Source organism: Notamacropus eugenii, chromosome 2 (genome assembly GCF_028372415.1).
Source record: "Notamacropus eugenii isolate mMacEug1 chromosome 2, mMacEug1.pri_v2, whole genome shotgun sequence".
Classification (NCBI taxonomy): Eukaryota; Metazoa; Chordata; class Mammalia; order Diprotodontia; family Macropodidae; genus Notamacropus; species Notamacropus eugenii.
Genome location: NC_092873.1, coordinates 416,695,903 through 416,817,798, shown reverse-complemented (window position 1 = coordinate 416,817,798; position 121,896 = coordinate 416,695,903). Strand labels below are relative to the sequence as shown.

The window sequence follows — 121,896 nt, the reverse complement described above, 5'->3', positions numbered from 1 at the left end:
AAAGCAGAATTGACCAGATGGAAAACGAGATCCAAAAGTTCACTGAAGAAAATAATTCCTTAAGGATTAGAATGGAGCAGATAGAAGCTAACGACTTTATGAAAAATCAAGAAATTATAAAACAAAACCAAAAGAATGAAAAAATAGCGGTGAAATATCTCATTGGAAAAAACAACTGACCTGGAAAACAGATCCAGGAGAAACAACTTAAAAATTATGGGACTACCTGAAAGCCATGATCAAAAAAAGAGCCTAGACATCATCTTTCATGAAATTATCAAGGAAAACTGCCCAGATATTCTAGAACCAGAGGACAAAATAAATAATAAAAGATTCTACTGATCACTTCCTGAAAGGGATCTGAAAAGAAAAACTCCTAGGAATATTGTAGCCAAATTCTAGAGTTCCCAGATCAAGAAGAAAATATTGCAAGCATCCAGAAAGAAACAATTTGAGCATTGTAGAAATGTTCTGCATGACTGCACTGGTATAACCTATATCAAATTGCTTGCTTCTTAATGAGGGGGGAAAAGGAAGGGAGAGAATTTGGAACTTAAATTTATTTTTAAAATATTAAATTGGTTTTTTACATATAATTGTGGAAAATATATATACATATGTATGTGTGTATATATATATATTTTTTTGAAGAACTGGTGATATCCCTCTGAATTTTGAGTCAGATTGTTTCTCAAATATGTTTTATTATGAGGACTGTACTTTTGATAACAATGATATATGTATGCATATCTATACATTTTATGTGTTATTTGGTGCTTAGTATGTATCAGGTATCGTGCTAAGCACTTTATTATTTTATGTTCACAACCACCCTGGGAAGTAGGTGCTATTATTATCCCCATTTTACAGATGAGGAAACTCAGGTAAACAGAGGTTGAGTTGCCTGAAGCCAATCAATCAATCAATATGTATTAAGCACCTACTATACACCAGGCACTGTGTTTAGCGCTGGGTCAGACGGTAAGTTTCCGAGCATAGATATGAACCTGAGTCTTCCTCAAGCCAGGCCCAGCACTCTATCCACTGTGCCACCTAGCCATCCCCAACTTTTAAATAGGAGACTGCTAAAAACACATCTACATTAGGTAAATATGTCTTTTCACCATTGAACAGTGACCTAATTGCATCTGGGATGGAATGCAATCTGCAAGTCTGTGGACATGAATAAAAACTATAAATGTGTAGTTTTTTCTTAAATTGTAAATTTAGCTCTGTAGATTTAGAGGAGTTGTTTCTGAGGATAAGTAATCTAGCACCTGGATAAATCAATAGTCAAACATATTTTAATTTTTATTCTGAATGATTGCTTTGTTTTAATTTGGTCCTCCCAGGCACTATAAAATGTTAAAAAGAGCAGAAAATCACAACGTGGTTATGAAAACCATATGAAGAATATGAAAAACTCTTCAGGCACACTTGTATACCAGGCTTCCATGCTTTTTTGATAGTTTGTTAAATCATAGCAACCTGCAGCTTTTACTCCCAAATGTTAGCTAATTTGCCTAGAGTGCAACAGACGGTAATTTAAAGAATCTTAGTGTTTATAAAGTGGTTTTTTCTATTAAAGAACATATGCCCAAGGACATCTAGGTGGCCCAATGGATAGAGAACCTGCCCTGGAGTCAGGAGGACCTGAGTTCAAATTTGGACTCAGATATCCTTACTAGGTGTGTAACCCAGGGCAAGTCACTTAACTTCAGCTGCCTAACAAAACAAACAAACAAAAACAAAACGATATATCCAAGAGACCCATACTTGCCTGGGCAAGGAGAAGCTTAGATGGGGAGGAAGGGGAGAAGTCAATCCACACCATTGTATACCACAGGCTTGTTGCATCTTGATCGTATCACTTAAAAGTATATTAGTAAAACCTGGGGCAGCTGGTTGGCACAATGGACAGATAGAGTGCTGGGCCTGAAGTCTGGAAGACTCATCTTCTTGAATTTAAATTTGGCCTCTGACACTAACTAGCTGTGTGACCCTAGGGAAGTCACTTAATTGTTTGCCTCAGTTTCCTCATCTGTAAATTGAACTAGAGAGGGAAATGGCAAATCACTCCAAGAAAATGCCAAATAGGGTCAGAGGAGTCAGACATAGCTAAAACAGCTGAACAACAAAAACCATAACAAGCTTCACTCAGTTGCACAGGCTTAGGCAAAGCAACTGAACATATAAGGCATTATATTCAAATGATTGACAATTATATAACTTCAAGGCTGAAAACACCGATTACCATTATTTGGAAGGGGAAATGCTAAATGTTCACTGAGCTTTAGGAGATTTCATTTAGGAGTTGAACATGCTCATATGTACCGAATGAAAAATATTTTTACTATTTGTTTACCCAACTTCTATTAGAGAAAATGCATTTTTCTCCTGAATGGAATTTTATAATTTTTTTATTATTACCTTTACAGATGTCAAGGTCAGCTTCTAACATTAGGAAAAAGAAACCATGGTTACTATAAACAATTGCGACTGATGACAAATACATTAACTACAGTGTATGGCTATCCTCCAGCAGTTTACTGTGATAAATACCTAGAACTGATTGAGCATTTACCACAAACCTAGCTAGCTTCCAGGCACTATGAAGCAGGTATAAAAGATGTTTGGAAAACTACTGAAGCCTTCTCAACCCCACTATGAGGTAGGTAGGTATTCTAAGATCTAACATCAACATGTATTTTCTTATTCCTGAGCATAGATGTATTACCAAATCCTGAAACCAGATAGTTCTCAAGTGTTAAGAAATCTTAAATTTAGCAATACTTTCCCTCAGAGCTCTGCCACCCACCCTCCTTTTTTAAATACAAGATTTACAAGATAATACATTTTTTTACATTTATCTGAGATGGACAAAACTTGATACCATTGAAAAAAAGCACATTTTAAATTTGTCATTGTCATTCATTTTAATTTTACAGTGTTGATCATGAACCTCAGAATCCATTTCTTTGGCATTTTTAATAGATTGTAGATCCTTTCTACCATACTTCCTGTTGGTAATAGATATTACAATCCTGAATTGTCTTGTTCTATATGGAAAGTCATCTTCCTTTTATGCAAACAGTGTTTATATTTCCTCTCAGAAGGGAGCCTTCTCATATCAAAAGATCCCCTTCATAATGACCTACATGGGATAAAACATGATAGCAAAAAAAGCATTTTCCTGGCATTTATTATTTAAGGAACTTGAGATTTCCACCCCCATCCCCAAACTTTCCTGATGAGGACTGTACAATAACATATTTCAATTATAACCGTTAACATTTCAGTATATGAAATATAGACTCTAAAGGGTAAGAACATAGTCTGTAAATTATAACTGATTTAAAACAGTTAATTTTAACAATAAAGTTACATCACAAGTGCTGGAGTTGTAAATAAACTATGAAACTACTGTATAATTCATGTCTGGCTACATTTTAACTTGTTATCCACAGAAGTGGAACTTAGCCAGGACTCCTTGTTTTAAAATGCTGAAGTTTATTTCTTGTATTTTACAAAATCCACATGGAAGTATTCCCACCATAAACTCTGATGTTTTTGTTTGTACAATGACCATGCATTAATTCGTGTTGAAGTAAGACAGCTCTGAAGTCTTCATTGATCCAGCTGATGTGTCATGAAGATGGAACAGAGACGGCTCCCACAGCTTCAGTGAGGTGTAAGGCCAGACCGTACTGCCCGTGGTTTTCTGGTAGCAGCTCTATTACTTTATTTACCAGTTTAGCTGTTGTTGCAATTGGCACTTCAGGGCTATGAAGATCCTGGGGGTCCTGCAAATTTGACATGAAAAATATTCCATCAGGCATTTTAATATTAGCAATATTTACTATTACCTTTATCATAAAAAGTAAATATAGTATTTTTAAGAGGTCTTTTCCTCCCTTTCTTCCCTAAATAAAATTAGAAGTATTAAATTCACTTAAAGCGTTTTTAAATGACAGGTAGGTTTGGGGAATTTATCAATTCTACTAATATGATGAAATAAAAAAATGACTCCTGGCATTTTATGTAGAATTTTCAAGTTTTTAAAATGTGTATACAGTATGGAGGTTAAGTGACTTGCCAGTGGTCACATCATAGTAATTTCTCCTGACTCTAAAGGAAGGATTCTTTCTACTCAATCATAATGCCTCAATATGTGGCAGGGTGAAAAAAACCCCAAGACTCAACCACATTTGTTTGATAAGAATTAGGTATCTCATTCAGTCCTGAGTAATTTCTTTGTATACTTGAGAGAATAATTCCAAAGTCTACCACTGATTAGACTACATAACATGAACCAGAGTGACTATCCTTAACAACAAAACAACCTGTAATCAACATGTAAAGATCAGTTAACACAGAGCAGACAACCTTCTGGTTCAAATTAAAATACTTGTTACATTTTTGGCTCCTAAGATCTTGTGTTTCTTCTCCTCTTCTTTATATTTACCATAGCTTTGAGCCAGGTACAGAGTGTTGGTGGCAGTCTAGCAAGCAGTTCCATGCCCTCTTTGGTCTGAGTATGGAGTAAGGCATAGGCTAGCCTCTGCCCAGTCAGCACAAGGAGCTGAGATGCCAGCACTTCTTGGTCTTGCACCTGCAGAATGGCCTAAAGGTAAGAACAAGAAAAATGCAGTCAGATACCTTGAGGTCCTCCATCTGAGCAGAGTGAGAAGAGAGAAAAATACTTTAAATATCTGCCAGGTCACTTAAGGAAGATGTCAGTTACCTTCATGAACTATGACCATACATTATTATAAATCAAACAGCCCAGAGTTTAGTCTTTAGATTTGTTTCTCTGCCTAGCCAAATCTTCCCTTTTCATATACCAGCACAGTGAGGCTGTGCTCTTAAGCTTTTGACACAGGAAGAATGAATGATGAAATGAAGCCAAGCACTGAATTTTATTTTTCCAATTAAATATGATTTCTTTACCATATGAACAAGAGATTTTTAAATGAAGTTTACTCATCACTTTAGAAAGGTCAGTTTTATTCTTTATTTTCTTAATGTAAGCCTTATTTCTATATCCAAAGAATAACAGTTACCTCTTCTCCAAGATGATCAACTCCATAATTATATAGTTCCAGTACATAATGTCTTCTAATCACATCTTCATTAACTTGAAGGTGCTGGGCTAAATATACAGCCAGAACTGGCCAGTCTCTATCTTTGCCAAGAGGAATAATTGGTGCTTCATCAGAAGTTTCTTTGTCCTTAGGGACAGAATGTTGCACCTGAACAGCTGCACTGATGATTTTCAATAAAAACTTGGGAACAAAGTATGAAAGTGAGAAAAATGGAAAGAAATAAATCTTATTAACATGGGCTTTATTAAAATAACATCTTGCTAGAAATCAGCTATAGCAATCAGACAAAAAAAAGAAACAGGAAGTAAGTATAGGTAAAAAAAATTGTCATTTTGTATAATATAAGACTTAGAGAACTCAAAAAGAATCAACAAAATTGATTACAATAATAACTTTAGCAAATTTGAAGAATGTAAAATGAATCCACATAAATCCTCACCATTTCTGTGTATTACCAAGAAACTCAGCAGGAAGAGACAGTGAAATTCCATTTAAAACAGCTACCAAAAAATGTGAAGTACTCTGGACTTCACTAAGATATACAAAAGAACTATATGAATTTAACTACAAAACACTTTAGGATAATCAAGACAGACCTAAATAACTGGAGAAATGTTAACTGTTTACAAGTAAACCAAACCAATATAGTTAACAATGACAGTACTAAGGGGGAAAGGAATAAGCATTTATAATGTACCTACTAGATGCCAGGTACTCTGCCGAGGGCTTTTTTTAAAAAATAATTATTTCATTTGTTTTCCGTGTTCTATAATCACTTCCATAAATCTTAGATTTTTTTCCCCTCCCTCCCCGTTTCCCTCTGCCTCCCCGAGACAGCTTGCAATCTTATAGAGGTTCTACACATACAATCCTATTAAATACAATTTCACCATAGTCATGTTGAATAGAAGAATGAAAATGAATGCAAGAAACCATAAAACAAAACAAAACATAACACAAAAGAAAATGGTCTGCTTCATTCTGCGATCCAATTCTATAGCTCTTTCTCTGGATGTGGAAGGCATTTTGCCTCAAAAGTTCATGGGGAATTTTTTAGGTCCTTGCGTTGCTATGAAGGACTACAGAAAACTTCCTCGCACACTGTGGCTGCTGCGGTGTACAGAGTTCTCCTGGTTCTGCTTCTTTCTCTGCTGAGGGCTTTTTACAAATACTGCATTTGATCCTCATAACAATCCCACAATGTAGATGCTGTTATTATCCCCATTTTATAGTTAAGGAAACTGAGGCAAACTGAAGTTAAGTGACTTGCCCAGGGTCACACCTCTGAGACCAGATGTGAATTCAAGTGTTCCTGATTTGGGCATTCCAAGCCCAGTGTTCTATACACTGTACCACTGACTGCCCCCACACTCCCTAAATTAATTTACTTATTCAGTGTCACACCAAACTACAAAAAGAAAACTTTACAGGGCTGGAAAAAGAATGCTCATCTGGAAAAACTAAAGGTGAAGACTCTCAAGAGAAATTAAACTATAATAAAAATAAGTAATCATCAAAACTATTTATTACTGGTTAAAAAATTGGAAGGCTGACTGGCATGGCTCAGAGAGACAGACGCTGGGGATGGGGCATGGCCAGGAATAGCACAGAGAGTTCATGTGCCCATGGAGAGAGGCAGTCCCAGACTCATTCCAGCACTAAGTCTAGCAATAACCTATTGCTAGATGGCAAACTGCAGAGCTTGGACCAATGGGGCAATAATCAGACTGCCCTGAATCAGTCAACTTTTGGAAACACTGAAAACTTATAGGTTCTCAGTTTGAACTGTCCATGAGGTTAAAAAAAAAATTTGTTTGGGGGGGGAACAACACTCAATACGTCAAGAAAGAAGCAACAACACTAGTCCAGACCTCTCCAGACATTTCTACATCAAGTTCAAAGTGACAAAGTAGGCAGGGAAAATAAGTAAACAAAAAAAATTATCCCACCATAAAAAGCAAAACCTCAAAAAAAAAAAAAAACCACCCATAACTTGGGCAAATTCAACTAGAATTCTTGGAAGAGTTTATAAAGCAAGAGTTTCAAAATGTTTTCTTTTTTTATTAATGAAGTGAGAGAGTTAGAGGAAAAAACTGGAAAACAGTTGGGAGGAGCAGAATAAAGGTGGGGCCTAACCTGAGTTCTCTCAAATTCTGCTCTAACTTTAAATAATGCCTCAAAACAAATTCTGGAGTGGTAGAACACACAAAAGAATGGGGTGAAACAATTTCCCAGCCTAAGACAACTCAGACGGTTGGCATGAAAGTGAGAGTGGAGTACAGTACAACAGGCTGAGCCCCAGCAAGTCAACAGCAGGGATTGGGAGCAACTCAATGGGCTGCTTCAGGAGCTCTCCACCCACAGAGAGTAAGGGAGTCAGACAGCTGGTCAGAAGGAAATGCCAGGGCAGATTCAACTTTGCTGGCAATCAGGACTCTGGTACATTGCACGTATGCAGTTCTATGTGATGGTGCCAGGGCACTAACACAAGAAAAGGACCAACATATTAAAGTATGCACCACACATTTTGGGGAATGGTCACACCCTGGTTACAATTCCAGGTCATAAAAAAATCCTTGGGGTCACTCATAGATCACAGATAGCACAGGTCAGGAAAGCAGTGAGCATACCTCTCTCTAGATTGTATGACTTCTGGAAAAACTGAAAACTTACAGACACCCAGAACTAGCTCTGAGAGTAGCAGCAAGGAAAGTCTGAAGCTTGGGATAATGCCCCCTCCATCCCAGGAGCAAAGCCCCACTTCAACATAAAGTTAAAAGTCAAGGCATAGGTTGAAAAATGAGCAAACAACAACAAAAAAGAACACGACCATTACTATGGTGACAAGGTAGATTAAATCAGATCTTCTGATGAAGACGGCAAAGTCAGAACAGCTACATCTAAAGCCTCAAAGTAAAATGTGAACTGGCCTCAGCCCCGCCTCCACATCCTCCTGCCTATATATGAGTATACCAGAGGATGCTATCTTGGGTCCTTTCGTCTTCTCTCCTCATACTTTCTTGGTGACTCAATCAACGCTATGGACTCATTTATCATTTCTATCTAAACAGCCTTCATCTGACTCCACAGTAATAAGCAGTTAGGAAGAGGGGAGGGCTTGGAGGAAAGAAATAATTTTTGTTTTGGACATGTGAAGCTTAAGAAGTCTATGTGACATCCAGAAGGTAGTTGGAGATTCAAGTCAGTAGTTCAGGGGAGAGACTAAGTCTGGATAAATAGAATAGAAATGGAAATCATCTGAATTAAAATAATTGAAAGATTTTTTTCAACTCATTGGTCAAGAAAGACTGCACACTTAACTACAGGTAAATATTTGTAAATTATCAAAGAACCATGCACTTCCTGACCCTGTATTTTCCCATCACTACTCTGTCACTGCAGAAACAGAAGGGCTACACAGGATGGATGATTATTTTTATTTTTATTTGATGTATATGCTGCCATGGCTGAAGAGTTTCTTCTGGACAATCTTCTGGTGAATTGCTTCCTAAATAAGCTGGTCCCTGGACAAAAACAGTGTGTCACAGAGGAAAAAAACAACTAAAACTTACTTGTTGTCGGAGAGATATGAAATTTGGGTCCATCTCACCACTAGGTAGTAATTGAATTGAAGTTAGGTCTTTAAAAAATGCATTTTTGCCCTGAAAAAAATAAAACAAATTCATGTGATCACTTTTTTGGGGGTGTTATTGAAGCTTTCCCTATTTCTGTAAAGTTCAAAAGTTTTTTTATTTAACCTCTTTATCATCTTAATCTCAGGAGAAATTTTGTTTAATTTATATCATAAGAATTTGGCAAATAGTTAACTTTATGAATATTTAAATATTTGGATACTGACATGAGATTTAGAAAGATTTTATCCAAGTTTCATAGGAAAGCCATAATAAAATACTGAAAAATAGAGGAAAAGATTTTATTTAACCTGGAGAAGAGGTTATGGATAATATGAAAGATACTGATTACTGAACTACAGAAAATGGAACTGTTGGAAAAGAATAGTAATTTAGACTAGCATTTCCCAAACAATAATCTGTGTTATACTTGACATCATATATAATGTGAACAGAATTACATAAGAAAATTTTCACAGTAGTGATATTTCTATTATGTCATCAAAAAATACTTGTTACATATGGCAGTTTTTGGTTATGAAAAAAGTATTTTACTTCCTTTTTCATTTTTGTACCAGAATTGTCCTACCCCTACCCCATATCACACTTCTTTTCCCAGTCATTCCATATTCCCTGTTAACCTGGAGCTCTTTATAGGTTTTGTTGCCATAGCTCATGTACAAGATTGTTTCTTCCTCTGACAAAAATGATGGTTTTTCTTCAATAATTGATCATTCAACAGATTCAAAATTTAGTTGGAATGAAAAACAGGCATTTATGATTACCGAACAGTACGAAATGGCTTGAAAGAAAAGAAGATAAAATGAGATATAAGGATTATTCTACATTTCAGCATTTGGGAGTGACAGCAGAAAAGCATGTCTGCGTCCAAGAAATGAAGTGTGTATTTACTAACCCCAAATGGCAGTAAAAGCAACAACAAACCAAGAGGCAAGCTTATCGGTGAAAAAAAATTAGGGAACAAGATGTTTCTAAAGGCCATACAAAAATTCAAGATTAAAGAATTTGCTAATGAATCATTTTCTGATTTAGTACATAAACTAAATAACAAAACATTGATGCTATTATGATAGTTTTCAATACTATTTGCAGTAAGACATGATAGGCCTTTATCTGATATAGAGGAGGAAGTATAATTACAAGAGAAAAATAGAGTAGATATAGGTAACAGTTTAATACATGAAATAGTGCAAGAAGAAGAGTAAAAAAAATATATATCACAAAAGAAACCAAGATGAAGATACTTAATATTATAGAAGGGAATACCAAAATCCATATCATAATTAATGAGGCAACTACAATTTCAAAGAAAAACACCCCAATAATTTATGTTCAGTGTACAATTCAGTTAGCTTTTGCACTGGTAACATTTGCTGTTTTAAAAGAATTGGCATCAACTATGGCAGAGTCTATTTTCAATACCACTTCCAATGCTTCTCTACTTCAACTGATTCTATCTTTAATAATGAATGCCTAAAAATGAACTTAAATGCATTTTGACCTAAGGATGGTAATTTAATGCTAGAAGGAACATCTATAGTAACTATGGAGATGACAAAAATTTCCTGAAGTCAGCAATTGGCTCTGTGCACTGGTTTCAATTATCACTTGATAAATTTAAAAAATTGACATAAAAGAAGTTAACCATCTAAAAATATTTCTGAAACAGATTTATTCTATTTATCATCAATCTAACAATAATGAAACCATCCTAGAAACTACATCTAAAGAACCTGAAATAAAAATTATTAAACTGATTTAGCACTGGGACTGAGAGGGGTGGCATGCAGTTAATGAAGTGCTCCTGTGGTACGGTGCGCATATTCTGCACTATATATGCATCCCTCCTGTATCTTGCTCTTATTCTGGTTTGGTAAAGAGATTAACATTAATTTCTTTCAAGACTTTGCTTTAATAATTGGTATTCTTAAAGAATTTTCATTACTTTGAAAAGCACTAATATTCACAATGCAAAAATTAATCAAACACACCATAAGAACTTGGGGAAAATGTAATGATTGGCACCAGAAAGCATGAATCTCAAGCTGAAGATCTGAATAAGTCAAATTAAGTTTAAAGACATTTTATTTAATAAAAATAACAAATTTAATGCCCTTCTTATGCATGTTACCAGATAATATAATTCATGAAGTACATGAACTTGTGTTTTTTAATCAGACAGAAACAATGAAAGCATTTTAAATTATTTTGATTTATTAGAATCATCTACCTGTCCTTGTGAAGAACAAACTTTGCCAAAGACAGCGGCTCAAAAAAAAAGGAAAGGATCATTTAAGAGACATCTTAAAACGTGGATTTTCGGGATTTTGTCAGTAACAATCTAAAATCAAACAAGGTTCCAATTTCTGCAACTATACAAAAAGCTAAAAAGATAGCACTATGGCAGTTACCTTAAAAAGGGGTAGTTAGGTAGCACAGTGGATACAGCACCATCCCTAGAGTCAGGAGGACCTGAGTTCAAATGTGATCTCAAACACTTACTAGTTGTGTTATTGTAGGCAAGTCACTTAACCCCAAATGCCTTCCAAAAACTAAAATCTACACACACATAGACAGACAGCTTGAAAAGATTCACTTTAGTGATTATTGGTATGAGGCTGAGAAAAATAATCTAACAGTAGTTAAACAGTAGCATTCTACCAATTTTATTGTTAATTTAATTCAATTGCCTTTGTTTTCTATTGTTTCTTTTTTTTTTATTTGCCCTGTTATATGCGGGTTCAATTGATTTCTTAGTTCAGTGTTATTTAGCATTTTGGTTCATATTTTTCCTCTCTTCCTATGCCTTTTTTTTGGGGTAAATATGAGCTGAGTGAATTCCCTTAACATATTTCTTATTCATTTTATTATATCCTTTGCTATTTCTTGAATAACTTCTAGAAAAATTTCTGGAAGCATCTCTGAAGACATTTTATTAATTTCTGGACCTTTTATATTTACTGAGTTCATGTTGTTCTTTGGCTATATGACAAGTTTTGCTTTTTACTATTCTTATTTCTGACTAGCTTATCCTCCACCACCACCCCAAATCTTTGGTTTTTTTCCATTTTTCTGGGGGAAGCCTTTTTATTTCTAGTAAAAATTCTATATCACATTAAAGGGGGGTAGGTAGTCTGTCTCTTCCAGAAAGGGAAACAGATCATTAAAGGCTGGCATAGCTTCTTCACTGTAATTGGCAATCATTTACTTAAATTTCATCAAAGCATTTGACAAGACTTTCACATATTCTTGTGGACAACTTGAAAAACTGTAGTCTAGACTCTAGATAGTAGATTCTGAACTAGCTGAACGACTTGACCTAAAGAAACTATAGTTCTTAATGAGTTAATGTTCACTTTGAACAGGCAAAATGTTGGACCAAGTTTAAGATGATGAAATTTAACATATCTAAAGGACTACACCTGTGTTACAAAAAAAGGATCAGTCACTTGATCGGGTCACATCTCTGCTAACTATATCTCACTCTCTTATTTCTTTCTAAATTTAGAAGACTTTTATACCCTTATAAATGTATAAGCTAATGTCTAAGAGTTTACAAGTAATGTATATAAGAGCAAGGTTCCAGCACCAGCAGCACCCCACTCCCACTTACTTCTGTATCAGTTCTTTTCATGCCTCATTTGTATGAGATTATTCCTTTTTATCTCTCCTTACAGTTTATTTTTTAGAATCACCCTATTATAAACACAGCTTAACCCAAGTCTTTCTTTCAAACTACCCAAATAATGATGAAAGCTATGAGTACTGATAACATTTTCATATATAAGAAGTAAACAGTTTGACTATATTGAGTCCCTTTAATGTTTACCTCATATTTCTCCTGGATCTTAATATGTCAAAATTGTCCACTAAGTTCTGCCCTTTTTGTCACAAATTCCTGTCTCAATTTGTTAAACAGCCATTTAAAAAAAAAAAATTCAGGATTATACCTAACTTTGCTGGGCAAGTTACCTTTGGTTGTAACCTCAGCTCTTTCGCCCTATGAAATATAGTGTTCCAAGTGCTACCAACACAGAAGCTTCTAGGTTTTGTGCAAATCTGACTGTAGCTCTGCAATATTTAAATTGTTTTTTTCTTGTTGTTTTCAATATTTTCTCCTTTACCTGGGAGCTTTGAAACGTGGTTATGATAGTCCTGTAAGTTTTCCTCCTGGGATCTCTTTTGGGTGGTGATGGGTAGATTTTTTCTATTCCTACTTTACCTTCACGTTCTAGAACTGCAGGGAAATTTTCCTCAATGATTTCCTGTAACATTATATTAAGATTCTTTTTCTAATCATAGCTTTCAGGTAGTCCTACAATGCTTATACTGTCTCTCTTTGATCTGTTCTCCACCTCAGCTGTTTTTCTGATGAGATGTTTCACATCCTCTTCCATTTTTTCATTCTTTTGGTTTTGTATTATTGTTCCTTGGTGCCTTAGAACGTCATTAGCTTCCCCTTGGTCAACAGTTTAAAAGGAATTATTTTCTTCCTTAAGGTTTTGTTTCTCTATTTCCAGTTGGTTGGCTTTCTTTTCATAGTTTTCTTGGATTGCTCTTATTTTTTTTCCTCATTTTTCCTCAATTTCTCTTATTTGATTTTCAAGTCATTTTTAAGTTCTTCCAAAAGCTCTTTTAGGGCTTCTGGCCATTTAACATTTCTCACTGAAAAAGGACTAGCTTTTTTAGTTCCACTATCTTCCTCTGAATATGAATCAGGTCTTCTCTCTCCCCAGAGTAGCTATCTATGGTTGGGTTTTTTCTCCTTTGCTTAATCATTTTTATTTTCTTTTGTTTTATTTTTAGCAGCTATTATTACAATCAAGCTCTAGTCCAGTGAGGAATGATGCTTTAAGTCTCAGGTCCTTCTTACTGTTATTTTCTGAGCACTCTTCTCCACCCCTAGGCCATGGTGAGGTCCCCCAGCTGCACAGTCCTGTAAATGTTCTTGCTCTCTCTAGTACCTCTGGGGGCTGTAAATTTCAGCAACTGCTGAAATACCCTAGATGCTGATCTCCTGCAAGTGCCCACAGACAGCAGGGTCCCCACTTCTCTGCCACCGCACTCACCAGGCATGTGCTAGATCCTTCTCCCTCATAGCTATTGCCTCAGGACCACTTCTAGTCAGCATAGTTATGCTTAGCATCCCTCAACAGTGGAAGGTCCTACAATCTTCTCCTCAGCTATCAGATACCTCCCTATACTGTCATTTCCAGAAGATGAGGCTGTCTCCCAACTCAGGTGCCCCCAGGACTTGTTTTGTTTGTTGACTCAGGCCAAACCTTCACCCCTGGAGGTCCAGTCTTTCCTGGGATTTCCTTAAGTTGTATTAAGAGGATAACTGTTTTACCCTAATTTTTGTTTCTTTCTGCCACTCAATATTCCCCCTATGCTCTGTCTTTTTTGTGGAGGAAATGTGGAGAGCTAAAAGTTTTCTGACCTATTCCACCATCTTCCCAGAACCCTCTCAAGGGAGTTTTCCTCACTAATGCACTGCTGATGGAGTTGTGAACTAATCCAATCATCCTGGAGAACAATTATGTCCAAAGGGCATATCCTTTGACCCACCAATACCACTGCTAAGAGATCAAGGAAATGGAAAAAGTATTTATAGCAGTTCTTTTTGTGGTGGCAAAAATGTAGAAATATAGAGGACACCCATCATTTGGGGAATGGCTGAACAAGTTATGGTATATGATTGTGATGGAATACTATTGTGCTATAAGAAATGATGAGCAAGTGGACTTCAGAAAAACCTGGAAAGACGTATACGAATTCTTGGAAAGTGAAGTGGGAGAACATTGTAGAATACAACAGCAATATTGTAAAGATGCTCAACTGTGAAAGACTTAGCTACTCTGACCAAGACAATGATTCGACAATTCCAAAGGACCCATGATAAAAAATGCTATCCACCTAAAAAGAAAGAGAATTGAGGAACTCCAAATACAGGTTGAAGCATACTTTTTAAAGCTTTCTTTATTTCTATTGTTTTGTTTGTGTTTTCTTTTGAAATGTAGCTATTATGGAAATACTTAGCATAACCTCACACGTTTAATTGAAATCAAAGCTTGCCTTCTCAAGGAGGGGGAAGGTGTGAAAGTGAAGGAGGGAATTTGGAACCCAAATTTTTAAAAAATGATTGTCAAAATTTTTTTTACATGTAATTAGGAAATATTTAATGGAAAAAAGCAGGGGAGAGTAGGGGTAGGGGGTAGGATGAAGAAACTCAGGCTGAGAGGTTAAATGATCCGCCCAGGATTACAAAGCTAGAAAGTGTATGAGGCAGGAATTGATTTGAAATCTTTCTGATTCCAGACCCAATATTCTATTCATTACACTATCTCAATATAATATAAAGTCAGCCCATATAAATATAATTAATGATCACAAATTGTTTACTGAGATGGATTATTTGTGTTTTTTAAAATCTAATCATTTTTGTTTTACAGAAAATTACAAGTTTGTCTTTAAATCTAGTCAAAAACGTAAATAAAGTTGTTACCCTGGTGTAGTTTCCTTACAACTAAAATATTTTTTTTTCCTTCTATTATTTTTATCTTTGACATCAGTGAAATTGCAATCTATGAAAAAAATGACTTTTTGAAACATAATTCAGTCACATTTCTGAAAATTAATAAAGTGACAACGCAACAATGAACTCACTTGAATATGAAGAATTGTTCAGATTCCTCAGAAGAGATTATTCACCCATATTCATCCTCAAAGAATGATTTCCTAATGCTTCACCATCACAAACTTGGGCTCTATGTCCTTCAATTCACTTACCTTACTGTCAAAGAGGGAAAGAGGTTTCACAGACTTCAGTGAAAACCTCATGATTCCATATAAGACAGAGCACAGCACAGAATGGTGCTCCACAAGTGGATAATGGATATGCTTCTGTTCAAGAGCCAGCTCCACTATTGATATTGGTCCTTCGACAGATACCCAGGCATCTTCAGTATCTAAGACAGGCACTTGCATTTCATCACTGCTAACATCAGCCTGGGAAGATTTTGAAAATAGAAAGCATTATGTCAGTAACTTGCTGAAAAAAAGATGCCTCAAATTTAAATTCTCATACTGCACTGTCCTTAAAAAAGTATATATTTTTTCCAGATTAATCAAAAATATAACTTCCAGTATTATATTAATAATCAATCTCCACATGAAATACATTTGCCCATACTTAAAAATGATGATTATGATTCTCCAATATTCTAATATATAATTACTGTATATGAAATGATATGTATATTTTACCTCCATTAAAGTCTGAAGAAGATCCAAACAAGAGTCAAGAAAAGATGTCATTGCTGTGTCACTCATACCCACATCCTAATTTTAAAAAGAATATACAAATTAAATTCTATAAAACTTCTGTCATCATTTTTTAAAAAAAGATCTTTTAAGTTGATTTTTTACACTGAATTAACAAGTTGGAATTGTGAGGTTAGATGGCATTAACAAATTTTGATCCCTCTTACTGAGATTATATTAAAATACTTCTAGATTTGGGCTAAAAAGTTGACATTCAGTCTGTGGTACTAATGACATGTGTGTATATTAAATTATCTATGAATATAAACATCCACATGCATATATGTGTATATGTGTGTTACATGTTATATATCAATTATACCAGCAAAGTCCCCTCTGACAAATACCAGCTGTGTGACCCTGGGCAAGTCACTTAAACTCACAAGTTTCTAAGACCATTTCTAGGAAGATAAAGTTGCTTCAATGGAAGTTCACTATACACTATGAACTGTAGTTCTTGTTTTAATATGCAAACATATACATAAATATACATACAACACATACTTATGTGTGTATGCACATATCATGTGTGTTATATGTGTATATTATATAAATACTAAATGTATGAAAGGTTGTATATGCACAAACATTAAACATGAGAAATGAGAACACATTTTAATATTCCACATTTTACACTATGCACAATGATTATTTTATTAGAACTATGATTTCATTAGGTCACAAAGTGAGCTCCCAGGGAGGAGCTATATGTAATGACGCAAACAGGCAGCAAACGACATTTTGTTTGAATGTGAAAAAAAAAATTTCCTACCAATTAGAGCTACACAAAAGTGGAATTAGCTGCCTTGGGAATTAGGTTCATCTTCAGCAGAGGTCTTCAAGCCAAAACTGGATGACTAATTTGTTGTAATGGGCATTCAGGACTCTTTTCTGGAGTCTTGGTTTCAACTAGATAAATGGATATTTGAAGTCCTTTCCAACTCTAAAAGTTTATGATTGTGTAATTACGAGCCCTACAAAATCAGCTCTTATGAGCAAAATTAGGAATATTTCTATATACAACAATTATGGATTCTTCTACACTGAATACCAAAATAAGCCTATGCTAATATAATTCAGTTATAGTGAAGAAGATCCAAACATTTCAAAGTAAAATTTAAAATTATCAGCTACTGGTCCTACACATAGGACCAGAATGATCTGGACAGAACATCATTTAAAGAATGATAGCAATGATTAAAAAATGAGTGTATGAAATTATAGCTATATGCATTTATTAACCTAACTCAATAAAGTACCCGAAGAAAGGCATTTGCAATTTTTCAATTAAAAGGAATTAAAAGATATACACTATAATGTTATTTTGTAATTCTCATTCATAGTCCAAAATTGTGGGGGCTTTTTAGGACTTTATAAAAATCTATTCTGAATGTTATCTAACCATTTTGAAATATAAATTTAACAAGATGAAAATTAATCACCAGCTTTAACATACTACTCATTTTCAATCTCTTTATTATCTGATATATCAAGAAAATTGAAAGAGATCTAGTTCACCTAGCATAATTAAGTACCTTTAATATAAAATGCAAGATTTAGAAACTACCTTCACCTCAATGTATTTACTATAGAGGAAAATATTCACTTACCCTTCTGCATAATCTATCCTTTGGAGATTTTCCAACCTAGCAAAGAGAAAAAAATGTTCTAATATTTAGTGTTCCCAAGAAATAAGAAACTAAAAAATAAACTGAAAGGCTTGGAATGATACAAAAAAGCAACTACAACACTGAACTTTCTATTCTTGCTTCCCCTAATGATATATGTAACGTGGGTGTGTTTCATAAATTAAAAAAAACAAACATCAACACAGAGGATGCATTTCATGAGCCACTAACTTGGATAATCCTACAGTTTATTTTTAGTAATATTTTATTTCATTTTTAGGAAATAAGTTTGCTATATCTGATCTAGTAAACAAAGAATCCCTCAAAAACCTGGTTTAAATGTTCTGTGGCCAATTAATTCATTGTGCTTCGTTGAAATATAGAGCCATACTCAAGTTACCTTATTAAAAAAAGAGAAGCGAACACGCTGAGGCAGGGGCCAAGGCCAGTGTGGGGCCTGAGCTGAGTACCACTGAGGAGCTTACTTTATACCACCCAGGGTACAAAGCCCACTCCTCTCCTCCCCCCATACAGAAAATCAAGTAGGTCATGGCTCGCCAGGTCTTAAAAGCCCCCAGGACTTTTAAGTGGCCCCAGTGACCTGAGTCCCATTAAGAAACTCTAGAGGAATTCTGAGAACTTTGGAACCGCCCACTGATCGATCTCTAAGCCCAACAAGAAATCAACAGTACTGAGGATGTGTACTTCTCGACTGACTTGTTCGGTTATCAGGAAGTATGAGATGGAGAAGTTCCCTCCTGTTCTCAATTTGCAAGAATCAGAGACATACAGAGAAAAGCACCAAAGTGAAGTCTGTAGGAAAATCGCCAATTTGATCCTTGAAAAGCAGTTGTTTATAATAAAGAACTTGAGAGTGATCTCACTGCAGACGGTTCTTCAATTGGCAATTGTCATTTATATCAATGGAAGAAGGCACCTGAATACTATGTAGGGTCTTACTCAGGTCAGTCAGGCACTTCTTGCCAACCAGAAGAACTGCCGGCTGCTGGTTGGTAGCTGAAATCCTTGTGGAACACATAAATGGGGCAAAAAATGGATGCTCAAGGAAGATTATCCTGTAGCTAGCTATCTACCTTTGCCTCAAGCCTTAGCAGGCAGCCAGAACTTTCCAATACTACAGCTGTATCAGTGAGCTGTATCTTTGAGCAAACTGAGGAGTATGTGGTTGTGGCACTCTCCAAAATCTTCAAGAATTTTGAAGTCACCCACTACATCAAGGTGCAGCAGGTGAACAGGCTTCTGGGGAAGACAGACCTAGATAACCAGTTATACATGTATTTTACACAGTCCATCCACAAGACCATGTATTTTTCTTGTATGTGCGTTTTCTTTTGCAAGATGGATAATATGGAAATATGTTTTGCATGACTTCCATGTATAGATAACTGACATATTGCTTGGCTTCTCAAGGGGAAAGGAAGGGATAGAAGGGATGCCAGAATATTATTGCAGTGATGTGGACTGATAGCTAATTATCACCCTGGAACTCAATTTTTTAAAATGAATGTTAAAAGAAGTTTTTACATTTAACTGGGAAATATTTGATGAAATAAATTAAAACATTTAGTTATCAGTCCACATTAAAAGAGTATCAACTGTGAAGGACTCTAACCAAGACAATGACCCAAGATGATTCCAAAGAATAGCTAATTATCACCCTGGAACTCAATTTTTTTTAAATGAATGTTAAAAGAAGTTTTTACATTTAACTGGGAAATATTTGATGAAATAAATTAAAACATTTTAAAAAGTAGCTAACATCTCTGCCTGTTCAAGTATACACAATATATATGCCAAAATCATATGAGATTCCTTAAAAGACATTAATATCAGACATAACTATGTTTCAATGACATTTTGATTACTAATATCAAACAAGCATAAAATGACAAAATATCAAAATAAGGATTACTAGTGGCCATAATGAATTCACTAGAAACACATCATGACAAAGAAAACTCATTTTCTTTTTTGATAGGCTTACTAAACCGGTACTTTAAGGAAATGCTATCGATAAAGTGTATCGATTTCACCATAAAATCCGACAACCATAAAATCCTTGTGGACAAGATGGAGGAATGTTCATAGCCAGAATACTATTGCAGTAATGTGGACTGATAGCTAATTATCACACTAGAAAGAGGCTTCTAATGGCTCCTGTTAACTTTCTCTCCTTGGCAAAATCTTATTTAAAACTACCCTCAATCTTGGATGAAGAAATAGAAGAAATGTTTATTAAATTCAAAGTGACAAAGATAAGGTAGTTACTACAACAGACTCAAAGTGATTTAAATAGTCTGTCTACAAAAATTCATTAAGCACACAGTATAATCCTACTTGCATAGTGCTGTTATTTTTATTATATTGGCCCAGTCCAGCTATGAGCACTGAATATTCCTTCAGCTATTTAAGTTGTTAAAAGTATTTGGTAATTGAATTTATACAAGTCTTTTTTGTGTACGTGCTTTGGTAGGTCAAAGCCCAAATATTTTAAGCTTTGTAGTCATGTGGAATGAGATTTCACTTTCTATTCTTGTTTCTTCTGTTTTGTTTTGTTTTTTAGTATAGATAACTGTTGATTTTTGAGGACCTATTTTGTAGCCTGCAACTTTGCTGATACTATTAACTGTCTCAATGAGTATCTGCTGATTTTCTAAGCTATTCAAAGTAAACCACCAGTAAATAGGAGTACTTTTATCTCCTCTTTAGCTATCTTTCTGCCTTTAATTTTTTTTCATCTTATTGCTGTTGTCAACATTTTCAGAATTATATCAAATAATAGTGGTGAAAATGAGCATCTTTGCTTCACTCCCATATTTACTGGAACAGGTTATAGAGTATCCTCATCACATATCAGGCTTGTTTTTGATTTTAGGTAGATGCTTTTTACTATAATAAAAAGGTCCCTCTATGTCCACACTTCATAGGGTTTTAGCAAACAGGAGTGTTATATTTTGTCAAAATTAAACTGCGTCTATTAAGATAACCATTTGGTTTTCAATGCTTTGATTTTTAATATGATGGATTATGTTGATTGCTTTTCTAATGCTGAACCATCTTTGTATCCTACTTACAAATCATACTTGATTTCTTGGATAAATCGCTGCCATCTACCTGACCAAGATTTTGTTTGAAATTTGAGTCAATGTTTATTAAAGTTATTGGCCTATAGTTTTCATTTTGTGTTTACTCTTTCCCCAGTTTAGTTATTAGAACTACATGTGTCTCATAAAAGATTTGTGGTACAGAATTGTTCTTTCTCAATTTTGGAGAATCACTTGTGGGTACCTGTGAATACTCACTCTTCTTTAAAAGTTTGACAGATTTCTCCTTTGATTTCATTAGGACTAGGGGCTCTTTTCTTGAGTAGTTTCTTTACAGCTAGATTTCTATTTCTTTTCTGAGATTGAGTTATTTAAGATCTCTATCAAGATTTCTAATAGTTTTAGGCATTTCATATTTTTAATGGTATTCCTCTATTTTATTCATGTTCTCAGTTTTCTTAGCATAAAACTGCATAACATGTTTTTACTTGTCTTTTTATTGCTTCGGGTTTTGTTATGATTTCACCTTGCTCATTAGCTATTTTATTGATCTGACTTTCTGCTTTCTTCTTTTTAATCAAATAAACTAAGATTTAACAATTTCATTAGTCTTTTCAAAGAAACAGCTTTTAGTTTTATCATTTTTATGGAGTTTTTTGTTTCCAATGTATATTTTAAAATTTTTAAATATTTCCTATTTTGTGCTTATTGTAGATTTGTTGGCTTCCTAATTCATTTATCCTCCTCACTTTTTTCTGTCTTACGTATATTTATAAGGATATGAGCTTCTCCCCTAAGGACTGCTTTAGCTACGACCCAGAATTTTGGTATGTTGTTTCATCATTATAATTTCTCTCAGACAATTATTGTTTCAATGATTTGTTCTTTGATCCACTCACACAGGATTTAATTATTAAGTTTCCATTTGAGTCTGTATCTTTTGTTTGTGGTCTCTAAACCAATGACTATTTTTTTTTTTACTGCATTATAATCTATAAAGGCTGGCTGTATTGACTCTTTACTGCCTTTTTTATACTAGTTTGCAATATTTCTGTGCCCAGAACACGGTTAATTTTTGTACAAGTTCCATGTGGTACCACAAAATACGTATATTCTTTTGCTGTTCCATTTATAAAATGCCACAAGTCTTTTAACTCTAGTTTCTCCAGAAATTTGTTTAGTTTCATATTTTCCCTTTTGTTGATCTTTCTGATAAAACTGAGAGAAGGATACTAAAGTTTCCTGTCACTGTTCTGTCAATTTCTTGTTGTAGTTTAGATGTTTTTCTTTATGAATTTGGATACTAAGGCATTTGGAGCATATATGCTTATTACTGATATTGGTTTGTTGTCTATAGTTCCTTTCAGCAGAATATAGTTTCCTTTTTTATTCTTTTTAATTTTTTCACTGTTTTTGTTTCATCAGATAGCATGATATAAGCTCCTGCTTTTTTGGATCCACATGATTCATAATAAAAAAAGTTTTTTCCATCCCCCTACCCAGTTTTATTTTGTGCATGTCTGTTTTTAAAATGTGCTTCTTTCAAACAACAGCTTGTAAGATTTTGTTTTCTTATCCAATCTGTCACTCTTTTTCATTTTACTGAATTGCTTACTCCATTCACATTTAAGACTAGAAGAATTAGGTTTACATTTTCTTCCATCTATCTCTAAAACTGGGGTTCCCCCCAAGGTATGAAAATTTTCCCTTCTGCTATAAATGTATTACTTTGGTTAATTTTTTTAAGGTGGTCTTGTTCCTATTGGCTCTCTTTCTGTCATCTCTTCTTTCTGAAATAACAGAGGTTAGCTTCTCCTCATTGCTAGCCCTTAATTTGGCCCCTGCACATTACATATTTTTCTCTTACTTCCCCTCTTTTATCTACTTTTCTATGTTGTAATGTAGTTGTGTGGGATGGCTCAGGTCCCTACATAAATCAATTACTCAGAGGCCTCTCAAAGTGATGACAGAAAAGAGATTTATTCGATTCTCGAGAATCTGGACAATCCTACAGCAGTTCACCTGGAGTAGGAAAGCTGAAGACAAAGAAAAGGCAGTGATTTATATAGACTCTAACGCAAGTCCCTCCTCCCCCACTGACCATTTTCTCATTAGCTGAGAATATGATCTGACATTCTAGACACAAAATCTAACCAATCCCTTTTGAAATGAAGACATTGAAGAATTAGGTAAACTTTATGCAATCATTGAGACCCTAATGTACTACACAGTTTTATATCCTTATATGGAATTATTCTGTTCTAAAAATATAGTAACCTTGAGCCTCTCAGTCTTACCTCACCCCTGGGAGAAGAATTGCAATCTGAGAAGTCTTCACTAAACCTATCATACACACACACACACACACACACACACACACACACACACACACACACACACACACACACACACACACACACACACACACACACACACACACACACACACACACACACACACACACACACACACACACACACACACACACACACACACACACACACACACACACCCCCCCCCCCCCCATCTATAGGCAAGCAGTCACCTGGTTATGTCCATAGTCCCCCATGTTCACCTCTTCCTTGTTATCTCTACCAATCTTCTACCTTCACCCCTGTCCCCTTGTGCATATTTAGAAAAAAGTTCATTACTGGTCCCTCTGTTGTCACTCAGCTGCTATCTTTGGCTATTGAATTTTTTCACTCCTTTTGCATATCTTTTCTTTCGGGTGGTTGAGAAACAATCTCTTCTATTCTGGTTTTCTTCCAAAAAAATGTTTCAAACACCTCTTTATTACTGAACATCTTTTTTATGTATGGTTAAACTCAGATTTTCAGGGTGGGTCTCCCTGGGCTGCATTCTGAGCTCCACTGCTCTTTGGAACACAGTATTCCCTTCCCTCCTACATTTTCTGGTGGGTGTAAAATCATCTTTCAAATTTCCTGTCCTTTGCTTTTGAGGGTCTTTCTCCTGATCACTTGCAGAACTTGTGTCTGAATTGAATTGTTAAAATTAGCCACTATGTGTCTTGGAGTTTGTAGCCTTGAGCTTTTTTTCTGGAGGTGATCAGTGAATTCTTTGGTACTTTATTCTTTTTGGTAAGAAGTTCTAGGTAATTCTCTATTATTTCTTCCATTAAGGGGTTAAAGGTTTTTGGTCCTGTCATGCCTTTCTGGGAGACCTATGAATCCTAAGTTATTTCTGCAAATCTTGTCTTCAAGGTTAGCATGTTCTGCTTGCATAGTAAGCATATTTTCTCTTTCTGTTTCTCTTTTCATAGGTTGTCCTTCACTTCTGTATATTTGTTTTCTTTCATTTCTTTTGTGAGGCTTGCCATTGCAGATTTTAGTTTTTTTAATCTTCCCATTATTTTTGCTGTGCAAACCATATATTGTACTCTCATGATTCTCATTTCTTTTCTGAACTACACTGGAACAGCACATCAGGGTTCCATGTTCTCCTCACATTCCACAGGGTCCACAGTCTCATCAAGTGTTGGATCGTTTTCCTCTGTTTAGCAGTATTTATTCACAAATGCCTTAATTTTCGTACTAGATCTGGAGGCCACTCTTCCTTCTGCTATTGATGTTTGCCGTGCTGCTTTATCTGCTGTAAGTTTTCTTCTTCCTAAAATCTTGGGTAATTTCAGTATTTATTTTTCCCTCAGATTTTCCCCATTTACTTTTTGTGTCCTCTCTGCTGATGGTTCCTTGGGGGCTGGATCTCAAAGCCTTCTGCCATTCTGGGCAATTCACATTTCACCAGCCTGGGTCTCTGCCCACTCTTCTTGAGGGATCAGGATTAGCCCCAGCTGGATACTATGCTCTTTCCCTCAGGTCCTGCCCATTCTGTCCTGGTGATCAGTCCCACTCCCTCTATTTCTCAGTTCTCTGATCTAGCATCTGCAGTATAGGTGCCACAGGGCCCTCCATCCCAACCCTGGCAGTTCAGCGATCTGCAGTGGTAGTGGTACCCTAGTAATGGCAGTTCAGAGCTTTGCAGCACTGGAGTTACCAGATGGCCACTGGCTGTTTGCTGTGGCCCAGGCAAACCTCTGCAGCCTGGTGTTGGGGGTCTCCATAGTATGGGAAAGACAGAGAGGGGACTTGGTTATGGGAACTGGTTTTGTTATAAGCCTGTGTCAGGTCTTTGTGTCTGTGAGTGAAGCCTCGCTGCTAGTAGCATGGGAAATGAGGGAGGGGTGCTGAATGAGATCAAGGACAATGTGCTTTTTTGTTCTGTTTTGTTTTGACCATCTTTTGGATTCTGGGTGTCATAAAGAAAAGAAATTACTTTATCTTTATCTTTGGCATACAGTTTCTGTTTTGAAGACATCAGAGAAAATATCTAGGACCCCCCCCCCAACATTATTGCTCACATGACCTAGAAATCCTTATTTACTCTCATGACTTTAACTACCACTTGTAAGTATATGGCTTCTAAATCCTTATTTTTGTCTAGTCCTCAATATTATTCTGACCTCCAGACTCATACTTCCAAGTGCTGATGGGTTATTTCCAACCCTATATCCCACCAGAAACTCAAAATTAACATGCTCAAATTAAGCTATCTTTCCTTATAAATCTAATAATTCTCCTTTTGAATTATCTCCATATGTTCTATTACAACTTCCTTCATTTTTCACATTCACAACCTTAGGATTATCTCTGTCCTCTCCTCTCCCTCATCAAGCTAGCGTCTAGATTGAATGCTGGACTTGGAATCAGGAAAACCTTAGCTCAAATTCTACCTTTTCCATTTACTAGCTGGGTCATCACAGGCAATTCCTTAATCTGAGGCTTGGTTTCCTCATATAGAAAATGGTGAGATAGAGAGAGTCCCCGTAAGCTTGAGAACCAGAATTCTATGAACTGTATCCCAACAATCCACCACACTAGGTTAGAGACTTATTATTATCTGCCTAGACTAATAACAGTCTTTAAGATCTTCCAGTCTTTACTCTCTTCTGTTCTCCCTTCAGCCCAACCTTCCTACTGATGCTAGAATTATCTTCTTTTTGAGAAGACCTGGTGAGGTTACTCCTCTAGTCAAAACTCTTCAGTGGCTCCCTACTGCCTCCTAAAGAAAGTCCAAAAAAAAACCACTCCTCTAGACCTATGACTCTTTACAACCTGGTGACACCTTACTTTGAAGTGGAATAGTAGACAGCAGAATAGCTGAACTCAGGATGACCTGAGTCTAAGTCTTATCCTAAACACTGAGAAGCTGGGCAAGTCACTTAACCTCTCTCAACCTCAGTTTCCTTATCTGTAAAATGAGTAATATAATAGCATCCATCTCAAAGGGTTTTTATAAGAATCAAATGAGATGATTTATGTGTCTGTATATGTACATATGTGTGTATATATAAATAAAATTTTATGAATTTTAAGATAATATATATCTAATTATTATATTATTCACTTCACAAAATTTATACTCCATCCAGGTCAGACAACTCAGCCTATACAACACATCCTGAACCTATTCTCTATTTCTTTCCATCTTTAAACTCTTTGAATATTGAATCATTCTTCTAAAGCCCAGTGCAAATGCCTCCTCCTCCCAGGATGGGGATTTTTAACCTTTTTTGTGTCATGGGTACCTTTGGAAGACTGGTGAAATCTATGGACTTTTTCTCAAAATCATGTTTTTAAGTGTATAAAATAAAATACATAGAATTGCAAAGGAAATAAATTATACTGAAATATAATTATCAATATTTTCTTAAAAAAGCAAGTTCACAGATCCCCAAACCCTGCCCAAGATAAGAAAGACCTTTACCCCACATTTCACCTTGATATACAGCTGTAACGCAATTATGTAATAGTTTACACAAGCATAATCTTATGTCTTAGTGCCCTACAAGACTACAAACTCCCTGACAGCAGGAACCATGTCTTACCTAAACTTTGACTCTTCCCTAGAATTGTGCTATGCATATAAGAAATATTTAATAAATATGCACTAAATTTTACGGCTGGATAATTAATAAGAGACAGGCAGCACAGTATACAGAGTTCTGGACTTGGAATAAAGCCCAGAATTCAAGTTCTACCTCTGACACTTCTAAGTGTAAATATAAATTTACATACCTTAGGTAACTCCATAGGATTTATCCACTAAGTCATGAGTCAGTTGTGATCTACAGTGATGAAAGGTATTTCCACAACAAGAATTCCTCACACTGACAAAATCACAGAATCTTTACATACATACGATTTAAGGAGAAAAAAAAATTGTAATATGAAACTACTTTACCTTATCCATTAAGTATGTGGCAGAAGAAAACCTTTTAACTATGAATGTATTCCACATCATTAGGGCAATGCCTAAAAATTAAGAACAGTAGTGAACTTCTACATAACTGTACCATGTATGAAGAGCTAGAAATTTCTTAGAGCTTAGAAATATTACAGGCGATTTAAACTGCTTTAATATTGATTCATTTGCATATAAAATTAATGAAATCTCTCATCTTTAGAATAAAACAACAAACATTACTATATTAAATGCACCTCGATAGCAGAACAGAGGATAGGAATTTTAAAGTCACTGGTATACTGAGTATACTTATGTACATTTTTTGTCTCCCATATTTCTCAGTCCCTTGAAGGCAAGTAAAGTCAAATCAGATACTATTTTGTTTGTGTTTTTGTATCTATAGTACCTAGCATGAGGTATTAGCACATAATTACTATAGAACTAATCATATTTTTAATGATAAAGTAAATTTATTTCTCTAATGAAAATCTCTTAATAATGAGACCTGTTCTCATATCTTGACGGTGAGCTGTATTTTTTTTCCCTGGAAATCAATAATCACTACATTGGCATGTCAAGCAGTATAAAAAAAAATCCATTCTCAACATGTGATCTGTAAGTTTCAGCTTTTGAGGTATAAACTCAGATTTCTGAGATGTGAATTGTATGTACCGTACTCCTGGTTTCCACTGCAGAATACAGAAAGTAAAGCAGAAATTTCTGGGGAAAGATCAAAATTTTTCCTAACATCTTCAAAAAGAGTTTATGTAGGATGGAGACATTCCACATCACCTATTTCATCGCATGGGAAATGTCCAGTGAACACAAGAGAGAGAATGACTCCTTTGAGGCTATCTGCCACAATAGGTAGACCTAGACCCTCATTCTAATTTAGTTTTAGTAGCAGAAATACATATGAAATTTATAAAGATGACAGCAGTATTTCAGATATAGCAATGTCTTTGAACTACAATTCAAAGTAATACCAGCTATGTATAAGCATGAATTATGTAATAATACATATTATTATGTAAAAGCATGAATTGAAGCATTTTTGCTTTATTATCAAAAATGTACTAAATAATGGCCTACTTACCATGCTGCACATGGGCATTAACAATACTCTTCAAGTGTTCCATAGACCTAACGAAAAAACGTGCTTCCTTTACATGTGGGAAAATAAAGACAAAAGTGATAAAGTAAAATTTAATTGTGTTTCATATGCAAATGGAGATTAAAATCATGCTTCAGTAATTAAAGTTACCTTAAAGTTTTATAAACCACAGAATAATGTAAAATGTTAGCTTTTCACAAAGTTATTTCAATGGTCTCATCTCAGGTTATTCACTTGCAAATTTTACCTTTCCTAGATAAATCACGAAACATTTGGCAAATCTAGTATGATTTTTCTCATCTAATAAGACAGTAGCATCTAGATGCAAAATCTACTTTGGTATCAGTCTTACTTTACTACAGTACATGTCTACCTTCTCATAAGAATTTATTTGTATATACAATCAAAAATATTTTACAAAGAATATACTTTTTAATGATGCTCACATTCTTTTTTGTTTGCTTTCTTTTTTTTAATATTTAGTATTTTATTTTTCCCCAAATACATGTAAAATCAATTTTTAACATTTGTTTTTAAAACATTGAGTTTGAAATTGTCTCCCTCCTTCCCTTCCCACTTTCTCCAAGCCCGCACCGAGAAGGCAAGCAATTTGATATAGGTTAAACATGCAAAACATTTCTATAATAGTCGTGTTGTGAAAGAAAACACAGACAAAAAGAAAACCTCAAGAAAAGTAAAGAAAGTAGATTCTCATTACATTCTAAGAGAGTAATATAGAGGATCAAGATTTAAAGTTATTTAAATGTAAACAGATGGTTCTTTTTCAGCAAAAATATTCAGATATATAGTATAGAAAGCCTGATCAAATTACCCACCAACTAATAAACTACTTATTTTTTGAAAGTGTAGAAATAGTTTGAATATAATTAAATCTTTGCCAAAAATATACCTATATTAGAGTATATCAAAAGGCAATTTTAGGTATCTGATACTCAGTTTTGAGGGGTTAATACATGAGTGTATGTAAAGATAGGGGAGATGTATATAATTTACAAAGAGAAACAACTATCTAAACTGAAAATAAATCTAATGTTTAGATATGTCTGCTTACTGCTAATAACATCACAGAAGTAATGTCATTTATTAAACACTGTGTGAATGACTTTGTAAGATGTTTTTCTGTAACAACTAGCTGAGATCAGGGTATCAATCTAACAGAATTTTCATTTGGGAGGGAGCTGGGATAATTTGGAAGCAAGGGTCACAACATCCAAATATCAATTTGGTAACATGAAAAATTGGTAACATTTGGTAATATGAAAAATATGATAACTTAGAAAGGAGTACGGACAGTATAGCTGGAGAGGAAAGAGAAAGGAGGACCCTGAAAGAAAAGTTCAAATTTTATCCAGAGTTGGCCCTACATACCTTACAGAAACAATATGACTTTCTTAATAACCAGGTTCTAAGAATACAGCAAGATAATTTGTTGAATTTATAAACATTTGCACATATAGTAATTATCAAGAAGAAATTAGATATGGTTCCAAATGATACTTTCATCCTGCTAATTAATGTTAAGACTTCAGTCTTGGTTGTCAAATTTTAATCTCACAAAAGGTGAAAAAGAAATAAAAGTGACTGGAGTTTATACTTATTATTACAATCTAAAATGATGAGAAAAATTCACTGTATATTGTAAACTACTGAGTAATAAATGGTTCCACATTTGTAGGAGCAGAGCTATAGAAAAAACCTAATATTTGAGAGTGAAAGATAATCTTACCTCTGGATCTTTATTCCACTGAACAACATATTCCCAACAGCAGTGTGCATGTAACACATCTAAGTCAAGACTACAAGGAAACTGTTGATAGGCTAAATTCAGCAATTCTGAAAGTCAGAAGTTGGGACATGTTTTTCACTTCCTCATGTAATGAAAATCAGCAGTATTTATCCAACTCTAAGATTTTTGCTTTTATGTATTACTCTATTTTACCTAGGATGGCTTGTAAATCCTCTGGCTCCTCAAGGAAATCTCTATTAATACTTTCTTTAGGTTCCTCTGGATTTTCTGGAATTCTTTCTTGATGAGCCAATTTTAATATATGAGGACTGAAGTCCTGTTTAAATATCCATTTTGCTACACTGTCTGCAATTCCTCCTAAAGTTTGGGAGGAGGAGAGATGAAGAAGAGACAAAGAAAATCAAAAATTTAGGCAATGGAATATCAATGCTATCAAGATGCAACTGTGGTGACTCTGTAAGACAGAACACTAGTGTATGAACCAAGATATCTAGCTCTATTTCTGGCCTCATGTTTAAACATGTGAAGTCGACAAACTCATTTTATGTGCCAGGCACTATGCTAGAAATGTCTCAGTCTTTGTTTTGGATTCTCCCCAATAAAACACAGACTATTAAAATGATAATATTATAAATAACTATTACTTACCTTTTGAGGCCAAGTGGGATACTATGTTTCAAAACTATCTGTAGCATTAGGAGTTCTCAAGACTTTGCCACCACGCTCCTCTCGTAATACTCTTCCTAATTTTCCCTATTCCCTTCTGGAGGGAATTTTTTTCTTTTTGCTTTTATCCCCACAGTACTTAACATAATACCCGGCACATAGTAAGCACTTAATAAATTCTTGTTGTCTTGATTCACAAAACATAATATTATAAAATTATTCAAATTCATTTAACATAAATAAGAATAAAGATATTTAACATATTTATTTATATTTCTGAAATGTTTTAAAACATGCAGGAAAAAAGGATTTCCTTAGATTCCTTATAACAATTCCAATTAAATAATGTCTGGGTTAAGTGCAAAATGAAAATATTTCTGCTCTGTAATAGCTTAGAAGTATACAATATCACCTTTAAAAGATGAAATCTATATAGTGGTTTTTGCTTAAAAGGACAATATTCTAAGAGCACAATGATGTTATATTTTAGCCATACATATGACAGTAAATATAAATGATTCAAGTGCATACTGGATATCAAGACTGTGGTGGGTGAAAGAAGAAGTGACTGAGGAAACAATGTTTGGAGCTCCCAAGCATAGCAGTTTATTAGGCAAAGGATTACAATTGCCTAATGAATCAGGACTATTCCCTTTCCTCAGCTTAGGGTTGGACCCCAAATACAAGGGAAATGGATTTTTATACATTAAAAGCAATTAATCAAATAAGATCAATTAATTAAAAGGAAACAATGCAACAGTAGGTAATTTGATTTTTAATTGGAGGAAAGATTAGGGACTTTCCGAGTTGCGAGGGAGAGAGTAAATAGGCACTATCTCCTGGAATTCAGAAAAAAAAAAGATCCCATTTCCCCCCAAGTGTCTGTATTCAATTAAAAGAATATGGAAACAATAACTGATCAGTATAGGGTCAGTTTTCAGATAAGACATATGAAAGGTACAATTATGAGACAATTCCTTCAATTAATCTTTGGATCTGGCTGGGTTTCTGATCAGCATAACCTAGGTCCTTAGTTAAAGGTCACTAAGTAGCAGGTGGAGGTGGTCCAGCTTCCCAGATATCCAGGGCTAGGTTCAAACAATGCAATAAGGTTTTCTCAGAGTTCCCACAATTGAATAAAGTCTTCTCGGAAGACAGAAATTGAACTAGACCCGTAACTGAACAGAAAGAATTGAGGTAGTTCTAGAACTGAGACACAAGATGGAGTCAGTTGTGGTTCACTTAATTCTCCCTACCATTTGAAGCTTCAATCCTCTCAATTCCTTCAAGGGCAAGTTAGCTTAGAATTTAAAATTGGGCAGAAAATGTTAACATGGAAAAATAATGGAATTTCGTATCAGAATTCAAAAAACTCAAGAATATAAATTACTTGGGACGTTTATTTGATAAATGCTTGAAAAACTGGAAAAAGTTTGATATGAATTAAATTTAGTCCAACATCTTAGATTACATATCATAACAAGCTCAAAATGGACATGACTTGAACATAAAAAGGTTAGAACATAAAACAATTAGAAGAGAACAGTATCAGGTGCCTTTCACAGCTACAGATGGGGAGGGAGCTCATCACCAAACAAGGGAGATGATAATCACAAATGATTTTTTTGGGTACTAGATTTCTTTTTTTTTTTTTTTTTTTAACTTTTAACATTTATTTTCACAAAATTTTGGGTTACAAATTTTCTCCCCTTTTGTCCCCTCCCCCCCCAAACCCAAGCATTCTAATTGCCCCTGTGACCAATCTGCTCTCTCTTCTATCCTCCCTCTCTGTCCTTGTCTCCGTCTTCTCTTTTGTCCTGTAGGGCCAGATAGCTTTCTTTACCCCTTAACTTGTATTTCTTATTTCCTAGTGGTAAGAACATTACAGTTGATCCTAACACTTTGAGTTCCAACTTCTTTAGCTCCCTCCCTCTCCACCCCTTCCCTTTGGAGGACAGGCAATTCAATATAGGCCGAATCTGTGTAGTTTTGCAAATGATTTCCATACTAGTTGTGTTGTATAGGACTAACTATATTTCCCTCCATCCTATCCTGTCCCCCATTACTTCTATTCTCTTATGATCCTTTCCCTCCCCATGAGTGTCGACCTCGGATTGCATTCTCCTCCCCATACCCTCTCCTCTATCCTCCCCCCCACCCTGCTTGTGCCCTTGTCCCCCACTCTCCTGTATTGTGAGATAGGTTTTCCTATCAAAATGAGTGTGCATTTTATTCTTTCCTTTAGTGGAATGTGATGAGAGTAGACCTCATGTTTTTCTCTCGCCTCCCCTCTTTATCCCTCCACTAATAAGTCTTTTGCTTGCCTCTTTTATGAGAGATAATTTGCCCCATTCAATTTCTCCCTTTCTCCTCCCAATATTTCTCTCTCACTGCTTGATTTCATTTTTTTTTTTAAGATATGATCCCATCCTCTTCAATTCACTCTGTGCACTCTGTCTCTATGTATGTGTGCATGTGTGCATGTGTGTGTGTGTACTCCCACCCAGTACCCAGATACTGAAATGTTTCAAGAGTTACAAATATTGTCTTTCCATGTAGGAATGTAAACAGTTCAACTTTAGTAAGTCCCTTATGACTTCTCTTTGCTGTTCACCTTTTCATGCTTCTCTTCATTCTTGTGTTTGAAAGTCAAATTTTCTTTTCAGCTCTGGTCTTTTCATCAAGAAAACCTGAAAATCCTCCATTTCATTGAAAGACCATTTTTTCTCCTGAAGTATTATACTCAGTTTTGCTGGGTAGGTGATTCTTGGTTTTAGTCCTAGTTCCTTTGACTTCTGGAATATCCTATTCCATTCCCTTCGATCCCTTAATGTAGAGGGTGCTAGATCTTGTGTTATCCTGATTGTATTTCCATAATACTTGAATTGTTTCTTTCTAGCTGCTTGCAGTATTTTCTCTTTCACCTGGGAATTCTGGAATTTGGCCACAATGTTCCTAGGAGTTTCTCTTTTTGGATCTCTTTCATGCGGTGTTCTGTGGATTCCTTGAATATTTATTTTGCCCTCTGGTTCTAGAATCTCAGGGCAGTTTTCCTTGATAATTTCATGGAAGATGATGTCTAGGCTCTTCTTTTGATTATGGTTTTCAGGTAGTCCCAGAATTTTTACATTGTCTCTCCTGAATCTATTTTCCAGGTCAGTTGTTTTTCCAATAAGATATTTCACATTATCTTCCATTTTTCCAATCTTCTCGCTATGTTCTGTGATATCTGTCTTTCTCATAAAGTCCTTAGCGTCCATCTGTGCCATTCTAGTTTTGAAAGAACTATTTTCTTCAGTGAGCTTTTGAATCTCCTTTTCCATTTGGCTAATTCTGCTTTTGAAAGCATTCTTCTCCTCATTGGCCTTTTGAACCTCTTTTGCCAATTGAGTTAGGCTAGTTTTCAAGGTGTTAATTTCTTCAACATTTTTTTGGTTCTCCTTTAGCAGGGAGCTGATCTGCTTTTCATGCTTCTTTTTCATCCCTCTCATTTCTCTTCCCAGTTTTTCCTCCACCTCTCTAACTTGATTTTCAAAATTCTTTTTGAGCTCTTCCATGGCCTGAGCCCATTGGGTGGGCTGGGACACAGAATCCTTGATTTCTGTGTCTTTGCCTGATGGTAAGCATTATTCTTCCTCATCAGAAAGGAAGGGAGGAAATGTCTGTTCTCCAAGAAAGTATCCTTCAATAGTTTTATTTCTTTTCCCTTTTCTGGGCATTCTCCCCAGCCAGTGATTTGACCTCTGAATATTCTCCTCACACCCACCTCGCCTCCTGGTCCTCCCAGCCAGCGTTTGGGGACTGAGATTCAAATGCTGCTTCCAGCCTTAGGGCTTTTGGCGGGGGCAGGGCTGCTATTCAGTGTGAGAATTAAGATCAGGTGGTCAGGTCGGGGCAGGGCTGCCTCTCAGGCACAGTTCCCTCAGGGGGTTTATGTACAGACCTTCCACAATGGATCCAGGCTCCCGCCCGTTTGGGGAGCCCCTGTCTGCAGCCACCTCTCAGCTTCTATCTCCCGGGGGGCCCGAGCCATGGGGGCACCCCACTCCCCTCTCGACCCGCCAAAGAGACTCTCTCACCGACCCCCGTCACCTGTGGATGGAGGGGCTTGTGCCGCAGCTGGAGATCCCGTCCCTGAAGCCTGCTCGGATCTGTACCTCTCGGAGCTGTGGCCGCCGCAGGTCTGGGCTGGGCTCCGCGTCTGCAGCACGACGGACCTTTTGCGAGAGGTTTGCAGGTCCCTCTGTGGGTGGAGGGACCCGCGTGGCCGCTGGAGATCCCGTCCCCGTAGCCCGCTCGGATCTTTTCCTCACAGTGTCGCGGCCGCTGCAGGGCTGCCCTCTGCTCCCAGTCCCGGCGCCCAGTCCGCAGCGCGAAGGAGCCCCCGCAAGAGGTTTGCAGGTCTCTCCGGAACAGAAATCTCCCTCGCTCCAATATTCCGTGGCCTCTGGGTGCAGAATTCACCGTGAGTTGGTCCCCTCTAGCCGTTCTGTGGGTTGTGGGTTCGGAGCTATGTGTATGTGCGTCTTTCTACTCCGCCATCTTGGCTCCGCCCCCGGGTACTAGATTTCTGACCTCATTTCTGTAAGGACTCCCAGTGAGGAAACTCCCTCCCCACATGTTGACTGTCACTTGCTCTGCAACTGAGTTTTGGAAAGTTGGTTAGGTTACACGGAGTGGAGGTGTCACAAACAAACAAAATCACTGTAACTAGGAGGGGAAAGGAAGTAATGGAATGGGAAAAAATTTGTATCAAATATCTCATAAAGGTCTGATAACCTGTGTGTATGTATGTGTGTGTGTGTATGTATGTGTACCACAAATGTATAAGACCAAGAACCACGACCACAATGGATAAATGGTCAAAAGATATGAATAAACAATTCTGAAAGGAAGAATAGCAAACTATTAATAACCACATGAAAGACAGTTCTAAATCACTATAAAAATGAAAAATGCAAATCAAAATCCTGAGGTTTCATTTGACATCCAGAAAATTTAAAGAGATTCTTCCTGGTCCTTCTACAGGCTAGTCCCCTTTAAGGTTACCTTTTCACTCTTCTGTAGGAATCTTATATATATGCATTTACATTCAAATTATCTCTCCCATTAACAGGAAAGCTCCTGGATGTCAGGGCTGTTTTTCTTTTTCTTTCTTTCCTTAGTACTCAATACAATGCCTGGGACTGAGTAAGTACTTTATAAATGCTTGCTGATTGCTTGTTCTAGTATCAGAGGAGACAGGAGTACTAATACTCTGCTGGTAGAACTGTGACATGATTTAATCATTTTGGAGAGCAAGTTGGGATTATGCTAAGAAAGTAAAAAAAATAATCAGACTCTCTGACTCAAAGAACCTCCTTCTAGGCATATGCTCCCAAGGAGGTTAAAGACAGAAAGCTCTATAAAACCAAATTTCCATAGCAGTACTTTCTGTGGTACTAGAAAAAAGAGTTGCTTTGACCATCAAATAGAGAATTGTTAAACAGAGATATTATTGAAGCATAAGAAACAATGAATAGAAATAATTCAAAGAAACAGAGGAATAATTAAGTGAACTGATGCAGAGTAAAGCAAAAAGAACCAGAAAACAAAATACACCGTAACTAATGATATAAATGGAAGGAACAACAAAAAGATTAAAATGAATGCTGCATAATTATATTAACATCAAGTTTGACTTCAAAAGAGAAATACGGGAATGCAACCTTCCTTTCTTCTTTTCAGGGGTGGGGGCTTATTGGTGTGAAAAATTGCATGTACTATAAAACTTAGTTGACCTATTGGTTAGCAATTCTGAACTGTTTGATCCCCATCCTCTTTTTAATTCTTTGTTATAAGAGATGGCTCATAAAGGGAGGTGGAGGGAAAACAAGAGCTATAATTGAAAATAAAGGTAATAAAAAAAATATTTCTGTAAGAAAATTAATGAAAAGCTAGAAAAAGATAATTGAGACAATTACGTACAGATATATAAAAAGAGTACAATATTTCTATACACATATGTACATGTACTTGATATGTTTCTGTGTGGTTAAAATATGATGTAAAATGTTACACTAAAAAAGTTAAATGATTTCTAATTTAATTTACCTTTTCCCCCTTCTAGTAATTTCTTAACAGAAAGACTCATAAGTGGCTCAGCCTGCAAAGAAGACAGTTTGGAGCTTCGAGTGTTCATTTTACTATGAAGCAAAGTCTGAAGTATCAGGCAGTCTTCCAGTTGCTTCAAGAGAAGTTTCCAGTATTCAGTATCAAGGGAAAGAGCTTCCCAGGAATCAGTGAGTCCCTCTGGGTCAGTACCTACAGCTGTTTGGGAAAACTAACAGAAAATGACCTAGTTATAAGCTAGTAAACAATAATCATCTTTACTGAAAAAATTTCATTTAAAAACTGTCTGATAATAATTAGCACGCAATTCCTGTAGCACCACAGAAATGTTATGCAAATTGTATGCAAACAATTCAATTTTCCATACCTTGGCTTGATCTTTGGGGAACTGTCCCCACAGGCACAGACAATTAGAGCCCTAATCCAATGATTTTACCAACTATTTCTTTATAGTTTCAATTTTATGTCAATTGGATCACTTTCTTCCCTATTAAATTATTCAATTGTGTAGCTGCAGAAAATGTCTGCCTTTTACCCAAGAAGTAGATTTTTCAAAATTGCTAAGACTGCAAAAGTAGTTTGCAACATTTAGGTTACCTAGGAAATTAAACACAGGTAGAATTATCCTCTCTCTGAATCACAAACATAACAGAATCTCTCACAAAACCATCCTTTTTTTACTAACTGACCTCAAAACAATTCTCTTTAGGGGCATGTGAGAGGGAAAAGAACAGATTTCTCGTTAAATTTATTTTACCCTGTATTTTATTTTAAAAACTGGAGAGGTGGGATTGAGAAGGCAGGTTGGAAACTTAAGGAAACAGTAGAATAAAAAGCCAATAGAGTTCAGATATCTGCAATGAGACTTAATTTAATGCCACCAATTCAACCAAGCTATACTTAAAGAAGTTTTTCTGTTTATGAAAAACTTTCTAATCAGTTGCAAGTCAGAGTGGTTATGTTTATTTCTCAACAATTTTTGGTAGTTCAAGTAGTTTTACCACATTGATTATATTTGGAAAATATGTTACATGTCTTACTTATTAACATGAAATTTTGTATAAAACTAACAAGGTTTAAAGTTAATACCCACAAATCTATTTTAGCTACATTTTACCACTTGTTCTGTTGACTATAAATGAAAGAATTGGATTACAACAATCAATGATTTAAAATATTTTTATTCCTTAATTGAATTTGTACAACTCTGTTTATAGGAAACAACATTTCTGAGTTCCCTAGATGTGACAGGAAGTAGACCCCACAATGATAAACCAATGGGTATTTCATTTGTGGAGCTCAAAGTCATATATAAAATAATATTTACTGAGACTTGGGAGGAACCTTTGAGAACTTCCACACCCTCATCTGAGAATCAGAAAGGTGAAACCCTTTCAAGTTAAGTGACTGGTCCAAGGCGGAAAACTTGTAGGACTTGTAGAGTCAAGGTCTCCTGACTCCGTAGGTCAGTGATATTAACTTATTTTGAAAGTATATGTGAATGTCAACTAATGAAGGAGATTGAGATCATCATCTCATTATAAAAAATTTGCAGCATTTCAATCAATATTACCAGGTATATATTTCAAATTCTAAAGCCTCCCCCATGGGCAAGTCACAAGGTAAGACAAATGTCCTACTAGAGAAAGGTATTGGCACAGATTTATGGAACATCTTTGCTCACTTACTTTTTTCTCAGCTATAGTATCAGATATTTGTGCTGCAACAGAATGCCCAACATGTGCAGATAACAAGGCAGCTGCATTATTTTCAGATTGTATACAAGCCATGCGCATTTGTTGCCACCAAGGGGATACAGACTGTGAATCCCATGATTCATCTATAGCAACTGCAAATAAGGGGAAAAAATACCATTTATCCATTCAACTGTATTAAGCACCAGCTCTGAAAACTAAATTCATACGGACATATCTGTGTGATGGAAAAGGTTAGGAGGTGAATAATTCAAACCCAAAGACTTAGATTTCAGTTAGGTAATTTCAATCAATGATCCTGCACTTGAAGTCAAGTCTCTATTGAGCACATCACAAACAGGTCACCACTTCTAAAACTGTTACTGTGGTAATATCCTATGATAAGACTCTGGTTACTATGATAAATTCCGGTTACTCTTACATATAGAAGGAGAAAAGTCAGAGCTGAACTTTCCTTGATATGGACTCATTTTGTACACAAATGCCTTTTGCTCTTTTATACTTCTTAAAATAAATTTTAACCTTTGATAAGTATATAAATCTTATAAACAAGAAGAATTCAGGAAAAAAGAACAAAAACGTCTAGAAACTCTTACTGATTATTAGACCTAGAACAAAAGATACATGTCTTTGACACAGCATTAGTTACCTAAACATGTTTACCTGTTTTCTTGATCACTTTCCAACATCTTGTCTGTATATTTAACATAAATATCACTGTTTCTGTTATCTTTTATTAGACAGTTGTAGTCAAGGCATATACTATTCTTCTGGTCTTGTTTTTTTCAATCTGCTTAACTTCATAAGTCTTTTCATATTTCTTTTAATTTTTATAATTTCTTAGGTCAAAAATAACATTCCATAACATACCATAATTTTTTCAGCCACTCCCAATTACTGAACACCTATCTGTTTTCAGGATTTTGCCATTACACGTAATATTAATAGTTCTGCAGTCTTTTTTTTTTTTCTATTTTTTTGGGTAGCTTAGTAGTGAAGCCACTGAGTATGAACATATTTTGTAACTCACTGTATCATTTCATAATGCTTTCTAAAAAATATCGAATCACTTCATAACTCCATTAGTCATGAGCATGTCAATTTTAACCAAAGTATGTCATTACATGAATTGTAATACTTTTTATTATATTTATAAACTCTGATCAGACTACTTTTGATGAATAGTATCATACACAAAATAGGATATATATTACTGAGATATTTCTAAGAAAGTTTAAAGTTCAATTTTATAAATTACATCATATTTTAAAGAATCCGAAATAATTAGCAAAACAAAGAGCTATGTTGTTAGTATCTTCCAAACTTGCTAGTACTAACCTAACATTGATTTGGACATTTCAGTAATTCTGCAGATCCTGATGTAGTTCAAGCATGACAACTTACAAATGAGCAACTGGGATAACAACAAGCATATATGTAAAGGCATTTTTCTTGTATTTTTTTTTAAAGGGAACATTCTTGAGAATTATGAACCTATATGTATCTTTAAAGCAACTTACCTTTCATCTTGCTCAGAAGAGAAAGCATAGTATGAAGACAGCAAACGGACTGTGGCTTATCAAGAATATCTTTTTCTTTAGAAAGCCAAACATTCAGGAGTAAAGACTAAAATTAAAATTTTTAAAAAGTTATTCATTCTGGTTTCAAAATGATCTTATATTTGCTAGATACAGAATACCCATCTTTGGTAGCATCTTGCATTTTGTGAGTATGCTATATGTCTCAACCCATTTTTGGCATGTAATAGCAGCTGCCTACATTGTGTGACTAAAGTGGCTTTAGTCTATGCTTTAGACTATGCCAAAGCTATGTCCCCAAAGGAAAACCAAACAGGACAACAAACCATAGCAGACTCTACTACATCCCTACTGTAAATATCTTTTTAAAAAACACAGATTTTTATGTTTCATGCTATAATTTTATGTAGACTGCTTTTTTTCTCCTTGTTATCTGTTGTAAATTGATCTATAAAATAAACAAAGTTTGGGGATGCTTAATAAGCACTACTGTAAAGTATGGTAGTAAAGAGATAGTTAAGTTGTATAAATCAGATTCCTATTTGTTATTTTACAAAAAAAGTGATTCCAAATTTTCCATTTATGTTAAGTACTCTCAGAAATATAGAATTTTTCATTGATTTTACATTAAAGGCTTTGTAAGAATCAATTTAATAGTTTTCATTATTCTGGTATCTATCATTCATTAGTACAAATTACACAGGGTTCTCCATGAAAAGTTTGCGATTTGTATGCTTATCAAATCCCAAGTTTATTTTACATTTGCTGAAGTTTATTAGAAAACTTAAGTGGAGCAGGAAAAAAACAACAATTTTTTGATTAACTAAATCTGGAATACATAAATTACTTGAATTATTTGGAAGGTTTTCATCTACTTTCTATGATATTTCTATAAGGATAGCCATTTGCTATAAGCAAATGCTGAAAGCCTGAAGGTTCTCCTAAAATTATATTACCTGTAAAGAGAAAGTATACAATAATGAAAAATCAATCCTTTACCAACAAAAGTTGTGGGCTAAGTCCAGCAGATTCCAAAGTATGACACATATCCTCTGTGGAGCTCTCTCCATGCAAGCACTTCCAGAAAAAGAAACTGCCTAGCAAAATAAAAATGCCAACATATTTAATTACAACAACCTCTTACTCAAATCTATAATATTCTCAATTAGAATCAATTTTGATTTAAAAAATTTCCAATATAAAAATAGTATTGAAAAGGAAAATGAAGGTAGATTACATATAGCTCTAAACATGACCTTTTTGGAATTGCTAATACATACAGTTTATTTGGAGCAAGACTTAAAGACACAACAATTAAGTACAATTGAGTATTTTTTGTTATGAGGGTAGGGACTTCATTCCCTTTACAAATTCACAATGCTTAAGCTATTGCCTTACGGAGACTAAGTACTCAATAAATACAGGTGACATAAGACACATTAAACACAAAAATAAAAATGAATGGGAGTACAGCATAGTGATAGAAAGAGGGCCACTGAAATCAGGTTCACTTGGGTTCAAGTCCTGTCTAGAACACATATTGGCTGGGTGGCCTAAACAATCAAACCCTTTCTCAGGGCATCTATAAGGGCAAAGTTCCAGAAGAGTGGCTGATTTGTATGGGTGAAGGAATCTTTCAACCTGGGAGTCCCCTACTCTGATAAAATCAAAATCATAACAACCACCATGCTGACATTTATATATGGCTTTCAAATTTTCAAAGTGCTTTATGTACATCATCTCACTTCAGCCTCCTAACAACCTCGCAGATAGGTATTATAGTATTTCTATCCCGACTTCACACAAAGAAACGAAGGCTTAGAGTGTCAGAGGGACTTGACAAGAACTCCTGGCCAATGAGGGTCTTGTGAATTTCATACCATAAATCTCAGATGGTGTGGGAAGGACAAGGAGGAATCTAGTGTACTACCTACCTAAAGCCACAAATTCTAATTCACTTATCTTCTTTACATTAATCATATCTTTCTCATATTCTAAATATTCTAGGAATGTTGTCACAGGCAATGCACCGTCTTTATCATCAGCAAATCGGACAGCGGTCCTGGTATTTTCTTGTTTATAGTTCTCCAATAATGCCTGGAGCCTAACCAGTTCTTTTTCCTCAAGCCTCAACAACACAGCCAGCTCCTAAAAGACAAAAGATACAAAACCATAATTCTTCCACACTACTTCTAAAAACATGGCTTAACTATCAAGACCCTGTAAATGAGATTGAAAGATTTTTGTATTAAATTAGAGGCAAAAAAAAAAAAATGTGCTTACTGCCATAATATTAATGTATAGTCTGCTAATGATTTTGCTCCAAATTTATTACATTTCATGGAGATATCATGTGATAATAATGCAGTAATCACAGAATAAAGAACATAACTATTTTTATAAAATTTTTAAAATATCATCAACAAAAATTCTATAATTTTCAGTACTAGATATAGAAGTATGATTGAAAATGGGGATGCAGTATAATACATACAATAATAATTTGGTCTAATTTCAACTCTGTTCAGAAAGAAAATAAGATAGTAGAAAGAACCACAAATATTTAAGAAGGTCATAGGTACTGCACCAATCCTGGAACCAAATCCTTTACATGTACAGAATTAAAAGGATCCCTTAATAATAACAGAAATAGATTTGGAAGGTATCTTAAAAGTCATTCTGTCTAAACCCTGTCCAAAGCATTCATCTCTATAATATCTCCTATGAGTTAGGAGTCAATCTCTGCTGGATTACTTTCAATGTAAAGGAGATCATTATCTCAAAGGCTGCCCATTTTATTTTGGGATAGTTTTCTAACTGTTAGGAAGAAGTTCTTACTTACGTTAAGAGAAAATCTGCTATCTTGATACCTTTTATTCATTGGGCCTAGTTCTGTCCACTGGTTATATAGAATAAATTTGTTCTTGTCTCCTGTGTGGCCATGCTTTAAACATTTGAAGACAACTAACATGCCCCTAAGTCTTCTCTGATTTAAAATTTACTAGTTCTTTAAAGCATTTCAGTTATTAAGTAGTTTTCAGTTCTTTGGCTATTCAAATTATGGAAATATATTTTAATAAGGAAGAGACCTCTTTTGAAGTCTTACTCGGGATGACTAATCATGATACAGAGATGACTGAATTCTTAAAAGTTATGCCACCAGGATATAAATTGGAAGGTCCTATCAGACTGAAAAGACTTTAATATGGACTCAATGAGAATCTGGTGACCAGTGACCAGCTTGGGTAAATTTGCAAAAGATTATCATCAAGCTTAGGAATGGGATAAAGAATTTCTTGGCCATGGCAACTCTTAAAGACAGATTAACCAGCCATAAAGGGGTAGGCAGCTGGCATGGGCTGAAGGGAGTAACCACACTGACAAACTACTGGACCTTTCAAGAACTAGGACAAGCAAAGATTAAGCTAAAGGAGAACCTGCATATTTATTTAAACAAAGAGCAACACAAGTCACCAGTGATACCAAAGACAAAAGATAAGCGATTCAGTGGATGGTTTGTTTCTATGAAAGTGAGTTTCTGTTGTTCACTAAGTCTCTTTTTCCTTTAAGAAATGAGATACACTTCAAAACCAGGGTTGACTTTCATAACATGGAGGTATATTAACTGTTATAATGTAAAATATTAAAGGATTAATGACTTTACAAACCTTAATAAATTCATTTTCCTGACACCTCTTTACACAGGTTGAGAAAATTAGTACAAAGTTTTCACAAAGGAATCTGGGGCAGACAAAGTTGAGTGTTACTACTCTCTATTTCATTTTAAGGAAAACTCAATTTATTTTTAAGTCTATGGAAAAGAAGAAAATAAGACTATTAAAATTAGTCCAGAACATGGCACACAGTAAATGTGGCCCTGATAAATGCTTTTTTGATTGATAAAAAAATCAAGTGAAAATATCTGATTACAGAAAATATTATAAGATATTTTCCATTGAGCATGTATTAGGGAAACTAAGAGGCAGGTTTCATAATTATTTTAAAACATTTATTTACATTGACTTATTTTACAAAACTGAATTTAAAACAATGCCCAACCAAACAAATAGGATGAATTTTCATTTTTAAAAATATTGAGAAAATTAACCTCTTTAATTCCTCAAAGTCAAGTTCATTGAAGAGGAAAAATGGATTAATAATAAAACTTAATTTATTGGATAAAATGAAAACAACATCTAACACAAAAACATTATACCCCAAACAGTCACATAAGATTTCAATAAGGATAAGTTTATGCTCTTCTTTCAAAACAAAATAAAGTAGTTCATAGTTTCCACTTTTACCACTTTCAAAAGACAAAGAATAGGCCTCTACATCGTCTTAGCATCTATGTGTTAAATCTTCCAATAAAGCTACATTTTGAGATTACTCACGTTATTGGACAATGATGTGTCTGAACACAATCCAAGTGAATTCAGTTTATTGACTGACTCATAAAGATGGAGTAATTTAAGTTTATTGTCACAAAACTGGAGCAGTCCTTCATCAACACATTCAAGCTCTAAAACATTGGAGAAAAAATCAAATTAAATAGCTATATTTAATAAATGTTAAAATCTTCATGCTAATTAAATCCTTTCATATTGCATTCCATGATTCTTTGATGTACTGTAGTTTATAATTTTCCTTAAGTAATGATCTGACTATATAGCCACCTAACTCAATCAATTGCAGTGACTTATTGACTTTAGAATAAAACATAAATTCTTCTATTTAGCTTAGTGAAACCCTTTAATAAATAACTTGTTCCCACCCCTCTATTTCCAGGCTTACCAGATATCATTCTACTTTCTATTTGGTCTTACAGCCAAAATGGATGCCCTTCTCTTCTTCACACGACCCACCATGTTGTGTCTCCATGTCTTTGCACAGGCAATCTCATATGCCTAGAATGCATTCACTCTGTACTAAACTCTGCCTCAAAGGAATTCCTCTCTTCCTTTAAAACACAGCTTAGGGACCATCTTCTACATAAAACTTATCACAATCCCTCTGCTAGTGCCTTCTCTTTGAAACTACCTAGTTTAATAAATTTGCATTTATTTATATTTTTATTCTACATTTATGCTATTTATCTGTGTGTTTATCTGCATGATCTTGTTGTTTCCCCCATTTAAATGTAAGCACCTGGGAAGCAGGGTTTGTTTCATTCTTTATATTTGTATCCTAAAAGTGCCTAGAACATAGCAGACTTCATAAATATTTGCTGATTGATTACATTACGGTGTTTTATCCAGGGTAGAAAAAGAAAGAAAAGATTTTCTCAGCCCAAGTATCCAACTCACTTAAATTGATTAAAAAGGATTTCTACTAGGAGGGCACATAGAAAAAATTGAAGAAAATCATTAGCTTACTAACAGGTTTTTATATTGTTTATTGTGTGATTTATGTATTAAGAAAGATTTGAAAAATGACGTATACTTTTTAAAAGTCAGCTGGCTGGCCCCAAACAAGGACACTATCCTCTGTTCCTAATCCCTAATATACTCACTGAGAGATATTTAATTTCTCCTATTTCCTTCCACTACTGTAGGGGTCAGCTGGAACTATGAGTTGTCTAAAATGCATCTAGCAGAGGATAAGACAGCCAGATTTTTCTTTTTAATTAAATGATGAATTATTTCTAACATCTTTCAACAAATTCTATTTCATTTTTGTCTTAAATATGATACTGAAGAAAATTTTTTTAAAACTTGTTTATTTTTTCAAAAAATAAAACAAACAACAAAAAACTATAAACATTCTAATCCTAAATGATCACAGCTTCAGGTATAATAAAATTCAACTTTTTGTATCTCTGAATTAGATTTATGGTTCTCATTCAAGACTTCAGTTAGAAGACTTATGTAGTTTTGAACTTTCAACATTGATCATTCAGTCTCATGACAATACACAATTTAGCTACAGTTGGTTTTTTTTTGCCAAAACAAATATAAAACCTTTATTGAGCACAAAAATAACTGTAGACACACCTTATTGTAAACAATAATGAATTCTTCAAAAGTTAATGCAAAAGCTTATAAAGTAAATGATAATTTACATTTACTAGGGAAATTTATTCCAAATGTGAGCTTTGGACATTAATTCAAGACAGGAAATAATTAAGAGGAGTTCAAGATAAAAGTAATATCATGGAGAAAATCCTAACCCACTATTTATGGTACTTTTAAAAACCATACTTTAAACTATGAAATTTATATGCTTAATTGCATAAAAATATAAAAATCCACAAAGTCTAGAAGAAAATATTAAGGCATTACTAGTTATAAAGGTAAAGTTATACCCAGGACAATTTTTTAATATAATATTTACTTCATATTAAGGACTTACATAGGCTTTTTTTAACTTAGGTGCCAACAACCATATAAGTCACATCTTCTAGCCCTGTACAGGCTAGTTAGCTTTATTCAAGGAAAAAAAATCCACTGAATTTTTATTCCAAAATTAACATGCATAGTGTGAGAAGCATTTCCTGAGTAATCATTATCTTGGAGACTCAGAGTTTCTCCCATCCCCCTTTCTTAGTAAGTTTAGTTTCTTCTTCAGAAGGACATTAAGATCTAATCTAAATGGGCCTATTCCTGCTCACTGAGTTGCCCAGACAGATCTGGGAGAATGTGGATTCCTCCCTATTGTCCACTTGGTCCTTGGATCAAGATTAAGTGACCCAAGTCACTACCCCAAGACCTTCATTTTAATATAGCCCACCTCCCAGTGTGCTGACCAATCAGAGTTGATTGGCACCCCTTGAGTACCCCTACTCTTTGAAAGACATATAACTCTGTACTCCCAATTCCTACACTGAGCCAGTTCTGGACTGGCCCCCTTAGGGGTTTCCAGTTCTAGACTGTAAGTCCCATGCAATGCACGTATGTCGCCAGCTTTGAGAGAAATTAAATGTGGACACAGCCTAACTTTCATTTGTCTTTCTTAGAACAAACTTTGTGAAAGGCTGACAACAGTAAAAATATATGAAAATGATCACAAGGAAAATTACATAAAAGTGGATGTAAACTATAAGTAAACTATGAAAGTAGACTCAAACTATCACTATTATTAGAAAAGTAACTCAAAGCCTATGTAAAAGTAGATAGTAGGTTTTGAGCATCATCTTTCCATTCAAAGTATAATTCATCTTCTTTGTACAAACTACCTTTATACCCAAAGGACTTATCCCTCTACATAATTTTTTCTCTCATTACAAAATGAGCTAAAATAAAGCTAAATTAGGGAAACAATATGGAGGCTGGTATAGCTTTCTACAAACAACCAACTAATCTTTCCCTCATGATAAAAGCATAACAACTTCCTATAATGTAGCTTACATTTCAAGTAGAAAATAAACACTGTGGAGGGAAGACACAAGTTTACATGCCTTATCTATGCTTTTTAGGTCCCCTTCCTTGAGTGCCTAGAATAGTACTCTGCAGAGAGTAGGCACTTAATAAATGTTTATTATTAAATACAAATATATTTCATTTTTCTACCCAAATCATGGGAATATATACCAAATCACAGGAATATAATCTTCCCAATTATGCCAATTATGAAAAAATTCACAATTACTCACAGAAAGCCATGATGATGATAAACTATATAAAAATAAAATAGTATAATAATTTTTGATATCTGACACGTTTTATTATGTTTAATCATTTTCTCATTGAAATAACATTTTATATCATAAGTATTACGGTAAGCATTTAATATCTTTCTACACTTAAAAGCATACGATTGTATTTTAAATGTTTAAACTCTTTAGAAGTTGGTTTGGAGCTATGACATAACTTTTAATTAATGTGAATTATCATTTTACCTTGATTTGTTAAAGTGTCCAACAAGGTCTGAGTGATGTTTTTAAGGCAGGAAAATGGCAAACGCTCACTTGCTAAAATGCTTTCCAAAGCCTAGGCAAAAGAGAAATTCAGCAACTAAATGACAAGGAAGGTAGAAAATCCATTATTTTCATTTCATTACATTTAGGGATACCCTTTCAGAATACTAAGATTTGAAGGTAAAACTAATTTATATAAAATGTTTTATATGAACATTGGCAGTTTAATAAATATCAGACTAATTTATTAAATTGCTGATGTCCATATGAAACATTTTGTACAAGTAAATCATGCATCACGCTATATTAAAATACAAGCACAAATCTGAAGGTCAGACAACTAAAAAAAGGCGAAGGTGAACAAAAAAAACAAAATGGAGAGCTAGCAGGGAAGAAAGAGAAGAAAATATTTAATAGGAAGAGGTTCAGTAAAACCTATGCTGCTAAATAGAATAAAGGGAAATAAGAAACAATAGTTGGAAAAGTACTGCCACAAGTTTACAGTTAAATTTTGTTTGCAATACTCTTACATGACTGGCTAGTCAAGTCAACATTTATTAACTCTTAAACCCAATTCACTCGGCTCTCAATAGGTCCCTGCCCAAGCACCACTTAGTGATTATTGTTTGGGCCCTCCTGGCTCAGAGTGAAAGTAAACAGTAATTGTATCTCTTTTGGCTAGAAACTCTGAGGGTCTTCCTCTCCCAGATTGATTTTCTTTTTAAATTAATTAAAGGGGCCATTCCTTGGTTCCCTTCTTAAACAGCCTTAATTACTGAATGGGCATTGCCTCAGTCAAACTGACATCTGGGAAAGATCTTAGCTTGAAAAGGTTAAGGTCTCCCACTGCATCCTGGGCCATCTCCAGTTGTCCTGATTATATCTTACCACGGGAATCAGAAGGCTCTGGTGGAGAAAATGAGGCTGGAGAACTTTGTACAGCCCTGCCTCAAGTAAATCCAATTCACTTACAAGTCATGGCATCATCTTCATGGTCTCTCAACAACTAATTGCCAGGAACAATGCTAAGTCCTGGGGATACAAAGAAAAGCAAAAAAAACCCAGTCCCTGCCTTCAAGGAGGTTACATTATAAAAGCAGAGACATGTAAACAACTAGGTAGATACAAGACATATACAGACTAGATAAAAAGTACTCTTGGAGGGGAAGGCATTAGCTGCTAAAGGGATCAAGAAAAGCATCCTATGGAAGTGGAATATGAGCTGAGTTTTGAAGACTTCAGTGAACATTCTAGGAATGGAGTATAGCTAATGCTAAAGAATGGAGAAAGGAGATAGAATGTCTTGTTCATGGAACTGCAACAGCAGGCCAGCTGCTAGAGTATAGAGTGAATAGAAGAGAATGAGGTCTAAGAAGCCTAGAAAGGTAGAAAAGGCCCAAGCTATGAAGAGCCTAAATGCCAAAGAAGTTTCTATTTGATCCTGAGCCAATCACCTCACCAAACAGGAGGGTAACATGGTTAGACCCATGCTTCAGAAAAATCCCCTTTGAAGCTTAATGGAGTTTAATCATGGACACCAGCTAGAACCAGTTAGATTCATAGGCCACAGTAAGTAAGAAGTGAGAAGCACCTATTATATGCCAAGCACTATGCTAAGTGGTTTACACATATTTCATTTTAACCTCACAACAACTCTGTGAAATAGGTGCTATTCTTATTCCCATTTTTCAGAAAAGGAAATGGAGGCAGGCAGAGGTTAAGTGACTTGGCCAGGATCCTACAGCTATTATCTGAGGTCAGATTTGAACTCATATCAGCCTGACTGCAGGTCCAATGCTCCATCAACTACAATACCTAGCTGCCTAGGCAAAACTAATTTCTCCTGTTCGCAAAATTTCCACTATTAGCATCACTAAAGAAATAATGTGCAAAAGTTAAGGTGCATGTTTGTTCCCTCTCTCATTAACACATCAATTTAAGTAAATATTAACCAGTTAAGGCTGAAAAGATGAGAAGCAATGCAGACTTCAGGGAGAAATTCAAAGTAACAAGTTCAACGAAGAAGAACCACTGGGTTTAGAGACATGAAGTGGTGGATGGGACAAACAGGATGAAGGTGTAGAAAAGGGAGATGGTTTTTATCACAGACGTGCACATATTTACCTGTTTTTTAGTTGCAGGATACTTAATATCAAGAATTAATTCCTTTACTTCAGTTTCAACTAAATCTGAAAAGTTAAATTTTAAATTATGATAATTTTGCAAAAGTTCACATTACATATGAGCTTTTCTATAAATTTTTAGATCACCTTCCATTCTTTTAAGTTTATAATAAACTCCTAATGTGTAAATGTAGGTCAACTGAATTTACAGATAAATTCTAAGATGTAGGTATAAATTATTAAGGATTTGGAGTATACTCATTAGTTCTATTGCTATTTTTAAATGATCCAAACTATTCAAAAATAAATTCTTTTTAAGGACACTTACCAAGATTTGGAGTTTTCATTTTCAGTAAAGTTGCTAGTTTCTTCACTAAGTGCAGATCCTTGGCTCGTTCACTCTTCTTATCACTTAAGACAATAAATGAATACTTATTTTAAAATGAAGAAGAATGAAGTCTCTTAAATCTAAAAGGTTTGAAGTTTTTGTCTTCATTTTTTTTTTACTTTTTGTATGCCATTATTAAAGATATCAATTAAATAATTTAAAAAAAGCTCTTTGTTGGTTAAGAAAAAAAAAGTTTACAGAGGCAAATTCAACAGAAAATAGATAATAAACCTTACCTTAATGCTAAATGGAAAGGAACATTAACTGTTTTTATGCTTTCAGACACTGGATCAACAAGACAGATCTGGTAAGTCTGTGGCTGCCAATTCTGACTGGTAACATTATTTAAACCCATTATTTTATAACCAGGATACAGTAACCTACAAAAACCACATACCAATACGGTAAATACACTGAAGAAAGGAAAAATTGCCAAAGTGAACTTCTGTTAGAATTAAGGATGCCTATGAAAATATTTATTGAGAAGCATTAATCAATTCTACAGTTATTAATATCAGAAAAAGAAAGCTATCACGATTCAACTAACAAGGATTTAATTTTCATTTAAAAAATTACCTAAAAAAGAAAATGCCCATTATTCAATTAGAGTTAAGCATGCAATCAGTTTTTTCATAGCAAAAAGACAATTTTCTCTATCTTTCAGAACAATAGTAGCATGGTATTAAGAACAGTCTAAAGTAGAGTTTTAAGACCTGAATTCTGACACACAGGAGCCATGTAACCTTGGCTCACTTGTATGAGTTTCATGTTTCTCAACCACAAGATGAAGGAATGTGTCAGTAAACTCTAAGTATGCACTTATGCTGTGACAAGCACTGTGCAAACAAGAAAAGAAGATAAAGTTCCTTGTTTATGATCAAAGAGGGGAAGACAACACAAAAAGAAAGCTAAAAAGGGCAAGGGTAGGGTACCCAGTACAGGGGCATAAAGTCCAGTAAATGGAGGGAAGCTTTGGGAAATGAAGAGCTGAATGGTCTATGTGAGCACTCTTTAAATGAAGGCTTTGGGAGGAGTGGGACTGGACTATCTCTTCCAAAGCCTACAATACTACAAGTCTTTGGGATTTCAAAGTTTAGGGGATTGGGACAGGGCAGGGAGAAAATGATGCCTGGAAGTTTTTGTGGCCCACTAGCTCAAAGAGTCAACATCATGATATGGCAGCCAAGAGAGCTAACATTATCAGAGATAATACAATAAGAGAGAGGCAACAGTATCCAATAATAAAGAGATGATAGATAGCACTGCAGCAGTCTGCCATGGTCAGACCACATCTGAAATATTCTGTTCGATTCTGGATGGTACACTTTAGGAAAAAAATAGCTAAGATAGCATTCACAGGAGGGCACCCTGAATGTTAAAGTCCATGCTATATGAGAAGAGATTTGAGAAAACAGAGTTTATCCTAGAAAAGCTGAGAAAACTTAGGGGGTGGGAGGAGACAGAGAAAAGGGGGAGAGGAGAAATAATGGCTTTGTATTGGCTGGATCCCAGGCCTGAAATGCTCTTCCATCTCACCCCTGCCATTCAGAATTCTGGGTTTCCTTTAAGCTCAAATGCTACCTTCAGCATATCTTTCCTGGTTTTTCCAGCTGCTAGAGCCTCCCCCCTCTAAGGTTACTTTCCTTTTATTCTGTTTGTAATTTCCTGTCTTCACACCATTCATTCTGCTTTTGGCCTATTATTCTCATCTCCTTCTCACTAGAACCTTGAAGTCTGCTCATGAGTCCCCCACCTCTAAAAGGGGAACTTTTGCCTTACCTTGCTAGGGCCCAAGTCTCTGGCCACTTCCTAGCCATTCATATCATGCCTTCTACTCTTCTACTATTATCCCCCTTAAATTTTTTTCCATTTCATTTTTTTGTTACATTTTAAGTTCCAAACTGTCTTCTTCACTCCCCAACCCACACTAGAGAAGGCTACCATTTGACACAGAAACACACACACACACACCGCTACCTCATACTATGCATCCTTATCTTTTTCTCAAGGATTCTACCCTTGGATTACTTGGATCTGATGGTGAAATTTCTCTTACCTTTTAGGGAGTCCAGGTTTCTAAGCCTCTTCCTAACCATCTCCACAATGTGCTAATTGTCCCCTCCCTTTTTGAGCACCTTTTATGTGTTTCCCCCATTAGAAAGTATGCTCCTTGAAGGCAAGAACTTGCTTATGTTTGTATCCTCAGTGCTTAGCATGTATCTAGAGCTTAAATGCTTGCTCTATCTTTCTGTCTATCCATCTCATGTATATGCCTATTTATTTTCAGGTTTCCCCTATTAGAACATGAGCTCCTTGAGGGCAGACTTTACTTCTGTCTTTCTTTTTCTATCTCCAACACTTAGCATGGTTCTAGGCACACAGTAAGCACTTAATAAATGCCTGTTGACTGAATCCCTTCTACTTCATATCTAATAAGTGGTCATTCCAGCTATTATTTAAAGATGTCATGTCATTAGGAATCCATTACCTACCAAGACAATTCACTGCTTTTGGTTAGCATAGTAGTGGGAATTTTTTCTTTATATCAAGCTAAATTGGCTCCTTTGCGATTTTTACCCATATCTATCATCTGGGGCAAGGCAGATCAGATCTAATCCCTCTTCTGGTTATGGTACTTTCCATGGAACTCAGGCTAAAATGCCAGTGAGAACAACCAATCAATTTCCAAAGGCTTACTGGGGATCCAGTATTAAAGAATTAACATTATCTCTTATCTCAAGTAACTTCTAAGTATAGTAGTTTCTTCCACATGCAGGGGTTAGTGGCATGGCACCCCCACGATTTGGAAAATTTGTGTAAAATTCTTTGGCCAAGCTGTTAATTCTATTTTTATATCTTTTATGGCCCTCCCTTGGTACCAGAGAAGAAGTCCAAACGTTTTCTTTTATGAAGAATTTACAGTAAAGTGTTTTTGGTCATGGACTTTGTGTTGTCTGCTAGGCTCCACTTGTCATCTGCAGCTTTTGCAAATTCCCCCAAAATTCCCATTTAATTTCTTATGCCAACCAGCCATATACTGAAACCTCAGTGGAGAAACCAGCAACATGGAAGGGATAACTCTAGCTTATTTTTAAATTTAAAATATTTCTTTGTTTTCAATCAGCAAAATAAGTTGTTTCTCACCTACAATGTTTCCCCACGTTAAAAGCTCCCACTCTGGGGCCCTGTTGAGTGCTCCACACTTCCAGAATCCCTCTTCTTGGAGCATAGATCACTAGAAATTGAGCCACTCTGCTTGGGCCTTGTGTATTTCCAAAAGGAGAGAAATCCATCTTTTCTGATTCTCTTTCATGAAGGTCTTCTACAATTTGGATCCATCCAATTTGGGCATCACGGTAGCCTTAGAGAAAAATGAAGAGATGAAATAATTTTATCTAAATGTACTGGTTTTCACAATTTTAGTGATGATAATCCCTCTATTAGATTCATACAAGTTATTTAAGTATTTGATCATATTATAAAAAGGATAAGGATGTTGATGATTCCTGCATTGCATGATAGGCTTACTGAATGATCTTTCTAAGTCTAAGATTTTATGATTCTGTTAATCTTTATAAGAATTTAACTCTTCTTTCTACATACATTAAAGCACAGCTCTAATGCTACAATCCTTCCCCTACTCCCATAACCTTGCCTAAGAGCCTAAGAGCCCAGTCAGAAGTTATCTTTCTCTCTACTGACTTATCAATCAGAAAAGTTATTGGTGTGGTAGCCACACTAATTAAGGCTATGTGTCTGTGACAGTCCTGTTGTATTCTACCCTGGCAAGACCACATCTAGAGTTCTAGGTTTAGTTTTGGGTGTCACCTTTTAGAAGTTACACTGATGAAGGTTTAGAATGGGTTGACCAGGCTGGTGAAGAGCCTCAAGTTCTTGCCACATAAGAATTAGTTGAAGGATCTGTAGTTTTTAACTTTTTATGCCTCTACTGACTCCTGTATTTTTATATCAAATTTTCTACTCAGCTCTGATCTTTTCATCAAGACATTCAAAAATGTCTTGAAATCCTCTATTTCATTAAAGATTCATTTTTTTCCCCAAATGATTACTTAGAATATAATGAATATGGTCTTTTTTTAAATTCTTTCTCACTTTTGAGCTTCTATTTCCTTATAGTATTCTTGGGCAGCATGGTGAGGTGGCACAATGAACAGAGTGTACAGTACAGTCTAAGTTCAAATCTAGCCTCAAACAGTGACCCTGGGCAAGTCACTTAACCTTGTTTGCCTCAATTTACTCATCCGTCAAGAAGGAAATGGCAAACCACTCCCTTTGCCAAGAAGACCCAAAATGGGGTCACAAAGAGTCAAATATAACTGAAATGACTGCAGAACAATATGCATACTTGGCTACTAGCTCGAAGGCAGCTAATAAGCTAATATGGCTCTAACAGATATACTTTGCCTTATTTTGCCTAGAATCATGCTTCGACTTCACTTCCTAGCTACTACCTCCAAACCATGTCATTGCACATGGCACCCATCCTCACACCCATTGCTCAGATTCCCTTTATGCGTTGTCTTTTCCCTACTAGCTACTAAGCTCCTTGAAGGCAGAAACTGTCTTGATTGTTTTATTTGTGTCACCAACCCTTATCACAGTTCCTGACATGTAGAAAGCCCTTGATAAATATGTATGTATGTATCTATCTATCTATCTGTCTTTCTATTGCTTCAACCTATAACAAGCTATGAACATAATAAGGAAATTACCTTCCTTATTATATCATAGAGCCTTTAGAAGGCTGAGAACTTCTTTTACATAACTGTGTTCCTCATAGGGCTTTAGACATAGTATGTATTCCATAAATATTTGTTAAACAAACATCTCATTAATCTATTGGACTTCTTTGAAGCCTAAGTATAAAGACAGGGAGAACTAAGCTAATATTACTTAGAAGTCTTTTACCAGGTTCTATACAAAAGATTGTTAAAACAAAACAAAAAATGAATTACAATAGAATTATGGAAATGTTTTGTTATGAACACAAAACTCGGTAAAAGGAAAAGGTAAGAAAGAATTTCTTAAGTTTGTGTGCCACCTGGTAAGTCTGGTGCTACCCAGAATCAATAAACAAAAGGATAAGACTTGGCTTTGGCCTATAAAACATGATTTTACTCAATGCAAATCAATTTAATTTAATAAGTGTTTATTAAGTGACTACTGTAGTAGGGAGGCATGATGACCAAATCAATAGACTCATTAACTCATAGTGTGATGCTGCAAAAGTTATTTAACCTCTCTGAGACTCAGGTAACTCTCTAAGACAAGAAAATTGAGTTGTGACTTGTGTTGGTGTAATGTTTTCCTGCATTAGCAAAATCAGAGATTTTTCTTGTGCTGATGGATATCTAGATTGGTGAATGCCACAGCAGCAGCATAAGACATATTTACTGACTTTAAAAAGTTCAAAATTTTATTGGGATGTGATAGAACAGAAGATATTGAGAATACGAAAAATGTGAATGTACTCATCTACTTAAAAGGCTTCTTCTTCAGTGCCTCATCAAGGCAAGTAGTTCTCTGAGGCCTCAGGCTGTCATGAGCACTGGCACTGGCAGATCCTACCAAGCTAAAAAAGCTTGAGGTATAGGCCCAGGAGCAAACTGTATTCCTGTTATTTAAGGCCATCTCAGTTTAGTTCAGGGAAGCTCATCATTCAAAGGCTGGGCTGAGCAATTAACAAAGACCAATGATAAAACTAAGGAAGGAATGAGATCTGTGACAGCAGAGGGAGCACCCACACCATAAAATCACAGATGCTTGAAGTATTGAACTAAGTGTCATTGTTAAGGGTGCTATTATCTTTCTAGTCGTTCAGATTAGAAGCCTGGGTCATCTATCCTCAATTCCTCATTTACCAGTAGTTGACAGTTTTTGCTAATTCTATCTCCAAACATCTTTCATAGCTGAAACATCCTTCTATCCATTCATACTACAACTAACCCAGCTCAAGCCCTCATCACTCATAGCCCAGGGCTATTGCAATAATTTCCTAATTGGTTTCCCTGCCAAAAATCTCCCTCCTTTCCTATCTGTCCTCCACATAGTTGTCAAAATGATATTTCTAGGGCACATACTTGAAACTGTCACTTTCCTACTCAATAAATTCCAACTATTCACTTACTGTTACTCTAGGATCAAATACAAATCCCTTTATTTAGCACTAAAAGTTCTTACAACAGGACTCCAACCTATCTTTCCAACCTTATTATACATTACTTCCCTTCATACACACTTCAGTCTAAGCAAATAGAACTTCCTCTTATTTCTAATTTATGTCATTTCATTTGAATCTACATGCCTTTATATGGGTTATCCCCCACACTTGATATGGACTTCCTCCTCATTTCCCTCTCTTAGAATCAATGACTTCCTTCAAAGCCCAAGTGAAACAGTCCTTCATATATGAGGTCTTTCCTAATCACCTCAACTGCTAGTGTCCCTCCCAAGAAATCAGAGTGTACTTCAAGTCCTTTACAAGTATATGTTGTTCTTCTCAAGAAAATGTAAGAATCTTGAGAAGTCTTGAGTATTTCATTTTTTCTTTGTATCTTCATTGCCCTGTATATAACAGGTACTTAAAAAATGCTTGCTGATTGAACAAAAAATGAAGCTTTACATATGAAGTCAGAAACTTATAGTCTTTTATTTCAACAAGTGCAGAAACAAATATGTTCAAAAATAACTCAGTAAAACTTTGACAGATCTACAATGGATTATTAGGGATATTCAAACTATTCCTAATCCTTTGTAATGGGCATTATTTACAAGAAGCCTTTTGATGCCGAAGTCAGAGACAAACTTCTTTGCTAGAGTTTAAAAGTATTTCATTTGCAGGAATAGGTTAATTATGATTGGCCTAAGGGAAAAAAAAAAAAGACTTTCTAGCAATTTATCAACTGAAAGAATTAGGTAAGTTAATATTGTAATTTTAATTTAACTAGTATGGAAATTCACTCCATTGATGCAAATCAGGCATCTTTTATAGCTAATAGTCTTAGAGTGTTGCCGAGGGGCACTAAAAGGTTAAATGAATTGTCCATGCTCATTCGTTTAGTATATGTAAGAAGTAGGACTTTAGCTCAGGTTCTTTTGACTCCAATGCTCCTCCTATATTGTGTATGAGTGCATGTTTAAATATGACTAAGTCACAATCTTCATTGGTTAAGGGAATGTATGAATTATTGTCATCACAGATACACTGATCATTCATGTATTATGGAAAACAGATCCAATAATATTTCAGTTCCACAGTGGTTACCATGTTTATCTTTCAAAATAAAAATCAAAATTGAAATACAACAAAGTATTTTCAAATTCATTACAAAATATTTTAGTTAGTTGGAGGAAAGGGAAAATATCTGTTCAAATAGTGAAAAGAAAGAAGCCTCTAGATTTATCCAAGGTAGTACCTTTCCACATGCGAATTGCAAGTCCCCTCGCCACATCTAATAAAATAACTCTGCCAAAATCGTCAGTTACTGCTGCTAGTGTGTTACATGGAGAGAGACATATGCTTTCACCATGGCGCCTTGAATCAGGAAGCCCAAATCTGATATTAAAAAGAAAACACAAAAACATATCACAATCTTGTGAAGTAGGAAAAATCATTAAATATATAAACAAAAGAGTGTATTTGTTTCAACTTTTAAAAAATGAAACTTGCTTCAGATTAATATTCATTTTTGTGGGCTGATCAAATATGAATTTTTTTCTAATAAAGAGTTTTGTGCTATAATCTAGCCATCTAGAATAAGAGAATGAGCCCTTCTGGCTAGATGAGTTTTCAAAATAACTCAGCATTTTTACCTCTTTAAACATCAAAACTATTTATTTAAATCTGAATTAAAATCTTTCTAAAGTGTAGTCTCACTTCCCTACCTTCTGTAAGTAAAGCTGAGTGATGACAATCTGTCCTTCTTTTGATGATTTGGAATGAACAAAAAAATTATTTCACACTCATATACTGTCATGGCCTATTTTGAGGTATGTATATAAAATGGCACTAGAATGCTATGCTTTTTACATTCATGTGTCTACTACTTTTTCTGTCTCCTTCCTTATTTTCAAGCTGTTGTCATTTCCTTTAGTTGCCGGTATAGTCTGTAACTGATAGTCTCCTCGCTTTGAATTTGCTAAAGACCTGGAAAGCAGATAGCCATTCTTGTCAGATTTATGTATCACTTAAGAATAAATAATCTCTAAGTGAAGGACTGAAGGGTCTCCTAAGAGTAAAGTATGTGAGTGTTGATGCATAAGCTTTGTCACATCTGTTTTGTTTCCTCAGAAGTCTGGCTATGCCTTCTGTCTTACTTGCTCTTTCCTTATTCTCCTCTAAACTCTCAAACGTAGTTTTACCTAAGGTCTGTCCTTGCCTTTCCTTTTTTCTCTTCACACTTTCTCCCTTTGTAATTTCATCCACTACTATGGCTTTAATTATCATTCCTATGTAAATGACCTCCAGTCTCTTTCTTCATCTCCAATCTCTCTCCACAGGCCCAGCTCCCTATTTTCAACTACCCAAAGGATACTTCTTCCTAAAAGTTCTAACACCCCAGTATGTCTCTTACTAAATCATTATCTAACCCACCCTCAGTCTTCACTTCTCTTAAAGGCCCCACCTAGTCAACCAGACATATAATTTTAAAGTTATCTGACTCTTCTCTTTCCATCACAATGCACATTCAATCAGCTGCCAAGACCTGTCTTTTCTTTCTCCACAATCACTAGCACCCCTCCCTTCTCTCCATCCTACTATAACTGCCCCTGTTCATGCCCGTGAATATTCTTAGACTATCACAATTAGCCATTTGAATACATCTCCCTATTTACATGCTTTACTTTCTCCAATCTAGCTTTCACATCAATGCTTATATAATTTTCCTAAGATACTCTTCTGGCCATGTCACCCTTCCACCCAAAACCCATCAGTGGTTCCTTGCTGTGTACTGAATAAAGTACAAATTCTTAGTTCCAGAATCCAAGAATCTCCATGATCTAATCAATTCCAATTTGCTTTCCTAATTTTATCTCTTAGTCAAACCAGACTATCTTCATCTCCTGTTCTTGTTCTTCAGTCTCAGATCTCTATGCATTTGTTCACACAGTCCTGCATGCCTAAAATGGATCTGTCCTACTCTCCTGATAATGTCCATCTGCAGAAATCCCTCCATTCCTTCAAAGTCCAACTCTGGTGCCATCTCCTCCATGAAGCCCTTTCCTTCCCAAACCCCCCACCCCCAGTGAAAATGATCCTCAACTATTCATAGCCCTTTGAATCTCTTAATCTCTACTCTTCTTCCATTATAACCTAGTTATTTGTGATCACTACCCTCTTCCCCATTAGATGGTAAACTCCTTGAGTAGGATCTATATTATAGCTATATTTAGAATCATCATCATCATCACCACCATGATTTCACATTTCTCTAATTTTCTCTAATGCTTTAAGATTTATAAAGTCCTTTCAAAATAGTCCTATGAAAGAAGCAGGGCAAATAGGAGACACATTTTAAAGATGAGGAAACTAAAGCTCAAAGAAAAAGTTAAGGGTCCCTAGAGTAGCACCTTTCACATTTCATATAATTAATAAATATTTCATTAGTCTTTTTTGTCTTTCCTGGTTCTCAAAGCTGATGCACTAAACTTTAAATAATAGTTCTTAAGAAGGATCTACTAAAGAGAAAGAAATCGAATTTAAATGGTATTTTCTTTCCTGACTCTAGCTTATCTTACTTAATAATAAATGAGCAGAAAATAAAAAACAGAAGGAATAAATACACAGACTATTATGTAATACAACTAATATATTCCAGGCCAACACAAGCTGACACTGATGCAAGCTCACATATCTTTATCATTTTCTTTGATTCTATTATTAATAATTAAACAAATGAATTAAATTTTGGCCAAAGCAGCTATCTGTGTTATTGTTGTTTCACATCTGTCATTTCATCAATGTGGAGACCTCCTAGTGAGAAAATTCTTTCCACCACTGCAAATCGACAACTTTAATAGTACTTACAGTTTTAAGAGTTACTGGGCCATCAAAGGGTTACAGTGGCTTGCCCATGGTCACACAATTTGCACATGGTCATAAAGTATGAATCAGAGACAAGACTAGAACTCAGGTCTTCCTAATCCCAAGGTCATGTTGTTTCTCTTAGTGACATGCTATTATAATTTTTTAAGAAAGGAATTCAGTGGTTTTTTACTGAACTAATTTTATATTACAACAAAGAGAGAAAAAAGTAAATATTTCAATTGGTATCTTAACAGCTCTAAAGAATGGGCAGAATGATGGACAATCAACGATAAATGAATTGGGAATGTGCAAAAATTACAATATTCAACAGTCAAAACTTATAAAAATACATATCAGACTTGCCTTACAGCTAATGGTGTTGCTGGTTCAACTTTTGGTTTCTGCTTTTGAATAGCTTCCTCTTCATGCTTACTCTTCCAACCAAGCCAGCCACTTGAAACAAAATGAATTAAAAATAACACTAATGATTCTAAAACAATGAAATACAGTCCTAAAAACAAAACTAAGTGCATCTGAAGTGATTTTGAATTCCATTACCTGGCAGCATTAAATAAGGCAGAAGTCAGTTTACTTGCAACTGCTAAAGCAACATGAGACAGCAATGGTTGTGAACTTCCCTAAGGAAATAACAAAGGAACACAAATTTTAAACCTAAGAAAACAAATAAGAAAAGACAACCATCCTTACATTAAAAATCTGGCATCAGATCAAGTCTTTTAAAAATAATCTAAAGTCAAAGAGTTTTGGAAGAGTGGTCAAGTCTACTCTAACAAAAACGGAGAGTTCACCTCAAGATACACTTATAGTTTTACTTTAAAAGAGAACCTAATTTCCAACGTACAATGTATTTAAGAGTACAGTTATCAGGAAAAAGTCTACTCTTTCTTTTTTCCCTTCCAAACTGAGGCTCCCCTCCCACTTTTTAATAAAGTACTAATGGATTACCCATCTATACTCAAGTAGATCTCATAATACCTATATATAAAATGTTCAGGGAATTTTGAGGGTGTTTTTTACATGAGAAATGAAGTGGTGCCAAATCTGACACCAAATCTTAGCCAAAATTTTAACAACCTTGAAAAAGAAGTAATGTTTAGAAGTTATAGGAGCGAAAATATGTTCTTCTGAAAGCTTACTTTCTCTCTCCTTGCAAATGTTCCTTCTCTCAAATTCCCTGTTCATTATCATCATCAGTTCTGAAGCTTATTGTCTGTTTATCCAGGAAGGTATTAAAATTCAGGTTTGAAAAGTACAAATAACATAAGGACATCAGAAATTTGAGAACATCAAAAAACAAAGTGTTTTAGAAATTGAGATTTGGAGGAAAAGGCACTGAGACCTTAATTTCAGTATGAGTTTCATTATTAAGTAATTTTGATAGATCAGTTTTTTAAATACAGGGATTTTTTTTTTGTAACCCTGCTATTCAAAAGTTTTGTTTCTGTCAAACATAATGGGTGTACAATTCTGGGGAAATTAAGACACCAATCCCTCTCGTGGTGCTACAGGCAATTCTCTAAGTTCTAGGGAAATAGGATGTTTCTTCACTAGAAATTCCCTCTACCAATGAAATTATATTTCTAGAGTTGTTGTTTTTTTTTTAAAGAAATGTTGTTTTAGAGCTAAAGATATTGAACTAATCACCTCTTTTTAAAAACATGAAGTTTATGAAAATGGTCCAAGAAGTAAAAGATATATCACGTTAGTCTGACTAGACCACTTAAAATATAAACTGTATCCCTAAAATAACATCACAACAAAAGTTATAATTACACAAAATTACCAATAACACACACTGACCTAGAAATCTGATTTCTTTTCTAAAAACTAAAACCACCTTTCCCCCTTCAAAAATGTAAAGCATCATTGTAAAGAATATACAAAAGTAGGTAAACAAACATGGAAAGTTGAATCAGAGTCACACAGATACATCATTTTCTTTTTGCCTCTTCTCTTACTCCACTCCCTGGGCATCCCTTGCTCAACTACAAAACTTAGAAAACCCACTATTCTAGGTCATCTGCCAGTCCTGCCCATGACACTGAACTTCACAGGGCCTGTGAAGCTTCAAACAGCAGTCATTTTAATCATCTCTCAGCAAGTAAGAAATAAAGCCTGAGCTACGGGATAAAGTACTAACTTCTAGAAAGAAAACTCTCCCCAAGATCCCTTTCTACCTACCACATCTACTGGTTTACTATAATCTCCAAAATGTGAGAAGCAAGGGAGATATGATGAGCTTTCTAGTGAAATTTCTGTATCCAAAGGGACTCTGAACAGGGATGAATGCAGTTTCTCTGAACATGTAAGCAAGGAGGGATATGAAATCTGTTACCTTGAAGCAACACAGGTATGTGACAGCAACAGATTCCTTAGCACCTTTTCAGACTAACAGAAAAGCTTTCAGTAGATGTTTTTGTCTGAAAGACCACGAAATTTTAAGCTATATCTAAGCTACTAAAAAGCACCATTATCTAGACTACACTCAGGTATGTCAGATTTGGGGTAAAGTGTGGCCTATGTTCATACTAATTTAGAATACTGAAATCACAAAATGAGTATTTCATGTGCATATAATACAGAAGAGAAGACCAGAAACTATTCATCAGCAATAAGAAATAATTCACATTCAATTTTAGGTCCATAAGAAATTTTCTTCTTATTTTCAAAGTGAATAAAACATTTATGTGGTTTTCAGTTTATTAAGAGAAAGATGCACATAAGATTTCCTGCTGATGACCATGCTTTGAGTGATTTTCTTTAGCATATCTAAATACAGCAATCAAGATAATTTCTGTAAATAAAAAATACATTTAAAAACATTTGTAGCCTCATGAAATAAATATCAAGCATGTCAATAAGACAAAAAAAAGAATTTCTCAAAAAGAATCTGTCTTGTTTAAAACAAAAACAAAACCTGTCTGGCAATGTCAAGTAATCAACTTGCTGTCAAACAGTTGCTTGAGTTTAACTTAAATTTTCCATCAAGAATATTATATAATATACTTAAATTCTTCTGTTGTAAAATAAATATTAATCTTCCAAGGTACCATTGCTAAAAATAATTTTGAACCTTTTTTTAAAATAGATAACTAAAAAGTTTGACATAAAAGTAAATTTCTAAAAATAATGATAATTCACAGAGATTTCTATGCAGATAAAAACAGGTAAGAAGAAAAGAGGTTAAAAAGTCAAAATGTTTACCTTAATCATTATTATTTATGGAATACATACCTCTAAAGCATAGAAGAAACCAGTAAATGGATTTGACCCAACAGTAATGTACTGAGACATTGCAGGTGGACTATTTTTTATTGCTGCATTAAATCCACCTATATTGGAAGCAGTTTTCATTTGATCAAATGGTGATAGTGTCATGATTCCTATGACAAAATAGTAATATTAAAATTGCTGAAATAATGTTATTTCATACTGCTAAATTTTTAGTTAAGATTTATTTTTGAATATAGTAAAATGCAAAGCAATGAGTTGTGGAAAGATCATTAAATCTAAGGTCAGAGGATCTTAGTTTGAATACTGGTTCTACAGCTTTACTAGTTGTGTGACACTGGGAAAATTACAACCCTTCTGAATCTTAGTTTCCTTATCCGTAAAATGAATAGGATGAACTAGAGTATGTGTAAAGTCTCTTCTAGCTCTTGGCCCTACGATATCTATACTTAGTTTTACTAAATAAAACACAAAGACTTTTAAAGTTTTTTAAATGCTGGAGAGTTATGTTTCTATTCATTTTGACAAGTTTTGACAAAAAAGAGAATCCAATAAAACAGTCTAAAAATATTTAAAGAATTACTACACATTAACATTAGTAATCCATCTTTCCTGATTCTAAGGAATATGTCAAAAATGTTTCATGTATACGGTTTCAACAAGCGATTCTGTAAACCAAGGATCTTCAATCTTTTTTTTTCTTAATGAATAAGTGGCTTTTTACTTTCAAAGTATTTAACATACCCATGGGAGCTATATGTGCTCACCATCCCACACTGGAAAAAAAGGAAAAGAGGAAGCACTGCTCTTGGTTGTGTTTGTCTCCCTCAAGACAAAGTGAGTAGGGGATGGCAAACAGCCTACTGATCTACTAGGCAGGTCAAGACCTGATGGTTAGAGCACCTTTGGTTTAGTAAATTGAAGCACACAGAGTAATCTTCAAACTGCCAAGCCTTGTTAAAGGTTGGCCAATTTCAACAACTAAGTATGCTTAACTCAGGCTTGTAAAATTATTATTTTTAGATTTACAAGCAATGTATTTATTACTTAGCATTCTTTTTATAAACCTGATGCATATCTACTAGGCACAATACTGGTGAATTTAAAGGCTATGAGTACCACTTGGGTCATGGCATATACATGGTCCTTTAAAGCTTTAAACAGTTCCAAAAGCATAGTGTTGGTATATACACTGAATATAAAATAAGAAACTTACCAACTGTAAATCTTAAAAACAAAAACCCTAACCTCAAGCTAACTCTTTACCAAAGACAGAAATCAAGAAGTTCAGGTGCTGCTGCTTAGGCAAATATAAAGTGAAGCACTACCAAGTTAGCAAATATAAATAGAATAAATAAAATTTTCAAATGAAATCTTAGAGTTTATAATAGTTAACACAGCAATATAAGAGTTAATAGATAAGTTTATCTTGTGAATGTATATATGTATATTGTATAAAAATAACCACTAATACTATATACCTTAAAGACCAGAGTCTATAGACTAATAGGTTCTACCTCTAGTCTGAAGATCTCTAAGATTGAAAGGGTAAGGAGTCAGGTTGTGAAGAGCCTGGATATGTGGGGTAAATGAGTGGAGAGTCAAGGATGACACTTAGGTTGTGAGCCTGGGTGACTGGGAAGATCACTGGGTGACTAGCCCCTTTAACAATAACAGGAAAAGTTGGAAGAAGGCATATTACTTTTTCCCCAGCTTCTCTCCTGCTGAATACTCAAACCTAGTTAAACAAATACTCCTCTAAAGAAGTAATTCAAATGGCATTGATTCTTTTTTGGAGGGAGAGTGAGAGAATGAGGACATAAACGGAAGAGAGAAAGGAATAATAATAAAGTCTTATAAACAATTAACAGGTTCTAACAAAATGATATTATTAAAATTAAAAATTGCGATTAAATTTGAAGTTTTTTACTGCTTTAATTCACTATTCCTAATGCTTTGCATTACTTCTGATTAGACAGTAACTACACTTTTAAATTTGCTTAATCTGTTTTTAATGACAGGAATTTAGTTTGAAGGCTATATTTCTGAGGGACTGAACTATTAAAGGGTTTAAATATTTCTGAGGAAAAATGAGGCCAACTGGTAAATAAGAAAAGTCAGCTATCCCATACATGCTTTTTAAAAACATACTAATGGTATAGGTCATATGTTTAACATTAAAACTGTAAAGATACCTTACTCTCCATTATTTTAGACATGAAGTTATGTGACCTTGTATGACTGCTTCAACCTATGAATTTTTTCACTAAGAACATGAGATCTTTCTTTCTGCAGAGCATGTAGTCTCTTCTCATTAATTATTCATAGTCCCTACTCATTTTTTCTTAAACATCTAGAACTGAATGTCTTATGGGCAAAACAGAATTTTATTATTTTTTCAAAATTTCTGCCCTCTTCTCAACTTCCCTATTACTGTCACAGACACCACCATCCTCCCAGTAGTGATGGCTCATAATCTGTCATCCTTAACTCTTCACTCTCACTCACCCCAAAGCATATCCAATCTTTTGCCAAATCTTTCATTTCCATCTTCACAACTTTTCTCATATGTCCCCATTTCTCCACTCCAACAGTCACTGCCCTGGTTCATGTCTGTATCACTTCTTAACTAAATTATGATAATTATCTTCTAATCAATCTCCCTGCCTTGTTTCTCCTGATTCTAATCCACGCTCCTCTCAGCAGCCAAAGATTTCTCTCAAGTGTAGATGTAACCATGTCTCTCCTACTCAATGAACTCCAGCCTCCCTAAGTTAGAATCTTTGTATGGCAAATTAAATCCTTTTACAACCTGGTTCTTTCTTCTTTTTCCAGTTTCCTTTTCCCCTTATTTCACTCCATACTCTTTATGATTCAGCTACCGTGACTGGATTCCTGGCTGTTGCTCCAGCTCCAATTTGTTGGTCTTTGTCCTTCAGTCCCTCATGCCTGAACTGCTCTGCCTTCTTACCTCTGCCTTTTAGTTCTTCTGACTTTCTTTGAGACTCAGCTTACATTCTAATTTCCCCAGGAGGCCTTAACACTGTACTTCCAGCAGCTAAAGCCTTCTAGATTATCTTCTACCTGATATATATCCTATATCTTTTATACTAATTTACATGTTGTCTTCCCATTAGAATTTAAAGCTCCTTGAGAGCAGGTACTTTTTTTTAACCTTTCCTGGTGTCCCTAGCATTTAGCACAGTGCCTACTGAATAGTAAGAACTTAATAAATATATGTTGATTCTATGAGCCCCAACTTCCTCATCTGTAAAATGGTAATATTTTTATTACCTGCCTGATTATTGTACCTCTTAAAGTACCACATAACATGAGCTAGTGTCATAGTAATAATGACATGAAAACTCCTAAATAAATACTACTAAAGTAATTTTTAAAAATTCAAATACTAATGCTTACCAATACTTGCATGATCAATTATGGTGTCAATATCCTGTAGACCCCATTTCTTATAAGCTAAAGGTGGTGGCTGTATGTTTTCATTACCTGATGCTGCAGCTGTAGAATTAAGAATTACGGACATTAGGAGGTTGCTTTTATTTCCTTCCCAAATTGCTAAAATTCAACTACAATTTTTTACTATGAAAAACTAAAATGACATCAGTCGATGTGTTTTTAAAATTTTCAACTGTAGCAAGGAAGTAAAAATACAACTGTTAATTAGTTTGTTCGCTTCAATGAAGAATATATATAGAACATTAAAAACAGAACTTAAGTAGTAATAGCAGATCATAATGGGATTTAATGCACTCAGGAAAGTGTTATACATAGAATAGAAACTCAAACACAATTAACTATTGTCCATCTATTAGGTTAGATATTAATAGCCGTGCTAGAACAAGTGAATGGCAATGGAAACTCTATTATGAATAATTCCATCTAAATAGAGCACAATGGTAGGTAAAGAAAGAGTAACATTCAATGTTATGAGTTGCCAACTTAGATTATGAAATTCCTGCCCAATTGCCTCCTCCTACATACTTCACTGCTAGTGCCTCCCCTCTATTATCTCCCATCTATTCTGACTATATCTTGTAGGTACACAGTTATTTAGTTTTGTCTCACACAACACCTGGCACATAGTAAGTATTTACTAAATGTCTGCTGACTTGACTGTATCAGCTAACCAATAGGTCAGATATTAGAACACAGCTAAATTTTCATTAAGTTCCCTCTATAAAGTTAAAAGAAAAACAAAACTCAATTTTAAAAGCACAGTGTCTAAAGGTCAAGAAAATAGATTTATTTTCCCATATCATCAATTGAACATGACCCACAATACAGATAAACAACTGGATTTATAGTCAGTGCAATTCAGAATTAATAAGAGATAATGAACAACTATATTTCTTTCACATCAGAAAAGTGTAGTTTCACAAAATAAAACACAATATATAAAAATCTTGATATTTCAAGCAGCAAGGGTATCTATCAATATCAAATAAAAACATGATAGTATAATTTCTAGAAGCTCGCCTATACATAATTCCAACTAAAGACAAATATTTTGATTTTATTGCTAAAAAAAGAGTAATGTTCTAAAATACATGTATTAATTTAATGTGACTTTTATTATAAGATTTATCATAAAACATAATTGAAATCAAGGGAGAGAAGTGTGTGTTAATTTTACATGCTGAAATATTTTTGTGAAAAATACCATAATCTCCTGAAATTCAGGGTCCAGAAAAGAAAAAGCAACAACAGCTACTAAAATGTTTCCTAATGCAGAAATCTTTGAATTCCTTTTCATTATACTAAAAATAAGTGTGATAAAATTAAAACTATTAACACTGACAGGAAGTTATGCAGTTTATTATCAGAATTTTACCTTTTGCTACCTGATTTCGACAAGCACGAAGGGACTGAAAAAGGCTGAAACCATCAATAGTCACAATTGCAGCTGGATACAAGATACTCAACTCTTCATTCTTTTTAACGAACAAGGAAAAAAAAATCAATTTTCAACACTGCCATGTCAGATATATTTGTTCATTGTATCTAAATGTCTTGAATAATCTAGGAAAACAAAAACCATGGCTGACCAATTAGTTCTTGGGTTCAAAACCAAAAAATACCAGGAAGAACAAATGGAAAATTTTCCTGAAGATCTTTGGCCAATGCTTTAACATTCTAGACAAACATGAGCTTTAGTATTTATGATGAATCATGGCCTTAGACTAGACAGGTTTTTTTTAAATCTTTGTTTATATTTATTTTAATCAAAATGTGGAAAACTGAAGGTAGTACATATAAAAAAACCAAAATGTTAGTCGAGTTGACAGTGATACAGAGAAAGTTAAATATTATACCAGTTACAGTTACATATGTAAAGGGTTATTGAGGGTTAACTTCTGCCAGTGTTTTACAACTCATGGTCTATAATCATTTCTTCATTTCCTTAACATCCATTTACTCCCAAATCTATGAGAGTCATATTATTATCACTAATGAAATTATTCTTTCAAAATAATCAAAAATAATTTCCTTAACCGTAAGTACAATGGGTTTTTCTTTATCTTCATTCTCCCTAAGTCTAAATTTCCTTACCTAGAGTGACTGATACTGGACAAGATAGCCTCAAAGGTCCTTTCTAAATTTATATTTATGATTTTAATATTATCCTTGTCCACATATTTGGCACTACACCTTCCTACTTTCCACAAACACTTGTCTTCAATCTGATTCTCTTCCAACCTGTATCTCCATTTGTTTCCTTCTTGGCTCCTCTTCCTTTATGGCCAGTGTTACTTTATTTTAAGTACTCAGGCCTCTGCTTTTCTATCTCTATTTTTTAATCTCGTAAAGAGTTCATCTATTCTTATGACTTCTCCTATTGAACTCTAAACTTCTAGATCTTTATTCTCCCTTCTCACCTGAATTCCAATCTTCAAATGACATGACCCCTTTCAAATGTTGCCATCAACTTCAAATTCAATAATCTAAAACAGAACTATTTTCTTTCCCTAAACTAACTCCTTCCAAACTTTTCTGACAACAAAACTAATATTTCACTTCCTAAATCCAGGTGTTCACCATGTTCTATTATTTCTTTCTTTAAAATGTCTCTTGCTGCAACCATAGTATGTAAGACATGTAGAACACACTTCAGAGCTCCTCTACCATCCCTATTTTACAAATGACAAAGCTTGCCCAAGGTCACTCAAATAGTGGCAGAGGAGCATTCCCCAACCATTAGTGCTACCACAAGTCCAGTTTCTCATCAACTCATCCTTGTATGAAACACTTAACTGCTATCCCAGATTCAGTCTCTCATCAATTTACTCTACACATAACTGTTACATTAACCTGATCTTCCCATTACATGAATTTCAATATGTCACTCTTCTTTTTGGAATCTTTTAAATGATCCCTGCTGACTAAACTTCTCTACTTGACTTTCTAGGCCACCACAATAACCTGGTATCTTCAATTTTATTTCCCACTTCTGTGTGTGTGTGTACATACATGCATATATATACATATATGTGTGTGTATACATACACACACATATACACACTAACACCTAAATTTATATGGGTCTAACACACACACACACACACACACACACACACACACACACACACACACACACACACACCTCTTCTACACTACTCAAAATTGTTCCTTTCCTTACCAAGAACATAACATGATCCATGTTTTCCTTGATGTTGCTTCCTTAACTGAAATAACTTGTTCTGTTTCTATCCAAATTTTTTTCTAGACTTAGCAATTAATAATATACTATTTTATACTGTTGACTAGCTTTCATATTACATATATGTGTATATATATATAAAACTTTCACTATATATATGTATATGTTTTTCTTTTCTCTCCAACTATGTTGCAATTTTCTTAATAATAAGATACAGTCTTTCATTCTTCTTGAATTCTCCATAGCACTTTTACACAATGGTGAGCACACATATAAAGCATTTAAAAAGCATCAAATAATATAAGCCTCAAATAAGTATACACAGGCTAAAACTGCAATCAAAGCGGTTTTAAATTGCTACAACCTAATATAAACACACACACACACATACACACACACACTTTACCCTAACAGTGATGAAATAATGTTACTATCTAACCAAGATAAGATGTGAAATATATGTCTCTGGAGAGTCCTACAAACTGAATAGTAAACAATCTATATTTTATTAGTTGATGATTTACCTTCAGACAGAGAACTGAACTTGACATAATGAGGTATTTTCTATATTCTGCAAACTTTGGATATTTGGTACAAAAATGTTTATTTTTGTGCAGTTTATCTTCCAAAAACATTACAAATATCAGTTATAACAAATAATTACATATCTTAATAGATGACTCAACAATCACTTTATAAATGAGATGACAGTATTGTGTAATATGGTATTAATGATAATATTGGAAATTTCTTTCCTTTTTCTAAGGATAATTTTACTTGACAACTACTGCCACAAAAGAAAACAGAGAAAAATGTAAAGGTAATAGCATAATTATGTTCCATATTTAAAACTACTTCTTTCCTTGGGAAATCAAAAATTTATTAAACATTACAAACAGTAAAAAGCTGAGGATCCCTAAAAATTACACTCTAAAATAGAAGAAAATATGTAATATTTCATTAAACAAAGAAAAGCAAGCCTGAAATTTTCAGCATTTAACTGTGAAGATATTGTAGTTCTAGTTCAAAATAGCTTTGCCAACTATTGGAAACTTCTAAATTTTGTTCCTGAAAAAGAATAAGGAATTTTTCCAGACTAATGTCATTATTGTTTTTGTTTGGTTGGTTTTGATTATTTTGGTTTTGGCTGTTTTTTTTATCTGCTAACCTGCTCTGTAACTCCAGGATGCCTTGGGATTTCATAAGTCCTGCATTTTAGCTGTAGTACAGGGTCTTCATTCAAAAGTTGTGCAAGCAACAATACACCATTCTAGAAGGAAATTATAATGGATATATTTAATCTCATTTTTAAAATAATCCATGCTTACAGATAAAAAGCACCTCATTTTCCTATAAGATTTCACAACTCTTATTCCTCCTCTCTCCCCGCATCCACCCTTTCTCCCACTGAATTACAGTAGAGGTCCCCAAACTTATTTGGCCTATAGCCCCCTTTTCAAAAAAATTACTCAGAGACCCCTTGGAAATCTTACAAACTAGGAAAGAAGTCTCAAATTAAGTGTACAATTGCACCCGAGGTTACTACCTCTCCCCCTCCCCATTGTTGCAGTGCCCTTCATGGTGCAGTATCGCCCACTTTGGGAACCACTGAATTAGAGCCGCAATGCAGAAATTCTTAATTTTTGTCTTTTGTTCTTCCTCCATCACCTTTTAATGCTCATTTGTCCCAATAGCTACCTAAAATCTCCATGTTTTCTGGTCAAATGGTTAGGGTACTTACTAGTTAACAAAAATATTTAAGATAATCAACTTGGTAGGTTCTCTAGGAGAGTCAAAGTAATGTTGCAAACAAATAACTCACCTCAGTATAGAATCGAACATAACCAGAAGTAAAGCCCACCACGATGCAGGTCCAGTCAGGGCGCCCAGTAGAACTTCTGTTGCAACCAAAATGCCACAAAAATTAAGTATCCTATAAACTAGGATAGAGACAAATGTATTTTTTGCTTGTTCTTACCTCTTTTGACTCGCCAATGGAATACACAAGGCACTACTTACACATTCCCTAAAAACAAAATTATATTTTATGAAAAATGAAGATCTAATTTGTTCCTTCAAATAAACAATTCATAGTAGTAGTAGTGACAGCAGTGATGGTAGCCAGGATTTTTAGAGCATGGTAAGGTTTGCAAATTGCTTTACATACTTTGATAAAGGGTTAAAAAGAGGGATGGTGATGGAAAGGATCAGTCATATACACAGGTCTCAAGTAGTAGTAATAATGAGTTACATAAAACGGTGAAATATTCAAATACATACTATTCAAAGTTATAATTATGTGAATGACATATGGCAATTGTTTCCAGTCCAATGGAAATTTAAATAATGCAACCACTTCATGAGATCCATTATTTGCACTAACTGGGACCTGGTTACACACACAGACACACATTTTGATTCACTACCTTTTTTTTTTTCTGTATCTAATCCAATCCCACAGATATTATCAATTTGTAGAAAAATAAGAAAAACCTGACTTCTAAAACCTACCAGGTTCTCCTACTATCCTAGAACTATAAAGGAAGTATACGAATTTCCAAAAGAGACTTTCCTCATTTTCCAAAAAGCTGAGGTTCTACCAGGTAATCCAGGGTGATAAACCATCAAATTCCAAAAAGCATCTACTCACTTATCCTCCTTCACCCAACTCCGATCTAACTTCTTCAATAAATTCATACTCATGACTAAGTCACATAAACATCAAGAACATTCTTGCCCACTGCTAGCACAAAAGAAAAAAAATTCAAAAGACTCACTGAAATACTCTATTTTGGAGATAAATTAAATGTCTTTATTCAAAGTATCTGATTTGAAAACAAATTTGTGTTTCTTGTGATACCTGAACTAAAAGTCTCCAGGATTACCTTATTAATTCCCAAGAGGAAGCTTTGAGGCATGGTAAAGTTAATTAACATCAAGTTCTTGACCTCCTGTGCTACTAGCAGTATACTTTGATACAGTGGATAGAGCACTGGGTTTGAAGGAAGAACTGAGTTCTAATCTGGTATGAGACACTTAATAGCTGTTTGATCCTGAGCAAGTCACATAATTGCTTGCTTCATTTTCTCAACTGTAAAATGGGGATAATAACATTTACCTCCAGGGTTGTTCTGAGGATCAAATGAGCTAATATTTGTAAAGTACTTAGTACAGTGTCTAACACATGGTAGATGCTTAGAAATGCCTGATTCCTTCCTTCTTTCCTTCCTCTCTCCTTCCCTCCCTTCCAAGCTAGAGATCAGTTCAGAATTTCTCACTCTAGGAGAAATCTATTTACTATATTAAGTTACCTCTACAACTCTGAAGCATTTGGAATTTTAGAAATAAATGACACTAAATTTTTCTTCAGGTATTACCCTTAATCAAGCCTAGAGGGTGTTAATAATTTCTTGAATTCCTGCATGACTATTAGACTGTAAAAGGGATCTTTCATAATTCCTTCAAAACTTTCAGGTCTATTCCAAAAGGGATCAAATTTTCTTCTTTATCACAATTTTCTAATGAGGCAATATTAATGAATAATAAATATTCCAAGAAAGTTATACTTCAGTTTCAAGGAGTTTCTGTAGTTGTATTAATGGGTACTTTTTTACCTTTATTATATTTTTTTGTAGATCAAACCAACAGTTTCACATTTATTACATATTTCTTTATGTAAGAGATTGCTACTTAGTACTTACCCTTCTTCAACATTTAGAGAACCACTCCAACCAACAGTATATTGCATTTCTTCCTTTCCTTTGTCACTATATTTCCATTTTGCTGAAAAATTAAGATAGCAATCTACATAAGAACTCACAAAACCTCATGCATGTTAAAATATTAAAAAAAATGTTTGCTCTTCAAAATATTTTTACAAATAATGCATTGGTCCTTTGAAGCTTCTTCCATAGGATATATTTTCTAATCTACTGCCTTGTATTTACTAAAACGTCAGAAGTAATATTTCCAGAATGTAAATAATAAACTAGTACTACTTTTTATTTTAAATACTAAGAGTATTGTGCCAGGTTTTGGTTTTATTTATTTTTTGGAAGCATTTGCCCTGAAAATAGATTGCAACATTTAGCTGTTCTTCAGTACCATCTCATCCTATATACTTGCTCAGTCAACACATGTTTATTGAACATTTGTGCCAGAGGTCCTAGAGGGAATATAAAGAAATAGGAAGCATAATTCCGGCCCTTAAAGAGTTACAATATAGCTCAGAAGATTAAAAGGCACACAGGGTTACATGCCAAATTCATGGAAAACAGGTACTTCTAGAAGAGTTCAGAAGAAGATGAGATCATTATGCGATGATGTCAAGCCTTCAAGAAGAAAGTGTGAATAAATGCACAAAGGAGATTTTGGTATCCTGGATAGAGAAATGAATAAGGATCTAGGGCATGGCCAGGGCATCTAGTTTAAGATGTAAGATTTATCAGACAAAACCCAGATTAGGAAAGAATTAGTAAAGATTAGGAAGTTGGTATCAAGAGTCGTCAAAAACAAAAAGATAAAATTCAAAGCAGAGATAAGGGATCAAGAGGTTCCAACTTGGTATTTAAGTTGAGATTTTTAATTTGTTCTTTCTCTAATTTTTTAATTGCATGCCCAATTCATCGATCTGTTCTTTCTCTATTTTATTAATAAAAGTGTTTAGAGACATAAATTTTCCCTTAAGTACTGCTTTGGTTGCATTTCACAAATTTTAGAATGTTGTCTCATTGGTGTCATTCTATTTAATGAAATAACTAATTGTTTCTATGATTTGTTCTTTGACCCGCTCATTCTTTAGGATTATTTAGTGTGAGATTAATTTTTACTCTATGTTTATTGTCTTTTACTAAATGTTATTTTTATTGCATTATGGTCTGAAAAGGATGCATTTAATATTTCTGCTTTCCTGTATTTGTCTGTGAGGCTTTTATTACCTAATACAGAGGTTCCCAAACTTATCTGGTCTATTGCCCCCTTTGTTAAAAAAAAAATTACTCAGTACACCCCCCTGGAAATCTACTTTCTTTAACCTTTTAATGGTTTTTTTGAAACTTGCATCATTTCCAAAAAATGTAACATATTTTTTAAAAAAACATATATCTTAAATTTAATAAATTGTTGTAAAAGTGTGGTTTTGCTCCTGCATTGAAATTTTGATGATGCAATATTATGTGATGTAACAGTATAGTATCATATTGTAAACAAGTCATTACATGCATGCTGGACTTCCTGACAATGCATGACATGCTCACTTGCCAATACTTGCTTGATAAGGCCTGTCAGCAGACGACCACTGATCTGTTAAAACTTGGATTTTTTGTGTTTATTTGGAAAATAATGTAATCACTACAACTTGTACTAATGGTTTTTCAAAATTTTCTTATTCTCTCTACTTTTCTTATGCCCCATTACTTTTATTCAACAACCTCAACTGTACCTGAGACTACTACTGCCTCCCTGAAACATTCCAGTGTGCTCCAGGGGGTAGTATCACCCACTCTGGGAACCTCTGCATCAATTTTCATGAAGGTGCCATGAATGGTCGGGAAAAAGGTTTACTCCTTTCTATTTCCATTCAGTTTTCTCCAGAAATCTATCATATCTAACTCTTCTAAAATTTTGTTCATCTCCTTAATTTCCTATTTATTTTATGGTTAGATTTACCCAGTTCTGAGAGAGGAAAGTTGAGGTCCTTCACTTGTGTTGTTTAATTGTTTATTTCCTCCTGTAATTCATTTAATTTTTCCTTTAAAGATTTAGATACTATGCCATTTGTGTGTGTGTATATGTGTGTGCACACATGCATGTATATTTAGTACTGATATTACTTCAATGTCTATGGTTCCTTTTAGCGAAATGTAGTTTCCTTGCTTATCTCTTTTAATTAGAGCTATTTTTGTGACTGCTACCCTTGTATTTTATTTTTTAACCTTGGTTGAAGCATAATAGATATTACTCCAGATCCTTATTTTTACTTTGTCTCTGTTTCAAGCATGCTTCTTGTAAACAACATATTGCTAGATTCTGGTTCCTAATCTATTCTTCTACCCACTTCAGTTTTACACACATTCATCTCAATAATATTCACAGTTCTGATTAGCAGCTACATATTTCCCTCCATCCTATTTTTTCCATTCATCATTCTCTTACTCTCTTTTTATCCTGTCCCACCTCAAAAGTCTGTTTTACTTCTGACCACTGCCTTCTTTTATTTCCCTTCCCTTCTACCAGCACTACCCCCCTTCTCTTAACTCCTTCCTCTCCTATTTCCTTCTTAGATAAATTACATTTCTATACTTGAGTGTGCATATTAGTCCCTCTTGGAACCAATTCCAATGACACTGAGTTTCAAATGTTGCCTGCCACCCCTACCATTTTCTCCTTCGCTATAAAAATCCTTCCTGGTGAGCCTCTTTTATGTGAAATAATTTCTCCCATTCTTCCTCTGCCTTACCCTTTCTCATGCCTTCATTTTTTTCTTGAGATCATCCCATCATATTCCACTAACACCCAAAGCTTCTGCCTATATATATACTCCTAACCACTCTAATAATGAGAAAATTCTTAGGAGTTACAAGTATCATCTTTACAAGTATCATCTTCCCATAGAGGAATGTAAATAGTTTAACCTTAATGAATCCCTTAGGCTTTGTCTTTCCTGTTTACCTTTATATGCTTTGCTTGAGTCTTACATTTGAATGTCAAGCTTTTTATTCAGCTCTTGTCTTTTCATCAAAAATGTTCAAAAGTCCTCCATTTCATTAAATACACATTTTTTTCTTGTGAAAAATTACACTCCATTTTACTGTGTAGATGATTCTTTGTTGTAATCCTGGATCCTCTGCCTTCCAGAATATCATATTCCTAGTCCTTTGCTCCTTGTAATGTGGAAGCTGTAACATCTTGTGATCCTAACTGTGGTTCTAAAATATTTGAATTGTTTCTTTCTGGCTGCTTGAAATATTTTCTCTTCGACCTGGGAATTTAGGAATTTGATTGTAATATTCCTGGGAGTTCTCATTTTGGGACATCTTTCAGGAGGTAATTAGCGTATTCTTTCCATTTCTATTTTACCTTCTGGATCTAAGCTATCAGAGCAGTTTTCCTTGACAATTTCTTGAAATATGATGTCTAGGGTCATCTTCTTCTTCTTTTTTTTATCATGACTTTCAGATAGTCCAACAATTCTTAAACTGTCTCCCTTTGTTCTACTTTCCAGGTCAGTTGTTTTTTCAATGAGATACTTCACACTATTATGTTTTCCTTCTTTTGACTATTTTATTGTTTCGATGTCTCATGGAGTCATTAGCTTCCACTTGCCCAATTTTAATTTTTAAGGAATTATTTTCTTTAGTGAATTTTTGTACATCATTTCCCATGTAGCCAATTTTGCTTTTCAAAGAGCTATTTTCTTCAATGGATTTTTGTGTCAAGGGATTTTGTGGCATCGTTAGGCCAATTCTGTTGTCCCCACTAGTACTTTTATCTCATTAATTCTCCCAGAAATTTTTTGGGGATTGGGTACAATTAGCATTTTTCTTTTTGCTTATAGCTGTTTTGATATCAATGTCTTCTGAGTTTCTATACTGATCTTCCCTGTCACCACAGTGTAGCTTTTTATGTTCGGGGGTTTTTTTGTTGTTGTTGTTTACTCTTTTTTCTAGCATATTTCCTGACTTTTAAATTTATGATCTTCATGTCACCATAGTGTAGCTTTTCATGTTCAGGTTCTTTTTTGCTGTTGTGTGTTCTTTTTTCTAGTCTATTTCTTGACTTTTAAATTTATGTTAAAGTTGCCCTCTGCTTCCAAGGTTCAGGGAGCACTGTCTTGAGCTTCAGGAGTTTCCTGCTGCTGTTGTTAGAACTTGTTCTGGGTGTCTGTGAGTTTTCAGGACTTCCAACATAGTGTGATCCAGGGAGAGGCATGGTCACTGCCCTCCTGGACAGTGCTCTGGTCCTTACCAAGCATAAATGTATTGTATAGGTTGTCTATCCAATTGCATGTCCCAAAGGTAATAGTGCATTCTTCATCTCTTTAGTATTTTCTATGTTGCTTGTCAGGTCAAACTCATGAGAAGATACATATATCTCTTCCAGGGAGCTTTATAATGTTTTATAATTGGTATGATGTCATCTGTAAACAGGAGTATTTTACCAATAACATATTTATGTAACATTTCAATATACAGAGCAATTTCTAAGTCTGGAAATTCCTAATTAGCTAATATTCTTATGTTAGTACCATGTGTCCCCTAAAACTTTAGACCCAGTGCACTCTGAAGCCCATGAATTGACTAACAATTGGTCCCTGCCCAACTTTCACCCAGTGGCTATTTTTGGACCTTCCTGGCTTAGAGTAAATGACAATAGGAACAGTTTCTCTTCAAAACAACAACTCTGAGGTTCTTGTCCCTCCCAATGTAATTTATCTATTTTTTTTCCTTTTCTGTTAAAAGGGCTATCCCCCTCACTACTTTTTAAAGAGGTCTATTCACTGAATGGGCATTACCTCACTTTAACTGAGTACCTGAAAAGTCCTTAGCCTAAAAGGCCAAGGTCTCCCACTGCATCCTGGGCCATCTCCAGTCATCCTGATGAATATCTGGTCACTGGATCCAGATGGCTCAGGAGCAAAAAGTGAGGCAAGTGACCTTGCACAGCCCTCCCTCATGCAAAACAAAGTACAAGTCATATCATCATTACTCTGATGTCATGGTCCTCTTTGAAAATGAAGGACAAACATAACAACTACATAATTTTTAATGAATTAAAATAATTATGACCTCTAAATTAACTATATATCAAGGGACTAACACAAATTCATTCTTTTCTACAATGCTTTCTTCAAGATGAAGTGATTAATAATAATTCATATTTATAGGTATATAGTGTATGCTTTGCACATACTCTCCCAGCTCCTATGTCTAAGTAGCAGGCTGGGCTCCCAGTAGTCAGCAGTGTCTTCTCATTTCAGGGTTCTAGGGGACCATCCTTGAAAGCCATTGAATAAAATGGAAAGATGCCTCACAAGGAGTGTGTTGGTATTTGCTGAGGATATTAAATCATGTTCTGCTGATCTTTTTAAAAATATTAAACCATACAAAAATGTGCATACCCTTTGACCCAGCAATACTGCTTCTAGTGCTGTATCCCAAGAGATCACAAAAATGGGGAAAGGTCTCAAATGCACAAAAATATTTATAGCAACTCTTTTTGTGATGGCCAAGAACTGGAAATTGAGGGAATGTCCATTAACTGGAAAATGGCTGAACAAGTTGTGGCATATGAACATAATGGAATACTACTGTACTATAAGAAATGATGAACAAGAAGACTTCAGAGAGACCTGGAAGGTCTTATATGAACTGATGCTGAGTGAAACCAGGAGATCACTGTACATAGTATCAACCACAGTGTGCAAGGACTGTTTCTGATAGATTTAGCCCTTCACAGCAATGGAAGGACCTAACACTTTCCCAAAGGACTCTTGAGGCAAAATGCCATCCACATCCAGAGAAAGAACTATAGAATTGCAACACAGAATGAAGAAGCAGAATGTTTTCTCTTGTGTTATGTTTTGTTTTGGTCTGTTTTTTCTCATGGTTTCCCCCATGCATTTAAATTCCTCTCTGCAACATGACTAATGTGAAAATGTGCTTAACACGAATGTATGTACAGAAACCATATAAGATTGCATGCTCTCTCAGGGAGGGAAGAGGAAGGGGAAGAAAATCTAAGACTTGTGAAGTGATTATAGAAAACTGAAAACAAATTAATAAAAAAAATTTAAAAAAAGAAATGATGAACAGTCAGACTTCAGAAAAACTTGGAAAGACTTATGTAAACTGATGCTGAGTGAAATGAGCAGAACCAGGAGAACATTATACACAGTAACAGCCACAGTGTTTGAGGACTGTTTCTAATAGACTAAGCCCTTCAAAGCAACGCAAAGACCTAAAACATTCCCAAAGGACTCTTGAGGCAAAATGCCATCCACATTCAGAGAAAGAATTATGGAATCAGAACACAGAATGAAGCACTCTTTTCTCTTGTGTTAGGTTTTTTTTCCTCATAGTTTCTCCCATTCATTTTAATTCTTCTATGCAGCATGACTAATGCAAAAATGTGTTTAATAAGAATATATGTGTAGAACCCATGTAACACTGTATGCCATCTCGGGGCGGGGGGAGAAAATTTAAGACTTATAGAAGTTATTGTTGAAAACTGAAAACAAGTTAATTAAATTTTCTAAAAAATATCAAGCCATGTTGGAAATTGGAGACTTAAGACATCTGGCTGGAAGAGGGAGCAGTTAGCTAAGTCTTTGGAAGGGAATCATTTGGAGCAAAGAGAGTACAGTCTCCTCTGCTTCTAAGGAAAACTTTATCAGTACTCTACAAAGGGGAGAGGAGTTCCAACACTAAGAAATGTCAGTTACTCCTTTGCAACATTTTAACTAAGAACTCTCTTTTTTCTAGACTCCATAATGGTGGGAAAGTATGTATGTGGGGGTGGGGAGAGGGGAGAGAAATTATTTTATATGTTAGTAAATATTCCTTTACTGAAAGCTAATTAAGTCTGATCAGCTAACTGATATAAAATAATAATGCTAGGGGCTCCTGAACTACAGAATTACAAAAATCATCCCCTTAGGATTCCCTGGAAACATGAGGGAAGATGTAGCAGCTGCCTTCTAAGGACCCAACTTGCCAGTATGAATGGCAGGTTGGGTTAGGAGTCCCAGAATATATACTGTTGTTAACTTTTAATACTAAAGATGATGATGATGATAGGACACACCACACAATAAGGTTTACACACAGCTTTTTTCACAACAACTTTGTGAGACAGGTAGTACAACAATTATTATTCCCATATTATAAGATAAGGAAACAGAATTTAAGTGACTTGCCCAGGGTCACAAAGCTAATAACTGTCAGAGAGCTGGATCTGAATTTTAGGTCTCCTGACTCCAAATCCAATGCTCTTTCCATCCACGTTATCAAAATGTCTCTGCAGTGATTACTGCCACAAAACTTACTCACTATACAATCTATCACTTATGTATGTGGATGGGCACCCTACACTTGTTTTCTTGAGTTTCCCTGTTTTCCAGAGATGAAGTCTGTCCTCTGTGCCTCTCCAAACTAATGTAACAGTGATCTTTTGTGACAGCTCTATTAAATTTTCAGTGCCCTTGGAAGTTGAATCAACTACAAACCTGGCTCCAGTCAGACTGATAAACTGTTTGTGCAGCTGGGACCCTTTCAGATAAGCAGAACATCCATGGTCTGATATTCCTAAACCCTCCTACTCCCCCTCACTCCCTCTCCTCTACTGGTCCCTTGTTCCTCCCATGCCACTTCCGGAAGTGGCCTTCACTCCTCCCATAAAACCTCCCCTTTTTGCTGCACCCTATAAATAGCAGTGCTCTGTCTGCATTACGGGCTTCTTGGTTTAAGGAGTTCCCAGTGCATGTGCCTTTCTCTTGTAATCAATCAAGTTACTATCCATGTCTTGTGGAATCATGACTTTTGGTTAACATGTATTGTGTGTGTGTGTACAACCCTATTTCAGATAGTAAGATTTATCTGATGCTAACTCCCTCCATGCCTTCCCCTATATTTGTATATTCTTTTGCAAAAATATTAAATCCTTTCTCCCTTCTTCCTCCTTTCCATACTAGTATATGGAAAGCAGCTAGGTGGTGCAGTGGATAAAGCACCAGTGTAGGAGTCAGGAGGACCTGAGTTCAAATCTCACCTCAGACACTTGACACTTACTAGCTATGTGACCTTGGCCAAGTCACTTAACCCCAACTGCCTCATCCTGGGTCATCTCCAGTCATCCTGATGAATATCTGGTCACTGGATTCAGATGGCTCTGGAGGAGAAGTGAGGCTGGTAACCTGCACAGCCCTTCCTCACTCAAACCAAAGTCAAGTGGAAGTCATGTCATTATTTCTCTGATGGCAAGGTCTTCTTCGGCAATGAAGGATGAACACACTAGTGTATTCCTTTTATTCTCTCTTCTCTTTCTCCTAGTAAAACCCTCAGAACAAAGCCAATCAATTCACCCCATCTGGGACCTCTGGTTTCTTTTTTTTTCTCTTGTTTTTAATTCTCTCTGTATTCTCTGAAGACAGTAAGGTTCTAAAGGGAACTCTTTATTATTACAGTCTAATATATGATAGCATTGGAACATCATACAGCTCCTTCCAAGTGCTTAAATAAATCTACCTTTCTAGGTTTCTCTTGACTCTTCTATTTTTATTTCAAAGTTTCTACTTAGCTCTGGTCTTTTCATCAGAAATGCTTGAAAGTCCTCTAACTCCTACTGAAGGTCCATTTCTTCCCCCTGCAAGATTTTTTGTTCAACTTTTTGAAGTTAAGTTATTCTTGTTTGTAAATCACTCCTGTTTGCAAGCTTTTATCTTTTTCCTTTTGGAATACTGTATTCCAAGATCTCTACTTTTATACAGTAGCTTTTGGCTTTTGTGTGAAGATTCTGATTGGCATTCTTTGGTACCTGAACTGTTTCATTCTAGATCCTTGCCATACTTTTATTTGGCACAGGAGATCTAAATTTTGTCTATGACATTTCTGGGACTATTCCTTTTGGAGTTTCTTTTATGAGGTAATTGGTAGATTCTATCTTCTCTTGTCCCCTGATTCTATTAGAACTAGGCAGTTTTCAGACATGATTTCTTAAGAAATGTCATCCAAGACTTTTTTTAATCATGGTTTTCAGGGAGTTCAATGATTTTTAAATTATCTTTTTGATCTGTTTTCCATGTCAGTTGCTTTTGATGTCAGTTATCATACATTTTCTTCTATCTTTTCAATCTTTTGATTTTGTTCTAATATTTTTTGCTGTCTCATGGAGTCACTGATTTCTTTTTGATCTATTCTACTATTCAGAGAGTCTGTTACTTGTGTAAATTTTACCATGATTCACCTCACTCACACCTGAATTCTCTTTGCACCATTAGCTTTTAAAAGATTCAGTGTATCTTTAACAAGCCAAAGTTTTCCATGAAAGTAAAAATATAAAAATCACACTCCTCTGTAGGATGCACTCCTAACTCATATCCAAAGAATTTTCTCTACTACCATGTCACAGAAACCTCTTCACTCTGGAAGCTCATTTAACCCTGGACTATTTATTTACAATGGAAATACCCTCTACTCCTGAGGCGTCACCCTCTGACTGGCTGGCTCCTCCTAGAACCTCCATTTTTAGAAGGTGGCCCAGAGAAATCATGTCTTCCTCTCCTACTCTCTTTGCTCATCTCCACTGGATTTTCTCTACTATGTCCCTATACCAAATACTTTCATCCCATCACCTCTTTCCAGCACTCTTTTATAACTTGTTGTCCCCTATCAGAATGTAAGCTCCAAAGGGTGGAGACTGTCTTTTTTTCTGCTTGTCTTTGTATTTTAAGTGCTTAGCAGTGCCTGGCACATTGCAATTATTGAATAAATGCTTGTTGAATGACTGATATATTCCACCATGGATTCTAATTATTTGCAATACAACAATTTTGCAATCTACAATAATAGAGAAAATTTTTCTATAAAGTTTATGCTACTGAGGTTAAATCTGATTATAAGCATTTTATATTTGATTCTATTTTGACTAAAACTTGTCATTTCTCCAACAGAACATTTTTGAGGGCAAGGATTATTTCATTTTTTTCTCTGTATCCTCAGAGCCTAGAAATAGTGCTTTGCACATGATGGGCCCATTTTATGTTCATTAAATTTAATGTATATCTCCCAAATTCACATGTTAGAATTTCAATACCTAATCATAAATTGAAAATATTTGGCTAAAACAAATAATTATTTCAACATACTATGATTTAAACTAAGGCTGAAGATATCACCTACATTACAAACGTATAGATATCATGAACCTCTAGATGTTGAATAACACAGATCTAAGCAATACTGATGACTACACTAGATGCCACTGACATGCTTAATGTACATGAAGTCACATAAAAGAGGAGATAAAGCAAAAAAAGGAAATGAGGGAAAAAGGAAAAGAGGAAAAACAAAGAAAGACAGAGAAAGAGGACTAGAGAAAGTAACAACAACAAATATCTCAACTGAAATAAACTGCACTAAGATCATAGCATTCAAACCACAATCCAAAACTCTAGCAAATAGTATGGATGAAAACTTCATGTGTAAAGTTCAAGAAATTTCAATGAACTAAAGAGTATACTTACGCACTAGAAACACAGCTTTTTGTTCCCGAGCTATCACCATGAGATCATTAGTTGGAGATAAGGATAAAATACAATCTTGAAGCCAATATGATTTGTGAGTTTTGCAAGGAGTCTCTTCTTCTTCCTGTGAGGGAAAATTAGTTGTTATCTGCATGCATCCTCAACAGTGATATACTAAATAGGCCTCTTCTCCTTGAGTCCCATGTTCCAAACTTCATTACTCCTCTACCCACCTACCTGTGTCCCATTCTCTCTAGGCCATGTGCTTGACTTTCCAAGGTGACAAGTAGCAAATCTACTGAAATAATCAATCAGTCAACTGTGTGTTTATTAAATACTTACTATGTGGCAACATTTTGCTAAGCAGAAAGGATAAAAAGAAAGGAAAAGACAGTCCCTGTCTTCAGGGAGCTGCTATGCTGGGAAACAACATATATTTTAATCATTTAAGAAGACCACAAGTATTGCTTACATGCTAATTATTTGCCAGGTACTGTCCTAATTCTAGGGATACAAAGAACAAAGAACATTCCTACCCTCAAGAAGTTCACATTCTAATTTTCATATAAGACATGTGCAATGTAAATGGAAGGTAATGTCAAAGATGAGGTATTAGGAGTAGATTAGGGGAAGACACACAGGTAATTGAAATATCAAGCACATAACCATCTCTGTATATAGTTTATATAGTGTGGAAGAGTATAAGTCATGGTGATGAAGCAGACTGAGCAAGTGGAAACTTAGGGTATTTAAGGGAGCATCAATACGTATACTGAGATCTCTTAGTATGAGGGCAGGAACTGGGGTAAAAATAGACTCTTAAAGATAACCACTAGAACCAGGAAAACATTGTACACAATAACATCAATATTATGTGATGACTAACTTTGACAGACTTAGCTCTTCTCAGCGATGCAATGATCTAAGACAACTCCAAAAGACTCATGATGGAAAATGCTATCTACATCCAGAGAAAGAACTATGGAGTCTGAATGCTGATGGAAGCATACTATTTTTCCTTTTCTTTTTTTTTTCTTTCTTATTGGTTCTAATTCTTCTTTATAACATGACTAATATAGAAATGTTAATATGATTGTTCATGAATGGCCTTTATCAGACTGCATGACATGATGGGGAGTGGGACGGGAAGGAGAGGGAGAAAATCTACAACTCAAAATCTAATAAAAGTGAACGTTGAAAACTAAAAAAAAAAAAAAAAATACAGCTACTAAATTCAGTGAGTTAAAGTGCAAGCAGTACTGGAAAGGGTGGTAGGGATGCAGTGTCAACATGAGCCAGTCAGGTGATAGTGTCAGAAGACAGAAAGGAGTGAAAAAGAAAAAGATTTAAAATGAAAGAAAGTTTTTAAATTATAGAGTAGACATTCCATAGAGCATAGCAGGAGGGATGGGCAGATTTGAAATGTGATGCTAAAGGGACAGGGGTTGAGAAGAATGGGATTAAGGCACCAGGCAACTGAAAAATGAAGAATAAGGTCTGTACATCAGCAGCTAGGAGCTCAGAATCACTAGGATAGGGAGATTATGAGGAAGTGAGTGTGTTGTCTGCTAACCACTGAGGAAAGAGTCCAATCAAGTTTCCAGTGGTTGAAGAAAGGTCTACTGAGGGCAGACAGGTAGATTGTTCAAGATCTTCTTCCAAGGTTCAAACCTAGGGCAGATGTTATTATGACCTCTGAAGGTAGGCTCACCTCTCAGCAAGCAAGAACAAGTGAAAGCTTTGCCTTAAAAAGTCCAGGCAGGAGGTAGAACTAAAGGGTGTAAAAGAAATAGAGTAGGAGTATGTAGGGTTAATGGAATATAAGATCTTCCCTGTCCATTAACAGGCCTATGTGACCACATATATTCCTTGGAACAGGAGTTGTGCTCCCAGGTCTAGAGGTACATAGCTATTTCAATCATGGATGTCTTGCTATCTTCATTTCACAGAAATGAAAACTGAAGCTAAGAGAAAGTCCCTTGGGTTCATAAGCTCTGCATCATCCTTGACTCCTCACTATCTTTCATCCCACAAATTAAATTCGCTGGTATTTCTAAATCAATATGATTGCTTGCATCTGACCTTGCACTGCACAGTACTCATACCTATCTCTTTACAGGAAAAATCCTATTAGAAAGGCAATATTTCTGTGTGTGTCCTGTTGGTGGTAGGATTAAAAAAATGTGGAGGAAACAATAAAAAGACAACAAATTTAGGCCTAAATTTTAATCTGATTTAAAAATTCGTTAAAGTACCTGTGTGTAGAACAATGTCTTAGGAGAGTTTAGTCCCTGGACTTAGGGAATTTAAGAGTCTAATGAGAAGCTATAACTCATATAAATTAACTACTACAAAATAATATATACTTAATAAAGGTACAAAATTAAGTTCTACATGAGGTCGATGACAAAAATGTAGATAACAAAGAAAGGCTTCACAGAGGAACTGAGTTGAGCTTTAATTCTACTCCCCTAATATCTCATTATGATATGGTAGTGCCCTTGGGTTCTAGAAGATTAGGTGAGCCAGAAGAGCATAAGATCTACCAGGTTCTATAACCCTGGAAAGCCTACATGTATGGACGTTATGTCTTTAAGTATGAACTACATGTCTCTTGTCCAAGGGTAAGCCAAAGTCTGTAGAGGTCAGGTTGGCCACAAGATAATTACTATTTTTAGTAAAGTTATAAAGGGATTGCTATCTCAGTAGAGAAAGGATTTATATCAACAAAGATATAGGTATAGATATTCCTTAAGTCCTGAGGCATTTAACAGGCAAAGAGGGCAAGAGTAGACAAATCATGTATAGGAAATAATGGCATGGTGCCAAAAAAGTACAAAGAACAAAGAACACTCCTATCCTCAAGGAGTTCACATTCTAATGTTCATATAAGATATGTGCAATATAAATGGAAAGTAATACCAGAAGGTATACAGACCATCTCTGTGTATAGTTTCAATTTTCCCTCAATGTCTCTCATACCTTTCACTGAGATGGAATGTCCCACATTAGATACTTATTGTAATATGCACAGGTTAGGTCCAAGTAGAAGCTAGTGCTTTACCAACATTATCTTATTTGATCCTCCCCACAGCCCTGGAAAGAAGGTGCTATAACTAAGGCAAACATAGGTGAAGTGACTTGCCCAGGATCAGATAGCTTATTAAGCGTCTGAGGCGAGATCTGAATTCAAGACTTTATGACTCCAGCTCAGCACTCTATTCACTGCACAACTTAGCAACATTATGCACCCCTGCCTCTCTACCAAGAGGTCTGAAGTACTTCATAAATTTTTCTCCAGTACCAAAATTAATCATCATACTTAATTTAAATTCAGCTGCCTTTCAGTGTTTTAGTTTATATTGTTTTAGTTCTGCTTTCTTCATTCTGTACTGCCAATGTATAAAATTTTTTCCTTATTCTATTAATCTTCATATTCATCATTTCTTATGATGCTTTTATCTCTTATAATTCTTTCATTATATTCATAAATTCAGGCATCTCAATAAGATTATATGTTTCAGAACAATCTGCATTGCATTCTGAAACTCTGAAGTGCCTCTTCAGATACAGTTATTAATACTATCATGTGACTGCCCAGTTCTAAAAACACACTAACAGAAAACATAGACGTGAATACAGACTTACAGGTTCTTGTGTTTCTGCCTCTTCCCATGCTCCCCAACCATCATCTTCCCAGTTTGATGATTTACCTATTAACAAAAGATGAAGTCTTCAGATGAAATGCATTTATTAAATAAGTATTTCCAAAAGGTTCAAAGCATTAAGACAAAAAGATAAAATCAGAACCTAAAAATTTTTAAACAACTTTTTTAAATGCATAGAACCAAACCTTTTATAAAACTGGCAAAAGGACAGAATTTATGCTAATCATTCTGTGCCAGGCTTTTTATTCTATGTAATGTCCTTCAGTAGACATGACTGACTATGTGTTCAAATCCATTTAACAGTAAGCATAGTGTAATAGGAATCTGTTACTCTTTGGCATTTAATTGTATCTAAGTGATAATTTGGACAAAATTATTACAAAGGTAACAATAAAAATCTAAATTAGTAAGCCAATTTAGTACCTGACAAAAATATTAGATACTTGAATTGAAAATCTGAACATTTTTACAAATGATAACCTGAAAAAGTTCTCTTCCACTTAGATTCAATAAGAATTTATAGTTATGATTTAGAAACACATCGGATTTTATTACTTACTCTTTTGTCTACTTTTTCACAAAAGATACAACCTGTATAACTGAAATGAAATGCTTCACACAAACAAATATAACTTTTTAAAAAGAAAATTATAATGGCCTGTTACCAAAAGAGTTTAGGGGGCAGCACTACATTGTTTATCCTACTTACACCAATATAATCAATTTTCCAAAGTAAAAAAAAAAAAAAAAAAAAAGGAAACTTTTCCTTTACCATTCAAATAACAGTAAATCAAGATGTGAATAAAACGATAAATTGCTCATGAGTAAGTCAAGTCAAAGCAATAAAGCAAATATGAAAATAAACCCTAAATTAATTGTTCAGTGTTGTACCACCAAAATTTCCAAAAGAATACTTTATAGACCTACAAAAAACAACAAACTTCATATGGAACAAAAAAAGAAAAAAATTTGAAGATATTTTTTAAAATGAGAAGAAAGAGGGCTCATCTACCACTATCAGGTTTCAATCCATACTACAAAGCAGTAATGATCAAAAAAAATTTGGTTCTGATTAAAAAATTGGAGCGTTTAATCACTGCAATAGATCAAGAATTATACAACATACAGGACTAAATAAATTTAATAACCTCATATTCAACATACCGAAAGTTGAGAGAAGCAGTGAGTATTTGACAAAATCCCTGAGAGAACTGGACAGCGGTTGGAATTAGTTAGGTTTGAATCAACACTTCAAAACATACCCAGAAAATCTCCAAATGGATATGCAATTTGAATATCAAAGATCATTTCATAAATTATAGGAACAAGGAGTAAATACTTTTTAAAATATATGGTTAAGGGAAGAGTTCATGATGAAACAAACATGAGATAGAGAAGATCAAGAAGATAAAATGGACTATGTTGATTACACAATATTTAAAAGTTTTTGTACAAACAAAACTAACAGAGCTAAGATTAAAAGAGAAATAATTAGGAAAAAAGTCTTTGTAACAGTTTTCTCTGTTAAAGATTATTTCCAAGATGGATAAAGAATTTATTCAAACTACAAGAATAAGAGCATTCCCCAAATGATAAATAACCAAAGGATGTGAACAGGTAATCTTCCAAGAAAAGTAATCCAAGATATCAATGGCTCTATGAAGAAAAGCTCCAAATCACTAAAAACTAGCAATTCAGGCTCTACTTCATGACCATCTGATTGGCACAGCTATTTAAAAAAAAAGAAAATGACAAATATTGGACAAGTTTCAGAAAAACAGGTTCATTAATGCATTTCAGTGGAAGCTGTGAACTGCTCCAGGCCATTCTGGAAAGCAATTTGAAACTATGACCCCCAAATTATTAAATTGTGCATATTCTTTAACCCAGTGATGCCCTTACTAGACCTATAGCCCAAGGTGATCAAAGAAAGAAGAAAATGAGACATAAATACAATCAATTAATTTATTTGTTAACCGTCAACTAAGTGTCAAGCACTGTGCTAAGCATTAAGGATACAAAAAAGCGAGACAATCCCTGCCTTCAAGGAGCTTATACTCTAACTGGGAGGGAAGAGTGTGAGGGTGGAGGGGAAGACAGAGATAACATGCAAATGAATCTATACAAAGCAGGATATATACATGATAAATAGGAGATAATTAATTGAAGGAAAGTACTGGAAGTAAGAGGGGTTTAGGAAGGCTTTCTATAGATGGAGAAATTTTAGTTGGGACTTAAAGGAAGCAAAGGAGGTCAGCAACCACAGTGAAAATGAGAGCGTTCAATAAAGCTTTCCCATACGTTCATCAGAACCTCAGTTCTCTAAATCTTTATGAGTATATTTGCCAGTTCTAAACAACACAGAAGTATAACCCTGAGAGATGCCTTCTGTTATATAGATATGAAACTACTGAGTTATCAAGTTACTTTTATATTCAAATATTACACTCACCCTATTACCCTCTTTTTCTACAGACCTCCCTCATACCCATGGAGGGTTAAGGTTGGAATCTGGATCGTATTTTTCCATAGAAAAGAATGTCTTAAGTAAATGTATAAAAAAATATACAGGTAAAGTTGAAATAATATTTAGGGAACATAATGGGCTAATAAACCTTTTGGGAGACAGCCTGAGAATTTAACCACCATTTATATAACATTTGTTTCTATGGGAAAGCTAGAATTCCAGATTAGAAAAGTACAACTGAGTTTCTGAGAGCACAACCAATCTGTAAGGTGAGCTCTGCCTATATTAAAGTATTTATTTCCTTTCAGTCCCAGTGAAATAATTTCTACAGTCTCCTGACTGCAGTTGAAAAACACCTGATACTGCCTTACAGTCAGCTCATTAACACTTTGACATCAGCAGTTGGAAGGTGTTAGAATCCCACCATTTTGCTTTCTCCAGGTTATTTCCTGCATCTAAAGACTACCTTGGGACTCAGTAATGTTCTTTAGAAATAAAAACCAATGACCAGGCAGACAAAAAGCTCTCTTTCCAGTTTTTCTGTAATACGTATTATAGATATCTACTGTAGTATTCTTTAGCCATTAACATTAGTAATATTTAACAAATGTCCACGGGGTGCAAAGTAAGATGACAGAATCATGTAAAAGCTAAAAGGAAGAAATCATTAGAAATTATCTAGGACAACCTCCAACCTAAGTATCCATATCAATATGTTCATTAAATACTTAAAAACTATGTACTACCAACACAGATTTTGAAAATTTTGCTTGTGAAGACTGTGAGAAGGTAAAGATCTAAATGGTCTACTCATTTAAGTTTTCAAATATCAGAATGAATTTTACTGTGAAGTTTACAGATTCTCATAAAAAAATTACTAAAAGCTAATTTATTTTGGGCATAGTCCTTGAGATAAATGAATATAAAAGACCCTAGAATACGGATATTCAGTATGACAGCCAATAGTTTTAAGCTAGAACGTTGTCTCCACTTAGTAATTAAGTTCTCCTTTGCAACACTTTCCCAAATGCAGAATCTTCCTTCTAGCACTGAATCATTTCCCACAACTAAGGATTCCAAACCCCTTCAAACTTCACATTTCCAGAATGAGTCCCCTTCCATTACATTGTCAAAAGCTGAACTATTTTACCATACTTTTCCAATAGGCTCCATCTAATAATAACATAATTCAATTCACAAAGTATTTAACTGACTGCTTGCTATGTGCCCAGAAGTTTAACAATCAACGTGGTTAGGCAGGAGAGAGAGGATAGTAGAAAAGAAACATAATCTTATATAGTTCTGCCCTAGAAAAATATAACTAGATGGAAAACTTACAAAAAATGGCAAAGGTTAGGAAATTAAAAATAAATAAAACGAAGAGCTAAATTATGTGGTACAGAAGCAGTCTCAAAATGCCAGTCCTTTATACTACCAGTGAATCTTAAAACATTTAAATGGTTGGTTTCTAAAGTCATCATTACATATCCCTTCTCATGAGTTAAAAGGTTTATCAGAGGGAGAGAAGACTGCTCTCCAATCATAATTGCTTTTCACTATAGCACTCCTTCCCATCCTTCTCCAAGTATACTTTCAGGACCTATAAGATTTCAGAGAAATCAGGAAATCAACTCCTCATTAGGAAAAGGTTGGTGATCCCTGTAATAGAACTGGCAAATACTCGTAAGAATTTAAAGGGAGGTTCTGATGAATTGGAAGCTTTGTTGAAGAAATTGGACTTGGTCTAGACCTCAAAGTATTTTGATACTTTAAGAGAAAGGAGGGCCATTTTCTAGAAGGTGACGGAACTGCTTTCTAGGAGGAAGAGACAGCATGAAAAAGGAACAGAGGGCAGATGCATAAGGCACATAATGTACAGAGAACAGTAGAGGAACCAGTAGGAGAACAAAAGTACAAGTGGGAGGGTAGTGAGAAATAAAACAGGCTGTTATAGTCTGATTATTCTGGGTCCTAAAAGACTTGATAAGGAGCTGATAGATAATAGGGAGAATATAAGACCCAGTTCAGGGTAGGAAAAAACCCAGACAGCTTTAGTGTACTACTATAGTTATTGTCAGAAAGACATGGAAAACCAGGAAGCATTACAAGTTTTTGAGTTAAGGCATAATTCAATTCAAATAAGCAAATATACATTTATTAAGAGCCTACAATATACAATACACTAAGCTAGGCTTTGGGTATGAAAAAACAAAAACAAAATAAGTCTTGCCTTCAAGGAGCTTACACTGTAATGGGAAGGAGGACCAATGGGGAAGGGAAAAGGGAAGTGTACACAAGTAAGTACGGTACAAGGAAAACTGAAGAAGGGAGGGCTTCCTAATACCTGTGTGATCTTGAGCAAATCACTTCAAGCTCTCTGTTCTTCAGTTTCCTCACCTGTAAGGGGGATGTTGGACTAAATCAGTATTGTCAAACTCAAATATAAAAAAAGGCCACTAAGCTTCATACTGCCTTAGAAAACAACATATTAACATTATCTATATTCTACCATATTTTTATTTATCCTGCTAAATATTTTCCAATTAAATTTTAATCGGGTTCAGTCTGTATTAGGGAGTAGTTCATGCCTTTGCCACAATGCTGAGCATTTTTGACATCTCTGGAATACATGACCAACTCTAGAGTTCATTCCAACTCTATGAGTGTTATTTAAAAAACCTAATCCCTCCCAAATAAGAAAATGTCCCAGAAGGAAGACTAGCATTATTTTAATGAAGTTAGCAAAACCAAAACCAATACTTACATCATTCTGAAATTGTATCTGTACTCTATTAACGTATATGTTCTTTTGTAAGAAGTCAATGACAAAGTGGTCACACTAAAAAGCTAAGGAACAGCATATTTTTTCTCCCAGTTAAGTCTGTAAATTGAACGGTTTTTTTTATCCTTATTGCATTCATTCCATGATTCCTATGTCAGAGGTTATGTATTCAGTATCTCTGTTATTTTTAAAAGACATTGCAGAAGCATACTGCATCAGGACAATATTCCAGTTGTAAACAAAAAACAAGGCCATTTTCTTTAAAGATACAATCCTTAATTTTGTTTTATTTAATTGCCTCATCTCCTTCCCGATGCAACACAATGTCAGAAATGGCAACTGAAAATACTAAAGTAAATGCAATGTGATTTGATTTTGATGCTTTCTATTCATTCCTATTCTTCCCACTTTGTAAAATTAATTTTGTCTCAATTTTAACTGTGCTAATTTAAACTACTCAAAAAGAAATTTAAAATCAGAGATAATAAAGCAATAAAGACATAACTTAAGTATGCAAAATCCATCATCATAAAAATATTTTGCAATCCCATTCTCACTTGTGGAAATCCTATACTCACTAGGCTATCTTCTCATATAGTGATTCTATATACATTTAACTAATATTCTTGAGAGAAAGTACAAAGTAGTGGAAAAAGCACTAGATTTGGAGTCAAAAGATTGGGATTTGCCTATCAATTGAAAAAAGGCTGAACAAACTACAACAAATAATTATAGGTGCAATAAAATAATTCAGAAAAACATGAGAATACTTATGAACTGATGCAGAGTAAGATAAGCAGAATCTGGAAAGTAACTTACACAATGACTACAATAACATAAATGAAAAGAACACTAAAATTAAGTGTAATTTTTAATTTTAATAATTAAGTGTAAGAGTGAAAAATGCTGGCTCTCAAGAAGAGATGAGGACATAATACTTCTTCCATTTCACTGGAGAATTGAAGGTACTATGTTTGCAGAAGGGCATACGCGCTGTTAGCTATGTGCTAGTTGATTTTACCTGCTTCTTAGTTACAAGGAAGGGCTCATTGATTTGGGGCCGGGAAGGTATCTGGTGTGTATGAACGTTTTGAATTCCAGCTTTGTCACTTATTCACTGTGTGATATGGGCAAGTCACTTAACTTTTCTTGGTCTCAGGCTCTTCATCTACAAAACTGGATTTGAACTTGTGATCTTAAGGAAAGCACTTTGCAAACTGCATCACACTATATACTTGGGAACACCTAATTATGTCCAGAGTGGTGCAGTGGATAGAGCACCAGTGCAGGAGTCAGGTCAACCTGAGTTCAAGTCTCACCTCAGACACTTGACACTCACTAACTGTGTGACCTTAACCCCAATTGCCTCATCCTGGGTCATCTCCAGTCATCCTGATGAATATCTGGTCACTGGATTCAGATGAATCTGGAGGACAAGTGAGGCTGGTGACCTGCACAGCCCTCCCTCACTCAAAAAAAAAAGTCAAGTGCAAGTCATGTCATTATTTCTCTGATGGCATGGTCTTCTTTGGCAACAGAGGACAAACACACCAAGTACTAAGGACGAAAAGAAAACAGGAAAGAAGAACTGGATAAGGTTTTAATTTGTGACCTGACTTTTTATTAGCTAGGACTATTTTTTTGGCAGTATTTTTTTTTTTAATTTACTATTAGCCAACACTACAATGAATTGTCTAGTATCATTAGCAACATGAACACAAATACTCATTCACACTTACTGCACTAATTTTTAATTGAAAGTCTGCAACTGAAGGTTTAAAACTCCAACATAATCACAACTTCCTCTAGAGAAGAATTTGTCCCATGATTAAATTACACTAATACAAAAACCTGTTCACAAACTGTCATTTGGCAGATTATATAACCACTAAAGTCTCCATGTCACTGAAGAAACAAACTACCATTCCCTAAATCTTAAATAAACCTTGGGTTACAACTGCTCCAAAAGAAAAATATCTTTATCTCATTAAAAACTTATATGAGAAATTAAACTTTTATTATTCACAATTGTTGTTCATTTTCAAGCTACACTAATTGAATTTGCTAAATGAATATCCTAGCCTCATAAACAGTTCATCATCACTGAACAGAGATCTTAAACAAGATCTGAATTTTAAACAAAACTGAATTTTATGTTTAAGCAATTAATTTGACACTATTTGTTTTTCCAACATGATAATGTCAAGTTAAAAACTAAATTAGAAACTGAAAGCTATTAGACAATATGTAAAAACAAACAAAAAAATTATCATAATGGTCTAATGGGCCATATCATATAACCAAACCAATTCTTTGATTTTGGTTTGAGAAATAACACAGTTATGTATATCTATATATACAAAAAGTGAGAAACCTTTGTCTCACTTAAATATGGGGGAAAATTTTAATGTATTTTCTCAGGGTAGAAGAAATATTACATAGTGTTAAAAGTTGAAAAATATTTTAAAGGGAACCAACAGAGAATAAGAAAGCACTTTGGTATTTCCTGTAAAGTTAGAAGCCTCAAAAGAATATCAATAGGAAATGTAAAAACATTTATTCCATTCTTACATGACCCATTGCTGAACCTTTCTATTATCCCCAAAACTACACAAGTTATAAGACATTGATCTTCGAAATCAGCAAAACTATTTCATGTTAAATGCTTAAGTCCACTTCAACTCTAATACTCTTTGATATCTATTTTCAGAAAAATGATGATATTAAATCGGTAAGTGTAATGTTAACTATGAAAGTTAAAGATCTTCACCACCCATTAATGAGCAGGAAAGGGGAGATTTGTTTTGCAGGAAGGCCCACATCTTTTGTTAATTTCTGTTGAGGCACTGGATGCCTGGCTCTGAAAAGTGTATGTATACTCTGAGGTGAGATTTTACTTTGGGGCTTACTCTTTGGAAGTGTTTGTTTGGTCAGATGAGACTCTGGGCAGTTGCTAAGGAGCCCCCTGGCTTTGAAAACCCAGATGTTGGTGCTTCTGTCTCTGGTAACTATGTATGTATGGTCTGACAGGTACATCTGTCTATTGATCTATAATGTATGGTCAGACAGTTGAAAGTTGTCTGTTGGTCTTTCTGTTTGTAATTTCTGTTTGTATTTTCCCTGGAGTTCAAAGTGCTGACTTATCCCCTTGAACTAAGTGAATGATGTTATGTGCTTGATTAAAATAGATTGTTGACTCCTCATAAGTTGCTTTCCTTCTAGAAAAGCAGATCTAAGAACCTGTACAGCAGGCCCTCCTGTGTATGCTGGGGTTCTTGCTGATATAGTGAGAAAAAATGTCAAATGTTCACAGAATCATCAGAATGAAAAATTCTACAAGATTAACTATACTTATTTGGTACAATGGCAGGCTCCTATGCAAGGGGTAAATGTGTAGCTAGTGACTGAATTACAAGAAAGAAAAAAACATTAAAAGCATTTTTAAATACAAAGAAGAATATAAAAACAAATTCAGAAGGGGACACAAAAATAGAGCAACTGTTACTGCTATATAAATTGAATATATACTTTTAAAGACAATGTAACAAGTTCATGGTTTCATTAAAAAAAACCCTTTTTTTGTTCTTTGTATATTGAACTATTCATGTCTGCTGATAGGTAATTTTATGAGAAAAAGGGAAAAAAATTTTAATGCAGGCACACTTTTAAAAAAATCCTCTACAACCATTTTCTTGGAGGCAGGTCTATTTATTAAAATGCTTCAACAGATATATGATTTCATCCATATGAGTTCTCTCTCCAACGGTACTGACAGCAGCTCATTCCTACCTCGTTTCCTGTAATATTCTTGTCCACGCTCTTTTCTCAGTTCCCCAGAAAAGGATCTATCCAATATCCTGAGTTACTTTTTCTAGATTTATTGGCAATTCATATATTCCAATGAAGCATACAACTTATCAATCAATCCTTGCTCTGACCAGCTTACTTCTTTTTTCTGAACATACATTTCTCTGATGATTTTTATGCTGCTTTTCCCATACAATTTGTTGTGTGTAGGAGGCTGCAGTTATTATTCCCACCATATGATGTTTTATGACCTACAACTTTAATTCTTCAAAGCCTGATAATTACATGATTTTCAGTCTCAGAATCACTGTGAGACTACTGGTCTTAAAAAGATGGGTTTTTACTTCAGGTGGAAACTTGAGGTCAAGGCAATCAAATCCATTCTCTCTCTCCCCTACGGAATTCTGGCCCAGGTCACTGACAATTCCCAGGTCTATTGGTTATCCACCCAACTGAATATTATAGCCTAGAAAATAGGCTACGTGAATAAAATAGGCAGTGAATAAAAATTCACTGACTGACTTCGTCTATCTGATTTCCTCTGTAAATTTAAAATCATTCATTTTCATTTTGATTGACATAACCCAGTTACTACATTGCTAAACATTTCTATATCCCCAAGTACAGAAGTCCACAAGCTATTACACATAGGTGTTCATATTCTAAGTCTTTACAACTGCTTCATATTAAATGCTAAAGTCTCTTTCAAATCTAATATTCTTTGAGTTGAAATCCTTTGAAAGACTGTGGATCTCAAGAGTTTTTGCAATGTTCTATAGCTTGCTACAATCAGCAACATACCATCCTCAAACAGGAGATCTAGGAGATCTTACCATCTACAGCAGGACTGCACAACTTGCTTGTGGCATGCCAAAGGATTTGGCCCCCTCAAAAAATGTAGGGGAAAACATCCTTATTATGTAGAGGAAATTCTCTGGAGTGCTAGAGGACTAGTTGCAAATTGTACAGGTCTGATTTAGAGGAAATCCCTTTTCATTAGTATTCTACACCGGTCACCCTTCACACCACCACTGACAAACATGTATCTGCTTCAATTCTTGCTTCATATGTATATTCAGAGGGCCAAAGTTATCTCTGTTGTACGTTACAAAAAAATCATGTATAATTATTATAAATGCATTAAATGCATTCCACTTTGTTGGAAAAGAGCCTCTGAGTTATCATTTTGCTCTACAAAATCAAATGCTTTTTCCTAGTTAGCCAAAAATAAGAACGGTGGAATCTTTAATTTTCTGCACCTTTTAGTCTAATTGGGTGATTGTAAAGATATGGCTTGCTGTATAAGCCATTAACAAAAACTGATCTATACTTTCTTCAAGAATCCTCTCAATGCATGTGTAGATTATTCTCAAAGATTTTATAGGGATGGAAAAGTTGGCATACTGACTAGCAGTTATTTTTACAATCAACTTCTTTCAACAATATTAAAGTCTGTGATTTCTCCAAGCATTAGGTATCCTCTTCTCTTCCAGGTATATCAGGAATCAATCCCTCAATGCCCTTAAAATCCTGTCACCTCTAATTTGAACTGTCGTTGTGTGAACTTGCTCTGGTCCAGCAGTTCTTAGCATCTTTTTCTTTCCTTTATTGAAATTTCTGCTTCTTCATATAGCACATGAGGGATTATATTGTTGCATAAATGTAGTAGATCTACAGTCACTGAAAAAAGAGAATAGCTTGCTATAGCAAACTTGAAAAATCTTCCATTTTCTCTTTGTTGTCTTCCTTCTAGCCTGATGGTTTAATGCTCTTGAGAGTACTTGGTTTAATGGGGACTCTTGCCAGACTTTCTGTAAATCTGTTTTTCCTTCTTACATCATTTCCTACCCAGCTGACCTCCTGGATTTCATGATCTCAAGAAACTCATCATTCTGCAAGATAAAATCAACTCTGTACTTCATAACTCTGGAGACCATTTCCTACCCCAGCTACAGGACTTAATTATGCCCCTGGGCTGGGTATTCCTCTTCCTCAAACCTAGCCCCCACCTATTTTTCAGTTTCTTTTTAGGTACTGTCTTCCCCCATTAGACTCCAAGCTCTTTAAAGGCAAGGACTTTCTTTGTATCCCCAGTGTTTAGCACAACATCTGGCATTTAATAAATGTTTATTGACTATTATTACTGATGTGCTTCTATTTTATGAGGCAATACTGCTCATTATCTGCCATCCTTGCTCTTTACTTTCCAAATCTATATTCTAAATTAGTGTTGCCCTTGGCTGCTACACCTTTCTGGCAAGAGTATAAAAATCTGCTGGCTGAGGTGGTTTCTAGGTCTGATATCTGTTGTAACCATTTCCCAATTTTTGGCATCAACAGCTTATTTAAATAGGTCAAGTTTAAACAACATACCATGTCTTCTCATTTTTATTCACTTTCCAAATTTTGTACTGATTCCATTCTTTTCTCTAACAAATCAATGATCTAACCATATGACCCTCACTAGAAAATGACTCGCAGGTTGGGAACAGGATATTTCCAGTAAAGATATCAAGTTTATTTTTTTGTAATATAATTTAGTGCTCACCTTATCCAGTGATCCTTTTAAAAGTACTCCTATATAGGAGTGAAATTTCTATATAATCTACAAACCTTCAACCTCTTTCACTTCTTACTCCTAAGGTATATTTTGCAAAATATATTTCTCTGTTTCTTCCCTCCCCCATGTCTTACACTTCTACATTTAATTCAAAGAGTTAATTATGTGTCAAACACAGTGATTTTGTAGATATGAGAACTCTTTACATTGATATATGTGGAGCCCACAACAATAACTTAGCGATTAAAACTTAGAAAGTTGTCTAAGTCCTTTATACTGAAGCAGGACTCTATCAGCAAATTGGACAGGAGTCTGTTTTCAAATATAGCCAGTATGTTGATTTATTTTGACTGATTATACTTAAAGAAGGAGATTTTTATTGTGAAGGATGGGTGTAATCATTGAGAAATTACAGTGATTTTTAAAAGAAGCTTACTATATACCCTATAACATCATCATTTATCTGGATTAAAAAAACAGCCAGCTCAGCATTTGAAATACATCAGTTACTGCCTAGCTAAAATTTATGGCTTCAGAACTCTTTTGTTAATATACAATATGTTTTCAACACTTGGTTATCCAAAATAAAGGAAAGGAACAATGATATACATAAGTCAAAAACATTCAAAAGTCTTCAAAATGTTTTAAAGTTGAACTTGTCTTTATGTACCAGATTCTTTTGCAAAAACAAAGACAAAAAGCAAATTTTATAACAACTCCTATTTGCCCAGTGATTTCCAATGGAATTTTAGAGATGCTCACAAAATTTCTGGAGGCTCAGAAAGACCTGTCTATGATCCATCTGGCTATTAAGTGCCATTGGAGAACTGAACCTCAGTCTTCCTGATTCCACGTCCAACAGGAATCACGTTAAAGCAAGTTGCTAATCATTAAAAGTATCTATTGATTTAATATGAAAAGACTCATCAACTTTATATAATTTCTTTATCTTCTTATCTTCAGCAACAGGTATTGGCACATAAATTACAACTGTGTTTGTGGTAGTCTTATTATGACTACTCATTATGAGCACTGCAATAAGTAGTGACCAGGAGATTCATGAAATAATATTTATTGTTGCTTTAAGATACACAATAAAATGAACTCCTTTATTTACCTCTGCAAAGAAAACCTGTGAGCCAGCCTTCCATTCAGATGCAACTTTTGTCTTCTGATTTCATTTACAGAGAGAATGTCAAGATTGATATAATTCCAGATCCTTTAACAACATGTCTATTTGCTGGTCACTAGCTAAGTATCTCACCAACATTTGTAGAAGAGGCTAAAAATTGTATGATTCTTAGTAATCCTCTTGCTCCTAGTCACTGAAGAAGCACAGGGTTCTGGGTTGTACTGAATTGAGAGCCATTTTGCATTTTTTTCCCCACATTATCAAAGCCAAGAAGTTTGTCACTAATGGCAAATCTGCTGGTAATGGGCCTTTCTTTACTTACTCACACTGGTCCTTGGGGCAGAGAGGTAGCAAAGTAGATAGAGCACTGGGCCTGCAGAAAGGAAAACTCATCTTTCCTAAGTTCAAATCTGGCCTCAGACACTAGCTGTGTGTAACTCTGGTTAAGTCATTTAACCTGTTTGCCTCAGTTCCTCATCTGTAAAATAAGCTGGAAATGGAAATGGCAAACCACTCCAATATCTTTGCCAAGAAAACCCTAAATGTCATGAAGACTTAGGAGTGAAATGACTGAATAACAAAAACTGGTCCTCAAACCACTAGTGGTGTGTGGCAAGCATTATAATTAAAACCTTGTCAATAACATAGACCCTAATAGAGCTTACATTCCACTGGCATATAACTTTTGAAAACCAAGGGTGAGCTCTACACCACAATGAACAATAGATTAGAGTTGGATTTTCTTGAGTAATAAAAATTAATTATACTATCTGACATCTGTCTGGAACTTTACAGTAGATTATTAATTACATTAATTTACATTAATTCACAATAATAAGAAGGCAAATATCCCTTAATTTCCTAATGCCTTTTGATGTTTAAGTAAGTTTCTTCCATAAGAAAAAATGTAATACTCCATGTGAATGTAATGGTGTTATCTTTTCAATTATTTCTTTTAGGAAAAAGATTTTCCTCATTGATTAAGATCAAGTCAAGACTAGAAGAATTTATTAAGGGACTACTTAATAGGACAGGCACTGTTCCAAATGCTGAAGGTACAAAGTAAAAAACAGTCTGTCCCTAAGGAGTTCACAATCTAATAGGTGATTATAAGTATTTTCTACAACCTCATATCATTAAGAAAAGTAGGTGAATTATTACTATAGGTATGAATCAATGAAACTATTTTAAAAACCAATTTGGAATTATGCAAAAGAAATGCATTAAATGTCTAAAACTTTTGATCTAGTGATACTATTACTAGGCTTATACCCCAAGGGGACCACGGATGAGAAGAAAGTCCCCATGATTACATTTATATAAATTATGTAAATATTTATAGCAGCACTTTTTTATGATAGTAAAGAATTAAAAACAAAGTGGATGTCCACCAAATGGGGAATGGCTAAACAAACAGTGATACATGAATGTAATGGAATATGTTACGGTAGTGTTGGAAATGATGAAGATGATGAATACACAAACACACAGAAAGATCTACATGAACTGATGTAAAGTAAGAAGTTATGAAAACAAAATACTCCACCCCCACACCTTTGCAGAGATAGGAGGCCCACCAGTGTGGTACTCTGCACATATCTTCAGTCTTCTTCAATGTTCTGATTGATATTGCTGATTTTTCTCTTTTTTTCTTTTTTGTCTTTAAAAAATATTTGTCATATGGGATGGCTCTTTGATAGGGAAATGAAAGGGAATAATGAGAGATATTGCTATGGTAAAAAAACAACAGGATGTCAGTTAAAATTTATGTAAAAAAAAAAGAAAAAAGCTAAAACCAAAGCAATTTTGCTAGCTAAATTCTTCTATTACTCTAACAAAATAATCCCATAATTTCCTTTTCTAATCATTTTAATATTCAACAATACTCTCTGCTAAATATCTTTTCTTCTATTTCAACAAATCCTATTTTCTCTTGCTTCCTCCTCAGAAAAGAGCTTGTAAAAATTATCAGACTAAGACACAGCATGTCTGAAGTTTTGGTCCCACACTTAGATAAATTTCTGATATGAATGTGGATACACCCTGTACCAGAGTTGACTAGAGCCCTTCCATGCTATAACAGCATCCTGTGTGATTATCATCTACTTTCTTACCTAAAATTCATGGATCTGCTTGAAACACTAGAGACTTTTATCTCATTGTTTTAATATTCCAGGACTTTTGAATGTGATACTACAGCTGTTCATAATGTGTATCATTCTTACTATATGATCATCCTACTTCTTTTTCTAGCCACAAAATCCTTATGGTCTTTTAACTCATTTTTTACAAAATGTTGACTTACAAGAGAAAACAGATAAAAATCAATACAAAAGAAATAAATGGAAGAACACATAAGCCAATCCATAAAAGGGAAAAGGGACAAACCAGGTAAGAAACAAGCATTTGCTAAATATAGGAAACATTTTTTAAAATAGTGAAAATGATTCAATAACATCCTAAATAATTACTGTAAGTCTAGCAATTCTGTTTTTCTACTTTTAGTCTGGATTTCTTCAATAGTATCAATTATCATCCAGATAAAAAAGCCGCATGACATAATGAAGAGCATTGGATTTGGAATCAAGAAGATGTGGATTCAAGTTCTGTCTCAAATATTTAATAATTATGTAACCTTGGCCAAATCACTTATGCTCTCTCAGTTTTGATTTCCTAATGTGTAATATGAGGGGTCTGGATTTGGTCACCTTTAAGATTCCTTCCAGCTCTAAATCTATAATCCTATGAAGTATACAAAAAGGATGCTTCGATTTTTAATATGGTGCTAGAAATGCTAGCTATAGTAATAAAAATTGAGGGGAAACTAGTTTAAGCAAGGAGGCTAAATTATTTCTATTTTCTGACAATACAATGTTACCTTAGAGGATCCCAAGGATTCAATGAAACAGTGCCTTGAGGAAATTCTCAGAATACAAAATAAATCCACAGAGAGCAATAGCTTTACTAACAAAACTCTGAAGAGCTAAAAAGGAAAATTCCATTCAAAATATTCCATTCACAACACATAAAATATTCACATTAACCTACCACGATATGTGTAGGATTAAAAAAATACTACAAAACACTCTTTACAGAAATAAAGCACATGAAATGTTTGTTTGGGCTGAACAATTATACGACGTATTCTAAAAGTCTTCATGCAGGTTTAAGCTGTTAAGTCAGTGAAGTTTTAAGCTATTAACCCTAAAAACTGAACTAAGTCTTTTGGGACACCCTATATAATAAAAATGAAGCAATTTGAATTTAAAGATTTAGTGCTACACAAATCAAACTACCAAGGGATTACTCTACAGAATTACACAAAATAATAACAAAATTCATTAGAAAAGATCTAGAATTTCAAAGGAAATTATGAAAAAAGGAAGAATAAAAAGGGTCTTACTGTACCATTTCTCTGATATTAGAAAACAGTAATTATTAAAACTTATTGGTACTAACTAAAAACAGAAAAGTGGATTAGTATAGATAAGCAAAACCAAGCAGATACAATAGCCCAGTATTTCATAAACCCAAGAACACTGCAGGAAGGACCCCCTTTTGATAAGAACGAGTAGGACAACTGGAAAGTAGCAGAATTGGCAGGGATTAGGTTTGTCTCAGCATCTAACACCATATGCTACAATAAGCTCCAAATTAATAGTCTTATTTTTAAAGGAAAAATTGATACTTTTCAGATCTATGTTTAGGAATAGAATTCTTAACTGAATAAGGAATAATCATGATCATAAATTATATCTTTTAAAAAAAAGAAATTTCCATTATATAAAATTCAAAAGGTTTCACCCCAATCAAAATCAAAGTTTCTAAGAGAAGCTATCATCTAGGAAGGATATTGGAGGTGGAGGGGGAAATCTTAGCCTCAAGTATTTCTGATAAAAGTCTAAAATCTGAGATTTATAGCAAATTAATAAAAATTTGAATTATCAACAATTTTTAAATGCTCCAAATCGTTTATAAAAATGAAAAGTAAAACAAAAACCTATATTCAAATTGTCAGATGAAATACAGAAATAGTTCCTATTTGAGAGGCTATAAAGAAGACGACACAATTACTAAAGATAAGAATTGGTCCAAATGTTCAGAAAACAATTTATAATCATGCAAGAAAAGTCATTCCTTTGGACCCAGGCATTCCACTACAAGAGATATACTCCAAGGAAAGTATATAGGATGGAAATAAAGATCCTATGTACACTGCAGTCACCAAAGGAAGTGCTCATTGCTTAATATGTGTATGTTTCTTGGCACATAATAGGTATTTAATAAATGCCTATTGAATTGAATTGATTTATTTTGGGAAGGGCTGATCAAACTGTGACATATGAACATAATGGAATAGTATGATACCATAACAAATGACAAATGTAAAGTGTTCAGAGAAAAATGCAAAGACTTATGTGACTGAGTAAAGAAAGAAGAACAATCAACAAGTAATTGCTGAGTGCTCACTACATACTAGGCATTAGAGAAATAATAGTAATGACAATGATAATGAAACAATAACAATAGCTAGCATTTATACAGTGCTTTAAGGTTTGCAGAGAACTTAACAAATACTATCGCATTTTATCCTCAACACATCCCTGGGAGGAGGCAGCTGAAGTGACTTACCCCAAGTCACAAAGCTATTACATATGTGAGTCTGAATTTGAACTCTGGGCTTCTTGATTCCAGGTCCACTTCTCTAACCACTTCACCACTTAGCTGACTCCAAATACAAAAGGCTAAAACAGTCCACCCCAAGGAGCCTACATTCTGCTGAGGTATACATGTTCACAGATATGTACATATACAATATCCACATATAGGATATGAGGTACTAACAACTGGTAAAATCCAGAATGGTGTTTTAAAGGAGTTGGCAGTTCAACTGCACTTTGAAGGAAGCTAGGAAGTCTGTGAGGTGGAGGTGAGAACAGAGTGAACTACAGATAAGGAGAACCACTTGTGCAAAAGCTCATGAATAGATGGAATCTGATGGGGTGGACAGGGAACAGTTAATAGGACAGTTTGAAATGGGCAAGTGAAAGGAAGTAATATGAAAAAAGGATGGAAAAGCAGATAGACAGACAGATGGACAACAGACTATGGAAGGATTTAAATGCCAGATTAAAGAGTCTCTGTTTTAACTCAGAAGCAAGAAAATACCACTGAAGATCTGGGAATGGGAGCAGGGGTTCTCAGAGGGCAGAGAAAAGAACAAGCATTTATTAAATGCCTACAACATGTCAAGCTCTGTACTAATAAACCCATGACACTAACATGGTCAGAAAGGCACATTGCTCAAGGTCCATAAAAGATCTTAATCATGGAATCAAACCTAGTATACTGTTTGTTCCAAGCTTCTACCTTCCTAGGCAAATAAGGAAGAAGTAAAAAAAGTTCAGTTCCTTCTACAGGCCAAAGATGTAATTATCTAGTGGCAAAATTAACAGGTTCATCTCGTTGTAATACCCCAAAGGTTGGAAAATGCTCTGACCTTCTCTGGATGTTCACTCTATTTCTGGTAACTTAGAAAGAGCTAGTAATTATAGGTATTAGGAGTCATTAGCAAACTTATACTACCACCACCATCCTCAAATTCCAAGCAAGTCAAATTCCAGTTTTAAGACTACTGGCATTTGATTAAGGAATACAATGTTATTAATAATTTAGCAGATCTCATTATCTCTGAGGTGGTAAAATATGTCCCTTTATAATTGAAGACATAAAGTAATATATATGGACATGCTACTACAAAAATAGAATATGAATTTGTAAGTGTTTGAAGCAATCAATCATGTATAACTCACTCTATAGTAGGTGCTCAAGTCAAAGGTTATTTATTCTACTGTTATGTAGCATTATTAAAAATTGTCACTTACTTGGGACAAAAAATCTACACCAATCGAGAAGTAAATCAATGTCTATTTTACTATTTGTATATACCCTAGGTATAAGGGTACAGGCAAAAAGAGAAATGAAGATACCTTTTTAAAACTTATACTAGAAAAAAATACTTATTTATAGATATTCTTTTAAACTGTGAATTAGTCAGTCAATAAACATTTATTAAGTGCATACTATATGCTAACAACATGTTGAAAGCTAGAGATTCTAAGAAAGGTAAAAGACAGTCCTTGCTCTCAAGGAGCTCACTGTCTAATGGGGGAGACAACATGTAAAAAACTATGCATGAACAAACTACATGGAGGATAAATTGGAGGTAAGCAATAATGGAAAGGCACTAGAATTAAGGAGATTTGTGAAAAGGTTTTCTGTAGAATGTGGGATTTTATCAGGACCTTGAAGGAAGCTAAGAGGCAGAAATGAGGAGGTAGAGCATTCCAGGTATGGAGTATAGTTAGTGAATATGCCTGCAGTATGAAAATGGAGTGTCTTGTTCAAGGAACAGCAAGCCACTGGATCAAAGAATCAATGTGTGTATGTGGGAAGGGAGGGGGGGAAGAGGGAAGTAAGGTATAAGAAGACTGCAAAGAGGGGAATAGGGGTTGACCACCAAACAGGAAATTTTACAGTTGATCCTAGAAGTAAAAGAGATAGTCCCTGGGGTTTACTGAGTGGGGTGGGGGAATTATGTTCAGACCTGTAACTTTAGGAAGATCACTTTGACAGCTGAATGGAGGATGGAGTGAAATGGGAAGACTTGTGGCAGGGTGACACAAAACGAGGCTATGGCAACACAGACTAGAGCCTGTGCCAGGGTGGTAGCATCAGAGAAGAGAAGGGAGCATGTTTGAGAACTATTATGAAGGGAAAATTAAGAGGCCTTGGCAACACATTGGACAAGTGGGGGGAAAAGGAGTCATCAAGGATGTCATGTTAGGTTGCAAACTTAGGGAAATGACAGGATCATGGTACCCCTGGTATTATATGGGGAAGTTGGGAAGAGGGGAGGATTTGGGAGAAAAGATAATGAGTACATTTTGGGGAGCATGTTAAGTTTAAGATGTCTGTAGTACACCAAGTTCAAGATGTCCATTAGGCAGTTGGAGATGTGAGAATGCAGGTCAGAAAAAAGGTCAGAACTAGATAATTACATTCGAGAACCTTTAGCATAGAGATCACTGAATCCATAGGAGTTGATTCAATGAACACCAAGTGAGACAGTATGGTATGAGAAGAAAAGAGGACCTAGGATAGAGCCTTGTGAGATATTCATTCTTAGAAGCTGAGACCTGGATAAGGATCCAGGAAAGGAGACTGAGGAAGGGTCAGAGAGGTAGGAGGAAAAACCAGGAGAGAGAAACATCTTAAATCAATTACTCAAATATGAAAAGCCTCTTTTTGAAAATAATCAGTACAACTATAAAATCTAAACTCTAAAACTTAAACTCTAATAAATACAGCATGAATGTTACACTATGAAGACTTATTTACAATGACTAGCAAATGAATTTTTAGTCTGTAAACTAACCCAGCTATCCTCCCCATCAATCTGCTACACTAATGGTTTCATCTTTATGACTTAAAACCTTTAAGTGTACTATTCCTGCATGGCAACAGTTCCTTTGGTTAAAATATAAGCTCTTTTTCCTTGCATTCAATTTCAAAGATTTGACAAAATTTTTTAATTGAAAAAAATTATTTTAAGTGGACTTTTTATTATCCAGGATGGCATTAATATTTATTAAAGTAATTATATCATACTACAAGTCAAAAACACTTGTTATTGGAAACAGTAATCAAGGAAACGCATACTCTCTTCTCTAAGAAAAGTGGGGAATTCTGATAAATCGCTGCATCCTTTAGAGTATGGGGCCAAGGATAGACTCGAAATTGTTTTAATAATAATAGTATAATACTAAGTCCAAAAATTGCCCTAAGTCTGTTAGTCTCTAGAAGTTAATGTGATGTTCAAGTGGGTGCTCATTTAAAATTATCTGAAGGTAATAATGACAATAAACCATCTCACCTGGGGCAGATCTGCTTTTCCAGGACAAGGTACAAATTACTGGCAAATAAAAGAATATCAACCTGAAACTCTTGTTCGGAAAGGTTAGCTGCTTTGTACCCGAGGAGAAGCAAATTCGCCTCAGGATTAAATCACCAAACAGCTTTCGGCAGGTCTGTGGCACCTGAAGCTGAGAAAGGAGGAAGAGAGGACTTTGCAAAGGTGGAACCTCCAGGATGGAGCTGGTGCCTCGGCCGAGGTAGCGCTGGTGACAGTGGGAGGAGGATGCTCACAGTAAGGAGGAAGGAAGGGGACCCCCGAATCTGAAGGGGTGGGGGTGCAAGTGAGGGAGACAGAGGAGTACTGAACCCGGGGCCTGGGGAGGGGAGATGGAGGGAGACGCAGGATCGGTCCGAGGCTGGAGAAGGGAAAGGGCGCCCCGCACCTCGGGCGCCCCGCTCCGCTCCGACCTGCTGCAGGAGGCCCGTCTACCCCGGCCGCCTCTGGCCCGACACACTGGTGTTTGCATGTGGTCTCCTTCCTCAGACCGGGAGCTCCTTCGGAGCACGGGGCAGATTTAAGATTTTGGCCTTTTCTTTGAATCCCCAGCGCTTAGTTCAGTGCCCGGTATACACAAGGTGCTTAATAAATGTTTGCTGCTTGACTGACAGGGAGCGACCAGACCGGCCTCCTCCAGGACGGGCCAAGGAGGGGCGCAGGCCTCTTCGGTCTCAAGGCGGTAGGGCGGGGAAGAGGTGGGCCGCGTCCCCCCCACCCCCGGCCAGGGGCAGGAAGGGAGGGACTTACCATCGTCCCTCCGGGCGCCGCCGCTGGGGGTCTCCTCCCGCAGGTGCGGGAAGAGGAAGTCCCGGGCGGCCTGGAGGTCCTGGAAGTGGCAGAACTGGAGCAGGGAGCAGGCCATGGCTCCCGAGGAGGCCTCGCTCAGGCCGCACCGCCCCGCACCACACCCCCCACGGCCCGAGAGCTTCCCGGCCCCCCACAGCGGCCGCCGCCGCCGCCCAGGAGCCCAGCTGGGGCCGTCAACCAGGTAGACGGAGAGAGGAAACGAAAGCGGAAGCTGTCAGCGCGCTCCCTCCTTCCCCCGCCCCGCCCCCAGCGGGCAGCGCGCATGCGCCGTCAGGATCACCGCTGGGCTTGAGGAGAAGGACTGACCGGATTCGGTCAAGTGACAGGCCCGGCGGGGCAGCTGCGGGAGAGCCGCGCTCCTCGTCCGTCCCGGCCCCACCGTCTCTCTGGGTTGCGTCATCCATCCATTCATTTATTCATGCCCCGCAATACCATTAGATAAACTTTTAGAGAGACCCCCGAGGGGGAGACCCTTCAGACCTCACGTTCTCCCTCTGACGCCGAAGTTTTTATTTACCTCCATCCTTAGTGCCTCCCCCCAAATTACCATGTAGTTGTTTTGTCTGTGTTCCTGTTCAATCGCGTCTGATGCTTCGTGACCCCATTTGGGGTTTGGGGTTTTTTTGGTAGAGATACCGGAGTGGTTCGTCCCTTCTCCAGCCCATTTTACAGATGAGGAAACTGAGGTAAACAGGTGCAGTGACTCGCCCAGGGTCACTCGGCGAGGTAAGTAATGTGAAGCGGCGAAGATGAGTCTGCTTGACTCCAGCCAGGAACTGGACCCACTCATTACAGGGAACGTACCCTCTCCTACCCCTTCTGAGGAACTATGGTTTCCTTCAAGGCTGGCTACTTAAAGAGCTCAGTGGGCATTACCTGAAAAGGCCGGGGTCTCGCGGTGCATCCTGGGCCATCTCCAGTCCTCCTGGTGAATACCTGGTCCCTGGACCCAGATGGCTCAGGAGGAGAAGGGAGGCCGGTGCCCCGCAGGGCCCTCCCTCACTCCCAGCAAAGTCAAGGGCAAGTCACGTCCTCCTCTTGACGTCAGGGTCTCCTTTGAACAGGGAAGACACATACAGACAGCTTTAGTATCACCTCCTGCGCAGCCCTGGCCTCATTCTAGTCTTCTAGTGCCTTCCCTCTAAATTCCTCAAAAAATTACTGTTTTTATTTTATGTATATTTTATATTTACCTGTGTAGGTGAAGGTTTTCCTCCTAAATACAAGCTTCTTTTGAACCCCACTGCCTAGTGCAGTTCCTGATACATAGTATTCAATAGAGTTCAATGAATTTATGTTGAATGATGCCTAAGTATTCATTATTGAGCAGCAGAGCTGTCTATTAGAGTATTATAGCTTTTAATTCATTCCCTTCACCGTACCCCTACTTCCAGGTTCACAAAATATTCATTCTTTTTCCCTGCCAAACCCTTCCATCTTCCTAATTTTTCTGTTTCTAGTAAGGGTACCACCATGCTTCCAGCCACCCAAGATCATAACCTTGACTCTTTCCTCTCCTTCACCCTTATATTCAGTCAACTGTGAAGTCCAGTTAGTTCCATCTGTAGGGGGTGTGTGTGTTTTGGCCATGAAGTTCACATAAGCATCTAGATGTGGCTCTCAGGAAGGCATGAATAGATATCTTTGAGGTCTCCTCTACCCACCCTTTTCCAAAGTAGACTTTGATTCCTGCCTGGAGGGACAAATTTGCCTGGGCAAATTCCCAAGTTGTCAGCTCATTAGGTATCAGAGTTCCCAAGAGAAGGAAGTTACTTATTCACCTGAATTAAAAAAAAAAAAATGTAAGAAGTAGAAGCCACTCTCTAGCTCCCCTAGATCACTGGACAAATAAGATTGCTCTAGGTCTAAGGAGTCATTTAACCTGGGGGGTAATCTCAAATTTATGGCTTAATGTAAATTTACTGTTTTTATTATTTTGATATTTATAAAACCATATGGAGAAAGTTTTTGGACACCTACTTCCTGAAAACTACTAACACTCCTAAAACTACTAACATTTATGATCTATGGATTTAACTGCACTTAGCTAAAACAGGAGACCCTTGCTATAACTTGAAGTGCTCATATCTATTGCCTGGTAGCCCATGAATTTCCTTATGACATTGTCCCCATTTCAGTGGTGAAATTATTACTGACTTCCTTCAGTAAACGCTGAAAAGGTTTACTCATGAATGTCTGAAGGGCTTTAGAAATCCTAGAGGCAAAATGCAGTATATTAATGAGCTGAGCTGAACCCACAAATTGTAAAGCCACAAAAGAATGTTTGGGCATTTATTCTCAGAGCTCCTATAGTTTTGCCTAAAATGTCTAAACTTAGTAATGGTCAGTTTTGAAATAAAACATGGAAGGCTGCTTATTAAGATGCAAATGCTGTCTGGGAGAGGATAATACTTTAAGCTATTATTAGCTATTAATACCGTGGATGAGATTCACTTAGACTGAGTGAGGCTGGAGACAGAATGAGACAATAGACAAAAAAGAAAAGGGATTAAAAAAAAGAATATTGCACTGGGAATCAGGACATCTGGGCTCTAGTCCTGGCTCTGCCATTAACTATGCAAATTTGTTAACTTTTCCGGGCTTCGGTTTTTTTGTCTTTAAAATAAGAGAGGTTAAGATAGAATATCTTTTCTCAAATTGAATTATAAAGTAGCAATCATCAAAACCACTTGATACCGCCTAAGAAATAGAGGGGTGGATCAGTAGAATAGGTAAGGTACACAAGACACAGTAGTCAACAATTATAGCAGCCTTCTGTTTGATAAACCCAAGGACCCCAGCTTCTAGGATAAGAACTCACTGTTTGACAAAAACTGCTGGGAAAAATGGATAATAGTGTGGCAAAAACCGAGCATACATGTGCCTGACACGGTACACAAGAAGAAAGTCTAAATGAGTATATGATCTAGGTATAAAGGCTAATACTGTAAACACTGGAGGAGCAAAGGATAGTTCATTTGTCAGATTTACGGAGAATGGAGAAATTTATGACCAAACAAGAGATAGAGAACATTATGAAGTGCAAAATAGATAATTTTGATTACATGAAACTGAAAAGCTTTTACACACACAAAACCACTGCAACCAAAATTAAAAGGGAAGGAGAAAACTGGGAAAGAGTTTTTACAACTAGTGTCTGTGATAAAGGCCACATTTCTAAAATGCATAGAGAACTGAATGAAATTTATTATTTTTTTTAAATTTATTTTTAACACAGTTTATAACAGATAAAGCAATTCAAACTTTTGGTCAGGTGATACATCTTTTTGAAGCATTTACAATATGGACCACAAAAGAATATGTATTTTTTTTAAACATAAGCCAACTGAGACACAGATAATATTTATGTTGCTAACTTCACAATCTCTTGATCTAATTGTCTCCTCAGTATTACTAAGAATAAAAAGACCCTAACTTAATGTTGTTAGTCTAAAGTCCTATGCCTAATAGCTTAATTTTAGGCAGCCTCGGATGTTCCTCTACCCATAATCTATAACTGAGTAGATCTGGTATTAAGCTTACAAACCTTTTGACTATAGGGAATTGCCACCAAGAGTAGGGACATTGCAGGGAAACAATATCTCCCCAACTTCATGTCTATTCCAGGCAGGAGTAGATTGTCCACTTGTATTCAGTCAGGCTTAAAGTCTGCCAGGTGTCATTGGGGAAACTGAGTCCGGAGAATCCCACCTCAGCCCATGCTGAACAGCTGCCCTCCCACTGTTCCCTTGAGATCACCTATGCAGTTCATACCAGCATCTCATCAGCTTACTGGCATCATGTAATGGAGGCTCGCATTGCCTTTCTTGCTTCCCATACCTGGAGTTAGACTCAGAAGAACAGTCACTTAGTAGTCCCATATCATCTAAAAATGGCAAGTTCCTATAACCAGGTTTAAAGTATGATTATAGTTTCACTTTGGCTAAGGAACATCTTTTAGGCAAGTCTTAAGTGGCTTACATGTCTTTCTATACATGTTCTAGTTCCTGATTAAATGGCAATCATAAAATCAAATTTACCATTAAAACCTTGACTTTTCCATCAATGCCAAATTTTATCAAAGGTTACCTTCCTCTTGGAAAGTTAGACTGAAATTCTTTTCTCCAAACTAAAGATGTTGTTGATTTATTCTCAATAATTAATTTAGCCTATTGTTTTAATACTAATTGCTTTTACCTCACTTTATAACATGACCAATTTTTCTCCCCATCACCCCCCTCCCCCCACTTCCTAATGCCTTGCATTCTGGTTGCTCCTTCCCTCAATGTACTCTTCCTTCCATCACACCCCACACCTGTCCTATCCCCATTTTCCTTCTTTTCTTGCAGGGCAAGATAAATTTCCATACCCCTATCCCTGTAATTCTTATTTCCCGATTATATGCAGTAAAAATTCTCAACATTTGTTTCTACTACTTTGAATTCCAACTTCTCTCCCTCCCCCCCTCGCCAGCCCCACTAAGAAGGGAAGCAATTCACTACAGACTAAACATGTCTTGTTTTGCAAAAGACTTCCATAGTAATCATGTTATGTAATACTAATTATATTGCCCTCTGATGTACCCTATCCCTCTTATTTTTCCCCCCTACAATTGACCTTGTCTCTTCTTGAAAGTGTTTATTTCTAGTGACTCCCTTCTCCCATTTGCCCTCCCTTCTAACATTCCCTTCGCTCCACTTGTTGCCTCCTCTCCTACTTTCCTGTGGTGTGATATAAATTTTCATATCAAATTTAGTGAGCATGTTATTCCTTCCTTCGGCCACATGTGGGGAGAATAGCTTTATTCCCCCTCTCCCCTTCTCCCTTATCTCCTCTGCTGAATAAGATTTTTCATATCTCTTTTATGAGTTATAGCCTGCCCTGTTTCCTTACTCCCTTTCTCACTCCTTAATTTTTATTTTATTTTATTTTATTTATTTATTCTTTTGTGTGTGTATGTGGATATCATCTCTTCTGATATAACACACCCTGTACTCTCTATCTATCTATGTGTATGTGTGTGTGTGTGTGTACAATCTCTCCAACTACCGAAATACTGAGAAAAGATTCAAGAGTTAAAAATATTTTCTTTCCATGTAGTAATGTAAACAGTTCAGCTTTAGAGAGTCTTTTATGATTTTTTTTCCCCTGTTTACCTTTTCATGCTTGTCTTGATTCTTGTCTTGGGAAGTCAAAATTCTAAATATAGATTTGGTCTTTTCCTCAACATGAAATCTTCAAATTTGTCTCTATCACTGAATGTCCATTTTTTCCCTTGAAGTATATATATTCAGATATGCTGGGTAGGTGATTCTTGGCTTCAATCCCAGTTCCTTTGACTTCTGAAATATTCTACTCCAAGCCCTTCGTTCATTTAATGTTGAAGTGGCCAGATCCTGTGTTATTCTGATTGTATTTCCAACAGTACTCAAATTGTTTCTTTCTAGCTGCTTGCAGTATTTTCTCCTTGATCTGGGAACTCTGAAATTTGTCTACAATATTCCTAGGAGTTTCTCTGTTCGGGTTTCTTTCAGGGGGTGACCGATGAATTTTTTCAATATCCATTTTGCCCTCTGATTCTATAACATCAGGGCAGTTTTCCTTGATAATTTCATGGAAGATAGTGTCTAGGCTCTTTTTTTGATCATGGCTTTCAGGTAGCCCAATAATTTTTAAATTATTTCTCCTGGATCTATTTTCCAGGTCAGCTGTTTTTCCAATGAATTCTTTCACATCATCTTTTATTTTTTTTAATTTTTGGTTTTGTTTACTAACTTCTTGGTTTAGCTCATAGTCATTCTTTCCCTGGACTCAATTCTCTCTTTCAATAATTATTTTGTTCAGTGAGCTTTTGAACCTTCTCCTCCATTTGGCTAATTCTGCTTTTTAAAACCTCCTTCTCCTCGGTGGCTTTTTGGACCTCTTTTTCCAATTGAGTTAGCCTCTTTTTAAAGCTGCTATTTTCTTAACCATTTTTTTGGTTCTCCTTTAGTAAGCTGCTAACTTGTTTTTTAAGGTTTTCTGTTTCCTGACCCAAGTTTAAGTCCCCTTTGGAGGGAGGGCCCTTGACTTCCTCTGGCAGTATGCCTTGTTCTTCCTAATCCGAAGGGATGGGGGGAGACACCTGTTACCCAAGAGAGTAACCTTCTATGGTCTTATTTTTTTTCCCCCTTTTTTGGGCATTTTCCCAGCCAGTTACTTGACTTCTGAGCTTCCTCTCCACACCCACCTCATCTCCAGTTCTGCCCAGCTAGCGCTTAGGGGTTAAGATTCAAATGCTGCTTCCCAGCCTCAGGGCTTTTGGCGGGGTGAGGGTGCTATTCAGTGTGAGATTAAGTTCAGGTGCTCGGGTGGGGACAGGGCCACCACATGGGGCTCAGTTCCCTCCAGGGGTTTACAAGGAGACGTTCAACAATGGATCTGAGCTCCTGCCTGCTTTGGGAGCCCCTGTCTGCTGCTGCCTCTGCTGCTGTCTCCTGAGGGGGCTTGAGTTATGGGGACACCCCACTCCCCTCTCAGCCAGCCACAAAGACTCTCTCACTGACCTTTGGCGCCTGTAGGTGGAGGGACCTGTGCTGCTGCTGGAGATTCTGCCCCTGAAGCCTGCTCAGATCTGCTCCCCTCGGTGCTGCATGGCCAAGGCAGGGCTGGGCTCTGCTCTGGGTCCAGTGCGTGACAGACCTTTGGTGTTGGTTTTTCAGGTCTCTCTGGAACAGAAATCTCCTCCACTCCTTTGTTGTGTGACTTCTGCTGCTCCAGCATTTGTTGGGAGTTTTTCTTTACAGGTATTTTATGGGCTGTGGATTAGGAACTAGCATATGTGTGTCTTTCTGCTCTGCCATCTTGGCTCCTCCCCTGAACTGAGTGAAATTTATAAGAATACAAGTCATTCCCAATTGATAAATGGTCAAAGGATATGAACAGGCAGTTTTCAGAGGAAAAAATTAAAGATATCTATAGTCATATGAAAAAATACTCTAAATCACTATTGGTTAGAGACATGCAAATCATAACAACTCTGAGGTACCACATCACACTTTTCAGATTGGCTAACATGACAAAACAAGAAGATGATAAATACTGAAGAAGATGTGGGAGAGTTGGAACTAACACTAATTCATTGTTGGTGGAGCTGTGAGATGATCCAACTATTCTGGAAAGCAATTTGGAACTATGCCCAAAGGGTTACAAAAATGTGCATACCCTTTGACCCAGGACTGTATCTAGGACTGTATCCCAAAGAGATCATAAAAATGGGAAAGCATCCCACATGTACAAAAATATTTGTAGCAGCTCTTTTTGTGGTGGCCAAGAACTAGAAATCGAGGGAATGCCCATCAACTGGGAAATGGCTGAACAAGTTGTGGTATATGAATGTAATGGAATATATTGTGCTATAAGAAATGATGAACAGGAAGAGTTCAGAGAGACCTGGAAGGATTTATATGAACTGATGCTGAGTGAAAGGAGCAGAACCAGGAGAACTTTGTACGCAGCAACAACCACAGTATGCAAGGAATTTCTCTGGTAGACAGTCCTTCTCAGCAATGCGAGGACCTAAAAAATTCCCAATGGTCTCTTGAGGCAAAACGCCTTCCACATCCAGAGAAAGAACTATCACAGAATGAAACAGACCATTTTCTTTTGTGTTATGTTTTGCTTTGTTTTATTTATGGTGTCTCCCATTCATTTTAATTCTTGTATGCAACATGATTAAGGTGAACATGTGTTTAATAAGAATGTATGTGTATGTCCTATATAAAATTGCATGCTGTCTCAGGGAAGGAGTGGGAAGGGAGGGGGGAAACAGGAGGAGGGAGGAGAAAGAAATCCAAGATATATGTAAGTGATTGTAGGAAACTGAAAACAAATAAAAAAAAAGAAATGATGAACAGGAAGACTTCAGATAAACCTGGAAAGACTTATATGAATTGATGTTAACTGAAATGAGCAGAACCAGGAGAACATTATGCCTACTAATAGCCACGGTGTACAAGGACTGTTTCTGATAGACTTAGCCCTTCACAGCAATGGAACGACCTAAAACATTCCCAAAGGACTCTTGAGGCAAAATGCCAATCACATCTAGAGAAAGAACTATGGAAGCGGAACCCAGAATGAAACGGACTATTTTCTCTTGCATTGTGTTTTGGTTTGTTTTGGTTTTTCTCATGGTTTCTCCCATTCATTTTAATTCTTCTATGCAACATGACTAATGTGAAAATGTGTTTAATAAGAATGTATGTGTAGAACCCATATAAGATTGCATGCCATCTTGGGGAGGAAGGAAGAAAGGAGGGGGAGAAAATTTAAAACTTATGGAAATGATTGTTGAAAACTGAAAACAAATAAATTAATTAAATTTTTAAAAAGCTATATAGTACTGTCTCTGTTCCAGAAACCAATGGTGGCTCAAGAACAGACTTCATCTTAAGCCAGGTATAAAGGAAAAGCATTTATAAGAGAGGACCAAAAGAAAAGTGGCGCTATATGTAAAAGGAAGAATGAACATTATTACAATGTGGAAATGGTATTAAGTATTCATGTATTCCTGTGTTTACTCAGTGGAAGAAAAGTCAAGAAGTACATCAAAATGCTAATTTATAAATACTATGATATAAGTAAAGAAAATGTCAACATATGAAGTTGGAGGGGGAAAATGACACTTTTAATGTATATTCTTGTTTACTCATGTGATTTTTAGGGTTCTTGGGTGTGTGTGTGTGAGTGTGTGTGTGTGTGTGTATGTATGTGTGTGTTATAGACAAGTTGATCTGCATCCATGGAAAGTTTCCATATTGTGAGTTTCCCTACACAAAGGAAATCATAGGTATGGACCCCCTAAAATTATATATAATATGATATTATAGATGTACATATATGATATGTGCTATGTGTATAATATATATGTGATTATATATTTATGTCTATATGACATAAATAATTTTTTTTTACTCATGATTTGCTTGCTGTGGGGAAATTCACAGAATAAAAACTTACTTCATGGATACAGATCAACAACTAGTCTCTAATTTAATATTTTACATCTAAAGTTGCAAGAGATCTCAGACATTAGCTAGTCCAAACTCTATTTTACAGATGAGAAAGGAAACTGAGATTCAAAGTAATTAAGTGATTTGCAAAAGTCAGACAGGTAATAAGCTTCAAAGGTGGATTTGATTCTCTGGGTCCTCTGATTTGAGAATTATTACTCTTTTCACTTGACTACTCTGCCTCGACTTAACAGACTTAGTTACCTAGAGAAGCTGAGAGTCTAAACGACTTTCCCCACCATATAGCGAGTATATGGCAGAAGCAGATCTTGAATCGAGGTCCTCCTTACTTCAAGGCTGGCCCACTATCCATTCTGCCTCAGCTGCCTCTCAAAATAAACGTAGCATATTTTTAAAAAATGAAATATTTATAAAATTTGATACATGTGTCCTGATCAAGTTTAAAAAAAAAAAAGAAAGATCAATTATTGGTGTATCCCTCTTATTCAAATGAAAATGTTTTCATTTTTTTGTTTCCTTTTCCTCTGGTCCCCCAGCTCAACATGACAGGCTGGTTAGCATTACAGACCTACTTGGAAGATTTTAATTGTGTAAATAAATCTTATTTGCACAGTAATACAAGAATGCTCTTCTAAATGGCAAAACAAAACTACTTATTTTTCAAGTATTTGTGTCTCTTCTTCCAAAGAACCAAGATTTTAATCCTAGGCCCTGTTCCTCCCACCATTGCTGATCATATCTCCTCCAAGGTTTAATTTATAGTATCAGGACTTGCTGAGGGAGGAAATTTCTATACATGGTAGCCAGTCTTCTAGTGACAAAGCCTCTCTTCATGTAGCTTGGTGGATTCTTGGATGAAAGCATCTTGCTGTCTTTCCAGCTTGATTATGCAACTTCCAAAGTCACTGACCACTTCACAAATCAAATTTGCCTCTATTTCCTACTGGCTTATTAAGCACCTTACATAGCAAAAATAGATATGAGATTCTTTGATATAAAATAAATTTCCCAGCTCAATATTATTAAAAATGAGTTTTGGCATTGGAAAGGTCTTTCAAACACTCTTTTTTATTTTTAAATATTTTATTTCCCCCCAATTACATGTAAAAACAATTTTTAACATTTGTCTTTTTTTTTTTTTAAAGTTTTGAGCTCCAAATTCTATCCCTGCCCCCTCCCTGAGAAAGTAAGTAATCTGATATAAGGTTCTACATGTGCAATCATATAATGCATTTCCATATTTGTCATTTTGAGAAATAAAAGAGAGAGTGCATGAGAGAGGGAGAGCACATTGTTGTGCCCTAGTTATAAGGAAATGGGGGATTCAAAAAGGGGAGAAGGAGGAAGGAGAGAGGAAGAGGAAGAGTAGGGGAAGAGAGCGGGAGAGAAATAGTCATATGACATTAGATAACTAATGGTATATGTGTGGATATAACTACTCTGTGAACTAGGTTGTGTGGTTTGTCCTTCATTCTCAAAGAGAACCATGACATCAGGGAGATGATGACATGACTTGCAATTGACTTTGATTTGAGTGAGGGAGGGCTGTTCAAGGTCACCAGTCTTACTTTCTCCTACACAACCATCTGATTCCAGTGGCCAGATATTCAAAGGTAAGGGTAAAGGTGCTAGCCAGTCTAGTATTGAATATTGGTATTTTTCTTTTCTCTACTGAGAAAATAAATCTTAGTGGATTTTTTTCACAGTTTAGAAACTTTTTGTAGGTGTTTTTCTTTTTCAAATTTCTCATTAGACCTTATCTCTTTACTATTCTTGTTGAGATCTTTTCCCAGTATTTGCAGACTTTAGTAATGTTGTCAAGTAGCTAATTCTAACCTGATTGCTTAATATAATCTTGGATTACATTAATCTGGGATACACTTGGATTTGTTAATCTTTCTAAATACTTTCTTAGCTATTTGAATCTCTTGCCTGGATATATCTTATATCCTGAAAGAGAACACAATTTCACTATGTTTTTAGTACAAAAAGAGGCACTTACAGGACTAGTGTCTGTGATGACTGAATGCATCCACACTTTCTCTATTAAGGGCAGAGACGTGCTAGCAGTAAGGCAATCATGTGGCTAGTGCTGTTCCCTCAGTGTAGATTGTGATAAAGTTAGAGGGGCTATTCATGGATTTTGAAGGAGAGATAGAAGAATAGTAGCCAGGACTACGAGGAGATGTAATTAGGGAATTTTACCCACCTTCCACCCCCTAGCTTAAAAGACTTTGATAATTAGTCCATCTGGCATGGAGATGAGCTGTTTGTGCTTGTATCTGGGCATAGACTCAAATCTCTGTTTCTGGAGAATGGTGCTTGTACTCAGTCATAGGAGCTGATTCTTGATCATCCAGCATCCATGAAAAGGGCACTCTGGTGGAAAAGTCCAGTACCTATCCTGGTACTTATTCACTAAGGAAGAGACTCTGGTCTCTTCTGAATGGCTAGTCACCTACTTCTTTAGGAAGCATTGTGAATGAGAGCCCTACCTCTCTATGTCTGCAATGCTTGAAGAGAGGAAATATACACACACATACACAATAGGATGTGTGTGTGTGTGTGGGTATGTATGTGTGTGTATTTGGAAAGTAAACTTCCTTGTTTCTCCCTTCAAAAGACTGAGGGGAAAGGACATAGGCTCCAAAATGAAAGGGGAGAGGGAGCTGAAAAGTGATTAGAAATTCTGAATGCTTATAAAATGAAAGAACTGAAACAGATGGTCTCTAAGATCCCTTCCAAGTCTAGATCTGTGATTCAATGTTCCCAATGGAAGAGGAAACAGGGAAGTCTGACCAATGAGGACCCGGTCTTTTGAGCATATAAAATATTCTCTGCCTGCTGCCAGTCCAATATGTGGAACTTTGGAAGTTGTTTTTGGCCATGATGACTCAGGTTTAGTACTATGTGCAGATGAAAAGCCATCTAATTAGATTTGCAGTCAGAAAAACTGATGATTCAGGAGAGGCTGAACTGGAACTGAATGTTCATGTAAAAAGCTCAAAAGGCCAATTTCTTACTCTTTTTCAAGTGAAGAGGACTTCCTTGAGCTTCTGGGTGGAGGAATAAGGACAGTTGCTCTATCTTCTACCCAGTTACCAAGTGTCCCACAAGCATATGTTGCCTCTGTTTGTTTACTTTTCTAGT

General features: G+C 35.6%; 1 protein-coding gene and 1 pseudogene across 1 annotated transcript; one reads left to right on the top strand and one right to left on the bottom strand.

The window, feature by feature from the left end:
• Nucleotides 1–2,402: 2,402 nt before the first annotated feature.
• Nucleotides 2,403–109,983, bottom strand: RAB3GAP2 (RAB3 GTPase activating non-catalytic protein subunit 2). Its single transcript, XM_072647801.1, has 35 exons — nucleotides 109,673–109,983; nucleotides 88,183–88,247; nucleotides 84,535–84,658; nucleotides 73,997–74,078; nucleotides 72,274–72,321; nucleotides 72,118–72,193; nucleotides 71,464–71,565; nucleotides 68,469–68,568; nucleotides 67,037–67,135; nucleotides 63,620–63,768; nucleotides 60,923–61,002; nucleotides 60,728–60,817; nucleotides 57,753–57,892; nucleotides 53,461–53,677; nucleotides 50,553–50,696; nucleotides 50,257–50,339; nucleotides 49,930–49,994; nucleotides 47,788–47,878; nucleotides 44,345–44,472; nucleotides 41,885–42,098; nucleotides 40,950–41,047; nucleotides 39,933–40,038; nucleotides 38,386–38,546; nucleotides 36,680–36,908; nucleotides 30,113–30,277; nucleotides 29,900–30,006; nucleotides 28,135–28,201; nucleotides 27,036–27,106; nucleotides 17,692–17,727; nucleotides 16,025–16,099; nucleotides 15,548–15,766; nucleotides 8,678–8,767; nucleotides 5,064–5,285; nucleotides 4,466–4,624; nucleotides 2,403–3,803 (listed from the first exon to the last, which is right to left on the bottom strand). The coding sequence occupies exons 1-35, from the start codon at nucleotides 109,785–109,787 to the stop codon at nucleotides 3,648–3,650; spliced, it is 4,173 nt and encodes a 1,390-aa protein (XP_072503902.1). The 5' UTR covers nucleotides 109,788–109,983; the 3' UTR covers nucleotides 2,403–3,647.
• LOC140530470 (syndetin pseudogene) lies at nucleotides 17,807–19,180 on the top strand (annotated as a pseudogene).
• Nucleotides 109,984–121,896: the final 11,913 nt, after the last annotated feature.

What these genes read in the sequence shown, in the direction of transcription:
- RAB3GAP2 (XM_072647801.1), bottom strand. Translation starts at nt 109,787, where the DNA reads ATGGCCTGCTCCCTGCTCCAGTTCTGCCACTTCCAGGACCTCCAGGCC. An exon ending in AATTGATCATGCAAGTATTG is followed by an intron (nt 63,769 to 67,036) that starts GTAAGCATTAGT and finishes ATTTTGTCATAG; the next exon opens with GAATCATGACACTATCACCA. An exon ending in ATACTATAGCTGAGAAAAAA is followed by an intron (nt 36,909 to 38,385) that starts GTAAGTGAGCAA and finishes ATTTTCTGTTAG; the next exon opens with TTTTCCCAAACAGCTGTAGG.